Genomic DNA, 144,179 nt, shown 5'->3' on the forward strand with positions numbered 1-144,179 from the left:
AGAGAAGAGTGAGCATGAACTGTGGAGTCAACCTGTCTGGGTTTGTATCAAAGCTCTGTCCCTTAAATAGTTACCTTTAATGAAGTACTTGACCTCTCTGAGTGTCAGATTTTCTCCTATGTAAATTGGAGATATGAATGCTGTAGAGCATGGGTAGCGCTCTGCCCTGATTCCCTGGGCCTCCTTTATCGTTTCTGTGCAGGAAGCCCCTCTGTCATTTGCTCGCCCAGCCCATATCTGTGGCCATCTTTGGGGAACTGCCCTTGGGCTGCTGGAGCTGCTTGGGGTCATAGCCAGTGAGTGACTGGTGCAGAAGTTTGAAAGCCTAATTCCCTAACCTCAAACAAGCACAAACTTCAATGTGTAATTTACACATTACCCTAGAATCCCCCAGCCCAGGCAGAGACTTTACCTGGAAAAGGGACTTTTATCCCCAACTTACACTTGTCTCTCCCGCGTCTAAGGGTCAGCTTCTGAAGAATCCAACTTGAGGCAGCCATCTACTGCCTAGGTTTTTTGTTTTTTAGGGATTATATGAGAAATGCCTGACACAGAGACCTTTTTTTCCTTCCTTCCTTCCTTCCTTCCTTCCTTCCTTCCTTCCTTCCTTCCTTCCTTCCTTCCTTCCTTTCTTCTTTCTTTTTTTGAGTGGGTATTGCTCCATCACCCAGGCTTGAGTGCAGTGGTGTGATCTTGGCTCACTGCAGCCTCAACCTCCTGGGCTCAAGCAATCCTCTCACCTCAGCCTCCTTAGTAGCTGGGACCACAAACGTGTACCACCAGGCTCTGTTAATTTTTTTGTAGAGATGGGGGTCTTTTTATGTTGCCCAAGATGGTCTCAGACTCCTGGGTTCAAGTGATTCTCCCACCTAAGCCTCCCAATGTGTTGAGATTACAGGCGTGAACCACTGTGCCCAGCCACAGAGGCCATTCTTAACCCTCTTCAGTTGCTTATACCATCCAATACACTCCAGTTATTTTACTACCACACCGGGAAGATGTGACTTGTCAGATATTTTTTACAATCCTGGAATGTTTTTGTGTTGAGACATCCATAGTCTCTTTCTCATTAGCTCAGATGTAACAAACATGTAAGAACTCAGAGGTTCTTGAGACCTTAGAGAACATTGAATCTACTTATGAACAACCAGTGTTTCATACGTTTCTGCAATTTCTCTGTGAGTACAGTGTTAAACAGATGCTATGGGTAATTAAATCACTCTCAAGGTATAAATAAGACTACTTAAAAGGAACATTAACTATTTCAGAACCAAAATAGGAGATCCCCTCAGTTAAAAAATAACTTACTCAAATAAAATATAATATACATATAATATGCTTTCTCACTATACAAATACATATAAATGTTGCAACTATAGCATTTTATATGTGAAAGACAATCTGCTTGTATTTTTGGTTCATTTTTTGACAAGTTTTTATAAATAGAATACTTATCATTTATGACCTTTATTGCATGCCAGACATGATTCTAAGACATTCATAGACACTATCTCATTTAGTTTACTCAAAAACTCAGTTCAGATACGATCGCTTCAGAAAGTCCCTTCCTGAATTAATCACCTTCAGTTGCTCTGCCATGACCTTTATCACTACCTGTAATTTTTGTTTGTTTTGGCTTATGTGTTTACTGTGACCCTCCCCACCAACTCTTTCCCCACCCCAATTAGACTGTGTGCTTCAGATAGCAAGTACTATTCTGCCTTGCATATTTCTGTATCCACAGTTGCTAGACTAGTGGCACATGCTAAGCATTCCATACATATTTATCGAATGACAGAATGAATTAAAAACTTAATGTAGATGAGAGCCCTGAAGCCCAGAGAGGCTAAAAAGTTAAGATCCCAGAACTGGTATGGTAAATGGCAAAACTCATATGTAAACTTTTGTCTTTTATCCAATAGGCGATATTGTCCTTTATTTTATGTGGGCTATAGAAGGTTGACATATCTTGCCTGTAAGGAAATCACTCCCTAGTAAGGGAAGAAAGTCATTCCCTTCCAGTCAACAAGCACTTATTAACCCTTGCTAGGTATTTTATGAAGCACTAGGAACACAGACGTAAACAATACAAACACAGCCGAGGCTGGCGTGGAGCTTTTTGTCTAGACTCTTGAGTAAAGAAGACAGACATTATAGGTAATAACAAGTGAGATAAGTATTTTGAAAAGGAATGTAGAAAGATAGAAAAGAATAGCAAGGTAATCTAACCAAGTGAAAGGGGTCAGAGAAGTCTTCTCTGTGGAAGGGAATGTAGCTTGTCCAAAAAAACTGAGAGAAATAAAATGTGAAGGTCATGTAGAGGTGAGAACAAAAATGGCAGGTGGTAAATAGAGAACAGCCTTGAAGATGATATCTGCAAATAATAATCACACATGATGAAGAGTGATGTGTCCTAACAGAGGTGGATTACAGTGCTACTGGAGTTAGGAGAATGGTAAGATTCTCATTATAGGGGAAGCTTGATGAAGTTAATATAATGACATATAATTACTTTGAGGGCTGAAAGAATATAGATACAATGAAATGGGAAGGAACCTCCAAACAGTTTCTTGTATCTTTGTTAATTTCACTTTTTGAGTAGGTAATACACTCCCATGTTTTTATATATGTATAATGCCTAAAACTGTACAATATTGCATTTCCACTACTGTTTCTCACCCATCCAATCTCCAAGCCCCACTCTACCATAGGTAATCTCTTTTGTTAGTTTCTTTGTATCCTTTCAGAATTACTTTATGTAAATACAAACAATTTATAAATATAAATGCGAATCCCTAAACATTTTACCATACTATATAGCATATTGTATACACCATTCTATACTTAACAACATGTCTTGGAAGTCTTCCCATATCAGCACATAAATTACTTTCTCAATTTTTTTACAGCTGCTCAGTGTTCATATGGATGTATCATAATTAATTTAATCTTTTATTGATGAGCTCTTGGAGTGTTTTCAACTTTTGTCTATCAAATAGTTTTATAGATATGGCAGCTTACAATTTTACAAATATATATATAATTTTAAAAGCTATAGCCAGATTGTCCTCAATGGAGGTTATATGATAATACCTCCAAATGGTTAGATTTAACTGCATAACTAAGGATGAAGCTAGAGAAGCAAATAAAGCAAATTTTTTAAAAAGACACCACTCATGTACTTGATCATTTCTAACAAAACACTAGGTACAACTAGAAGTTAGAAATGGAAAATTGTATTATGTGTTGGCTCAGGTATGGATCCAAATTTTGTGAGGCTTGAAGCTTATGCAATTGGAGGAGCCTTCTTTAAAAAAAAATAATAAGAAATTACAAAATGTAAAATTAGCAGACAGAACTTTGGAAGGGGCTCATGTGAGAGACGGACCCAAAGTGTAATCTTCATTTGTTTTGTGGCAAATCTGCGTGGGTAAGACTTACATACACACATATGAAGAAGAACAAATTACTCATCCTTTTCACCTGGGAGAAACCATGTTCAAAACATGTGGACCACTGCTTTCAACTACGTGTCACTGAGAGTAACTCCACAGGCCTTAGTGCTTTCAGCTCTATGATGTACGTAATATTCCCTGTAGTTGCCTTCTAGCTCTCTAAGTGAATTCATTCAACTATGTGACACCTTTCATCTTAGAAATACCAAAGACCTTACAGGTACCTTTTTTTTTTCTTTTTTTGAGACAGGGCCTCACTCTGTCACCCAGGCTGGAGTGCCGTGGCAGAACCACAGCTTACTGCAGCCTCAATCTCCCAAGCTCAAGGAATCCTCCCACCTTAGTTTCCCAAGTAGTGAGGACTACAGACATGTGCCACCATGTCCAGCTAATCTTTTTATTTATTTAATATTTTTTTTGTAGCGATAAGGTCTTGCTATGTTTCTAGGACTGGTTTTGAACACCTGGGCTCAAGTGATCCTCCCACCTCGGCCTCCCAAAGTGCTGGTATTACACCTGTGAGCCACCAATACTAACCATATGACCTTATAACCAATATTAACAATATGATCATGCTATAGAGAAAACCATAGCATTATAAAGATAATTCCCTGGGAAGAGTTCAAAGGGCCCCCATCAATCTAATCTATCTTCATAATATGCATCAAAGTTGCAGCTGGCAAGTGGTGACCATTGGGAAATGACTTCTTACATAAAGTCTGAAAAAGACAAGCTGATGAATTGCATGTAATGGTCTGAACTTAATTATCTATCTCTGTAATAGGCAGCAGCTTGTTTGTCTGTTCCCACGTTCTATGGGTTCCTTAGGCCGGCACCTTTATGGTCCCTCTGGAAAGAGAAGACAGTCAACTGATGAGGAGACAAGACATTTCTTGGAAAAGCAGTACAAGAGAAAACAGGAGCGGAGTAAGGAAAAGAAAAGAGGAAGGGGGTACAGAACCAGGGTTAAGAGACAACAGAATTAACTGGTGTAATGCTAATTAAAAACAAAGAGAGAGCTAACAGAGCGATGGGAGGAAGACTTGGAAGGACTGCTGTTGTCCCACCACCAGCAGCCCACAAACCTGTCCTTCTAACCGGGGCACTTTCTTTCACAACAAAGATAAACTTACAGGAAAAAAGAAAAAAAAAAGTGAAAATCAAGTCTAAAAGAATAAAATACAGCATGGAATAAAAATTAAGAAATATGGAGTGCCTGCCAAACAAGATTAGGGTTTTAGTGGAACTGGCTTCATTTAACAGAGAAAGACTCACTTCTGATACTTAAAACATAGGCATTATCCAATCAAATGAGACTTGGAAGGAGTCCCTATCCAGCCACCTGCTTTGCAAATTGTAGAGGTCCTATGATGAACTTTAAGTCACCTTGACCTTTAGCCAAATGTGCCTCATAAGCTGAGTTTCATGTTCATTGCTGGTGTCCAAATGTCCACAGCTGAATTCTCAGGTTTGTGGTGAACAGATTTGGTAACTTCTTGTTAGGAAGCATCTGTTGCTGCTCTTGCTTCTTTGCTTTACTTAAAGATGACTCATTAGGTAAGGAGAAGAAAGTCACTGAGGCCTGTGTATAAGGTAATCAATTTACCACACAAACTGATATGCTGGAAATATCACCTTTCATCTTTTCTGATTTTGTTGTTTCAAAAATGCATTTTTTTTTCAATTTGTTTTCTTTAAAAATTTATTCTACTCCCATGGTGTCTCACTGCGTGATGGACATTGAATCTCTTTCATTATTGAGGTTTGCTCTCCCTCTGATCACATAGGAATCAAGGATACTTAAGCAGTGCCCAGAATACTGGGTGTAGAAGTCACTATTGTTTTGGCTAACCCAGCAGACGTTCTCAAATACCTTCTACTTTGCCACTTTCCTTGCAGCTAGGAGTGGACAAGTGGTCAAGTGATGGTGCCGGCCAATGAGAGGTAAGCAGGTTTCGGGGCTGTCTGGAAAGTCTTTGCTTTTCCTGACAAAATGAACGCAACATCCCAGCGCTCCCTCTTCCTCTCTTCCTCCTGACATTAACATGGACACGATGCCTGAAATGGCAGCAGCCATCTTACAATCGTGAAGAACAGGTCGGGAGAATTGCAGACTTGGTGGTCCCAACATCACTGAGCCACTGGCCCGTTCCCAGAGTCACTTTCCTCCAGAATTCTGTTGTGAGAGAAAAAGAAACATCCTCTTTGTTTAAGCCACTGTATGTTGGTTTTACAATTTTTTTTATTATTTGCAGTTAAAAACATTTCTAGCTGAATTAAAGAGTAAACAACTCTATTCTCCAGTCCATGGAGGTTGTTGCAGATATACCTATTGTTGAATGGTTCCTAGAAATCCAGTTGCATACTGACCTTGGGCCTCTCACTGGAAATGAAAGTGACCAGGGTTGGGATCCTGGCACTTAGGGCTCCAAAGTCATGCAGCCATTCTCTCAGAGACCTTGCCTAGAGACCAGAAGTGGGTCCCTGCTTCTCTAAAACTCTATAGACTGCCCAGACTGGAGAAATTAACCCTTTTCCCATCTTGCCACTTTCAAAGGCACTCTCCTTCATTCAGATCATTTATTGCCATCTCTTCTATGAGTTGAGGTTTTGACAAATCAAATGGAGTGCCTTTCTTCAGGAAGCTCCTACTTTCTGCTCAGCTACAAATTACCTCTGAGACAAGGAGACAAAAACTGACTTATCTCCCCAAAATTGAGGAGGTTAAAACTATAGAGAGAACCAACACAAATTCATGTTTTAATGAATTACCTTGCCACACCTGCCAGTCTAGAAAAGTAACATCTGTGGCAGGAAACAGTGGGACACTAATGATAATCGATTAACTAGGACAACTTTTGATCCCTATACCTGTACCTACTTGCATGGATAAAATCATTTGGCATGATTCTACATCTACACGGAAGGCTTTCCAATGCATGGAGCATGGGTGATATACAGATGCTGCTGCTGCTTCTTTTTCTTAATAAAAAGGGTCTTGCTCTATCACCCAGGCTGGAGTGCAGTGGCACAATCATAGCTCACCGTAGCCTCAAACTCCTGGGCTCAAGCGATTCTCTCCCATTAGGTTCCCGAGTAACTAAGACTACAGGCACATGCTACCACACCCAGCTAATTGAAAAAAAAAAAAAAAAAAAAAGGTTTTTTGGAGACAAGGTCTTACTGTGTTGCTCAGGCTGGTCTCCAGTTCCTGGCCTCAAGTGACTCTCCAACCTCAGATCCTTTCGTGTTGGGCCTGGAAAGTGCTGGGATTACAGACATGAGCTACTGCATCTAGTCTGAATGCTTCTTCATACTTAAACTTAAGTAAGACAGCTGGAGCCCCAGAAGCATGCATTTGGATTATGGTGTGGGGATGGGAAGGAGAGTGAGAATGTCAACTATTCATCCTGGACTTGACCACATTTTTTTTTTTTTTAATTTTTGATACAGTCTTGCTCTGTTGCCCAGGTTGGAGTGCAATGGTGTGACCTCAGCTTACTGCAACCTCCGCCTCCTAGGTTAAAGCAGTTCTCCTGCCTCAGCCTCCCAAGTACCTGGGACTACAGGCGCAAGTCACCACACCTGGCTAATTTTTGTGTTTTTAGTAGAATTGGGTTTTACCATATTGGCCAGGGTAGTCTTGAACTCCTTATGTCAAATGATCCGCCCACCTCGGCCTCCCAAAGTGCTGGGATTACAGGTTTGAGCCACCATGCCTGGCCTTGGACTTGGCCATGTCTAAGACTTCCACTGTTTATATTATTTATATTTTAATTAATTAATTAACTTACATTTTATTATTATTTTTTTTAACAGATGGAGTCTCACTATGTTGCCCAGGCTGGTCTCAGACTCCTGGGTTCAAGTGATTCTCCGGCCTTGGCTTCCCAAAGTGTTGGGATTACAGGTGTGAGCCCCAGCATCCGGGCAATATCATTCGTATTTTCACCTTTACTGTCTATACTTAAGTGAGAGCTTTCATTTGAAAGTATTTGCTTTTTATCTCTGGATTTGTTGTTGTTGTTACTGAAAGTTTTACTTATGTTTAAAATTCAATTTTCTGAAGAAGTAACCTTTACATGATTAACTGCAGGACTGGTTATACTAGCAAATGACTGGAAACAACCTAAATATGATCAACAGAAGTCTGAATTAAACAAATTATAGCACAATCATATCATGGATTGCTATAGCTGTAAAATCAAACAAGGAAGTGCTCTGGATAATCAGTGTGCAAATTCAATCTCCCATTTTGATCTCTTATCTACTAATTTCCCACACCCCTCATAGGTAATTTCTTATATATTTTCCCAGAGTTTCTTTATACACGAGTAAATAGAAATGTAGATTCTTCCTTTCTCCTTGTTTTTATATGAAAAGCAGGATACCTTACATACTATTCTGTCCCTTATTTCACTTAATAATGTATTGGATCTCTTTCCAAGATAGAGCCTTTCATTTGTCCAAAATCTTCTTTCACATCTTATAGTAACATTTTAAAGTTTTTTTCCTGTAGGTCTTGTACATTTCTTGTTATGTTTATTCCTAGATATTATACTGTTTTTATGGCTTTTGTAGTCTTTCCATTCTATCTTTTAATTGTTGTCATTTCATATGTCTTAATATCTGCTTATTAACTGTCTGTCCTTTTATTTTTCTCTTGATTTTTAAATATTTTTGCAAACTGATTAGGTTTAACAAATCCTACTCCTTTTGGTCCAGGTTTATCTTCGCACTGCAAAACTCTATGTTCTGAAGTTTTTGGTGCCCTGATTGCTGTAAGCCACAGTGTGCTCAGGGCTTCTTACAATAAGATATTCTTCCTGACAGTCAAAGAATAATTCTGTCAGAGGCTGAGTGTAAGGGCACTGCTGGACTGGAGCTCAATCAAAACTACGACATAATTTCACAAAAACTGTTCCATTAATTTACTACAACACAGCTAGTGTGTATCTTTCACAGATGTTTGCTTTGTCAGTTGAAACTAGTCTGATTCCTTGGTGCTCACAGCTCACTGTACTTCACGTTTTCAGGAACCCAAAGGAAAACCTTTTCGTGTATTGAGTTTGGGGCCAGCTCAGCATCTATCTGTAACATCTTCCTGCACAATTATCTGAACTGCCTACTCTCACAATGACACACAATTTTAATGCAATATAATTACCAAAAATGTTTTCCATTCCTGTATTACTTGTAGGCAGTCATAATTGGCCAGAAGGGACAAATATGATCAGATCTATTACATAATTTCTACTGCACTGAAGCTGTAAGTAGGTGGCTTTTAAATGGGTCAATCTTATTTTCCAAAAATTTGGAGACAAAAGGCCATTCAATCAAAACCCAAATATTGGTGACCAACTATCATTCCCTTTCAATAAAAAGCCCTACATTTTCATAAGAGGCTATAATAACTGCTCCCCAATTACAGCAACATTATTTTCAAAGTCAGGTTTCCATTATTTAGGGGAAAATTATAAGGTGTGTGACTCTTCCTAGGCCACATTTCTCTCTCAATGCCGATATCCCAGTTATTTCAGGTTTCATTGGCAGCTTCATCAGAGCCCATTAGGGAGAAATGAAAATCATGAGATTTGGAGAATTGGTTGAAGAATCACAGAGTGTTAGAACTCATTTAATCCAATCTCATTTCACAGGTAAAGTAACCGAGGAAGAGAATGGTTAAATGACTTGCCCAACAACATGCAAGGACTTCCAAGAGACCAGGATTGCAGGCCGTCTCCTGCTTTCCAGTCCATCATTCCTTCTACCACATCATGATGCACCTTCCTAGGCATGAATGAGAAAACACGCCAATAATTATTTCAACAAAGTTGTGATAGCTACCAATGAAACTCCATACGTACATGTAATACTTCTTCAGCATTTCCTTTTCCTATTGGGCCATCTCATTCACTCTCATAGTTGTCATTACCACTGTGTAATCAATGACTTCAATTAGTATAGCCAGCCCTGGCCTCTTCTACGTACACCATTGCCTGTACTATAGCTCTACCCGCCTAATTCACTGACAATTCAAATGACATCTTGTTGAAACTGAGCTTATATTTAATATTTCCACTAAATGCATTCTTTCTGTATTTCCTATTTTGGTTTTTGGCTTGATGATCACCCAGTTGTCTACGTCCTCACATTACCCTTCACGTCCAATTTATTTTAATTTCTGTGGTTCCATTACCTAGATATTTCTCACCTATTTTCTCATCTTTTCATTTCTATTTACATGTCTTTGTTAATTCTCACCTATACTCTGTATCTTTTCTCTTCCAAATTTTTCTCCACACTACCTTCAGAGTCATTTTTCCAACGGGTAAATACTCTCTTGCTATATGCTTTTGTCTAAAATTCTTTGCTATCTTTTTCACGTCCATTAAATCATGCCCATATAGTATGATTATTTTCTTTCTTTCTTTCTTTTTTTTTTTTTTTTGAGACGGAGTCTCGCTCTGTTATCCAGCCTGGAGTGCAGTGGTGTGATCTCGGTTCACTGCAACCTCTACCTCCCGGGTTCAAGTGATTCTCCTACCTCACCCTACTGAGTGGCTGGGACTACAGGCGCCCGCCACTATGCCCAGCTAATTTTTGTATTTTTAGTAGAGATGGGGGTTTCACCATGTTGGTCAGGCTGGTCTTGAACTCCTGACCTTGTGATCCACCCGCCTCGGCCTCCCAACATGCTGGGATTACAGGTGTGAGCCACCGTGCCTGGCCTTTTTCTTTCTTTTTTATTTTAGACTTGGGGGTACGTGTGCAGATTTTTTATATGGGTATGTTGTGTGATGCTGAGATTTGGGCATCTAATGATCCTAGTGCCCAAGTAGTGAATGTAGTAATGGATAGTTTTTCAACCCTTGTCTCTCCCCATTCCTCCCCACTTTTGGAATCCCCAGTGTTTATTTTCCCTTTTTTGTGTCCTTGTGTACCCAATGTTTAGCTCTCATTTGTAAGTGAGAATATACAGTATTTGGTTTTCTGTTCCTGAGTTAATTTGCTTAGAATTTTTGCATCCATGTTGCTGCGAAGAACATGACTGTGTTCTTTTCTATGGTATAATACTCCATGGTGTAGATATACAACATTTTCTGTATCTGATTCATTGTTCATGGGTACTTGGGTTGGTTTTATGTATTTGCTACTGTGACTAGCACTGCAATGAACATAACAAGTGCAGGTGTCTTATTTTGGTAGAATGATTTATTTTCCTTTGGGTATATACCCAAAGGACTTATAGGATTATATACCAATGGGACTTATGGGATTATTGAAGATCCTTCATTATCTGTCCCTTGTTTGCCTAGCTTCATCTCCCACCATAACTTTTCAACGTTAGGTTCTATAAACACAAAAATACTTGCAATTCTTTTAACTTAAGCTATTTCATGCCTCCATATCTTTACACGTGCAGCTCCCTCTGTCTAAACTATTATCCCCTGCTCACCCTTCCTACATGTCCACTGTTATCCTCATATTTATCTTTCAAGATGCCGTTTAAGAAAGAATCAACACCTCAGTGAAGACTATAGGCCGGGTTTATTTTTTGATCCTTCCTTGTACCTTGTACGTACTTCTATTGTTATATATCACAACATAATTCCTTATTTACACATCACTGTGGTATTTTATTATTATTATTATTATTAACTTTTTTAGAGACAAAGTCTCACTCTGTCACCTAGGCTGGAGTGCATGGTTCACTGTAGCCTCGACCTCCTGCGCTCAAGGGATCCTCCCTCCTCAGCGTCCCTCCTGAGTAGCTGAGACTACAGGCACACACCACCACACCTGTTTAATTTTAAAACAATGTTTTGTATCGACAAGGGTCTCACTCTATTGCCTAGGCTGGCCTCAAACTCCTGGCCTCAAGCAATCCTCTTACCTCAGCCTCCCAAAGTGCTAGGATTACAGGTGTGAGCAACCATGCCCAGCCTGTGGTATTTATCTTTGCCTCGAGAGTCAGCATAGTTCCTGAATGAACAGTAGAACAAATAAATGGGCACATGTAATAGAGAAACATTTTATGGTCAGATGTAACCTGGTATACTTAGAACATCCTGAAAATAATACTATTTGGTCAATGCTGCTTGGAATGGACTCATTGCCCAAGCTTTATAAAACTAAAGCGTTTTAAATTTATAGAATTTTAATAACTATAATTTAAAGTGATTATGATTCACATCTACCTTACCCTTTCATTGAATCATGAGTTTGTTTCCTCACTGTGAAATCATTGCATATAATTCTCTCCAGATGACAAAATAGTCATTTCAGCATAACATGCAGATATGGAAAAAACATCTTACATTTAATCCCTTTTTCAGTAAGGTATTTAACAGAGTATTTTATATATTTGTAGCAGCATTAGTATTCATAGCTCTATCAATCTTTAGTCAAATTTTGTTGCACAATTGTTAAGATGTTCTGGACTTCCAGGCTTCAAGAACATAAATGGATGAGGCTATTACATACAAACTCATAAATCAGATATGTGGGGTTAAATATGGGGTTTACTAAATTAAATGGGGATATTTAGCTAATTGCAACACTAGCCTAAGGATTGGCTAATGTTTCATTTCAGGACTTCTCATATGTTTTTACCAAGGTACACATTACAAAGATTAATGATTTTGTATTCCTGGAGAATCTAGATGCTCACCTCCTACAAAGGTAAAATTTATTTAAATTACTAATTATACCTAGATCTTGCAGTTTAGCCCATTATATATTGTTTTAAATAACTTAATTTTAATAAGACTTCTACCTAACTTTAGAGCCTGTGCAAAGTGTAAGCAATAGCTTCTAGCCCTTCCCTTCATTTTGCTATATATGCCAGGAATTAGCAGCTACCAAGTTTGGTAAGCAAGTAGGGAGTGTAAAGAGTACTGAGCCCATCACAAAGATTTGGTTGGATCCAAACCTGTGTGTTCCACTTACTAGCTTTTGCTCTTAAGCAAGTAACCTAACCTTGTAGTTTCATTTCCCTCATCTTAATGAAAATAATAACACCTGTCTTACTTCCTCAGAGGATTATTTTAAAGGTCCGATGAAAATAAATTAGAGATCTGAAGACTCGAGCTCAGAAAATGGGCAAGAGCAAAAGAAGTTCAGGTAACCAGAACCAGAGTCAAATACAACATGTTGAACCACTGCATCAAAGACACTGCTGCTGCCACCAGCAGCCCCTGGATATACTTACCTTGGGCTGCCGTCACTGCTGGCCCTGAGTCAGGCCCATAGAGCATCATTGCTGCTGTTGCCTCTGCCAACACTGCCAGAATGAATTGCAATATCATCTTATTAAGGCTTAACTCAAGCTGCAAGCAAGCCTAGAAATGTTTGTACCAGGGCTTTTTGTCTTTTATAGTAGGAGATTGGCCTATGGTCCTAGTCATAGGCCAGTGGAAAGGAGACTCTCTGATTCCGGAGAGGATTAAGGCACTAGGCTCACAACATCTGTTTCTTGAACTACTGCCGTGGTCTCCTAACTGGTATCACTGTTTCCAGCCTTGCTTCCCTCCAACCACTCTCCGTACCAGCATCAGAGTTTCCTTTTCAAATGAAAATGTAATTTTGCTACTGTTCTGTGTAAAGCCTTCAATCACCCTGGTCTCCTCAATGCCTAGATAAATACAAAATTATTCTAATACCCTACAAACCCTTCTAATGAGGTGTTCATCCCCCCAGCCATATTCTTCTGAACTTCCCATCCTCCAGTGAACCCTTCTGTCTGGCTGAAGTACTAGTTTTCCCAGTGAGTCACGCTGTTTAATGCCTCTTTGCCTTCCCTTTTATAAAAAGGAGAACTATGAAGGAATTAAAAAAAAAAGATGAGCATCTTTCTTCAGAAAAGGCCAGCATTGTGGGATCTTCCAGATAGTGAGGGAAGTAAGGAAAGGTTCTTTCCAGTTTAAGGCTGAAGCTATGAGACCAGTGGAAGATAATTCTATGGCGTGCTGCTGCAGATGGAGGCACAGTCAGCCTGTGATCAGTAGAGAGGACGGCTGAGCCTACCCAGGGCACACAGTCCACATGGAAGAGGACAGGGACCTGTGTCAGGGAGCAGCAAGTAGCTAATTAAGCAAACTCACACCTCTATCCTATTTTTGGGGATGAGCATAATCCTGGGATGCTTATTTTGACCCATGGAGAAGAGAAAGCTCCTCAGATGAATGCAATGGAATATTTTGCTAATGGACAATGTGATTTCAGGCCAAATTATACTTAATTTGAAGACTGTATACTTGTGGACTAGAAATCAATCATCATGACAGTGCGTGCTCATGTTGTTCCTCCACTTGTAGAAACAACCTGTCAACTTTACGTAATGAGATTCAGAACATATGATTAAGTATAGAGCTTATTCAAGCACAAAGCTTGCCACCAGGAAACACTTACTCCAAACAAATGGGGTCAGTGTTTCAAAGAGGAAAAGTTAATGTTTCACTTACATAAGCAGAGACAGAAATTTTAGCAGAATTACAACATTTTCCACACAAGCCAAGTGCATACATTGCAGGGATTTGATTGGTTACAAAATGCTACATTTGCTTCATTCTATGAGGAGAGGTAGTGATCTTGGGGGTGGGGGGGTCTTATCTCTGGTGCCATCTAGTCTTCTTAATGATTTATAGGGAAAAAAAAAAGGCAGAAGTTGCAGTTGCACATCAAGTGACTCAGGCCACATAGCCACATTCCTCTCAAGGCTGGAATACTTGAAAATTCTAACAGCTTTAAACTTGAATTATTTAATTTCACATTTCTCCATTTTCATTAAGATATTTTGAGTAAAGCATAGTAGATGTACTCAACAGGTTCTGGGCTCCTTTCATATTCAGGAGTTTAGTTCTGCATTACTAGGAAGCCTCATTCCTACAGTGTCGAGTCCCACAGCAGGGGAAATAAGTCAAGCTATAAAGTTGATGATGGGATACTGGCCAATTTTTTTTGAGACAGAGTCTTGCTCTGTCACCCAGGCTGGAGTGCAGTGGCGCTATCTCAGCTCACTGCAACCTCTGCCTCCTGGGTTTAAGCAATTCTTCTGCCTCAACCTCCCAAGTAGCTGGGAGTACAGGTGCGCACTACCACGCCTACTTTTTGTATTTTTAGAGAGATGGAGTTTCACCATGTTGACCAGGCTGGTCTCAAGCTCCTGACCTCGTGATCCGCCCCCCTCGGACTCCCAAAGTGCTGGGATTACAGGTGTGAGCCACTGCACCCGGCCTGGTCAAATTTAATGCAACATGAAGGAAGTGACTCTGTGACCTGAGTCAGGCTACGTGGCTGCAGTTAATGCAATTCTGTGACCAACCGTTATTTCAGTGTTTTCAGCTCTGCATTGACTTCATTGTGAACAAATGCCACAGCAGCAATAAAGACAAAAACAGGACAAAACCGAACAAATGATTATGTTTCCAAGAATAAGTACCAATTTCTGCCACCAAATTCCCCATGATCCAAACCAGCTGCTTAGCTGATCAGAGTGTTGGATCTGAAAGGTTAGTTGGGTTTTTATATCAACCATTAATTTAGTAATGTTATCTGGATGATAGACACTCAGTTTTTATGATAGCATAGGTTCCCCCTTGGGCGGCAGTGAGTAGGTCTAAAGCCATATGGTTTTATAATGCAGCCTTTCTCATTGGAGCAGTTTCATTGTTTAATAACAAGATATCCATGAAGCTATTATTTAGGACCTTTTGGTTAGGGCCTCTACCTGCCAAACGAACATCCTCAATACCCAGTTGTGATACAGAGATGGAAGCAAAATGATTATAACAATGGAACAAAGAACAAACACAAGATGGTAAGTGAGGAAGATTTGTGGGTTTTGAAAGGGTACCAGCTATTTGACCTTGGGCCCAGCTATAAACCAAAAAACACCATCCTAACTGTCCTCAGGGTAAGCTTGGCCATTGTATTTGTCCATCCTCGCACTGTTATAAGAAATACCTGACACTGGGTAATTTATTTATTTTTTGACACTGGGTGATTTATAAAGAAAAGAGGTTTAATTGGCCCACGTTCCACAGGCTGTATAGGAAGCATGGCGGCATCTGCTCAGGCCTCAGGAAAACTGCCATCATGGCGGAAGGTGAAAGGGGAACCAGCACTTCACGCCAGGAGCAGCAGGAAGCGGGAGACGTGCTACACACTTTGAAACAGCCTGATCTCATGAGAACTCACTATGTCCACAACAGCACCAAGGGGGATGATGTCAAACCATGAGAAACCAGCTCCGTGATCCAATCACCTCCTACCAGGCTCCATCTTCAACAATGGGAATTACAGTTCGACATGAAATTTGGGCAAAGACGCAGATTCAAGCCATAGCACCCACAGATGGGTGCTGCACAGCCAAGGCTTTCCGTTTGGAGCTGGCCATTAAATATCCAGTTGCTGTGCCCATTCACTGGCATGCCAATTAATACTTTCTAATATAATTTAATAAACCCTTCCCTTTGTGAGTGGCCGAATGGCTACTACTACTCAGTTTTCAAGACTCAGTTTCACTATGCAGATAAATTTGTGAAAGAATTGAGAAAACTGTTAAGACTAGTTGTCTCTGGGCAAGGAGAGTAGGGGTGACCGTGAGAGGGACTTTTGGCTATATAGCCTTCTATGCTATTTGAATATCTCACAATATTAGTGTATTATTTTTATAATTGGATTTCCAAAAGTTAGAGAAATGAGGGTGTCGTCTTTGTTTTTTGGTTTAAAAATGACCTAAAATGTCTTGTAAAGAAGGCACAAAAGCCATGTGGGAAATAAAAAGTAAAAATACCTTAAGTGGTTTTTAAAAATTATTGTCTTAAACATCACTGAGAGCTGTTGTCTCATATAAAATGTACTCATTAACACGCCAAAGGATAAAATAAATAAGTAAATAAGGAGTGTGTTGTATGTCCTTTGTATATGCAAAGCAGTTCTCTCATCCACCATTAGTGTGCCATCAGCCTTCCTCTTCAGTTCCTCCCTGACTGTGGGACGTGCCCAGGCTTCTGAACTGGGTACACCCAGTTGTCCTGTTAGTCTTCCTACCACATGTACCCTGGTATCCTACCACAGTAACATATACTGTACTCTTCTTTTCAAATGTGAATCAGGTGTATATTGATCATTTGATTTTCATTATAACCCTGGAGAAATAATGAAAGACAGGTATTACCTCTTTGCTGATGAGGAAAGCCTCTGCAGTTTTTCATGGAGCTAGGATGAGGATCCTGGTCTCCTAACCATGAAGGACGTTTTCTCTATTTCTCCCATGCTGCCTCATCTCTCAGATTGTTAGACCTGGACTCCCAAACCACCATGCATGCATTCCGTTTTTTAAAATGTGATTCTTCTAGTGATACTGTAAACATAGTTTCCTAATTCTCTTCTAATGCTATTTCACAGTACTCTACTCTTTTCCTGATAACATAAAAAATTGAATATATATACATATATTCCAACTGAGTGTGTGTGTGTGATATTTTTTTTCCCTAACCGGGCTGTAAGCTCAATGAGGGCAAGGACTGTATGTTGCGCATCACGACTCTATGCCTATTTAGTGCCTGGAATACAGTACGCATGCAATAAATATTTGCTGAATGAATGAATGAACACCAGCTACTTTGTTAGTTCCTCCTGTTTCCATTGCAGAATTCTTAAAACTAACTTGAATGGAGAAGGAAATTGGTTGAGTCAGGTATCTAGGAAGTTCAGGAATCAGTTGGCTTCAATCATAGCTCTGTGGAGGTTAGATTACACTTCTTTTCTTCTTCCTACCCCTTCTGCTCTTTGCCTTCTTTTTCCTCTTTCCTTCCTCCCCATTCTCCCTCTTTTCCTCTTCCTCTTCCTTCTCCTTTTGCTCCTCTGTCTCTGCCATTTTCTCCTTCTGTGGCTGGACCTGCTCTACCTCCTCCATGCAGGGTGATGAAGATGGCAGCTGGTAGCTCTGAGATCTCTTGCCCTAGCTTAGCATCCCCGGGGAAAGAAATACATCTATCTCAACATCAGTATTTTAATTTTAGGAACAGATAATTTTTGGGTTGGGCAGGCCTGTGTCCTATGCTCCCAGTGTGGCTGGAGTGGGGGTAGGGTACAGTGATTGGCAGTCCCTCTGAAACCGTGTGGAAGCAGAGAATAGTGGTTTCCCCAAGGAAGGAATGATGAAAATAACATATGTCTGCCATAAATATTTTCATAGGGAATTTTATTAAGAAGTAAAGAAGAGGCTACTTTTAATATGAAGCAACTTCCTGTCTCTTTGAATTAAAGCTCCTTAAATGCAGCTAAATTATGACCTTTTGAATTGTTTGACTTAGATCATAAACTTTTACAAGATGAAGTACACTTTATTCTTCGAGTCTCAAGGTATTAATAAGTCAAGTACAGCAATAAAGAGAAGCGCACCTACAACCTTTTACCTCTATCTGTTCAGCAAAGCAGAGGACAGCAAAACATTTTTGGTTTATTTTGGCTTCCAGCCAAATAGGAACTTTAGAAATTTGTTTGCAGATAAACTATTTCAATGTTGGAGAGGAAACGTACTGCTCAGTAACTACTGTGGGATGCAGATCCCCATTTCATGGAGAAAAAGTTGCAAGCAGCGTGCTCATTTGCTGTGCATATGGAAAAACATAGAATGCTCACCATTCACATGACTGCTAAAGCATTGAAAGTACTGATATTTCTGTACCCTCCAGTCTTAAAGGGGGAAGTGGGTTTTCAGTTTTGAGCATTCGTTGATTTGCCTAGTTTCCTATGTTGGAAAGTTGTCTTCTGGGAAAGAAGTAATAATCAAAAAAAAATTTTTTTAAAAAAAGACCAAATTTTTCTTATCCGTTGCTGCTTCAAGGTATTTTACTTTTATATCCTTCCCAGATTGGTATGAACTGTCTGAGAATGCAACTTTTTGTTGTTGTTGTTGTTAATTTTTAAACAAATATTTTTGTAGAGATGGGGTCTTACTCTGTTGTCCAGACTGATCTCTAACTTCTGGCCTCAAGCAATCGTCCCACCTCGGCCTCCCAAATTGCTGGGATCACAGATGTGAGTCATTGTGCCCTGCCTGTAACATTTTTTAGAAATAGAGAATGAGTGTGACAAGTATTCTATTCAGTTGCCCAATAATGTAGTCAGATCAGATACTTAATTGCAGCTGGAAAGTATAATATGGAAAGTATTAAGTGGGGTTTTTTTGTCACAGTTTTTTTTATATATATAGACTTGATCTTAAGGAGAAGAAATAGTGAACTTCTATGCTTTTTAAAGTTATAAATATATATGAATAAGAAAATACTGACAGAAATGAAAACAGCCTCACATCCTGTACTTCCTGACATCCTCTTTTAATTTTGTAAAGTTTCCTGTCATTATTTTCCAGTGTATTTATTTTTAAGGAAGTGTCTTTAGCAAGAAGAAAGAGACAAGCACCGCTTCCCTCCCCCATCCCCCTGCTCTCTCTCTCTCACACACACACACACCCCCCTCAGAGATTTAGCAATTTTGCAGTATTATTATTCTACGATTCAGCAACCATGACCCATTTCTAGGTGGACACATAGATTTGGGAAGCAGTGGAGTGCAGCTTCAGCACCAAAGGGAAAGCAAGGGGTACCGTGTCCTAGATCTCTACATTTATTCACAGTGAAGGTGTGATGAAATAAACATGTCACAACTATCATTAGTTATTGTTGTTAAGCTACCATTCATTAAGCTATCGCTAGGTATTATGTGCTAAAGGCTAAGTGTGCTGTGCTAAGTCCTAAGTACTTTACACACACATACATGGAAGGTTTGTAATATGCCCTTCATATTTTAAATCAGCTTTGTTTCTTTTATGTTTTAAATCAGCTTTGTTTCTTTTTCTTTTTGTTTTTTTAGAGACAGGGTCTCGCTCTGTTGCCCAGGCTGGAGTGCAGTGGCACAATCATTACTCACTGCAGCCTCCACCTCCTGGGCTCAAGCGATCCTCCTGCCGTAGTCTCCTGAGTATCTGGAACTACAGACATGCACCACTGCACCTGGCTCCATGATTCTTAATGTCAGAATTTCTTCTGGGGGTTAAGCCTGTGTTTTTGGTGGTCATGACCCATTAGTAAATGATGAAATAAATTTAATGAGTAGAGATAAATTCAATTCTATAACATCTTTGTGAGGTGAACTATATTATCCCCATCTGACAGATGAGGAACATCAGAGCTTAGAAGGTTAAGTAACTCACCCAAATTCACAGAGCTTGTTAAATGTAAAATTGCATTTGGAGTCTTTCTGTCTCCAAAACCTTGCCTTAACTACTAAAGCTATACTGTACCATTTAACATATCTCATAATAATTCTGGACCCATCACACCACAACTATAACTATATAGAGAAGAAAACCTACTTCCTCATATATCTTATAAAAGAGAAAATGGGGTTTGTAAATTAGCAACCAGCCTGTATTGTATTGAATATAGGCTTAAAAGTCTAATGTGTATGTGCATATGTATGCGTGTGTGTGTGTGTGTGTGTGCATGTGTGTGTATCAATTAGAGGGTGGGGAAAAACATTTATAGAACTCAGTACCATTAGTAAAAACATTAAAATTCATTGGCTTTCAAAATTCATGAAGGCCTTAGTCAATTTTTTGCTGTTATAGCAGAATACCAGAGACAGGTAATTTATTTAAAAAAGAAATTTATTCCGTTCATGGTTCTGAAGACCAGGAAGGCTGAGAGCATAGTACTGGCATCTGTCAGAAGTCATTCCATGGCAAAAGAATGGATGGCAGAAAGGCGCGCATGAAGCAGAAAGGAGAAGGGGGCTCACTACAACTAACCCATTCCCACGATAACAACATTAGTCCATTCATGAGGACAAAGCCCTCATGACCTAATCACTTCTTAAAGGCCCCACTTGTTAATATTGTTACGATGGCAATTAAGTTTCCAACACATGAACTTTGGGAGACATGTTCTAACCATGGGGATGACTGACTTCTTAGGCAAGAGTTTATTACTTTAAAAAAATGCATAAAAATAATAGTTTGTGTTTACATAATGCTTTCCAGTTTATACAGGGCTTTTCTAGATATCATGTGACTTTCAAACATGCTATGGACTTTATAGGTGCAGCCTTTGTATGGTACAGGCTGTAAAAGTGGTTCTAGCTGATAACAAGTAGTTATCAACAAGAAAGCTAACACATTTTTACCACAATCCATAGTATAAAAATGGTTCTTATAGATAACCTGCCATTCCCAGCTCACGAAGAAGTAGCATGGCTGCCAAATGAATAACCAAACAGATATATTTAATGGGCTCTAAAAAGTCAAACATAAAACCAATCAATACATTGGCTCTGGGACTCAAATAGCTTTTGCAGGAAACATCTTTACTTTCAGAAATAACTATAATGATGTTTCTTAAACACTTTTGTCATTTCAGAAAGATCCCCTAAAATTACTAGGGACACATTAGGTGTCAGCATTCATATATTCTTAGTCACTCTTCATTTTTTAGGGGAAAAAATGTATGCAAATTGACAAAGACAGAACCTCTTTTAGTTGGTGTTGGCTGTCATTTTATTCAGGTTTAAGTATGACTCTAATTACCCTCAAGGACTTTTTGACAAGTTTATCACATGACCACCAGAGTTTCTGCTATGGGTGAAGGAAGTGTTTTTGGTGGTCACAACAACTATCCATGATATCAATTTAGTGAGTACAGACAAACAATTTAAAAAATGAAATAGAACAGAATACATAATATCAGAATGTATCACTGGTAGTAAAGGTAAGTGTGTTTCATAAAACGTTTTCTGCAGTATTCTGTTAGTCCCTTCTTGCCTTGCTACTGTGAACCCCGAAAATCTGAGACAGGTCTCAGTTAATTTAGAAAGTTTATTATGCCAAGGTTGAAGATGAGCCTGTGGCACAGCCTCAGGAAGTCCTGATGACATGTGGCCAAAGTGGCTGGTGCACAGCTTAGTTTTATACATTTTAGGGAGACATGAAGCATCAATCAATATATGTAAGAAGCACATTGGTTCTGTCTGGAAAGACGGGACAACTAGAAGCAAAGGCAGGAAGCGGAAGGGGCTTCCCGGTCACAGATAGGTGAGAGACAAACGAATGGTTGCAGTCTCTTGAGTTTCTGATTAGCCTTTCCAAAGGAGGCAATCAGATATACATCTATCTCAGTGAGCATAGGGGTGACTTTGAATAGAATGGGAGGCAGGTTTGCTCTAAGCAGTTCCCACCTTGACTTTTCCTTTTAGCTTAGTGATTTGTCGGCCTCAAGGTTTATTTTCCTTTCGCATTATAAAGAAATACCTGAGACTGGATAATTCATAAAGAAAAGAGGTTCACAGCTCTGCAGGCTTTACAGGAAGCAATGATGCTAGCATCAGCTTGACTTCTGGGAAGTCCTCAGGAAGTTTACGATCATGGCAGAAGGCAAAAGGAAAGCAGGAAAGCAGGCATGTCACGTGGCCAGAGCAGAAGCAAGGAGAGGCGGAAGGTGTCACACTCTTTCAAATGACCAGATCTCTCAAGAACTCACTATTGTGAAGACAGCAGGAAGCCATGAGGGATCCAAACACCCTCCCACCAAGCCCCACCTCTAGCACTGGGGATTACAATTCAACATGAGATTTGGGTGGGGACAAATATCCAAACTATATCAAGTGCTTATGTGTATATTATGTGTATACTGAGTGAGGATACTTAATGTGGGTTTTGGTTTAAAAAAGCTTTGGAAGCCACTATGTTAAGGCATTATCACCAAAGGAATTTTAGTGAAAATAGAGTTTTTCGGTGGATGTTTCAGAGCACACAAGACTTTCTGTTATATGGAGTGGGGCACAGTGGAGAGAATTGCTGGGAGGTGACGGATGTTGATGTCCAAAGTACAAAGGAGGGCAAAGGAGCAAAACTCCACCTAATCCAGTTATACCTAGTGATGGTCCTAGTCTTTGGTCATGGCTATGGATAATAAGATTTAAGATATACCTGTGGGTAGCACTGGCAGAAAGACGGGCAAAAGGGAGAGGAACAGACAGAAGAGGCAAAGAGGGCAAGAGGGAAAGGTCAGAGTGTTGACAGTGTGAGTTGGAACAAAGATTGGGATTTATGTGTGAAAAAGAGGAAAAGGACAGATGAGAGCAAAACTAAGAGATGTACCAGATGAGGATTGGCAGATAGAATAACTTTCAGCTGCCAGTAACGTAAGCTCAACTACAATGGCTCAAACAACAAATAAATGTATTGATTGATTCACTGGCTTGGTTATGTCACAAGGATCCACAGTGTTGGCCTCAATTGCTTTCCCCTTGTGGATATATGATGGCTATAGGATGGCTAAAGCGGGGCTGTGGGTCTGGGATGACTGGAAGAGCAACTGGGATTTTGTGCTTCCTTACTCCCATTCAAGGAGCAAAAGGCTGGATTCCTGTGGATCTCTGAATGGCAAGGGATAACTTTCCAGAATACCCAGCACTCTTCTGCATACATCTCATTGGCCAGACTTGAATCACATGCCCATTTCTGAATCTATTACTGACAGATGGATGGCATTGCTTAGACCATTCAGATGCCTTTCTGGAGCTGGGATCAATCTGTCCCAGGCACATGACTAGAAGGGAGGAAAGCAAAATTGAGGTTCATTAGGAACAAGGGAGAAGATTTTTTGCTGAGTAGGCAATCAATAAAGTTCACTGCACACAAGAATTTTTAAAAACTTTGGTAACATATCCTAGTGGCTATAGTGGATTTGATATTGAACATTTCCATCACTAAAACAGTTTCATTTTTAGAGACCTATTATGTCATGTTCCTTCTCATAGAAGAATGCCTTTGAAGGTATTTAAATAAACTCAAAGAAATCAAGTACAAAGAGCTTCTATTTTCTGTATATTTTACCACCAAAAGAAATCTCAATTTCTACCCCAAAATAATATGCTGTATTCACTCCCTAGAGACAATGCACAATGATTGACCTCCGTTGGAACACACATCATAATAGAGAAGCACTAGCCATTGTGTAGAGCTTTACTTCTCTGCCTGATTCCCTCCCCAACTCAGAAGTTGTACTTCAGCACTATCCTCCTATGTCCCAGCCAACTTTCTGCATCATGACACAAAGACATTGATGGTTAGGATCATTCTAGCCTGAAGAAAGCAAGGGCAAAGTCAGCCAGGCTTAGATGAAATGCACACTGTTTGCTGAATGGCCACGGTGTTTTGAGGTTTCTCTTTATGAAAGGCTAGCATAAAGTCAACAGCCCACAGTTGCTCAAATCTGTGCTTTAGTTTCATTACCACCACCAAACACTTCTCCACCCAGGAGAAATACAGCTAAGTGTTGTTTTAACTATATCCCCAGGGGAGTATTGAGTAAGACAAAAAGCACGCTAGGTCAACAACAGATCTTTTCTGTAAAAAGGAACATTTCAGGAAAATTAAACAAAGTGTAGAAAAGCCTTAGCTTGCAATCTGTTATTGCAAAGTTCAAACAATGGCTTTCCTCCCTGCTTAGACAAACACCAAGCAGGAAGCTCTGAACAGAAAAAAAAAAAAAAAAAAGACCATCCAGAGTCATAGAAGAGAATAGCTCATGATGATGGTCATTGTTACCTCATTCCTATTTAGACACAATTAAGGCCATTAGTTCTTTAATTCCAATTCATCTGATTATTTTCAGAAGTTCTAGAGTGAGGACCTTACAATCCTAGAAATCCTACGTGATAAACTAAAAATCGAAGCTCAGTTTTTCAGTTATTTCAAAGCTCAGCTAAATCCCCAAATAGTTAGACTCGCCTTCCCTTGTTCCCTGGCAAAATGTGCAGGTAAATTGCTCTCCCTGGGATCTCTACTGATGGTAGGGCCTATGGGAAAATAAGATTCATAGCTTGCTCACTGGTGTTTGCAAATACTTTCTGGAGTTTGAAAACTATACTTTTCCTATGCGGACTTTGTGATTTTCTGTTTGGCAAATTTTGTTATTGTCCTCCTGCTTTTCTCTTCCTCTGCTGTACAGTTTCAACATTCAGTTTTCCGTTAATTGATGTCATAGTACCATCTCACAACAATGTTGGCTGAGCTCACTGCTGGCTGCCTTCATAGCAACCAACTGAAAATATAGGACTTTTCCCCATGGGCCCACACTGAACAAAAGCACCTTGCCACTTTTTTCTGTTTTAATATTTATCTACCCCAAGAGGAGCAGGGCAGAATTCAGAAAATATTTGCCATCTGGGAACAGAAATAAACAAGCAGGTCATATGAGAGTCCTTATTTTTTCAGATGCTCTTCTGATTATCTCACTCTGTTGACTGATTAATGCCATTCCCCTTGAATAAGTCATGTAGATTACCTCAGTTTCTATTCTATGCTTCCTAAAGTTGACATTGCTAGGATGAGTAAATTCTTATAATAGGTGGGGATTTGGTGAGCACTAATATATTTGACTAAAAAATTTCTTTTATAAAGTGTTTTAAAAATAATTTAAAATTTCAAAAACTCCTTAGGACATTACCTAGCATTTGAAGGAAAGTCTAAGGCACTGATTTTCATTCCCTTCTGAGACCTTCCAGCTTTAAAATGCTATGAAATTATGAATAGAATAGTTCCCCCTTATCCTTAAAGGACATGTTCCAAGACCCCTAGTAGATGCCTGGAACTATGGATAGTACTGAACCCTAGACTGTCTATACTATGTTTTTTCAATCTGATAATCTAGACGGTTGCATCTACAGTGCAGATAACTGGACCAAGAGATTATTCCCCTTTGGAAGGGACGAAGTGGAATGTTGTGAGATTTCATCACACTACTCAGAATGGTGTACAATTTAAAACTTATGAGTTGTTAATTTCCAAAAATTTTCCCTTAAATATCTTCAGATCATGGTTGACTGCAGGTAGCTGAAATTATGGAGAGCAAAACCATGGATAAGGGGGAAACTACTGTATATACTACCTAAGACCCAGTATGAGATTCTGAATTTTCTTTTTTTCACAAAGGTTAAATAAATCAGTTAAATATTGACTAGGTAATGTAAACCTATGCATAAAGCAAAATAATAGCATAATCTGTGATTATGTAATAATACCTTACACACAATAGGTACTAAAAAACTATTTCTTGATTCTTGCCAACTTTTACATTTTCACATACCAGTTTTCTAACTATACAAACTCTATGTAGTGGGATTTTCAAATAGATGAGTCATTTTATAGCAACATATTTTGTAGCTTATATAACTGTAATATGTCTGGAAGGAAATTTATTCCTTTAGTAGGGAGGGCTGTGTCCCTACTACGAGATGGGTCATTCCTATCATCCTTCACAGGGTCTTCTTGTTTCACTTCATATGTGTATGGCATTATAAAGGTCTACTGGAGTGCTATTTTTTTTCTTCCATTACACAGAAGTCAGATATTAGAAGAGCAAAATCCATAAAATTCCTTTCCAGGAATATCCCAAACCAGACAAATTAACAGAAAACCAAAACACTTTTGCCTCATTTGACCTTAACTATGCTAGTGGGGTTCAACATCTTCTCTAAGGTTCAGGCCCTTGTCTAGTTGGATACAGACTAGGTAATGTCCTCTTCGCTCCAATAAGAGAAAAAGGCATCCTTATTCCTCCTGGTTTTACCAGCATTCTCTGTATCTTTCTTAACAATCCCTGTCAATTTGCCCTGCCAATCACCTTCTACAGTTGCTGCTTGATTCACATTTGTGACTCTTGATTTCCAGTAACCCACTGAGTCTCTCCAGGTACATTCAGACTGGTCTCTCCCTGGACACCCATCATCATCATCACAGTAATAATATCTCCCACCTATTACTGTGTGCCAGGTAGGCAGCATGCATTATGTGGACTATCTTAATTAAACCTTACAACAACTCTATGAGGTGAGTACTGTTATTCGTTGCTTCAGGTTACTAAGAAAGCACATAGCAAATAAGTGGTAGAGGCAGGACTTGAACCCAGGATGTCTTCCAAATACTATTCTCCATCTCCTCTCAACTCTTGCCCAAATGGAGAACTGAAGAGGAGCCACTTGGGTAACAGCCAAGCTCCCTAACCATATGGCATTGTTCCCATCTGTGAAAGGGCATGGGTCCAGCTGCATAGAATGATGTTGCCTGAGAAGACCAAGAGTCTTCTCTTAATTATCTTAGTGGCAAGAGGCTTTATTCATCTCCTTTGTACTCAAAATTAGCTTTTACTTCTTATCCACACACAACGCCACAGATAGCCCAGATTGAATTCATTATGGGCTATCATGTCCCTTGTCATTTGTTTATAAGAAGGGCTCTGGCCTGGCCTTAGCAACTTTTAGGTGAAGCCATCTTTAAAAAAAAAAGTCAAGAGCCACAGAAATAGAGTTCCAAAAATGACAAACATTGCAAGCATTCATTTTATACCCACACAATCTTTATTTTCCAATTTCTGCTGGTTGAAAACAAGAACAGTAAGAGAGCTCAGAAGAGAGTGGATCTTTCGAAATATTTCCAACCATTTATAGCCAAAAGCCAAACATACTCACTCCTACATCCTTATTTCATGCAAACTAGATAATATTAAAAAGACTTGGAAAATGCTTTATAGCTGTATGTAAGCTAAAAACCCTACTTAATCACGTACAAATGAATGGGAGATATGAGTAGCAAATATAGGGCCTATGTTCTTCTTTACCATAGAAATCAAAAGGATAAAAGACTAAAGTGTGGATTCAATTAAGAACTTACTGGTGGCTTTTAAGAGGTGGCATTTTCCAGTATATATCTCAGGTAGTCTAAAGAGTGATACCACAGAGCAAATGAAAGTCTCTCAGGGGAACTATTCTGTCTTGTGGTGACAGTCAAGGCAAGGTGAGAGAAGTAGACTTGTGGGCCAGGTGCAGTGGCTCACGCCTGTAATCCCAGCACTTTGGGAGGCCGAGGTGGGCAGATCACCTGAGGTCAAGAGTTTGAGACCAGCCTGGCCAACATGGTAAAACCCCATCTTTACTAAAAATACCGAAATTAGCTGGGCATGGTGGCAGGAGCCTGTAATCCCAGCTACTCAGGAGGCTGAGGCAGGAGAATCACTTGAACCCGGGAGGCGGAGGTGGCAGTGAGCTGAGATGGTGCCATTGCACTCCAGCCTGGAGGACAAGAGCAAGACTTTGCCTCAAATAAACAAAAACAACAGCAACAACAAAAGTAGATTTCTGGTTGCCAGGGTTCGGGTCAGAAATATTGTAAGGTAAGAGGGACCCTCTCACTTGATGAGAGCAAAAGTCTTAGCTTGGTAGGAAAGGAACTATCTAGCTCCTGTCTGAGTGACAGAAACAGGAAGAGTGAGCAATACCCCTCTCTGTGTTGCATTTGGCCTGTTAGGAAACCACAAGATGGGGCATGTGATAAACCCAGTCCGCTCCTGTCTCAGTGTTCTCCTCTGGAATCTTGAACCACACAGGAGTTTTCTCAAATGAGCAAACTGTCTGATTCTGGAAACTGATCACTCACCCAAGTACGAGGTTCCAGATGGCAGGGATCTGGTCTGTTTTGTACACAGATGTATTGTGAGGACCTGGGACGTAGTAGGTGCTCGGTGAATATTTGTTGATTGAACATTCAAATGCACATGCCACAGAGTCCAATAATTTGAGAGCAACCTGAGAAATGCTTGGGACTTGTTTTGCTTTTCACCTAAACAATGATAGCAAAACAAGAAAAAGGAGGAGGAGAAGGAGGAAGAGGTCATTTGTCATCTGCTGAGTTATTTTGTTCATATCCAGTTTGTGTTTGTGGCTTCCTTGCAGAAAAGATGCCAGAAAATTGTAAAGGAATAATTGTGTGTTTTTGCGTATGTGTGTGCGTGACTATTCTTATTGATGTACGTATATCAAATCATGTGGCTATATCTACGTCTGTGGTTGACTTTAACCTTTTTTCAACCCTGCTGAAATGAAAGACTTTCCTAATTCTCCTGATTTAGTAGTAATTATTTAGAATTATAAGAAGCATGATTAGCTAATAATAGTGCTAATAAGAGAAAGGTAATCTGGTAAGGCCACTCTTCTACTCCAGAAATCTCAGGACATCTAAAATTGGGAGTTGGTGGCCATGTAAACAAATTCAAATTACCTTCCAGCAAAAACCTCAAACTACTTGTTTGAGATGGTTTTGGCTGGAAGACATGAATCCAGATCAAAATCAAAAGCCACAGAAATACTGAAATAGCTGAAACAGAGACACAGTCATTACAGGAAGCTCATGAAAGTTCAAAGGAGGTTAAAAAAAGAAAAAGAAAGAAAAGGAAGAGCTGCAGCAAGAAATGCTTGTGGCATTGCCCATCCCTACTGGAAATGTTGATGATATCCTTTGAAGAGGAAGAGGAAGGAGTTCGAGGTGCAAAACAAGCAGCCCAGACAGTGACAAAACAGGAAACAGGAGTGCTGATGAAACTGAACTGTGAATTGGGAAGAGAGCAATGCATTAAAGCCACAGGGCTGTGAAAGACACCCAAAAAGGACAATGTAAAAGTGGCAAGGGACTCAGAATTAACTATGGATTAAAGCATTGACAGATAGATAACAAAGTCTAAATTTTCTTATTGAAATGACCTAGAAACAAATTTAGTCATATTATTATCATTCTAGGAGTATTATATTGTACTAGAATTGCACTGAATCAAATACTGTTTGAAATAAATGGGCCTTCAGAATTTGGGAGGATTCTGTTGTTAATACATAGAGATATCTCATCATGGTGTTAATTAATAGTAATAGGCAACATTTAATACATTGCCCACAATACTTTATAGGTAATATCATTTAATCCTGACAAATTTTTTTGTTTGTTTTTTTGAGACAGGGTCTCCCTCTATCACCCAGGCTGGAGTGCAGTGACCTGATCATGGCTCACTGCAGCCTTGATTTCCCAGGCTTAAGAGATCCTCCTGCTTCAGCCTCCTGAGTAGCTCGGACTACATGCATGCCCCACCACACCTGGTTAGTTTTTTTTATTTTTAGTAGAAACAGGGTCCCACTATGTTGCCCAGACTGGTTTCTAACTCCTGAGCTCAAGTGATCCTCCCGAAGTGCTGGAATTACAGGTATGAGCCACTGCACCTGGCCAAAAAATCTTAAAAGGTATATGATATTAACACTTTCAATTTATAGATGAAGTCTCTGAGGTTGTATGATTTGTTAAGGGTCAAGTTAAGGGCCAACGTAGAATAGTTTATGACAATAACTTCCCACTCTTGATTCCAGAGCCTGGGTTCTCTGTGCCATTTGATCAATACATGACATGACATTCTACTGAGCACACCTCTGGCTCATTTCCATTTCCATTTGCTCTGTTTACCAGAATTGTTCCTATGTCCTTTTGACAACCTTTAAAGAGAGAGATAATGGGCAGCAAAATGCCCAGAATTAAGGAGCGACCCAAGGAAAAAGAAAGAATCTAAGCTAATAAGGCCCCATGCCAAGTAGGTTATTACAGATTGTAGAATTCAAGTCCCTCATTAGAGTGAGTAAATTGTTGACCTCTAATTAAAAGTCTTACTAAAAGAATTTTAGCAGGTTAGTGACAAAATTCTTGCACTAGGTAGAGAATGACCAGTAAGTTATTTTATGTACACTTATTTAATAATATAACAATACTTTTTGAAGATTACTGTATCAAGAGTTTAATGTGGCCGGGCGCGGTGGCTCAAGCCTGTAATCCCAGCACTTTGGGAGGCCGAGACGGGTGGATCACGAGGTCAGGAGATCGAGACCATCCTGGTGAACACGGTGAAACCCCGTCTCTACTAAAAAATACAAAAAACTAGCCGGGCAAGGTGGCGGGCGCCTGTGGTCCCAGCTACTCGGGAGGCTGAGGCAGGAGAATGGCGTAAGCCCGGGAGGCGGAGCTTGCAGTGAGCCGAGATCGCGCCACTGCACTCCAGCCTGGGCGACAGAGCGAGACTCCGTCTCAAAAAAAAAAAAAAAAAAAAAAAAAAAAGTTTAATGTAACAGCCTTATTATAACTTAGAATACTGATTCAAACATCAGCATAAAATAAGGTATCCCTGAATTTTTCCCAACCAACAAAAATGTCCTTGTATATGTGTATCTTTCCCTTCCTTCCCTCCCTCCCTCCTCCCTCCCTCCCTTCCTTCCTTCCCTTTCTTTCTTTTCTCTCTCTCTCTCTTTTTTTTTTTTTTTGGAGACTTTCTCTGTCACCCAGGCTGGAGTGCAATGGCGCGATCTTGGTTCACTGCAACCTCTACCTCCTGGGTTCAAGCGATTCTCGTGACTCAGCCTCCCAAGTAGCTGGGATTACAGGCGCCCACCACCATGCCCAGCTGTTTTTTTATTTTTAGTAGAGACAGGGTTTCACTATGTTGCCTAGGCTAGTCTTGAACCCCTGACCTCAGGTGATCCATCCACCTCAAAGTGCTGGGATAACAGGTGTGAGAGCCGCCCACACCTGGCCAGCATGTGTGTCTTTCTAATGTAACTCACAGTCTTGACACAGTAATCTTCAAAAAGACTGTCCATTCTTTTGACATAATTATTACTATTTGATACTATTGTTGTTATTCATATAATAACAATAACTTGGTGTGGTTAAGTTGTTTGTCTAACGTCACATAACATAGTAGATACTTCAAATTTCTCCAAAATATTTCGTCCAAAATTCATACTGTTTGCCAGTAAGGTCCAAATTGGATTAAGTTTAAGTTTATGTCACTTTAATGTAGTTGTTTTTAAAGAAATAAAAACTTTGCATCAGAATTCAGAGCATATGTTTCTCATTTGGCTGCCATTCCGGCTTTGTGGCATGCGGAGTTCACTTCCCCAGTCAGGACACTTTTGGACGGCTGCTGCTCTTTCATAACCCAGTTGGTTTGTAACGCTCGTTAGGTTAGGGAATGAGCGCCTCAGACACTATTGCTCAGAATTCTTTAAAGTCTTAAGGCAGATTCTGTCTGGGTGCAGTAGCTGACACCGTGATGTGATCTAACACTTTGGGACAGTGGGGTGGGAGGATCACTTGAGCCTAGGAGTTTCAGACCAGCCTGGGAAATATAATGAGACCCTATCTCTAAAAAATAAAAAATAAAAAATTAGCTGGGCATAGTGGTGTGCGCCAGTAGTTCCTGGGGATCACGGGTCAGGGGCTGAGGCTGAGCCAGGAAGATCTGTTTAGCCCAAGAAGTCAAGTCTGCAGTGAGCCATGATCGCACCAGTGCACTCTATCTAGCCTGGATGATAGAGTGAGACCCTGCTACACAAAAGAGCAAACTCTAAATGAACAGAAAGACCTATATATAGTTACACGGACGAAGGCAACATAGAACACCAAGAAGCTTCCACTCAGAGCACAATCATGTTGCTGGGAATTTGAGGGCAGATGTAGAAAGATACACATGCTGTGGCCACAGTGCAAGGACATTTTTCTCTGTTGGGAAAAATTCAGGGATGCTTTATTTTATGCTGACATTCAAATAAATATGCTTACTAGTAAATGCTCCTGGGCTAAGGCTGTTACAAGATGGAACGCTGTTAGCTTAGTTCCATACAGGATGGATTTCTAGACTTCTATAATTTTATTTGATTTGGATTAATGGGGCTCGAATGTATTCATGTGAAAAAACAACTGAAAATCATGTTGCTCTTTGTAGGATAAAATGAAATATAAATACTTATATTGTTAAAAATATCCAGTGTATATTTTTGTTTTGAATCATATACTATTGTATACTATTATAGAATGATAATATTCTTAAAACCAAAGGAATATGTTAAATGTATGGAGAAAAATGTGTAATTGAGAACGTTCTATCCATTAACATCTTTTTTCCTTAATATTTCGTGTGGAAAAGGTAGCTAGTTGCCTAACCTTGATTCTTATCCCAGCAGAGTATCTCTCAAGACAAAAACTACATTTCCCAGTCTCCCCTGTGGCTAACTGCGGCCGCGTGACTAATTTCTGTCAAAGATATGAAAGCATAATTCCTAGATGAAACGTCTAGAAGGGTGACTTAACAGAATTTTACTCAGCTGGGGGTGATACTTTCTGCATTTCCTTCTTATTTTGGCCTGCAATGCAGGTGTGATAACTGGAGCTTCAGCAGCCCAGAAATGACCTTAATAATAAAAGCCATGTGTTAAGATAATAGGGGGGTCCCAGATGATATTATGGAGTGGCTATAGCTAAATAGTTTCTCTTCCAACTCCTTTTATCTGAGAAAAGAAACCCCCAAATTCCAGCTTGCTTTAGGCTTTGGTAGTTTACTTTTTTTTTTTTTGAATGTGCGACAAAACCTAATCCTGATATATTAGCAATAAAATCCTCGACTCCCAGTCCTAGCATTGAATTTCAGAACCCAAACATCTAAAACTACTGATAATCAGTATAAGAGTATAGTTTGAGAACCACGGGTTTGGTTCTTATCTGTGGATTTTTATTGAAAAAATTATAAAAATAATTATTGAAACTAACCTTTATTTTCATCTTTGTAAGTCTCGCTTTCACTGAAAAAAGAAAAGAATAGCTAAATGGCATTGGATCTCATTAGCATTTTCTTTCTCTGTCTCTGTCTGTCTCTATGTCTCTGTCTCTCTCTCTCTCTCTCTGTCTCTCTCTCTCTCTCTGTCTCTCTCTTTCTCTGTCTCTCTCTGTCTCTGTCTCTCTCTCTCTCTCTGCCTCTCTCCTCAGGTAATATTCAGCAATGATATAAGTTTCATTCTGGTCAAAGTATTTATTTTTTTGCGTATGTATATAACACTTTACGTTCATTAAGTATACCCACACAATTATCTCTTATGATTCTCATAATAGATCCATGAAGTAGACAAGACAAACAAATTTCCATTTCTACCAAAGTGGAAACTAGGTTTTCATCCTCATTACATCAATTTGAGGCAGATGGGACTATTATCTCTAACATACATAAAGCAGAATCATGAAATGATCACATCATTTGACCCAGTGCCTTGAATACAAGTTGGCATTCAATAAATACTTACTGGATGCCTGGATAAGTGCCTGGGTAAGTGAGAAAAATGATGCAGGGAAGCTAAAGGAGGTATCAGAGTCACAACATTGGAATTAAAATGAGGGGGTTTTCACTTCTATTCTATTTCTTTTTCCATTAATTACACCATGTTGCCTCTCCCTAGAAATTCATTCTTCAATTTGCTGAGTTGTCCATTTGAGTGTACTGTGGGTGGAAGGCAGTTTTCAGATGGTCATCAATGGTGAACTTCAGCTGATGCCCCAGCACAACATTGTACACACCACAAAAGAGTTTGCTTCCACTGGCAGCTCTCCCAATCCTCACATATTAATGCTCTGCCAACAGCTATTGTCTTTGACAAGTGACTGTGCTGGCAACATAGCATTTCCTTAAACAAAGCCCTTCACATGGATAGCCAGCAAGGAGTCCCATTTCTAGCTTTGCCTGACACTCTCACACAGCTAGAGTATTTGTTTTACTTGGGAAAATGTTCCAGGAGGCTCTGTGCTTGTGGTAATTGTTGTGGTTTAACAACAGTTTAAAGATTTGAACTAGGAAACATAACAGCCCCAGTGGATCCTAACATTTAGAACATTTTCTTTCTTCTGAAGGAGCTAAGAAATAAACAAGAGCCAGAAAAACCTGAAATTATCACCCTGGGTTATTCTAAGGTGTGTGTCTGAAGTGAATTTACATATTCTTTTTGGCAGACAACTGAGACAAATATTAAATGATTTCTCCTAAGTCACCTAATTTGTCAAGATATTAGCTATAAAGTCTAGGTTAGGGGTGTTCAAGGCTTCCCTGGGCCACATTGGAAGAAAAATTGTCTTGGGCCACACATAAAATACACTAACACTAATGATAGCTGATGAGCTAAAAAAAAAAATATATATCGCAAAAAAATCTCATAATGTTTAAGAATCTCATAATGTTTAACAAAGTTTACAGATTTGTTTTAGGCCACATTCATAGCTGTCCTGGGCCGCATGCAGTCTGTGGGCCGCGGGTTGGACAAGTTTGGTCTAGGTCCTGTACTATTCAGTTAGTTAGTGAATGGAATTCTAAGCTTGCCATTTGCTGGCTGTGCAAAATTGGAGAAATTAATAATTCTCTCTGAACCTCAGTTTGCTTTTTTTTTTTTTTTAAATAGACAGGGTCTTGCTCTGTCACCCAGGCTGGAGTGCTGTGGCACAATCACGGCTCACTGCAGCCTTGACTTCTTAGGCTCAAGTGATCCTCCCAGATCAGCCTGTTGAGTAGCTGAGATAACAGATGTGTGTCATCATGACCAGATAAATTTTTAATTTTTTGTAGAGATAGAGTCTTGCTATGTTGCCTACTCTGGTCTCAAAATCCTGGGCTCAACCCCTCCTCTCACCTTGGCCTCCCAAAGTGCTGAGATTACAGGCGTGAGCCATTTCACCAGGCCCGAATCTCAATTGGTATGTATTCATAACTGGAATAATATTTCTTGACTCAAAAGTTGTCAAAAGTTTAAATGAGATGTAAGGGGTCTAGAAATTTAGAAGTCACTCAATTCCATGTTCATTTCTTTCCTTCCCCCAGTAACTCTATTTCTAGAACACCTTGACATATTCTGTGACCAAGAAGAAGCACTGAGAAATTCAAAATAAGCTTTATCAAAGCATTCTAATTTGCTTTAGTATAGAGAAGTTTAAAAATTCCCATAACATGCATAATTCACAAAAATATCTAAGAGGATCTAGAAGACAATTGGCCTGGTTTACTTCACCTGTGATAATTCTGGTTCTTTGGTGTATTATACTTTTGGCCCGGATTCTGTAATAGGACTCAGAGAATTGAGTGAAAACATCTTGGTGCCAATGACCTTCTCACAGTCCTGACCCCAAAGTCCTTACCTATCTATGCCTTTTCATAGCATGCCCATACTTTATTCAGCAAGTGTATTTGAAGCACCAAATATGTGCCAGGAACTATCTAGGTTCTAAGTATACGGCAATGAGCAAAACAGATAAAAGAGCTGTCTGTGAGTAGGGACAGACAATAAACCAAATAAGTATGGTCTGTTGGTGAGTGATAAGCATGACACAGAAAAATGAGGTAGAAAGAGAGACATGGAGTGTTGGGGGCAGGAGTTTGCAATTAAACATGGTGGTCAGGAAAGTCACATGAGAAGATGAACAAGTAAAGACATAAAGGAGGTAGGGAATGAGCTCTGCAGAAATCTGGAAGAAGAGCAGAAAGCATGGGAAGAACATAGACTCTGAGGCAGGAAAGTGCCTGGCATATTTATAGAATAGTAAGAAGGCCAGTGTGGCTGCAGCAGAGACAAACAAAGGAGAAAATAGCGGGACATGAAGCGAGATGGGTAAGGAGAGGGCAGATTGTGTATGGTCATTATAAGGACTTTGTCTTTTACTCTAAGTGAAATGGAAGTATTTGGTAGGTTTGAGAAATGACGTGATCTGACCTATGTTTTAAAAGAACTATTTCAACTGCTGGGTTGTGAAATAGACTGAAAAGCAGTGAGATCAGCAAGGAGATGGTTGCAGTAATCCGGTGAGACATGATGCAAATATTTGCTGATGGATGGGATGTGGGGTGTGAGAGACAGAGAGAGACTCCAAGTTTTTTGGCATGAGAAAGAAAAAGGATGGCGTTCGCCTTAACTTACATGCAGAAGACTACAGGAAAAACAGGTTTGGAGGCAGATCAGCAGTCTGCTATTGGACATACAAATTTGAGATGATTATTAGACATCCAAAGAGAGATGTCATGTAGGAAATTAGATATCAAGTCAAGACATAGGGGAGAAATCTGGGTTGGAGATATAAATGTGAGTGTTGTCAACCTATACATGGTATTGAAAGAAAAGAAGACAGATATTTATGTGCATAGAGACAGGCAAGTGGGTAAGACGTGGTGGAGGGAGCTTCTGCAAGGTCTCTACTGCGTGCTCAATTTTCCCAGTGGAAAGAGAAGCCACGTTATCCATAGGGAGTTTCTAGTTAAGGGTCAGGAGGAACAGCACATGCCCAGCTGTAGAGTAAGAGTGATTCCCAGTAATAACTGCCAGACTACTAGCCTTTATCTGGCCTAAGTTTCCCAGACTCTGGAAGTCTAGGGCCCATTCTGTCAGTGTGTCTCTTTGGTCCACCATCCCAGATCTCAGTTTTTCTCACCTGTATCTTTGTGGTAGGGTAAGCATACAACGTGGCTCTTTCCTAAACAGGGACTTTAGTATCCTGGCTCAGAGAACCTGCTCTTCCAAGTCATTTGAATGCAGGGTGCCTGGAAAGGAGAAGAAGGAACCATCGAGTTCAACAACTTCAAACCTCGCTCCATTCTTTTACGTGAACCCTAGGGAAACAATTTTATTTTTGGTAAAAGATTTATATGTGCAGATGTTCGTAAGTGTTATTTATAATAAAAAATAATGAGGAAACACTCTAAACATCCCAAGAAGGGGGGAACGGTTAAATAAATTGTCATACACCTGTAAGATAAAATATTATATAGGCATTAAAAGCAATATTTACAACAATGCTTAATAAGGTGGCAAATGACTACAATATAATGTTAGATAAAAAGTAATATAGACGTCAGTTGAATTGTGAGAGATTTTCTAACTCCAGAGAGATTCTTCAAGCAATCACTAGGTCAACAGACACAGATGTTTCCCTTTCTTCCTATGGTAAAGATCAGGGATCCAAACTTGTTCGAAAAGTTGAAGAGGCACCATTTGTTCTCATTGGAATGGCAGGCTTTCCAGCAATTGTCCCATATGGATTATACAAATGGAAGAGCAGAGGAAATGCTAAAATGTCCCTTCTCCTGATGCACACGTGTTGTAGAAGCAATGGCTGTTGGTATGGGCTGTCCTGTGTATTAGGAATTCTGGGCAAAGCCTAAGCCTTGGAAGGAGGGTGCTGTCTTGATCTGGTGAGAGGACCTTACTTCAGTTAGACATCTCATTATTGCAGTTACATGTTTATGTTGGAAATAAATTATTTGAGTGGGTTCAGATGATAACATGGTATTTTGAATATTGGCTTCCTTTCTTGCAGGCTTGATTTGCCTGGTGACCAAATTACTAGTGACTAACTAGGTCATTCAGGGGAAATCAAGTTAACATAAAAGAATTACTAGTGACTACCTAGTTCACTAACTAGGTCATTCAGGGGAAATCAAGTTAACATAAAAGAAACATGTCACCTAATTCCACTTGATGGTGTTAAAACTTTAAAACCACCTTCTTAGACTGTAAACATGAAATTAGGACCAGGTATGGTGGCTCATTCCTGTAATCCCAGTACTTTGAGAGGCCAAGGCGGATGGATCACTTGAGGCCAGGAGTTTGAGACCAGCCTGGCCAACATAGCAAAACCCCGTCTCTACTAAAAATACACACACACACACACACACACACACACACACACACACACACAATTAGCCGGGTATGGTGGTGTATACCTGTAATCCCAGCTCCTTGGGAGACTGAGCCATGAGAATCACTGGAACCTGGGAGGCAGAGGTTGCAGTTACTATACTCCAGCCTGGGTGATAGAGAGAGACAGAAAAAAAAAAAAAAAAAAGAAAGAGAAAGAAAGAAAGAGGGAAAGAGAGAGAGAGAGAAAGAGAGAAAGAAAGATAAAAGGAAAAAGAAAAGAAGAAATTAGTTCTAAAGAAGATAGCTGGCCATCCCTGAAGTACTCCCAGTTTGCTGAAGAATTTCACATGCTTTGTATGTTATCTAGTAGTCCTATCTGCCTTACTTTTTAATTTAACTTTTCTTCTTCCTGTCTTGTGGACTGGCTGGCTCTTTTAGAACTCTTTCTGAAACGTGCATGGAATATATTAACAACTTTTAACGCCTCCTGCAACTCTTAAATGTATGTATGCATGTCTAAACCGAATCAAGAAAGCTTACAACAGGGCTTCATAGTAATAGTATTTATTTCAGAATCATAATTGTAAACATGAGAATAACTTATGAACTCTGGTTTAGCTCTTTTATAATTGCAGAATTATATTTTAGCTGCTGTTATATTCGATTAATTTTTAAATGTCATCTTGAAATAGAAATACGTATTTTAAGCGCTCATGCTAAGGTAAATGAAGAACACTTTTTAAATTTTCTCCAGAAGAATCATAAACAAGAGACTAAACAAATTACCTACAATGAAAGCGACTAATGAGCAAGCTGGTTTGGCCAGATACTATACACAAACTTTGATAACAGACAAAATGCTTACTTTGTAAGCTTTTTTTTTTTTGAGATAGGATCTTGCTCTGTCACCCAGGCTGTAGAGTGCAGTGAAACGATCAAGGCTCACTGAAGCCTTAACCTCCCAGGCTCAAGCAATCCTACCACATCAGCCTCCAGACTCACTGGGACTACAGGTGCACACCACCACACCCAGTTAATTAGAATGCTTTATTACACTTGTGAAATTCTCTTGTCTAACCTGAATTTACATTCTATAGTGGTAACATAGCATATGTGTTGTTATTAAAGTGACTATGTAAAAAAAAATATAAAACTGTATATACAATATGATTCCAATTTTATACTTTCATATGTGCAGAGAACACAGAATGAAAGGAAGTATTCCTAATAATGGTTTGTCGGTGGTAGAGTTGGGTTTTTTCCTACGTTATATAGTTCTGTGTTTTCTAAATTTTCAGTCAGAAGCAGATTTTTTCTTATAATTATATTTTTAAATTGTGATGGAGAATTTTCAGCAAATATTAAAATAAGGAACGCCTTGGGAGTGAACTGAGATGGCGCCACTGCACTCCAGCCTGGGTGACAGAGTGAGACTCTGTCTCAAAGAAAAAAAAAAACGAAGACTACAAATTGGGCTCAGTGTACACTGCTCGGGTGATGGAGGCACCAAAATCTCACAAATCACCACTAAAGAACTTACTCATATAACCAAACACCACCTATTCCCCAAAAACCCATGAAAATAAAAAATTTAAAAATATATATACTCATCTTTATCCCAACAGTCACAAAATTTTTAATTTTTTTTAGTAGAGGAAGGGGCCCATCGAGGCAAGAGTGTCTAAGGCCAATGAACATACTAACGCAGCCCTGAAAGCCATTCCTGCTGCTGCCTTTGTAACTAATTGCCTTCTCACACCCATGAAACTGGTGACTAGATACTGGCATTTACTGCAGAAAAAGCTCACTGGGCAACAGAGAGCGAGAAAAGCAGGAAGTGATTCTGCCTCATTTTCACCTTCCTGACTCATGCAAGAGCATCTAATCTAGCCATAGATGAGTTCTGGGGCTAGAAATCTAAATGGTTTTTAGATGGATTTTAGTGAAATGGCTTTTGAATGGACGCTGAGTGCCTGTCTCTCACTGCATCCACTACACTTGTGTGTGTTAGTAGAACTACTACAGGACCACACACCAGAGGAAGGGAGAGACTACAGGCGCCGATATAAAATCAGTTAAACTTTGCTGAAAATGAAGGAAATGTTGCTTCACTCTCCAAGGAATACTTGTGTTTCTGTGCAGATCAGATCCTGATTCCATCCAAATCAGAACAGACGCTATTATCACACTGAGTTAGTATATTTCCCCCTGCCTAATTCAGGTAACAAAAAATCCACAAGTAAGGAGATGGGGACAATTCATATTCAAGTAAATAACAGCTTCCAGCTTCTTTTCCCATTTTTCCTTCCCTCTGATCTCATCTTCTACCACTCTTCCTCTTCCTCACTGTGCTCCAGCAACCCCTAAAACATGCCACATGCACTCCCACCTCAGGGCCTTTGCACTTGCTAGTCCAAAGCCATCTCACTCACAGCTATCCTACATAAAAGGGCAACCTCAAGCACCCCCTCTTTCTCACTCTACTTTTCTACACAGGACTTGTCACCTTTGGACACACTCTGTTTTACATGTTTATTTGCTCATGACATATCCACCCTTCTGGAAAATAAACTCTATGAAGACTGGATCTTTGATTTATTCACTGTTGTATCCTCAGCACCTGTAGTAGTGTCTGGTGCTTATTAAGTGCTCAAAACATTTGTAAATAAATGAATGAATAATTAATATTAATACCTTGGCTCTCCTTTTCTCCCAGTTCAATTCATTTTAGCTGCTGTGGTCACCTTCAAAGGTCCTTGAGAGAGACATGTCAATTAGGTCATGCACACTGAACTGCAACTGAGATGAATGACATCATTGGTCATCAAAATTTAGGTTAAACATTTCCTCAGTAGTTACTCAATATTTTATACATGAGGACAGACCCAAAGAGAAGTACTTGCTTAGGGCCACACAGGGCCAAAGTTTAGGTCTCCTAATTCTGAGTCCAGAGTAGTATTTTCTTTTACTTTTTTTTTTTTTTTTTTTGACAGAGTCTTACTCTGTCACCAGGCTGGAGTGCAGTGGTGCGATCTCAGCTCACTGCAACTCCGCCTCCCAGGTTCAAGCGATTCTCCTGCCTCAGCCTCCCAAGAAGCTAGGACTACAGGTGTGCACCACTGTGCCCAGCTAATTTTTGTATTTTTAGTAGAAACGAGGTTTCACCATGTTGGCCAAGATGGTCTCGATCTATTGACCTCGTGATCCACCCACCTAGGCCTCCCAAAGCACTGGGATTACAGGTGTGAGCCACCACACTCGGCCAGCCAGAGTATTTTCTGCTACATATCATAGCAATGTCTATGCTTTTGGTATTCTTATTACCAGGAATATTTGAGGAAAAAAATGACTAATATGGGCAATCCTCAATTCTATTATTATTATATTATATTTATTTTTAGAGACGAGTTTTCATCATGTTGCCCAGGCTGGTCTCGAATTCCTGAGCTCAAGCGATCTGCCTGCCTCAGCCTCCCAAAGTGCTGGGGTTACAGGTGTGAGTCATCATGCCTAGCCCTCTCTTTTATTTTTGTTGAGCTTAGAAAATGACATGGCTTTCCATCTTCACTTATATATAGCCTAAGTATTGGCATCATGAGTTCTACAACCTCACTTATGAAAGGAATTAGCTTGTACCTGTTCTCTAGTCACTTTCCCCCTAGCACCACCTACCAACTTTGTTTAAATTCCTACAAGTACCAGTAACAAAACAATTTTACCAAATTATTATTATTCACTATGATCCTGTCATCCATTGAGGTATGATATCCAATTAGGCAATGTTAGTTCCTGGAAAACCGAAACACTCATCATTTTGGAAATGAAAAGTAATTGCTGGATTCACTAGCCAGAGCACAGACAAAATTCATCTTGTCCTGAGAAATGTCAAAGCTTTGAATTTTTAAGTAAAAGTCTAAAAATATCTGGTGCTGAAACCATTATTGCCAACTAAGTGGTCCTGTATACTGAATTCTTCTGACTCAAAAGAATTCCTATAGCATCCCACCACCCCCAACCCCACACCTCATTCTTGTTTATGTGAGGCTGGCAGTCAGAAAAGTGAGTCATTAGTTAGGCTTAACTTTTGGAGAGGTATATTATTTGCAGACAGATTGTACCTGAAAATTCTATTCCAAGATTTGAAAGGATTGTAGCAGAATTTTCCTGGGATACGTTTGCAATGACACTTGACAGAGAGAAGAAGGAAGATATGTGTCTAGATAGCTAGAGGGAATCTCAGCAGTGTTAAGGCCATCTAGAGCATCAAACTTCGTTGGGGAAAATTCTGGAAGACCTGCTGGTGAGCAAAAGACCAGCAGTAGGGGCTAATCTATCCTAGGGATGAGAGCAGGTGCCCTCTCATCACTCACCTGAAGGAGAAAGGTACCAAATAAAGCATTTCAGACTAGGAGAATGCAGCTAACTCCTAATGAAGTGACTTTCAGTTTAGTTTTGTTTTGTTGTAGCCAATCCCATTGTTATATGCAGTGTAACTTTCTGGGAAATAGCTGTAATTTCACTCATTTCTCTCCCTCTTCAAGAAGAGTATGGAAATGCAATTGAATGAGAATATGTTATTATAAGATATTGTACTTAAGATCCTTCTGTATGATAAAGACAGAAAATCCTACTTACACAAGGGAGGAAATTTACTGGGTTGTGTAACTGAAAATCCAGGGATAGTATGGGCTTTAGGCACAGCTGGATTCAGGGTTCAAAATGTGTCACTAGGTCATGGATTTCCTTTATCTTTCACCTCTGCCTTCCACAGATGGGCTTTAGCCTCTGGTTCTACATGGGAGCAAGCTGACTACACAGAAGTGCCAGCTTCATATTATCCCAGGTTCAAGTCCACTGGGAAGGAGTGCCTGCCTGGAGGATGCCAGACTCTCACTGGCCAGAGTGCCTCTGGGATGGGGATGGGGAAGGGGAAAACCCCATAACCACTGGGATTGAGTAGAGGGATGGAGTAAATCACTAACTAAAAAGTGGAAAGTGTAACAAAGAATGTCACAAGGAAAGGCCAAGTAACCAGAATGTTCATAAAATAGGGAAAACGTCATATCTGTTCAAATTCAAATTCACTGCATTGAATATTGTGTGACATCCCGTAACTGAAGAGATAGCAGTGTGTGTTCACCAAGGTTGAGAGTACAGGCAACATTGGGCTGGTGGAAAGGAATATAGAACTATGCTTCAGGATTGCTGAGTAATCATCTTGTTTGATTGCTTATTTTCCCATGTGATCCTGAGTGATTCATCTCACCTTTCAGGTTCTCAGGCTTTTATATTTTTTTTTCCCATCTGTTAAACAGAACTGCCTGTGTTACTCATCTTACCAGGTTACTGTGTAGCTGAAATCAAATAAAACATTTAATAATACTTTTATTAGGCCGGGTGCGGTGGCTCACGCCTGTAATCCCAGCACTTTGGGAGGCCAAGGTGGGCAGATCATGAGGTCAGGAGGTCGAGATCATCCTGGCTAACATGGTGAAACCCCGTCTCTACTAAAAATACAAAAAAATTAGCTGGGCGTGGTGTCAGGCACCTGTAGTCCCAGCAACTTGGGAGGCTGAGGCAGGAGAATGGCGTGAACCCAGGAGGTGGAGCTTGCGGTGAGCCAAGATGGCGCCACTGTACTCCAGCCTGGGCCACAGAGTGAGAGTCTGTCTCAAAAAAAAAAAAGTTTTATTAAATTATCATGAGATATATTTCCATACAGATATTACATATTTTGTTTCAATAAAGGATGAGGCAAATCCACCCAGTGATTTTTCACTTCTGAGGGCTGTGCGGTTCTTGAATTCCTGACTGCAAAACTGAAGCGAGTTTCTTTCACTGGTTCTAACAAGTGAGTCCAAAGTTTAATCAGATATTCATTCACTGAACTTTTACTAAAAAAGAACATTTGAGGAATTAGCATAAGATCTGAGATGAAGGTAATCCACTGACAGATTTTTCTTTCATTCTTATTCATTTGATCTGAAAATGTGTTTGAGCACCTACAGTGTGATGAACAATATAGATGTGGTCCTGCATTCATGGAGCTGAGAGTTAAAGTGGCATTAAAATATTAAACTAAGCTGTGTTCAGTAACATACATCAGCTACTCAGGAGGATGAAGCAGAAGGATTGCTTGAGCCCAGGAGTTTAATGCTGTAATGTGCAATGATCATGCCTGTGAATAATCCCTGCACTTCAGTCTGGGCAATACAGCAAGACCCTGTCTCTAAAAAATATGTATATTAAACTAACAATCAAATGAATGAACATATAATGACCAACTGACAGAAGCTATAAGACATTAGAGAAGCCTCTCTGGTGAAGTGACAGATAATCTGAAACCCAAATGACGAGTAGACTTAGTCATTGGGAAATTGTGATGCTGTGAGAGAACTCGAAATCAGAAATGCTCCAAACAAAGTAAAATGCTGGTGAAGATGTTCCATATTGGATGCTGGTTGTTTTTGTTCACTTAACATCCCTATCCCCGTTCTTTTGGTAATCTAAATTCTTGTAGTTTAGGCATCTACGTGACCAAGACCTGACTGTAGTACTCTTTTCTCCAGGGTATCAATCAGTTCAGATATGGACACTTGTTTTAACCTAGCCAGACAAAGTGTTGTTCTCTGGAGACTTTCTTGTATAATGTCAGGAAAAACTGAAACATTTAGCTGCAGTTATTAAGCTAAGAATGTGTAATGGTGTGAGATTCAGCCAACTATATAGTTAGAGGAAGCACAGTCTACACAAGACTACCTACTTCCAACACCAACAGCAAACTCAGGAGGTTCCCAAAACATACCTTTGATAATTCACTGGAAGAATTTACAGAGCTCACAGAAAGTTGCTGTACTCATGGTTACAGTTGACTGCAGGGAAAAAATACAAGTTAAACACAGGCCAAGGAAGAGACACATGGGCCTGGAAGTGAAGTGGTATCACTGTCTAGAGTAGATAGCCAGCGTTCATCATCTCACACCAAGAAGATTAAGGACATGGACATACACACAGGGAGTGAGTTTAGGAGCAGAGGTTTAACAGGCAAAAGAAAGAGAAAGGATAAGTGAGAGAGAGACAGAGAGAGAGAGAAAGAGAGAGAGAGAGAGAGAGAGATGCTTGAAAAGGAAGTCAGGTGTGTAGTGGGAGGGCACTGGATTTTATAGATACACTTGAGGAGGCGGGTCTGATTTACACAGGGCCCACAGATTGGTTGGACCAGATGCGATGTTTACATACAGGGTGGGGAAGGTTGGCTACTAAACCCTAATCCGATTATGCAAATGAGCTTTCCACTTGGCTGGCACTATGTTATCTACTCCTTACTGTACTTGTATCTGGCAAAGAGAAGGGAAGATGGAGCTGTTATTTTGAACATGCTTAGTCCCAGGTAGCCTCTTCCTATTGGCACAGCTGCCAGCATTCACCCATGCAAGCTTCTAGCTTGCTTTTCTATGTCTGCAGCTCAATTTTACAGACTGTTCTTTGTTACAAAACAAATGATTTGGGGGCTGCTTTTCATTAAAAGGAAAACCTTACTGAGGACTTCCTTACCCTCACTATCAGCCTAAATAATTTCTTTTTAACTCCTATATCAGAAGGTGCCAGATGTGGAGTTTCCAGTTGTCCTCTCCCCATGGAGTCGGGGCATCTTTACTGTCCTGGCATCAGTGTGTGATGGTATGCAAAGTACTGCCACAGAGAAAATTCCCTCAAGCCTCAGGGCCCGGAGTTTTACTGGAGCTCCACACAGGCAAAATTGATTAGCCATGAGAATGATTTCAGTTTCCAGTACCCAAAGTCCCCACCTTAAGTAACCTTGGTGGTGTGACTCAAAGCCATAATCACACAGCTCTAAATCACATTGTTACTATCTGGTTGGCCCAAGGCCCCCAGGCAAACAGAGACACTCTTGTCAGGCATGACATTCCAAGGACCTAAAGATTACCTCCCAGAAACCAAGAGCAAAGGCCAGATCACTCTTTGAGTAAGGTTCATTCCTTACTTCACAAACAGGCATCTCTGACAGTGAATATTCTGCCTTCATAATGACAGTCTGTGATAAGAAGAAATTAAATCAAAGATAAGCAGAGTTAAAAGATGAAGCAACAGAGCAATAAGGTCATAGTTTGAGTTCCCAGAACCAGCCACACCTGAAGTCAGCTGCCTCCTAGGCTCCTCACTTGCATGCACTACCATATTTCCTTTTTCACTTAAGTTTGATTGAGTTTATATTTGCCCTTTGAACTAGAGAAGTTCTGAGGTAGGAGAGAGCCTTTTCATTTCAAAGATTTGAAAGAACAACTGGAATATAGTGAGCAAGGGAAAGTGAGTGGTAGATAAAGCTAAAGACATTGAAAGGGGGCAAGATCATGTGAGGGTGTAACGGTGATATTAAGAATGAGGCATTATCCTAAGGGAATTAATGCAGAAATAGAAAACCAAATACCAGATGTTCTCACTTATAAGTGGAAGCTAAACATTGACACAAAAAAGGGAATAAGAGGTACTGGGGCCTATTTGAGGGTGGAGGGTGGGGAGAGGGTGAAGTTTGAAAAGCTACCTCGGGTAACTATGCTGATTACCTGGGTGAAAAAATTATCTGTACCCCAACTCCTGTGACATGCAATTTACCCGTGTAACCTGCATATGTACCCCTTGAACTGAAAGTAAAAGTTGGGAAGAAAAACAGAATTAGGGAATTTCCCCTAAGTGCAGTGGGAATCTTCTGAAGGATTTTTAAAGGCAAGCGACATTATCTGATCTATCCATACATCTATATATAGATTTTTTTTTTTGAGATGGAATTTCGCTCTTGTTGCCTAGGCTGGAGTGCAGTGGCACAATCTCGGCTGGCTGCACAACCTCCACCTCCCAGGTTCAAGCAATTCTCCTGCCTCAGCCTCCCGAGTAGCTGAGACTACAGGCACCAGCAACCATGCCCAGCTCATTTTTGTCTTTTTAGTTTCACCATGTTGGCCAGGCTGGTTTCAAACTCCTTATTCAGGTGAATCCACTTGCCTTGGCCTCCCAAAGTGCTGGGATTACAGGCGTGAGCCACCGCGCCCAGCCAATCTGAGCTATACTTTAAAACATATACAAGGAGAAAGGACAGGATTATGGGGAAGAGTGCAAACGATAAGAGTATTTACATTTAAGAAAAATTCGGAAGTAAATTGACCTGTTGGACTGTCTATGGATGGCTACTTTCTCTAGCAAGTGTCAAAAATTAGCCTCAGATTTATGGCATGAGCCAGTGGATGGATGGAAGTAGCATTTTTTGAGATGAGAAAATAAAGGAATGAGATTGTAGATCAGTTTGGGATATGATAAATTTAAAATGCCTGTGAGTCATTCAAGTAAGATGTTGGTTTCAAAGACACAAGAGAAGAAAGTATGTCAGAAAGCAGGGAGTGGTCAACTGTGTTCAATATTTCTGAGAGTTAAGATGAGCACCAAAAGTGTCTGCTGGGTCTGGAAACATGACAGCTTTTGAGGACCTCGAACAAGAGCGGTTTTAATAGAGTGGTGGCAAAGAAGCCATGTGAATTGGAGTAAAGAGCGAATGAGAGGCAAAGCAATTAAAACTGCACATATGCAACATTCTTAATAAGATTGTCTGTGAAAGAGAGTAAAGAGAAAACGACATGGGTGTGAAGTCTGGGGAAGGCTTGTTTGCTTTTAAGCTGGGAAATGTTTGGTCATGTCTGAATGCAGATAGATAGATACTGATAGAGATAAATATGGAAGATGTAGAGGAAAGAAAAATAATTTACTAGTCAGGGTAATGATAACTGCTATAACCAAAGGAATCTGCAATATATAATAGGTCAAACACAATAGAAATTTATTTCTCATTCACATGAAGTTCAAAACAGAAGTTCTGTTTTTTCTTTCTCTTCTTTTTCTTTCTTTCTCTTCTACTTTCTCTTCTTTCTTTCTTTCTTTCTTTCTTTCTTTCTTTCTTTCTTCTCTCTTTCTCTTTTCTTTCTTTCTTTCTCTTTCTTTCTTTCTTTCTTTCTTTCTTTCTTTCTTTCTTTCTTTCAATGAATCAAGTGCAGTAGTGAGAAGTGGAGAAAGAGTAGAATGAAGAGTTTGATCTGTAACTGACTATGACCAATCAGTTGAGATAACTCACTACCTTCAGACCAGCCCCAAATAAATGTTGTTAATGGTAGCTGGGTCTTCTCTAAATGGTGATACTGAAATACAGACTGCATCCATCTTGTGGAAGTCTCATCCTTAATACTTGGTTTTCAAGTTTGCTGTGCCTCTCTGCATCAAATGGCAGAAGGTGTTACAGTAGGTAGCTAGCCAGGCATGAGTAGGGCAGGAGAGGGCTCCCCCAACACCCCTACTGGGAAGATCAGGTGCCCATCTGGTGGTGGCCAGGCAGTTGTTAACTGTCTCTCTAAAATAATACTTGGTCACGGCCAGCATCAGGGAAAGGCAGTCTTCCTATATAGAGAGGAAACACCTGTAACTGGTAATCGGCAGCTTTCAGGAGTTGGGCGAGTGAACCCAGGCATTTGAGAGACAAAATGACAGAGTATGACAGAGTATGACCTTCCAGGGGCATTCCACTGGAAAAGAGAAGAAAGCCTCAGGTGAGCATGTGTACAGCTCCTTAAACACATTGTGCATGCTCACCTCCCAAGCACAAGGAGGGCACTGCACGTGCAGGTGGGTCACCCTAAGGGAAGAATTAAAAGAAAGGGGTGCAAGATGCCAGAAAGACACCAGCATATAAAACTCCAAGTCACAAGGTCAAACACTGCACTTGTCCTTCAAGTTACCTGCTTGGGTCTCTTCCAAGTGTACTTTCCTTTTATTCCTACTCTAAAGCTTTTTAATAAACTTCCACTCCTACTCTGAAACTTGCCTCCATCTCTTTTTCTGCCTTATGGCCCTCGGTCGAATTCTTTCTTCTGAGGAGGCAGGAATTGAGGCTGCTGTAGACCCGTACAGATTTGCCACAGGTAACCCAGATATTCGCCACCCGTAAGAAAGGGAGAAGAAGCATTCTTGCTTTTGAAGCTAGCTGGTGGACCATGCCACTTCTAATCATATTATATTGAGAATAACTAGTCATGTGGTTCCACCTAAAGGCAAGAGAGGTTAGGGAATGTCGTTTCTGGTCAGGCAGCCACTACTTCCCAGCAACAACTTTATAGCAAGAAAGAAGAAGCCTAGATTTAGGAGGACAATGATTTCTGCTGCAGGTAACAAATAACCAGTTAGAAACATTCTCTGAGAAGACAGGACAGAATGGGATCCAGAACGCACATGAAAGAATTTGCTTTTGGTAGGAGGAGGGACAAACCCTCCATTGAAAGAGAAGGAATGAGAAGTAAACAGGGGTTTGTATCTTTCTTACTTATAGTGAGTGCCAATTGGAGGAACAGCGTTAAGATTATAGAGTTGAAACCAAGTTGTGCCCAAATTTGGGACCCTAGTCTACCACACAGAATTTGGTTGAGGAATAAGGACGGCCTACTTTAGCAAGAATGTTTACTAACAGGATTGAATTAGAAGGAATACACAGACAGGATAAACCATGCTTGAAGAAAGCTGAGATTTATTCTTTTGGGGGCTACTTCACACTATTTCTGGCCTCTGTCAGGATGATCTAAAGAAAAATTCAGAGAATGAGGTTTTGTCTCAACATGAAATCACCTTAAAAGCAGTGCCAAAGGCCTTGCCCTCCCTCAAGTATAATAGCATAAAAAACAAACTAAAAACCTTGCTAAAACTAACCTGGAGGAAGAGGCCAAAAGATAAACAATAAGTTGCTCTCTACTTGTAGAAGCTGAGGGGAAAGCTGATCACGAGCTGGGTCAGGTTAGCCAGCCCTGATACCACAACTGGTGGTGAAGTCAGCAGCACAAATTCAAAAAGCCTTGCTGTGCTAGGCTTCACTATCTTGGCTCTCACACAAGAAAGGGAACTTGTGACCAAAAGGGACACTCCAAAAAGAATTTCAATGAAGTACAACTTGAGCAAAAACAATAAGTTGCCCAGATTTCTTGGATCACAGACAGAGGGCCTGGCATGTGGAATGAATGCCATCAGCAGAGAACACAGCCTTGATTGGTAGCTATGGAGCCCACTGCCCACGTGGTGTCCCCAGGCCGGCTTCCTGGTGAATGCTTTTTGGTGAATGCCAATCCACTCCCCCGGCTCCTTCTTGCTGTTTTTTTCTCCCTCCAAATGATTCCCACAGAAATTTTTCCCACCCTAGACACCATGATAAATATTCTTTACTAAGATGTCATCGCAGTTTGGCTTTGTAAAAACTTTTCCTTCGGGAATGCAGAGCAACATTGATGGTAGGAATTAAAATGGTTCAACCCTTTGGAGAATTGTTTAGCAGTTTCTCACAGTGATAAACGTATATCTACCCTATGATTCAACAGTTCCACTCCTGGGTATTTACCCAAGAGCAGTGAGAATATATATTCACACAAAGACCATCACAAGAATGTCCACGGCAGCTTTTTTAATAAGAAGCCAAAACTGGAAGCAACCTAAATATATATCAACAGGAAAAAGGATAAACAAATTATTGTATATCTACACAATTCAATACTACTCAGCTCTAATAATCTGATTTTTAAAATGGGCAAAAGATTTGAATAGACGTTTCTCAAAAGAAGATATACAAATGGTAAACAGCATATGAAAAAGTGCTCAACATCATTGATCATCAGAGAAATACAAATCCAAACTACACTGAGATATCATCTCACTCCAGTTAAAATGGCTTTTATTCAAAAGACAGGCAATCACAAGTGCTGGTGAGGATGTGGTGGAAAAGGAACTTTGGACAATGCTGATGGGAATGTAAATTAGTGCAACCACTAAGGAGAACAGTTGGAGGGTCCTCAAAAAACTAAAAATAGAGCTACAATATGATCCAGCAATCCTAATGCTACCTATATTCCCAAAAGAAAGGAAATCAGAATATCAAAGAGATATTTACACCCCCATGTTTGTTGCAGTACTGTTCACAATAGCCAAGATTTGGAAGCTACCAAAGTGTCCATCTGCAGATGAATAGATACAGAAAATGTGGTTCCTATGCAGAATGGAGTACAATTCAGCCACAGAAAAGGATGAGATCCTGTCATTTGCAAAAACATGATTATAACTGGAGGTCATTTTGTTAAGTGAAATAAGCCAGGCACAGAAAGACAAATATTGCATATTCTCACTTATTTGTGGGTTCTAAAAATCAAAACAATTGAACCATGGAGATAGAGAATAGGATGGTTACCAAAGGCTGGGAAGGGTAATGGCAGAGGGGGTGAGCAGGAGGTGGAGATAGTGAACAGGTACAAAAAAAGAATAGTTAGAAAGAATGTATAAGATCTAGTACTTGACAGCACAATGAGCGAACTATAGTCAGTACTCATTTAATTATACATTTACAAATAGCTAAAAGTATAATTGGATTGTTTATAACACAAAGGATACATGCTTGAGGGGATGGATACCCAATTTTCCATAAAGTGATTATTACACATTGCATGCCTGTACCAAAATATCTCATGTACCCCATAAATATGTACCCACAAAAATTAAAAAATAAAAAAAATTTAAATACTACTTGGCAATAAAAACAGACTACTGGTTAGTGCAATGGCATGAATGAGTTACTAAAACAGTATGCTGAGTGAAAGAAAGCCAGATGCACACAAAATTATACAGTTTGATTCTGCGATGATGAAAATGTTCTATATCTTGTTTTGAATGGTGGTTGCATGTGTGTATAAAGCTGTCAAACCCCATTTAACTGAACATCTCAAATCAATGTTTTTATTGAATAAACATTATACCTCAAAAATAATCTTTTATGAAATGCTGTTAACATACCCTTTACCTATTCTCATACTTCAGGTGCTTGAAAATAAGCTTTCTGTCCCTTCTAATATCTTAGAATGGCTTACAAAGCAGTCTAGAATTTAAAGGCAAACACCAGCAGCAGTACATGACACACTGCAGCTAAACCCATGGAGAAATGGGCTAAGTGTGAGTGCCCTGGCATGTGGCACTGGAATTAAACCCTGTTAACTGTATTTTTGCCACCAACAGACACCTCTTCTATTCTGGCTTAGAAGGAGGTAAGCACTAATTCTAACTATACTGGCTCCTGGGGGTTACACTGAGAGAACTTAGCAAGAATTGACACATATAGTATGGGAATAGAAAAATCTGGTGCCATCATCTTTTAAATTTTAATTTAATTTTTAAATTTAAAAAAATTGCCAGGCATGGTGGCTCATGTCTGCAATCCCAGCATTAGCACTTTGGGAGGCTAAGGCGAGTGGATGGCTTGAGCCCAGGAGTTTGAGAACAGCCTGGACAACATGGCAAAATCCCATCTCTGCAAAAAATACAAAAATTATTCAGGTGTGGTGGCATGTGCCTGTGGTCCCAGCTACTCAGGAGGCTGAGTGGGGAGAATTGCTTGAGTCCGGGAAGCGGAGGCTGCAGGGAGCCAAGATCATGCCCCTGCATTCCAGCCTAGGCAACAGAATGAGACCCTGTCAAAAAAAAGAAAAAAGAAAGAAAGAAAAAGAAAAAAATTTGAGACAGGGTCTCACTCTGTCATCCAGGCTGGAGTGCAGTGGCATGAACATGGCTCATTGCGACCTCCCATGCTCAAGCAATCCTCTTACCTAGCCTCCTGGGTAGCTGGGACTAAAGGTGGGCACCATCATGCCCAGCTAATTTTTAAATTTTGTGTAGAGACAGAGTCTCCTGATGTTAGCCAGGCTTGTCTCGAACTGCTGGGCTCAGGCAATCCTTCAGCCTCAACCTCCCAAAGCGTTGGGATTACAGGTGTGATGCACTGCACCTAGCCTGTGTTGTCATCTTTAATCCCTAGATAGACTCCCTTCTCTGATTTCCTATTGTATTCTTACCCGTACCAAACAACTCAGCTCTTTATTTTGTATATAATAGATTACTTATGAGGCAGGCAATACAGTGGAATGGTTAAAAACATAGTCTGTGTAATCAGAGAGAAATCTGAGTTCAAATTCTAGCTCTGTAATTTATTACCCATCTAAATTCAGAGAATGCACTCAGTCTCTCTATGGTTCAATAACCTTTTATGCTAGACACTCTGGATTCCAAGAGGGAAAGATTGAAGAGGGATGTTCTATACTTAACAGACTTGTCAGTTTCACTCTCCTGGGATAGAATGGTCAGTAGGTTGGGAGAGCTGAAGGTTGTTGTGCTGATGGAAAGGATGGAAAGGAAACATCAGGAATGGGGACAAAACATTATCTCCCTAGCAATTTGTATGGGATTTCACGACATTCAAAGCTCTTCCCCTAAGTTGTCTACTGTAAAGAAAATATTATCATCCATATTTAATAAATATAGAAACTGAGGTTCAAAAATTATTCTGTATCCACGTGAAGCTGACAATAAACCAACTACACCTTCAGTAAGTGAACAAAATGATTTTCAATGACTTTTTAGTTTATAATATAGGCAAATATTTTAAACTTATAATAGACAAATTAAATACATAAAGAAAAAGTCACAAGTAAGTATATACTGTAATGGATTTTGTATAAATCAAACATAAGCATGTAGTCGTCACCCAGATTAAGAAACTGAACACTCCCAGTGCCTCCAAAACCAGCCTCCACAGCCACTCCCTCACAGCCTCCCCGAAGAGTAACCATATCTTCACTTCTAACATTGAAATTAGTTCTGCCTGTTTTTGAACTATATGAAAGTAGAATCATATTAAATCACACACTAGGCTCCTTTTTGCCCATCACTTTTGCTCAGTTTGGTATGATCCATCCACGTTGTGATCATTCTTATTGCTGTGCAGTCTTCCCTAGAAAGGACATAGCACAGTGTCTGTTCATTCTAGTGGATGGGCATTTGGGTAGTTTCCAGTTGGGGGATTTTATGACTACTGTTGCTATTAGCATAAATGTCTTTCTGTGAGCCTATATATGAATTTTTGTTCTGCAAAAATTCAGCTGTAGACTTGCTGAGTCTTAGGGACTTCATATGTTCAGCTTGAATAGAGAGTGCCAAACTGTTTTCCAAAAGGTTTGTACCAACTTGCAGTCCTACCAGCAACTAGCTCCTTTTGTTTCCCATCCTTGCCAATACTTGTTACTATCAGTCTTTTGCATTTTGGCCATTGTGGTGAAGCTGGGGCATGTTTTATCTTCAGTACCAACTGTTGGTAGTCCTTTCTTTTTTTCTCTCCTACTTGAGTTTCATTTCCTTTCACACAGTGGCTGAGATACTTTTGTTCCACTTTCTTCTTTTTACTTAAAGTTGTCCATTCTAGAAGAAATTCTGGTGAGTTCTTTCTTGTCTTTTCTTTGTTTTTCACCTCCCCCCCATGTTGCTTTCAGTCACCCTGACACGTACTTCTTAACCACCTCTCAGAGCCACTCCTCCAGGTGACCTTGGCGACACTGGTCAGGGCATTCAGCCACCTGGACCATGACCCCACTTGTACCCCCAGGGTCTCTGGTTTGCATTTTCTCTCCTATCTCATCTAGTCCCATTCACACCCATCCTGGGAACAGTTCTAGTCCCATTTCTTTACCAGGCCCTAAAAACTGTCAGATAGGCCAGGCGCTGTGGCTCACATCTGTAATCCCAGTACGTTGGGAAGCTCAGGCATGTGGATCACCTGAGGTCGGGAGTTCAAGACCAGCCTGACCAACACGGAGAAACCCCGTCTCTACTAAAAATACAAAATTAGCCGGGCATGGTGACGCATGCCTGTAATCCCAGCTTCTTGGGAGGCTGAGGGAGGAGAATCGCTTGAACCCGGGAGGCAGAGGTTGCGGTGAGCCAAAGTCGCGCCATTGTACTCCAGTCTGGGCAACAAGAGCAAAACTCCGTCTAAAAAGGAAAAACAAAAAACTGTCAGTTAATAAAAATAGTTAGCATTTGTTGACAGTTTACAATCTGCCAGAACATCATAATAATCTTACGTTCTACACAAAATTCTACATTTTACAGCTGGGGAAATTAAGGAACAGGAAGGTTAAAAAAAGTTTCCAGAGTTCAAACTGCTACTGATTGACAGAGCCAGAATTCAAACCCAGCGAGTCTTAACCCACAGTGCACACTCTTAGGACTTCAGTGACTTCAATCTCTATTGTCTGTGCCACTCATCTGCCAACTCTATTTAGATTCTTGTGTTTTTGGTCATCTTTATATTTCCATCTCCATCACCATGATTTTGAATCTTTAGGATCTCCCATCTGATCTTGTAGGCACTTAACAAATGGAAATATTGGTTGAAAAGAAAAGTAAAAACTTAAACATTCTATGTGAGAAATAATACCACAAGGTGAAAAACACAGATAACAAATCAGAAGAGTAAAATATATGACGAAGATTTAATATCCTTACCATCCTTTTACAAATCTATAATAAAGAAGGCATGCAACCTATCGTTAAAAATGAGTAACATAGAAATGAGTAACATAAGAGTTGTTCCTTTCATAGTTCATATGTGTGATGATTGGGTGTTCATGCTCATGCGTGAGATGTGCTTCCCTTACGCCTTGTTCAGACATGAGCACTTTACCATCTGATGTGAACAAAATAATAATAATAAGTAATGTAAGAGTAAAGTAAGCAATTCACACTAGTGGAAATGGCTAAATAACTTATAAAAAGGTTTACTTCACTGGTAATAAAATGAAGGAAAATCTGATTTTTTACTTTATACTTTCCTATATTCTCATGTATTTATTCATTTTTCAAGGAGTATGTATTGGTTTTATCCTTTTAAATTTTAATTTGATTAATTAATTAATTAATTTTTTTAGAGATGGAGTTTTACTGTATCACCAAGGCTGGAGTGCAGAGGCATGATCATGGCTCACCGCAGCCTCAAACTCCTGGGCTCAAACAATCCTCCCACTTCAGCCTCCAGAGTAGCTGTAACTACAGGCACATGCCCACTACATCCAGTGAATTTTTTATTTTTTGCTGAGATTAGGGTCTTGCTATGTTGCCCAGGCTAGTCTCAAACTCCTGGCTTCAAGCAATACCCCCATCCTGGCTTCCCAAGGTGCTAGGATTGCAGGCATGAACCACTGCTCCTGGCCTTATCCTTTTCTATTAGTTATTTCTATTTGGGGAAAACAAAAGAATGTATATCACACATTCTAAGAATCTGAAACTCTCTGGGGTCTAATGGCAGGGGTTAAACAGTTTGGGGGCAAAGAGTTGCATTTCTAAGAAACCACTCACTCAATCTTTTTTTTACTTACTCAATTTTCTGCCCCCATGTTTCTGGGCAAATTAGTCACATCTGGACCATGTCATCAGGACCTGGCACATCTTTCCTCTCCCCCTCTCCTTTCTGTCCTGAGGATACAGTAGAGTCCTATAAACCAGACTCCTGGTACTTACCTACAGTACTACATTTTCCACTGGATCCCAGTCAGACTGGGTTCATCTGTGGCCAGTTCAGATGCCACAGCCCCTATAATGACCTATTAAAAATCTACATTGTCTGTTGATGTGACATATCTTCCTAGCAGAAAACCCAGCCATCACCTCAGATCCCAGCCCAGCTCCTCTTTCATTCCTCTCTCATCTTCTTCACTTAACCATGAACTTACCTGTCCTTCATACAAGAGTCCTAATAATATAAAATAGTGTCTATAATTTATTGAGTGTTATTATAACTTCATGCTAAGAATCAACACATATCTTCTCATTTTAATCCTCCCAACAATGCTTTTAGTTGCATATAATCACTATTTTACAGACATAAAAAATGAGGATCGCACAGGAACAGCCAAGCCAGGATGTTAAGATTTGTCTGTCTGGCCTTCTTTTGACCAGGGGTCTTTCTTCCCTCAGCTTTTCTTTTGCCCTGACTTTATTCTCTGTTAGGTCTGGATTCCTAGCACCATCAGATGACCTGTTCTCTCTCCCCATATAATTGCTTGGATTTCTCCTGATAGTGCCTCAGCAAGCCCTTAACAGTTTTCCTTTGTTGTCATCTGCACAGACACCTGTATGATCAAACATGCCCATCAGTTTCTTCCTGAATCTTTACTCTCAATACCTGTCAATCCAGTGCAGCCCAACTTAGAGGCTTCTCCGTCTCCAGTAACCTGCAGCATCAGCTGATTCCAGTTCGAATGGGAAAATGCTTTGTTTCTCTTGACTAAAAAACTGGGACTAGCAGGGTGTATTTGTGTTTTCAAAGAAGAATGTATCAGTCCAAGTAAGTTTCTAATGCAAGTAAATTTTCTAATTAGCAACGGTCCCCAATCTTTTTGGCACTAGGGACCGGTTTCCTAGAAGAAAATTTTTCCACAGAGAGGGTGGGGGTGAGGGTGGGGGTATGGTTTTGGAATAAAACATTTCCACCTCTGATCACCAGGTATTAGTTAGATTCTCATAAGGAGCACACAACCTAGATGCCTTGCATGAGCAGTTCACAATAGGGTTCCTGTGAGAATCTAATGCCACTGCTGATCTGATGGGAGGAAGAGCTCAGGCAGTAATGCTCACTCACCTGCCGCTCACCTCCTGCTGTGCGGCCCAGTTCCTAATAGGCCACAGACCAGTAACAGTCCACTGCCCAGGATCCTGGATCCCTGCTCTAATATGAAGAAATTCAGAAAAGAGATGGGAGGTGGCATTTTACAGAAAAGGAAGCTGAGTCTCAGAAAATGTTTGGCTTGGCCAAAAATAAGCAGCAAAATGTGAAAATGAAATTCCACTGTCTAATCATTGCCTCCAAGCCTTGTCCTCTTTCTGTCCCCACCCAGCACCCTTCATGAGCTGGCAATAAACGTCTCCCTCCTAGGTTTTCATGCTTATAGGAGAAGCCATTGGCTCAGAGAATCCCTGAGACGCATGGGGACAGGACTAGTCTTCTTCCCTTCTCCACTTTACTCCATCTGGCCTTGCAGTGAGCCCTCTCTATGAGTAAAATTGTTGATGAGACCATTCACTCAATTATAGCATTTTATGTGATATTATTTCATGAAATAAAATGTTCAACTCTTGATTACCAGTCTCCCAGTTTTCCACCAAGGTTGTGATGTGTTCTCAATGTACATTTAAGTTCTGTGAAGATTTTCCATTCATACATTCATCCAATAAGTGTCAAGACATAAAGAATGCTAAGTCCCAGGAAGAGAAAGAAGAGCCCCATAGAATAAGGGGTTTAATTTCATGAAGTGATTTGCATCAAATTCACTGGCCTCTCCTTGACTTCCAAACTTATTATCTTTCTAACCCAAGGCTCAAGGTAAGCCTACATTCTTGTGACTCTTTCAGACAGTCGATCGTAACAAATCATGCTACCTTGGTTAACTGTCTTCACTTGATGTTCCACCCAGAGAAGCACATTTACTTTTCCTTCTGACCACAGCAGCCCTAGCCACAGCCTGCATTGTCCAAGGGCATGCCGAGCCAAATCGCTGCTATCACTGTTGCCACCTTTTGATCCCTAACACCATCTGACAGAGCCTTGTGTCCCTACCATATTTCATGTCTTCCATCCTTGGGTTCCTCTTTTGGCACTGAGGAGCCCAGTAGGTGCCCACATTAGACACACTTCCTCGCTGGCCAGACAGCAGGTGGGCAGAACCACAAACTCACTTCAGCTGCTGTCTTGAGATGCAGCTTTCTCAGGGACAGCTGGAGAGACCAAGTACACAGTCTCAAAGTGCAGTGGTCATGTCTTGTTCATCTTTGCATCCTAGCACCTAGAAGAGTCTTTAGCACTAGGTAGGAGCTCTGCAAATATTTGTGGAAAGAAGGAAGAGAGGGAGACCAGAATACTGAGGTGATTTGCCTAAGACACCTAGCTTAGTAGAGAACTAGATATGAATCCTGGCTCCCAAAGTCCTATATCTGTGCTCATTCCACTCTACCACCCTAGCTTTACATTGGCCTCCTGAAAGAAAGAAAAATGAGATAAATAACAAGGGAAGGGAGAGAAGATACAGAAGAGAACACCCAGTAAGGAAAATTTGGGATTGAATTTGCAGGTGGCATAACCACAAGGCCAGGGCTGATGTTTTCCTGGGTCTGAGGTGGTCTACTCCAAGGCAGATAACATAGTAGTTATGGATAAATGGTGCTATTGATCAAATTCTTACATCTGGAAAAGGCCTTGAAAAATAGTTGATTCCAGGCACAGTGAAAGTAGTTCAAAAATATGTATTTTCAAAATGTAAATATGGACAATTACCATTATCCCACCCCCAATCTCCAAGCTTTTCTATATCTCATTTTAAAAATAAATATAATCTTTTCCTACCTAACCCAGCAAGATAAATGTATCCTAAGAATTTGCTATTATTATCGCTCTTACTTAAAACATCTTTAGTGAACCAAGCATAGTAGATATTAATCTGATTTAAGTAGAATGAGTCAAATTATACTCAGAAACCCCAGTAAAAATTTTAGTAAGAAATTTCTTTTCAGAATATGACTTTGATGCATATTTATTTTTTTCATGAGGTGTGGACTGAGGAAGAGGAAGGAAGAGAAAATAGGTAAAAGGAATTTTTTTTTTTTTGCATTGCCATACTGTTAACCAAAACTAAAGACCAGAAGCAGAGAAATGGAATAATTAAAAAGTGATGACAATGTAATATTTAGGCATGCTGTCACACAGAGTCCAACAAAATGGTTTTAGAAATTATCTTTAATTCTTTTAGTTACTGGGGAAAAAATAATTCAGAAAACTATAAAGAGATAAACATTTCCTATTATCCTATTGTTTGAAAATAACTACAGTCAGCATTTTAGTATATAGCCTATTCTACTATTGTAAAATAGGTTCATTTCTAAGAAATCTCAACGTATCAAAAGAATGTAAAGAAACAGGTAAGGTAACACTGGTTGAAATTGGAGAAGGATGGCTGGGCAATAGGGATGGAACAAAAATTTCTCATTTAGAAATACTAGCATGTGCCTTTTAGATTTTATCCTTTACGAGTGTATCTCCTATTAAAATTAAGCCTAATTGCCATTTAAAACTAAAATTTTTTAAAAAATGTTTTAATGAAAACAGAAATGTTAAAACTCACAGTAAAACAGAATTTTAAAAATAGTAATTTTTAACAATAAATTTGCTTTCATAACCATAAATGTATTTGATTATTGCTAGCTTTAATTTTTAAAAAGTAGATCAAAACCTACAAAAGGAAACACAAACTTCCTTGCACTTTCCACCACATATTCAGCACCTCTAACGCCCCATCACTGTTGCTGTGCATGTCTGCCTGCAGTACAGTCCATTACAGCCAGGGGAAGCAGCAGCTTTTTACCCTTCTGATGAGACCAATTCCCCATCAGTTTTGGTTATTACTAACAGTGATTCAATAAATTATATTCAATAAGCAGCCAATTGTGCTATGTCCAATTTTTGTTATGGACACTTTAACTGTAGGAGAAATTAATGCCTGTATAATTTTCCAAATGCTTTCTCCAGGCATGTGTACATATACTTTATATAGAAGTTATCTTTTTAAATTTGTTTTTACCAGAAAAAAAAGAATCATAATAAACCTACTTTAGAAGGTTTTTTTTTTCCACCCAACAAAGCATTTTGAAACTCTTCCATGATAACAAATGTGGATCTAATTATCATTTTAACTTATCAAATTTCACCTTATCTATAATAAAAGTTTAATCCTTTATGAGATTTATCTTTCAAAAAAGAAATGAATTTGCTTTTCTTCTTTAATACTGCCAGTATTTTCAGTATCTTTATGATGTTACTATATGAACGTAAAAAATCAGTGTGATTTGGTTCCATTATCATTTAAAGCCAGACACTAAGACCAATGGAGGCTGATATTCCTGTAGGCCATAGCAACCCTGGGAAATTTTGCCTTGGCTGAAGCTATACCAAATCCAGAAGTAATTGAAGTCCCCCTAAGGTTTCAGGTCTCCCCAAGGAAGGCAGGAGTTGTGCATTACTCAGCATTCTCAGATCTATTCTAAAGCAGATTATTTTCTTATGTTTTGATTCAATTCCATACAATTCAAGCATTTTTATTTAATAAGTACAAGGCATTGTGCTCAAGGAGAAGGATAAAAGCTAAAGTGGATCATTCTAATTTTCCTGAACACTTACAACCTCATAGGAACACATACATACATAAGTAAGACACAAGGAAAATTTGTAAGACAAAATAAATAAAAGTATTATAAGAAACACAGAAGAGGGATAGATTACATTAGGCTGAGTGAGGTGGCTTTTGAGTTGCTACTAGAAGGGCGAGTAGGACTGTGATCAGAAGAGAGAGGAAGGGCTGGATGGAGCAACAAGAGTCTGGGCTATTAACACAGGTTTGAGTCAGGCTGACCAGAGCTGTAAAGCCCTTCCCCTGTTCTCACTGTGTGTTCTTTTCAGTTCTGTCTTCCTGAGGCTGCTATGTTTCTGGGCATGCCCAGGGAATCTACAAACCGGTTGTGCAGAGCCAGGCATTTCAATAAGAAACAAAATGCTGAGTAACAACATGAAGTCAGAGTGTTGCTTGCCAAGAGCTGGGAGGCCTGGGTGGTTTCCCAATCTTAAAGAAGCAGAAGGATATTAAAGTGAGCCTCCCAAAGGAAAATGTGGATCTACTTACCGACGCAGAAAATGATACACACGGATTCGATTTAGGTAGGTGCACTACCTGTGATGACTATTGGTCACTCCCAGATCACATGGACCAACTGTAGGTCTCAACTATTTTGACTTTCCAGAACAGACTAATACATAACTAACGGCTTACCTTTGTGAAAAATATTTTAGGCACTGTAGAACAGATAATTCTTAGTCCTGGGCCAAAGGGGGAAAGTTTGGAGAGAAACAGGAAATGACTCTGCTACAAAGAATTCAGGAGCATGAGTGAAGTGAATAAACAATCCAGGCACAAGTGATGAATTCTAGATGTCCTGGGAATAACAGGGCGTGTTGCCAGCTCAGATGGGTGAAATCCACTCTGATGAAGGGCTCCAGGGCTGCAAAGAGACCACTCCTACATCCATCACATCAGTGTCACAGGTTTACCACCTGCTCAGCTCTTATTCAACATCCTAAGGCCTTTTGCCCCATCACACACATTTGACCATTTAGTCTAGGAATCAGATACCAAATACTGGGGAGATCTCACAAAGCCCACAACTAAAATAAGCAGAGGAATCAGAAGCTGGACAGAGTGACCCAAGGAGGACTAGGGATAACTCAGGAGTTCCTTATTTTATTTTATTTTGAGAGAGAGTCTCGCTCTGTCGCCCAGGCTAGAGTGTAGTGGCGCGATCTCCGCTCACTGCAAGCTCCGCCTCCCGGGTTCACGCCATTCTCCTGCCTCAGCCTCCCAAGTAGCTGGGACTATAGGCACCAGCCACCACGCCCGGCTAATATTTTTGTATTTTTAGTAAAGACGGGATTTCACTGTGGTCTCGATCTCCTGACCTCGTGATCCGCCCGCCTCGGCCTCCTAAAGTGCTGGGATTGCAGGCATGAGCCACCACGCTCAGCCTCCAATTTGCAGTCTTGTATCCCTCACCCCCTCCCACCTTTTCCCTGGAGTCCCCAAAGTTCACTGTGCCATTCTTATGCTTTTGCGTCCTCATAGCTTAGCTCCCACTTATGAGTGAGAACATATGATGTTTGATTTTCCTTCCTGAGTTACTCACTTAGAATAATAGTCTTCTATCCCATCCAGGTTGCTGCGAATGCCATTAATTCTTTACATTTTATGGCTGAGTAGTATTCGCTCTCTCTCTCTATAGCTCTCTCTCTATATATATAGCTATATAATAGCTCTCTCTATATATACACTTGTATCTAGAGAAATCATTCTATATATACACATAGAGAGATACATATACCTTCATACGTGTATATGTATGTATTATATATGTATTTATTATATATAGAGAGAAATACACTCACACACACACATATACACATATATATATATAGAGAGAGAGAGAGAGAGAGAGACAGAGAGACAGACAGAGAGAGAGAGATTTATTTAGGAACTGGCTCACATTATTGTACACGCAGGCAAGTCCAAAATCTTCAGAGTGAGCTGGTCAGCTGGAGCCCCAGGGAAGACTTGGTATTGCTGGTCAAGTCCAAAGGCAGTCTGCTGGCAGAATTCTTTCTGCCTAATGGGAAGGAGAGGGAGTCTTTATCTGTTAAGGCCTCCAGCTGATCAGATGAGAGCCACCCCACATTATGGAAGGTAATCTGCTTTACTCAAAGTCTGCTGATTTAAACGGTAATCTCATCTAAAAAATATGCTCACAGAAATAATTAGAATAATATTTCACTAAATACTGTGGTCTAGCCAATTTGACACAGAAAATTAACCATCACAGTCCCCATTCACATAAATCCTCTTTCTTCTACCTCCTGGCCTGAAAGATGCTCTCCTGTGAAATCACTGTTCCCCCAACTGTTTTCAGTATGATAGCCTTATCTTCTCTGCTCAAGTCAGCAGGTGAGATGGAGCGGCCAGCTGTCTTTCCTCCCTCCAGTGTGCTTTCTCACCCTCCAATTACCCTCACCCACTCTCTCTGCTCAGTTGAAGACTGTGCAGTTCTCAGTGCAGACTCACCGGATCCATCCTCACTTCCCAAGCCTACTTCAGCAGCGGAATCAGCCCTGCTCCTCTGCCCTGCACTTTGCCATAATCTGTATTGACTTTGGAATCCACATTAACCTTTTAGATTCCTTTACCCCAGAGGTATTTCCTGGGTCAAAGACCTCCACCTTTGACCTGCCTTAGTCAGTGTCGTTAACACTCAGGGTAACCTGTGTTTCTGAGATCTATTATCCCATTTGCAGTCACAGCCTGTCATCTCCTTCACCCCACCCAGCAAGCCCATCTCTGGCTTCCCTGGAATCTCTCCTGCCTCACACAACCTATCTCATTTCATTCACTAATTCTATTTGCCTTCACTCTTTCCTGCCTTGCTTACTAGAATCATAGACTCCCTGTGTGCCCCCAAATCCTGGACTTCACTTCCAAAGAACCCATGGAAATACATGTAAAGTAGTGGCAGTGTGGTAGATACAATTAGATGGGATTTCCTCCTCCTCTTCTTATTGCTCCTGTTCTTCACCTTCCTCTCATTCATTTTCGTTTGTGTTTCCAGGTAACTGTGCTTTGAAGAAAGAGGTGGAACTTTGAAGCCGTGGCTCATTTCCTCCTCAGAGTCATCTAACTTGAGCCACTCCCGTGCTCCTACCTCTCCATTTCACTTCCAAAGCGCTTGGTGACTCCCTAGCACACCAACGCAGAGAATCACTGTTCTAGAGGATTTCTACCCTAAAAGCCTCCGTTTTCTTCTTTCAACTCCTCCACCCTATAACCCCACGAAGTTACACACAGTTACACCTCCTACTTTATAGTGACTACTGAAAATAGTCCTTCCTATTTCGGGTTGTGTCCCTCCAGAAACAGATGCTGAGAAAAGGATCCAGGGATCCCAGGAAGCACTGGGAAGTGAGTGCAGAAGTGAGACAGAAAAGGAAAGGAAGCCAATACAGGGTGTGTTGTGAGTCAGTTGTCACTGCGGGCAGCTGGGGCTCAGAATTCCTGGGGGGTCTCAGGGGCAGCATAGATCACGCCTCAGAGTTGTCTCACTTGGGAGGCAAGAGCCCGTGGCATTTATCCATGGCCTCCCTCTGTCACTGGTTGAGGGCCGCCCCAGGGGTGTTACTCCCTGACACTTCTTTTCTGACCCAAGTGTGGGCCAAGGCAGCTCCCACAGACAGATAAAGGCTGCAGCAGGGTCACCAGCACTTGCAGTAAGGAGAGTCAGCACATAGGAAATGCTGAGTGTCAGGGACATCTGTGGAGCACCAAGAACCTTCTACATTTCCTATCCAACTAGCTTTACTGTAAATGTAACTACCCCTGTTTCTAGCTTCCTATCCTTTTATTCATTGTCTTAGGTATTGTTGGATACAGCATTTTAATTTAATCTTCTTGACCATGGAAGTTGGCATTATCTCAATTTTATAGAAGAAGAAACTGAGAAATTAAGAGTAAGCAACTTCACAAAAATTACCCAGTTAGTAAGTTCTGGAACTGTGATTTAAAGACTCAAAAATCCAAGTATTTTCTAGTATAGCAGAAATGCAAGGGCAGAACCCTAGGACTACCCATCCTTATTAGCAATGTCCTGGGTAATAAAAGATGAGTTCAGAGTAGAAATAGAGGGGTTATGTCAGAGAAGGGAAAAAACTCTTCATCTAAGACTGGTTTTGACCAACGGTTCCCTGACTCCATTTCTATTGACACAGCACACTAAAGCTTAGTAGGCCAGAATCTTACTGTTTCTTCCAGAGGCCCTTACATAATTTCTAAGAACAAAGATCAGATAAAATGCTATTTGCGGAATAAGTGATGTCTGGCATATAATAAGTACTCAATTTAACAATTATATATTGATGACCTAATACGTACCAGGCGTTGGACTAGATGCTAAGAATAATGGTGGACCCTAAATATTGACTGACAGAAGCATGAGTTCGCTTTTGAATATGAAATATATACCCCACATTCTCAAACTAACTAATTATACATAACCATCAGCTATGGCCACTTAACTTTTGCAATTAAGACGAACCTAGTACTCAATAGTTTCTCAGATCTGCCTTGGCTTATTTTCATTTAACATTTAACAACAGCAGAAAATGTTGACGTGAAAAGAGCACACTAAACATAGGATTACTGTGAAGATTAAATGAAATAAATGCCAAATCCCAGGTATTTAATATAATTGATCATTCTTATCTTTATTATAGACTGTAAGTTCCATGAAAACGGCACTGAATTTTTTTTTTCTTTTTTTTGAGATGGAGTCTCACTCTGTCACCCAGGCTAGAGTGCAGTGGCATTATCTAGGCTCACAGCAACCTCCGCCTCCCAGGTTCAAGCAATTCTCCTGCCTCAGCCTCCCGAGTAGCTGGGATTACTAGTGTGTGCCACCATGCCCGGCTAATTTTTGTATTTTCAGTAAAGACTAGGTTTCACCATGTTGGTCAGGCTGGTCTTGAACTCCTGACCTCAAGTGATCCACCCACCTCAGCCTCCCAAAGTGCTTCGATTACAGGCAAGAGCCACTGCAACCAGCCGAACAGGCAGTAAATTTTTACATGTATATGTAGCTTTTAGATTAGTGCAGTAGGGCTTCAGTTCACATTGATAGGCTGAATGAGTAATATGGATATTATTACTCCAATTTTTCAGATGAAATTAATACTCAGAGAGATTGAATAAGCTGCTCACTTTCTCAAAGCTAGTTGCTGTAAGAGTTAGGATAAATGACCTATTTCTTTTCTTTTATTTTTTTTTTATACTTCTAACTCCACTGTGCCCTAAGGGCTTCTCTAAAGCATGTAGCATGATACTGAGCACACAGTAGGCCTTCAACAGTTGCCACTATTGCTATATGTCACTCGTCAGTGGTGTGTTATTAGTTTATTACTGCCTTATGATAAACTTCTCCATTGGCTTGCAGGTACAGAGAGCAACTCTGCTGCTGCTCCTCCGGAGTGCGGCATCATCTTCCTGCTCTTCCTTCCATTTGCTCTGTTGGCTCCTACTCCTCTCCCACTGAAGAAACTGTAGCTTTCCCCAGGGCTTAGGCCCAAGCCCTGCTGAACCTCTATCTCTGTGTGTTTGTCTGCATGTCTGCAGTCACTTCAACTCAAACTGTACCCACCAACGACAAGACCCTTAGAAACTGCCAAATCCTCATTGCTGAGTGGTTTCAGTACTGCTACTGCTGCAGAAAAAGAAGAAAAAGTCACATCCTTCCCACCAAAAACTAAAGGGGGAAACACAGAACCAGGGAAATTCTGTAAGCAATGGTGAGCTGTTTATTCAGGGCTCCAACTCTGCTCTTGCACCTGTGCCCTGCTGTGGCACAGTCTATAGTTTTGAACTTTGTATAGTACAGTGCTCAGCAAGAAGAAGTTACCTTCTGGTCTGAGAGCCATCCTGACCAGAGCCTCCTGACCAATATCTTTTCAGTCTTGTCAGATTGAAAGATATTGGCTTTGCTCTATCAAGGTGGCTTCTGTCCTGTGCTAAATGACTTTATATTATTGACATGTAAGCTTCTGAGAGACTTATTTAGACTTCAGTATCACTGGCCGTTGGATGCCAGTGATGTGTGGTGAAGTTGCTCAGGGTGTGAAGCCAGAGAATTTATGAGAATCCAAGTGTTCAGACCTACTTCCCAACTCCAGCACCTGAGAAATGGGCCTCTAAAGTAAAGAGCTTTGCAACTGTTGCTACTGCTGTATCACAGTCCCATAGTGAGAGAGTCAAGCTTATAGATTTTGGACCTACTGTATAGAAATCTCAGTTCGTTTTGTGGCTCCAGAACTATGTCTAGAGTGGTCTTAACCTTTCTGAGCCTCTTTCCAGACTAGTAAATTGGGATAAGGTTACCTGCCTCATGGTGTTGTTATAAAGTCAAAATGAGATAAAATATATGAATTGCTTATAGTGAGTGTTAAGAAATGGTGCCCGTTATTATTGAAACAAGAGGACCTCTGAAAGAATGCAAGTCAATGCCTACTGGCTCTTTAGGTCAGTTGGCTGAGAAGAGCATGTGAGGTCATAAAGCCAAAGTCCAAAGGCAGCTGAATTCTCCCTGCCTGCAAGAGAGGTCAAGAATGTGGTGTAGTTGGTTAAGTTGTGAAAGTTCCACATGATTATACAGAACTTGAGGCCTTCGTCAATTTTCCCATAATGATTAAGTCTTTCAAAATAAAAAAGATCTTATGCATATACTTCATACAGCAAAAGAGACTGGGAAATTGGGGGAAGATGTCAATAATAGCCAATGACTACATGTTTCAGATACTGTGTTAAGTCCTTTACTTGTGTTTCCTCATCTAATTCCTTGTCTCTTCCACGGCAGATCTAAGCATTCTCTCCTTCCAGGCACCTCGGTCTTCCTGGCACTATGAATTGAATAAATTATTACTCCTATCTTAGAAACAAAAGGAAATGATGGATCAGCAAGGCTAAGTAATTTGCCCAAAGTTACACAGCAAGTTGGTGGTACTGAAACCAACATTGTATGGTTCTGGCATCTTTCCTTCATATCTGGGAAAGGGAAGGCCAGGGAGCCTGTTTTTCCTGAAGAAAGAAGACAGGACCATCACACTGAGGAAGCCAAGAAAAGCAGTGCAGGAAAAGCCGGGCAAGTGCAGTGTTCCAAGAGATGTAACCAGAGAAAAATCTGTGAAGTTTCCTCACAGGGACTTTCTCTGGGTGGATTCTAGATTCTGGGAAGCCTTGGGCTTCCCAAGAAGTTTTTGGCAGCACCTGGTCCAGTCAAACTACATACTCAATACCCAGAAGAGAGAGAGGAGAAAATCAAGAACGGACAGTTTGTTGCCTGGTGGCCTGGGAAGGTCCCCATATTGAAAAAATTCAAAGTAGACTAAACAGTGCAAAGACTTTTCTTTTTCATGTCAACATTGCAGAGGTTAGCCAGAAATTAAAGCAGAGGAGGTTAGGAAGAGACAGGAAGTAGAGAGAGGAAGGAAGTGCTTTTCTCCCCACCACCGTCTTCTCTCTAGAAACATGTTTGAATAAATTGGAGACATTCTCCAGTCATTGCTGCCCAATGGAGCTTTCCAGTGACAAAAGGCTCAGGTGTGGGCTGGTTACACAAAGGATCTGAAATAATGCTCAAGGGCCCTGTGTTTGCTGGCCCTACCTTCTTGGAGTCCTGAAGACTGAAGTGAGGCACAGGAAGAATTGGAAAAGATGCATGTCTACCCATACCTCTCACTTCCTAGGAAAGAGTCAGCTCTGAGGGTTTTTTACATGGCTCCAATCCATGATAGAGGGGTCTACTTGGCCCTCTTATTACCTGTCAGTATCTGGGAAAGCAGGCAATAGAATCAGCATCTATTCTGTAAGCTCCAGCACAGAGAAGACTTAAACTGATCTCTAGTTACCTTCAACAGACAGGATCCCATAATAAGATTTCCGAAATGAGAGAGAGAGAAACAGAGAAGCCAGACTTTCCACTAGATACCTCAGAAACAAGAGGAACACAGCAAAAAATAAGGATGGACTCTGATATTCAGTGTCCAGTGATGGCCTCTTCAGTGAGGATTAGCGGCCCCCTCGGCCGGGTGGTGGCTCACACCTGTAATCCTAGCACTTGAGGAGGCTGAGGAGTTCGACACCAGTCTGGGCAACACAGTGAGATCTTGTCACTATTTAAAAAAAAAAAAAAAGAAGAAAGAAAGAAAGAAAAAAGGATTAACAGCCCACTTAACTCATGTACTATTTGATACATTATTTTCCAATATTATCAGATACTGGGAGCTTGTTCTCATCTCTACTAATCTTTATCTCTTCAAAGCCCTACCAATCAATTCCTTTAATACCTAGCTCAGAGGTGACATTCCTGGTGAATCCTGCCCTGCATACTTAATTAATCCTCCATTTGAGCTCTAGGTGCCTTTTCATAACCAAACTTTCTTATATGTCATGTAAAGTTATTCTTAAATTATTGAGCCAATAAATTTAAATTTACTTAGAAAACACAACTTTGACAAAAAGAGAAAAATGAGTCAGCTGTAATGCTACTACCCAGAGATAAACAGTTACTGTGGCCATGTATATTTTCTCAGACTTTCTGGTGTCAACTAAAGAAAAAAAAATCAAGCTTGTAAAGAATTAAAGGTAGTTGTATTTAGAAGTCTTACTGAGGACTATAGACTGAGGCCTAGAGCCTGAGAACAGTCCTTCAAAGAGGTTCTGTCAGACTGCTCTGAAATAGTGTTTTAGCTCAGTTTATATATGGGTTGTGGAGGTTTAGTACGTGTAAAATCACATCAAACGTGTGCAGAAGTTACATTAAAGGAGAATCACATCGAAGTTTGGGTGTAAGAGTACAGCTGGTTACAGATTACAGAGGCGTCATCACTAACCCCATCAGATGTTACCTTACGTGTAAGAAAAGGCAGGGAATAGGGTCATTTATCTTTTAAGGAACTTAGTGACTCAGGCAAGAGACACTGTGGGGCCATGTGCTCTATCTTGCTTTGCCTTCAAAGCATCTTTCCGGAGAGCTGCACGTCGTCAGAGTTAAACTTTGTGAAATTATGCTGGCAAGCAGAAATGAACAGACATGCCTCCTTACGTTTGCTATGTTGTCTCACACTGGTTTTCTTTTTCTTACTGTTTCGTCAAGCAACTTTTCTTCCATTTAGCAAAATATCATAAGCATCTTTTGTGTGTATCTGTATCTATTTCTATCTGTATCAGTATTTCTGATACTTACTAGTCCACAGCATTTTTAATAGCATCATTATAGTACATATCATATTTTACTATAGTTAATCTTAAGTAGCTAGCATCTACATAGTGCTTACAATGTACTGGGTCATTCTCAGTACTTACATGCATCGATCCATTTAATCTTTGTAATCCCAGGTGGTTGGTCTAATTACTACTATCATTCAAATTTCACAGATAAAGGAATCTGAGGCATAAAGGGCTTAAGTAATTTTCCCATGATCATACAGCTAGAGACTTTAGAGCTGTAAGAGCTAGAATTTGTCCAGCTAGGCTGACTCCAGACTTTTAACTACTATGCAATACAACCTTAACAGTCTTTAACTGAACACCTAATAATTGGCAGTTTCTTCAAATATCTTATCCTTCAACTCTGCAAGTTGCAAAGAGCATGAGAATTTTGTGTGGAAGCCACATTTGCCTAATCCTCAACCCCACCCACCACTACCTCCACTGTGCTGTCCTTGCTAATTAGCCAAGTATCTGTCTTTCCTCTCCTTTGCTTACTCCCCAGATCATCAACTCCTTGAAGTCAGGTAATGTGCAGCTTTCTTCATTTTTATAACTCCAGCACCTGGCATAGTTCCTGGACTACAGTTACCATGTAATAAATGTTGGAAGAATAAAGGTCGGAAGGGGTTTGGTTTGACTGATAAAAAGCAAGAAAAATATTTTTCATGAAAATATCAGATACTAAATTCTATTTAACACTGGTTTAAATAGAATTTGCAGACATGATCTGGAATTTTCTTTGTGGACTTTGCTCTGTGACACAAAACAAAACAAAAAGCTTAAGTGCAACTTTGGAAATCTCTAAACTCTTCTGAGGTCTGTGGCCGGGGGAACCAATGTAAGCCAGTTATGCTGTGGATTGCTGCAGTTCTCTAAAAGGAGGTGTGAGTTTGGGCTAATTCTCACCAACTTCCTACGCTTGGGACCTTTGTTCTTCTCTACTTTCTACCCCACTGTGGCATGCTCTTTTTTGTAGGAGCTCATTTTATCTCAATATTCTTTTTCAAAACTTCCTTTTGTCTGGTGGTTGATATTATAGCAACTGGCAAATCACATCTGTTTTTTCACAGCAAGTCTGGTGCTCTGCAAGTCACTTTGGACGACTTTTTTTTGAGACAGAGTTTCATTCTTGTTACGCAGGCTGGAGTGCAGTGGTACGATCTCAGCTCACTACGACCTCTGTCTCCCGGGTTCAAGCGATTCTCCTGCCTCAGCCTCCCGAGTAGCTGGGATTACAGGCATCCACCACCATGCCTGGCTAATTTTTTTGTATTTTTAGTAGAGACAGGGTTTCATGTTGACCAGGCTGGTCTTGAACTCCTGACCTCAGGTGATCTGTCTGCCTTGGTCTCCCCGAGTGTTGGGATTACGGGGGTGAGCCACCATGCGTGGCCTGGATCACTCTTTATTGCCACACCCAGTTCCACAGAGTTTGTGCCCAAAGAGGGCATATGTACGTTTTAATAGCTAGTTTTTTCTTATGCGCAGTTGTGTCATAAAACCTTTCAGCTGAATGGGCTGCTTTGGTATTCCGGGTTTGGGATTTCTTTTTTAACAGTTTACTGCAGCAGCCATTCAATGTTTCTTCCTACTCTGTAACCATCCTCCTCATTTGAAATTCTCCTCTCTCTCATTGCTGACTTTGTAAACTCTACAGAAATAGGCAAACTTTGGTTTCAGAGGAGGGCTGTCCCTGGTGGGTAAAACTGGCACAAAGCTGAATTTGATGAAACTGAAAGAAATATAGCACCAGTAAAAAGGCTTCAGCACACAGCAACCTGTATTTGCTTGACTCTCACAGTCCCATGAGAGACAAACAGAGTGGGTGGGAAAGATCCGAGTCTGTCAGTTTGCTGGGGGTGGGGTTGAAAAAATTTTGGGGGTACTTTCCATGGCTCATAAAACACAAGGTTTCACCGGCAGGAAATTGCCAAGAAGTTTGCTGTGTCTTTCTTTGCTAATTGCAAACTAGAAGAGGTAGCTTTACAACATCTCAAAATCCCCCAAGTGATTACAGCACTGTATAAGCAATTGTAAGTCTTCCAAACTGAGCCAGAGAATAATGGCTACTGTTTATTGAGCACTTAAAGGGTGCAGGCACTGTGGTAACTGCATCACCTAACCTGGCTTATGGAAACCTCACTCTACTCTGAATGATACATGCATGGCCATCCTGGCTTTACAAGTGAGGAAACTAAGGTATAGAAAGAGTAAGTGACTCGCTCCCTCACATATCATACTACAGTCAACTGATGGGCAGGAAATAAGCCTAGAAAACTTTCTTCAGATCCTGCAACCTCATCACTGAGGTGAACACAGTTGACTCTTATCATTGGAGGACACATTGACAACATATTAATAACACTGATTTCAGCTGACGTTTCTCTGAAGCGTCCAGAGCTTTAGAGTTATTGTCACTGAGTAGTACTAAAACAAGTATCATTTATTTATTCTCTAAATGCTTATTGAACACTTACTATCTGCTCTTCACTGGCAACTCACCATGCCAATGCAGTTATTAGCAACTAATTTTTATTGAGTTAAATTTTTCACATGCTTTATTTCATTTAATCCTTGCACATATTTAAGGTAGGTGCTGTTATTGTCAGCTAAAGAATTGAATTGTATGGAGGTTATTTGTCAAACACTGTTATCTACGCTGCTGTCGTAAGTGGTGAAGCCAGGATTTGAACCCAGTTTGATATGACCCCAAAATTAATGTTTTAAAGACAAAGTAAAATTGTGGGTTATCCATAATTTTAAATTACAATTAAATTTAATTGGGCATTAAATTGGGGAAATGGAAAAAGGGGAAGGTACATGGAAGAAAGGTCTGAACTACTGTACGCTATTTTAAAAATTTCCTCAATACATTTTTACAAATAGGCTAGAGAATCTCCTATTCAACATCTTCATTTGCCGTTTTTGCAGCTCCTGATTTATAGACCAAACATTCTATTACTCTAGAGTGAAGTGTACAAACCTGCTGTTTTGGCAGCTCACCAACCACAGAGCCCAGGACTCTCTGCAGCTGGCTATTTTTCTCTTCTTTCGATCTTCAGGGACTAAACTTAGTGCTTAATGAGACGACATGGATGCACTCAATTCTGCAGGTGATCCATGTCAGAGCTAACGCACATTCATGTAAATGAAGATGGTCCCAGGAATCCAGAGAAACCAGATGATTCAATTAAATATTCTACATGTTTCCTTAAGAAAGAGTTTACAGTGACAGTAAGATGCCTGAACCACGACAAACCTTCTATAGAAGACGTTTCCAACAGTTTAGATTTGGTCATTTTATGCTGAAGCAAGTTAAGTAGATTTTGCCATTGGGATGAGAAGCCATGGGATCCACTTTGAACTTGACATGCCACCTTGTGGAAATTGGAGGCAATAAAAAATGTGGCCATTGAATACTACTCTATGATAATTGTATGATACAGGCTAACATTTATTGAGGGTTTACTCTGTGCTATGCACTATGTGGAACACCTTTTAAGTGTTACTTATCAAAACAATCTTATGAGGTAGGTACTATTGTTCTCATTTTAAAGAGGAGTATGTGGCTTAGAAAGGTAATTGCCTGAAGTCCGATGCATAAAAGGCAAAACGGATGTTCGTAGAAGGGTTAGAGGGTTATCTCAGTGTGGCTTTTTTTTTTTTTTTGTCTGCAGAATTATCTCACGTGATCACTAGTCTCTTCAAGTTCTCAGCTTCTTCATCCTCTCTCATGCACAGATAAGGTTTTTTGTTTTGTTTTGTTTTTGAGACAGGGTCTTGCTCTGTCACCCAGGCTGGAGTACGCTGGTGCGATTGTGGCTCACTGCAACCTCAAACTCCTGGGCTCAAGTGATCTTCCCACTTCAGCCTCTTGAGTAGCTAAGACTATAGGTGCACACCACCATGCCCAGCTAATTTTTAAATTGTTTGTAGAGGCGGGTCTCCTTTTGTTTCCTGGACTGATCTCAAACTCCTGGGCTCAAGTGATCCTCCTGCCTCAGCCTCCCAACATGCTGGGATTTGATGTGTGAGCCACTTTGCCCAGCCACAGATAAGTTTTAAAGTCCAGATGACCTGGATCTTAAGCCTTGGCTTTCCCCCTGTGTAACCCTGGGCTAGATACTTAACCTGAGTCTCATTTTCCTCATCTGCAGAACAGGGGAAATATTGACACACGTAACCATGCTCTGTTTCAGAAAGTACTTAATACATAAGTGGTGTAACAACTCTGAGGATAAATGAGATCTAAAATAAAGATTCACTGTATTAAATGCCTTTTATGTGCTGAGCACAGTTCTAATCTAAGCACTAGGCATCGAAGATAACAGTGGCCCTGGGATGGGATAAATTCTAAGGCAAAATAGTAGTTAAGAGCCTGGACACTGGAGTTGGACTACCTGGCTCTTACAGTGATATGTTACTAATTTCTCTAAGCTTCCATTTCTATATCTGAGTTAGTATCTACATGGAAGGTCCCTTGAGGATTAACAAATTAAAATATATTACACTGTTTAACATAGTACCTCATACATAGTAAGCACTCAATGAGTATTAACACTGATTTATTGCTTCGTGATATACTTACTCACTACATCACTTACACCAAAATCATGAAGGCATACTTGACTGACACTTGGTTACTTTGAATACCATGTTTACTCAATTTTGTCTCCCAAATATTTAAGTAGTTTTTTTTTTTCATTATCTCCTGTCATCATCTTAGTTATGACTGACATTTATAATATTGATTACAGAACTAACTTGCCAAATGGGCTCCCTGACTCAAGCAATCCTCCCACCTCAGCCTCCCAAGTAGCTTGGACTACAGGTGTGTGCCACCATGCCAGGCTAATTTTTGTATTTTTGTCAGAGACAGGGTCTCACTAGGTTGCCCAGGCTGGTCTCGAACTTCTGGGCTCAAGCAATCCGCCTGCCTCAGCCTCCCAAAGTGCTGAGATTACAGGCATGAGCCACTGCACATGGCCAGTATGATCGTTTCTATTCTGGTCCAGGAAAATAACTCTAAATGGAATTTTTTTCACCTCTTCTATTTCATATCAGTCAAGGTATTTCATATTAGGTCCCACTCAAAGACAGCATGAGGGATTCTTTAAATGCATAGTTTTGCCAACTCAAGAGAAAAGGAAACCTTAGAGGCTTGATTCTAAATGCCCATTCTGGGAAAGTAGTATTTAGCATGAAGCAACCATAATTCATGCTTGCCATTCAGACAGGAAGTGGTTAGATTAATCTTTCAGCAGATGTTTTCTGAAAGCTGAAATAACTTCTCATGCATTGCCTCTCCTATAGCTTGATCACAACTGGAAAGGGTAGGCCAGGTCACATACATCTTCATCTTACTCGTTTCTTAAAGAAAAGTGTGATTAACAAGGTGATAAACTGAAGCAGTAACAGCTTCTATATAGAAACATGTTTTAAAATATTAGTTGTTGGCACCAGGCATCAAACAATGTTGGCAAGCTCTGAAAGCAAACAAACAAATTACTTTTAACAAAAGCAACAATTTTTATTATCTTGCTTTATATTTAATGGATTAGAACTATAAAAAGATTCTTACTTTGTAAGCAGAAATATAAGTTGGATAGTATTTGCAGATCCTTAATGCCATTTTAAATTTCATTTATGACCCGCTACATTATAAATGAGATGCTCTAAAATAATAATCGTTTTTGTTGTTGTTATAGAACAATGAGAATTCCTGTTAGGAACACAGGTTACTGTTTACATTTGCTTGTTCTCTTAAATAGTATGAGAAAGAAGTAAGGTGGAGCTGTTGGGAAAGCCCATCGTGGACCTTTGGAGATTATCTTCTTGGTTCAGTCATCTCCACCACAGATTTTTAAGAGTGTGATTTCATAGTCTCCAGAAGTATCCGACTGCAAAGAACAAAATAAATGAAGAACAAACACAGTATAAATAATGGGAGACCATAAATGAATCAAATCCTATAGCACTAGGGAATTCACCTGGGTGTGAGACTCATGAGCTATACCATTTAGTAAAATGTACCTGCAATTCCATCATTCATTCATACCTGAGTGCAATTATGTTCTGACCAGGATCTTCTTCACAGTAAATAACATTTAGATTCTTCTTGATATATTATAGTTACATGTCAATTTGTGTTTAATAAAATAAGATTGCATCACTTACATAACATCAATTTCTAAAAAATTCAAAAGATTATAGTTTTAATAATATTTATCAAATACTTGCTATTCAAAAGGCTTAATGTGTATTAGCTACTTTAACCCTTTTAAAAGCTCTCTGCAATAGGTACTATACATATCCCCCATGTAATAGATAAGTAAAATGAGAAAAACAGGTTAGGAAACTTGCCCCAAATCTTATTGAGAATAAGTGACAAAAGCAGGATTTGAATCCCTGTATCCTGGCTCCTTAATACCCTGCTACACTGCCTGACTTAGGAAAGTGAAATGAACCACATTTTTAAAGAATATGTTTGTCAGTTCCTTTTCCCAAGGCCAACCAAAAATAGATTGTTGTTCAGAAAAGATACCGTGTGAGGTTGAGGCTTAAAGGGCAAAGATAGCAAGTTTGTAATGCAAAAGACTTCATAGGAGGTAAAACTTGGCTTTCAACCTGGATTGTGTAAGATGCTCACATTATTTTTATTTTATTTGAGGCAACCCAACCAGTGAGCACTTTTTATCACTTAAGTTTCATATTTGAAACGGCTGTCACTGGGGTAAATATTAGAGTAAGTGGTAATATAAAGGAAGTCTCAGAGAAGGCTCATTTAGTGAAGAAGTTAAGCATTACTTTCATAGTAAGACAGAATAGGCATTTATATATATTGTTCTGTTTTCTTTATTTCTTGTTCATTTGTCTGTTTCACAAAATATATGACTCAATATTCTTCATTTTTGTATAGATTTCAGTTCTTATGCTGTTGGTTTTCCTGTCTTGCTCTGCAATAGCAGAGCTGACAAGTCAACAATGCTCCAGCTTTGTATTAAAAGAGCTCCTTCTAGACATCTCTGATCAGAATTTTAAACAATTAGGCCTTCTACCAGTTAGTCAAGAAAACACATCCAAGTAGCTCAAAGTATATTTCATACCACTAATGACTTACTTGACCTCTCCACATGTCTTACATGGCTCAAAGACATCTCAAACTCAACACATGTAAAGCCAAACTCATAAACTTCCCCCAACTCCCCAAAAAGAAAAGTAAAAAAAACCCTAAAACCTGATCCTCTTGCAAGGAATGGCCCCACTATCTGTTTTCCAAGTTAGGAACTTGAGTGTCATCCTTGCTACCTTCCTTTCCTCACACCAAGATATTATACCAAGTTTTAGCTCCTAAATATCCTTTGAGCCCTTCTTATTCTCCAGAATAAGAAGATCTCACAGGGATCTTTTCATGATCCTGATACTAACTCTTCAAGAGCTCATGCCCAGAACTCTTCAATGGCTTCCCCTTACTCTTAAGCTAAAGCCAAAATTCCTTAAACATTGCCAAAAAGATCGTGCATGATCTGGCCCCGACATCCTCATTTTTCATTATGCTTCCTCCACCATGAGGCTTTTCTATTTGTCATTTCTTTTATTAGAATGTTCTATTGGCTCCCTTACCTCCATAACTTTTGCCTTATTAATATCTACTTATTTTCCAGATCTGAATCATGACTTTCTCATAGAAGCCTTTCCTGTAAAAGTCCTCCTATTATAGGATCTTTTAGCACAATGTCGCTTTCCTTTACATTAAACATAGTTGTAATTCCATAAGGGCAGAAAATGTCTTCCTCCACCCCATCCCTTTGCTTATAATTATAACCCTGAGCCTAGCACATAATATGCATTTGATAAATATTTTTAATTGAATGAATGAATTTGCTGATTTCAAAGCTCTCTTTCAACTGAACTCATCTTGCTACTTGGATTTTATTTCTCAATATTCCCCAAGGTGGACCCTCTAATCAAACAAGTGCCTTATTACTTCTTTCCCTCTTGCCTCTTCCCATACCTGTTTCTAGAGCATTTACCTTTAAGACCCTATTGACCTGGGGTCTTAAAGGTAAATGCTCCAGCAGAGTACCTGGCCCATAGGAGACACTCAACACATGCTTGTTCACCTGAAAGGCAGGCTCAAGACCCATTTCTCTAACCCCAAACGTCTTTTCTTCTCAATTCCGGTATTACTAGCTCTGTACTCAACAGTCTAGTATCTAATTGTATGTTGTTTCAATTATTATCTTCCAATTGTTTCTTTATAGCTACCTCAGGTCTCCACATAGATTATGAGTTGATTGTGAGTGGCTACTATATTTTCCCATAAAAAACTTGGAATTGTGCTATTTATTAAGTAAACACAGAATCTGTCCACCAAGGAAAACTACCAGAAAACATAATTTCATCTAAATTTTCCATAACATCTTCTTAATAAGTAATAAGAGGTACACACTGGTTTTCACCTCTGTTCTTCCTTGTTTTCTCCTTTCCACCAGTCACCCCCTGAGAAAGGTGTCAATGGACAAAGAAATGTCTAAACAATGGGTAGAAGGAAGAAGACAGGCAGGATTATAGGCTGAGATAATATGCAAAATGGAACTCTACCCCCTGAATTTCAAAAACAACCATCTAAAAAGATCCTGTTCATCAATAGCAAAACTATAATGAGATTACTTAATAATATATGTTAGGTAGTAGAAATAAAGAAATCTTATATTATTTCAAATTGCAAACTGAAGTTTTCAGTGATGGATTTTTCTTTTCTATCAACTACAAATAGCTTAAATGTTTTCTAATACAATAAGCCTCAATTACCCAGACCATTGGGGAATGGAGAGCCACTGGTTAATTTAATTTTCTGCTTTGCTGAGGGTGAACTGAAAGCCCTCTTTATGTCTCAACCTTGTTACTGACAATCTTTAGAAAATGTCTGAGTCTATTTTTCTGCCTTAGTAGCTACAATATGGTTAATGTTATTGAATCTTTCTCTGATGATTGAAACTATTGTGATGTGTCAGGACTGATTCAAATAGAATTGAGTGTGAGCAGTTGATGCAATTTGTGCTAAGCCCCAGGCACAGTCTGAGAACTGCCTTTTTGAGTAAGTTCCTGATTTCAACTTATTCATGCATCTCAGCATCTCTTTCTGTAAAAGTTTAGTGCAAAAACAAAAACTCTGATTAAAAAGAGAAAGATTTTAGTGAATGAATCTAGTTAACTGATTGATGTTCATTCATTCATTCATTCATTCATTCATTCATAAGCCATTTGTAAAGTCAGAGGCAGGAACCTTCCCAAGATAGCTGCAGAAAGACCCAGGTTAATATTTATGCCTGGTCAAGGGTGGCTATTGCGGGTAGGGCCATAGTGAAGGTTGGACCAAAGACTCCAGCTGCTGGCGGTGACACTGGAATGTGGTCTAAGCCAGGTGTCCCCAGGGGCCATCGCTGGGTGTAAGCTCCCTCACAGAGGTAGGGCTCCAGCCTTGTAGGGGCTTGAGAGAGGGTGCTGCTGGGAGCTACCCAGGATGTCCATGGTGCATAATGATCCACAGCTTAGGGAATCTAATCAGCATAGACTCCATTCCCAGTTTTGGACCCTCAGTGCTCAGAGCAAACACTCTCTGCTTGGCTGCTGCTTCCCTCTTCATCCTGGATCGCCTTCTAGGACCCAACTCTCAGCTTAGACCTTGGAGAGTCCACCTGGGTCCAACACTCTCTGGTGCTGATTTCCCCGAGACATTCAAGGGTAGATGGAGCAGCAAAGAGATGGAGAGGTCTGCATAGTCTGCAAGTCCTCTGTGAAGACAGCCCTAACCCTATCTTTTCCCCTGGTCAGTGTGGCCTTGGAGGCAAGGACTGTGGATTGCTCCACTCACCAATCTCAGCTTACACTTTGTTCCAGGGAACCAGCTTGGACTAACACTCTCTATCACTCATTTACTAGAGACTTTCATAGGTGGTCTGGAGCACGGAGGTAGAAAAGTAAATCAATGGAAGGCTGCTGAGCAGGTGCGGGGCTAGCTCCTTAGTTCACCACTAACTAGTTGCCATCTTCCTGTTGGGACTATGACTTTTGAACCATGAGCTTAAGGTACAGAAGCCTCTTGTACAATTTGTCAGCCTTACTGCCTTATTAATTCAAATAATTTGTAACTTATTTGAAGTTTCTATGTATAATATATCAACTGAGATCTGAAAACAATGAAAATGGTTTTCATGCTTTAAAACAGAAAGGAAGGAGCCCATTTTAGGAAGATGCTTATCCAGAATGAAAGAAACAGAAGGGACTAGATTTTTTAAAAAATAAAAAAAACTGTAAAAATTGATAAATTTAATTAAACAAGATGTGCACCCTCTGCTTGGAAAAAAATACATTCGGCCAAGTCAAAGGACAAAGAACGGACTGGGAAATATGACCAGACAAAAGGTTAGTCTACCTTATGTGTAAAAGGTCTTAGAAACTGACCAAAAAGAACAAAAACCCAAAAGAATGTGGACAAAGAATGTAAAAAGACAGATCACAGAAAGAGAAATACAAATGTTATTTAAAACATGAAAATATACTCAGTCTCACTTATACTAAGAAAAATGTATATTACAACTACACTGAGATACAATTCCTCACCTATCAGACTATGAAAAGCCAAAAGTTTATCTATAGTCCCAGCTACTTGGAGGCTAAGGCAGGAGGATTGCTTGAGCCCAGGAGTTCTAGGCTACAATGTATTATGATCACACCTGTGAACAGCCACTGCACTTCAGCCTGGGCAACAGAGCAAGACCCCATCTCTAAAAAATGTTTTAAAAACCCAAAAGTTTGAAAATACCCTCTGTGCCAAGGCTATGGAGAAAGAAAGACTCATACATTCCTCATGGAATTGCAAAATGGAATTCGATTGGTAATATTTGTCAAAATTTTAAATGCATTTACATCTGTCTAAGCAATCCTACTTCTGAGAATTCATAAAGATACATTCGTACCTGAGGAAGTGGTGTACGCATTATACAACATTGTTTGTAATAGCAATAAACTGGAAGCCTGTTTGCTATGGTAAGTACAAATACACAAACAATGGAATGATATACAGCTATTAAATAAAACGAGAAAGTTTCCTATATACTGAAATGAGAAGCACTCTAAGCTGCAAAACCATGCTGTCTCATGTAAAACAGAGAGGAAATTTAAAATACATATTTTTCTTTACTTACATTATCATAAAGACTGAAATAAATACATACGGTACAATATAAAAACAGGTAAACAATTTGCATATGTAATTCACAGAAGAAGAAAAATTAGTGGCTAGTACACCAAAAAAAATATTGAGTGTCTATTATATGCCTGGGATTTTAGAGCTGAAAATAAGGGACACTGCAGCTACTGTTTTAAGCTCAGACAACACATGTATGCATTGACAAGGAGAGAGAAATCTAAGTCATATATCTTTATATTTTAAGGAATATAAGAGTAAGGAGATGGGTAGAGAAGGGCAAAATATGTTTTGTTATTTTTAAAAGTAGACTTACTTTAATTGCTGAATACAGGGAATAGCCATAATGCTTCTTGAACTCTATTCGAATGTCCAAAAGGTCAATTTCTGATCTGGACACCATTATTCGGTTCAGAGTAAACTCATCAGTTCCAGCACCCTGTTAAGAAATGCAGGTGTTCACAATACAAATGTCACTGGTCACAAAGCAACATGGAGATTTATATTTATAAGAATCAGATAATGGTGTGCAAAATATTCAACTACAGTGATTCTTATTCGTTTATTATCAAACTCATCATTCATTATTCAAGAAATATTTGTTGAGCACCTACTCTGTGCCAGCATCATGCTAAATGCTGCAAAACAGAGATAAGATACCCATGTTAAGCTTCCAGTTTTGTAAAGAATACAGACAAGAAAGTAAGCCATTGCACAACAGTCTGACATGTTGAAAATATTGGGTACCATGGGAGCATACTTCAGGGGGGCCTAAGAAACATTAGGGATTAGGATAAGTCTGAGAAAGTAACATTTAAGCAAGGACTGAACACTCAACAAGGGGAAGGAGTAGGTTCATGCAGGGAGGATAGAAAGGTCCTGTAGAGGAAATAGCAGGTGTGAAGGTTTAGGGCAAGAAAGAATGCCACGTTCAAGGATACATAAGTAACAAATAGGGATAACAAGAAAAGTGTCTGGAAAGGCCAGACCTTGTTAACCATGAAATGAAATTCTGACTTTATCCTAAGTGTGGAGAGCTACTGTAATATTTTAAACATCAGAATGTTGAGATCAGATCAAATTCGTGGTTTCAGAAAATCACTTTGACTGCAGCATGAGAAACAGATTGCAAGGTAGGAGTAGAGTGAAGATAAGGGAGTAAGACTGAGGCTTTGAGACTCATCTTGAGGAGACTGAGTAATTAAGGAAAGAGATGACTGTGGCCATCCCTAGAATAAAGGCAGTAGGGATGGAGAAAATGGGAAGATTTGAGAGTTGCTTATGTAAATGGATTGACAAAATATAATGAGGTATCACTACAGGATAATGAAAAAGAGAGATAGCGTAAAATTTCTAGCTGAGCAGTTAGGTGGATTTTGACCTAAGGATGGCCAACATACTAAATGATATTCCATTCATCTATGTCCAGCAAATGCTTATGAGCATTGACTATAGCCAGGCATTATTCCATGTGCTGTGCATATGGTGGTGAAAAGAACAGATTATATCTCTGTCTGCATGGACCTTATGTTCTAGTAGATGGAGACAGACAGTAAAGCAAATTAACTATTGCTTAAGTAAATGGTGATCAGAAATATGAAGAAAATAAAGCTGGAAATGGCGTGGAGAGTGACTGAAAGGGAACCAACTGGCCTGGTATAGTTAGGGGAGACCTCTCTCAGGAGGACAGCTGAGACCTGAAAGATGAGAAGGAGTCAGCTAGAGAAAGATCTAGAGGAGGAGCATTCCAGAGAAGGAATGGATGCAAAGACTGTGATGTGAGAATAGACTTGCCACAGTTGAGGAATGGAAAGAAGCCTGGGGTGGCTGAGGCATCGTCAACAAGGCTGGGGAGTAATGGTATGACTTCAGAGAGTTGGGCAAATTCCTGTTGGGGCCATTCTCTGGGATGACTGAACAGGGGAAGGGGAGCAGATCTGGGGCTGGGTGACTTGAGGGAAAGGATGTGTTCACTTGGGATATAACTTTGAAGGTACATGCGGGACTGCAGAAAATGGCCAGTAAAGAGATCGAGGTAAGCATCTTCTATGCACAAGGCCCTGGCCTAGGGTCTGAGGATAAACAAGAGCCTGTACTCATGGAGCTCATCATCTGGCAGTAAAGACAGACAAGCAAACACAGGGTTACGGCATCATTAAAGGCCGCCCACTCAGCTGGGTTTATTTTAAGTAAGGCAGCTTGAGAGGCCACAGGATCTACTGGGTCTCAAGTTTGAGGTTTGGCATTCTAAAACAAGTTTTACTGCCTGCACTTACTGTGAAGTGGCGAAAATAATGTGGTCAATACTTTTCTGTATCTATCTCTATATGGATTAGAATACTATTAACCTATGAGACAAATTAGTAGACAAATTAGCTACTGTAGAAAACTAATGTAAGTGGAAAAGAAATATGACATTCTATCAACATTAAGTCATATTTTTACCTTCTCATTTTCTTTTTTTTCTTTTTCTTTTTTTTTTGAGACAGAGTCTCACTCTGTCACCCAGGCTGGAGTGCAGTGGCACAATCTCAGCTCACTGCAACCTCCGCCTCCTGGGTTCAAGCAATTCTCTGCCTCAGCCTCCCAAGTAGCTGGGATTACAGGTATCTGCCACCACGCCCAGCTAATTTTTGTATTTTAAGTACAGACGGGGTTTCACCATGTTGGCTAGGTTGGTCTTGAACTCCTGACCTTGTGATCCACCCGCCTGGGCCTCCCAAAGTGCTGGGATTACAGGCGTGAGCCACCACACCCGGCCTGTCTTCTCATTTTCTATTTAAAATGGAGGATGAACTTTTAAAATCTAAAATTATACATAAATTTTCATCTTTCATACACGTGGAATATTAGCATTTACTGAAACTTGTCATATTAGAGAAAATGAGACTGTTTTAGCTAAATACAAATGAAGCTATACCTACTTAGAAAAAAAATTATTTCATAAATCCAGGTCTGTTTATTTTGAAGAGAAAATCAAGTGTCTGTGTAAAGAGTGTATTGTATTATACCTTGATTTGCTGTAATATAATTTATCTTAAAATGTTCAAATTACATTAAAATAACTAATTTTTAAATATTTGTTCTACTATTTGCATACTTCCCCAAGGGAATTAAGGGACGCTAAGAATGCACACGAACTTTCCAGACCAACCTTCAAAGCTCGATGCAGTCTTTCTGCTAAAAAGGCCGGCGTGTTCCTCACACAATGCACTGTCATAAAAAGCAAAGTAATGTTCAGCTCCACGGAATAGAAATTGGGTTAATCTATAGTAAGTAACACGTTTTTTAAAAAGATTCTTTGGACGGTCATACCACTCTACCCCCTCCCCACAACTGGCTTTTACTTGGAATGAAAGAAAGGCTGCTTACCCTGATTTTCAAAGCCTTTTAACGTCATATTTGCACAGAACTTTAGCACAGTAATTATCTCCAGCCATGGGGAAAATAAAATTACCTGCCAAAGAAACTCCCACAGCGACTGACTCATCTCTGGATCCCAGACACATCGAACACCTACGCTTTCACTGATAACTCCCTAGGGTGCGACACTGCTCAGCTACTAACATCTCGGGCTACTGATGAACCACAACTCGGGCCTGACAACTGCAGCGATGTTGCTCCAAATAACTCATTAGGCACGAAGGGGCACTGGAGTTCCATTTAAAAGCAATTTTTCCCATGGAAAGAATTTTCTTTTAAATAACTGGAGTAGAATTTACAGGCTGGTTAGAGTGACTCCATTAGAACAAGTACCTAGATTCAGTTGCCTAAAAAAAAAAAAAAAAATACAATCTTCCAATTCTTTATTTTGAAATAACAAGAAAAGCAGAAATAAAACAAGAAAAAGGAAACTGACAAAAATGCAAGACTAAATGATCTTTTAAATAAAACGAAAATAGGAATAGAAAAGTCTGTAAGGAACAAAACCTATTTACAGCAACACAATTATTTTCCTAATCTTACATCTGATCTCTAGGTAGGAATCCAACCAAAAGTGAATGGATTTTATAATGAATTTTGGAGCTCAGAACAAGAATAACTGACTTTCACATCGTGGCTTATAGACTCTCCTAAGGAAAGCTAAAAGACTTTTGGCTTTTGTAAGTGATTTAAGGGAAATAGAAGGAGAAATGTATTAGAAACCCAAACACGGCATTTAGAATAAAACTGTTACATGAAGTTCTCTGACAAGAAACTAACCATTTAAACTAGTAAACTCACATTCAAGTAAGCCATAATAGCCTGATACAAAATAATGATGCCCACTTTCATCCTATTAAGCTTTTCAGTCACCTCCCTGCCAACTAGATTCGTACAATCCCTTCATGATCCTTTCTTCCCTTTAGCTTGCCTTCTGCTTTATGTTCTTACCTACTAGATTTGTTCTTTGTATCTGAAAGTTTTGGAAGGTGGCAGTATGTTTTAGTGGGAAGGAGGCTTCACCACCCAGCACCATAGGCAGGGAAGCTTGGGAGTCCGTTAGAGTTAATTACCATGACCAAGTATTCATAATTGCCCATTCCCTACCCTATTCATTGTCTTGACCACACTTTCGTCAGGCCTCTCTCCTCCCACAGGTTCCTGAACTCTGGCTTGTCCCCAGTCCCGAGCAAGCCCTAAAATGCAGAACATGCCTCTGTTGCAGCTTATCTTGAGAGTCTAGCTGTCCACCGCCAGACGTGTTTCCTGTCAATCCCCAACGATCACACCCTCGTGCTTGCCCAACATTAAAAGTTGCTGCTAAGACTTTTCTGTTGGATTTGGAAACTTTTGCACATTTTTTCCCCCTGTCTTTTAGAGACACCCAGCTGAGTCTTGCATGTTTCTGAAATCAACATGTTCTGTCTATTGAAATAGTTTTTCTGAATAAAGCCTCTCCTTACTTAAGGCTGGATTTGTTTTTATTTGGCAGCTAGTATGCTCCTATTACACGATTCTAAGATGACACAGCTCAGATGGTTTTTCATGTCAAAAACTATGTGTTGACCATTGTATTGGATTCCTTGTGTATGAAATATGCAGAGTAGGCAAATCTATAGAGACAGAAAGTAGATTAATGATTACAGGAGCCAGGGGGTGAGGAGGATTGGAGAGTGACTGTCAATAGTTACAGGGTTTCTTATGGGGCTGATTAAAATGTCCTAAACTTAGATTGTGCTGATGGTTGCAAAACCTTGTGACTATATTAAAAAGCATTGAATTGCACACTTTGAATGGATGAATTTTATGGTATGTAAGTTATATCTCAATTAAAAATTTTAAAGACTGGTTTATTCCAATGGTAGACTGAAACAGAAAATGAAAGTGTGACATATTTTGAACTTCAGTTGAATTATAAGGTCTTTTTTAACATGATAAAATAATGTGTATTATGGCCCAAATGTAATACATAATTCAATGATATATTTCCAACAATTCTCCTTGGCTCAATGAATGAGAGTTTGTACATCTCAATAAAGTTTTTCAAACATTACGGCTTAGCAAGAACACCAAATGAAAAACAGCAGGCAGAATTAATATAAAGATTAACAATATAGGTCAGGGGTGGTGGCTCAAGCCTGTAATCCCAGCACTTTGGGAGGCTGAGGTGGGTGGATCACTTGAGATCAGGAGTTTGAGACCAGCCTGGTCAACAAGGTGAAACCCTGTCTCTACTAAATATACAAACATCAGCCAGGTGTGGTGGCATGTGCCTGTAATCCCAGCTACTTGGGAGGCTAGAGGCACAAGAACCACTTGAACCCAGAAGGTGGAGATTGCAGTGACCTGAGATTGCGCCACGGCACTCCAGCTTGGGCGACAGAGCGAGACTTCGTCACACACCAAAAAAGAAAGAAAGATTAACAATATAAAATGGAAAAAAAAATTAATCAGTTGTATCATTACCACTGGAACAGTCTGAGAACTAATTATGAAGACTGATCTCAATTCTACTTTTTTAATTGAAGAAGAAGGTTTTCCCTTTCTTAGCCTCCTCGGCCTATCTTTTAGCAATTCAGAGTCAACAGTGAGCTGAGATTGTGCCACTGCACTGTAGCCTGGGTGCCAGAGACTCCATCTCAAAAAAAAAAAAAAAAAAAAAAAGAAAGAAAAGAAAAGCCACTGATATCTTTCATAAATAACCAAATATGGTTGATTACCAAACTGGCTTAGGTCTTAGTTGCATGTGTGTGTGTGTGTAAGTGTGTGTGTGTGTGTAAGTGTGTGGTTTTCTATAAAGAGACAAGGTCTTGCTATGTTGCCCAAGCTGGCCTTGAACTCCTGGGCTCCAGCAATCCTTCTACCTCAGCCTCCCAAGTAGATAAGACCACAGGTGCATGCCACGGTGCCTTGCCTATGTCTCAGTTTTCAACAAAGCTCAATAAAAATGACAGTAGAAAAAAAATATTTCAGCTCTCAAGAAGTCTACAAGCTAAACACGGTCATAAGACAAATACAAACTTAAAAAGCAAAGTAAGATTTAAAAAGATGGCTGGATGTGGTAGCTCACACCTGTAATCCCAACACTTTGGGAGGCTGAGGTGGGTTGATTGCTTGAGCTTAGGAGTTCACGACCAGCCTGGGCAACATGGTGAAACCCCATCTCTACAAAAAATACAAAAATAGCTGGGCCAGGTGGTGCATGCCTATAGTCTCAGCTACTTGGGAGGCTGAGGTGGGAGGACTGCTTGAGCCTGGGAGGTTGAGGCTGCAGTGAGCTGAGATCACACCACTGCACTCCAGCCTGGGTGACAGAGTGAGATCCTGTTTCAAAAAAGAAAAAGAAAAAAGACTTAAAAAAATAACTTCTTCATGCATTCATTTAACAATATTTGCTGAGTGGACTGTGTGTATCGTGGACCATGATGGGGGCTGTAGGGAGCATAAAAAGATGGATCATCCAGGATTCTTGCCCAAAAGGAACAGGCCTTGTCACTGAGTTAAAACAAGTGCAGAGTAACTTAGTTTACTAGCACTCGAAGGCTTACCTATGGCCAACAGTAAGTCTTCAAAATGCCCAGATAATTCTCCTTTTATGCTGTCCACAATGTCCTTTTGGCTGATATTTCTGTATTCATCAAATGCTAAAAGGAAGCACCACAAAATTATTTAAAGCAACCCAGTTGAGCACATTTGAATATATTCTAGTTTTTTATTTGATACGCACAAGATCAAGTAGCAAGCTAAAAACCTCCCTCTTTAAACCATGAAAATTTGGGTACAAAAGTTTTTGTTTTTCTTTTGTTCCTTTTTAAGGAAATCATCTACGATAAACCCCAAACATCCCTAGATAATTTTCTTCAATGATCTCTCTTTCTCTTTCTCCTTCTCTCAAGCAGTAAGCATTTCAAATAGCCTAAATAGTTAAATAATAAATACTTTATCTAGTAAGGTGGGCTATTTTAAATTTGATTTATAGCAGCACCTGGGAAATGATACTATAATCACTAGTCAAATATGTTTTCTCTGGTAAAGAAATCTCAACTCTGAAGACTTCCTTGCACTGAATAAATCATTTCCTAAGGCGGCATGGCCTACTTCACACCTCCCAGAAGGCATCCGAATTTCTTGATCAGTATTTGCCCCAAGCAAAACCTGTACATATGTCACCAAGCATACAGGCATATTTTGTAAGCCAAGTACATTTTCCCCCAATAAATTTTTTAAAAAAGAAATTTTGGAGAGAGACCTAGGGTTATCTGGTTTTTGTTTTTCAAACAAAGACATGAATAAAGCAACTATCACTTACTGTTGTCATTATTTTATAAAACAAATGTGATTTTAATGCCAAAAGTTAAGAAAGAACAATTCCAGAATTTCACAGTCACAGTAACATCCTTATGTTTACTCATCATTCCGTCAACTTTAAGCTTGGTCTTGCTGTGTGGCTGTTCTGTAAACTAGCACCTGGAAGCCACAGTCAGAAGATGTTCACCGTAAATGGAGGTTTAGTGTTCTAGGTGCTGTTGCTTCCAGAACAGCTCTAGGAGATGCCATGAGCGAGAGGGTGGGTGCCCACAATTCCATGTAATAGCTGGTCTGATGATAAGAGTCGATCCATTCTACCATTTACCTTCATATCAGAAATAGCTGAAGGTTAATCAGTATTGATGTGTCAACAGAGACTCACCTGCAGTGTCTGGCTTTTCTGGAAGTGGCTAACTAGACAGAACTGTTAGGTGGAGTGGAAGCAGTTGGGCTTCTCCATCCCACAGGAACAAGCCTTTCTACTCTCACCCTAGAGGTGGCCTCTTTTCTTCTTCCGGCCACCTCCCTCCCCCATCTATTACCTGGTACTCACTAGGTAATCTACTCAGCCTCTACGGAAAAACAAAAGTGTAGTGTCAGGACTTCCTTGAGTGACAATACAGCTTCCCCATTTTGTTTCCTGAAATGTGAATAAATAAACTGGAACAGACTGCAATTTTAAACTTCATTTTGCTAGATCTTTGTATACTAAATGCAAAAACATGTGTAAAAACAACACACAACACAAAGGATTGTAATGTGAGTTCGTACTTAGTTTTAGTTGAGGAAAGCTCCTTAAACACAGGATCTCAGTGAATTTGTCTTCATCCGTGCCCCATCTGTTCTCACCAGCTTTATAGAGAATCTATTCGCAAGAGAATGTTATTAGAGACACAATTATTTTCTTTTTTTGAGAGGTGACATGAGAAGAATGGGAGCCGTATTTTCGAGGTCAGTGCAATCATCTATTATCAAAGTCTCTCACTTTCAGCAGACTAGAAATCAATAATTGGGCTGGCAGGAGCTAAGGAGAATGATAACTACCACTGGGGCAGGCAAAAAGTTAGGGTTGGTATCCTCAAGCCTCAGGCTTCTCTTTCAAACAGGCAAAAAAAAAAAAAAAAAAGCCCCCCCGTTGGTCTATTTTTCTCCTTTTTTCACATAAATGCAAAGGCAGCCACATAGGAGAATAGGTAAAGGAAATATTTTCCCGCTTTGTTACTGACCTGGGCATCTTTTTTGGCCAGATGCTCATCCACTTTCAGACTTTCATCTCTTCTGCCCTAAACAGGGATGACGAAAACAAGGGCCATCCTTTAAAAACAGAAGATTCTAACACACGGTAACTCAACCAGCAAGGGATCTTAGTGGTTTTTTTTCAAGGCAGGACAGGTTGCACAGAAAAATCAGGTACTCTGGGCTCCAGTTCTGTTTCTGCCATTGACTAGTCATGAAATTTTTAGCAAATCACACAATTTTATGGGCCTCAGTTCCCTCCTCTGAAAATTCATATATATATATGAATCTTATACATACATTCATACATATACTCATATATACATATATTCATATATACATACATTCGTATATATTCATATATACATATATTCATATATACATACATTCATATACATTCATATATACATATATTCATATATATTCATATATTCATATATACATACATTCATATACATTCATATATTCATATATATTCATATATACATATATGAATATACACATACATTCATATATATTCATATATACATATATTCATATATATATTCATATATACATATATTCATATATATATTCATATATACATGTATTCATATNTATATATTCATATATACATATATTCATATATATATTCATATATACATGTATTCATATATATATATATTTTTTTTTAGAGACAGGACCTCGCTCTCTGTCAGCCAGGCTAGAGTGTAGTGCTACAAATGTAGCTCACTGTAACCTCGAACTCCAAGGCTCAAGCTATCTTCCCGCTTCAGCCTCCTGGGTAGCTAATGTGACTACAGGTGCACACCACCACACACAGCTAATTTTTAAAGTTTTTTTAGAGATGGGAATCTCGCCATGTTGCCCAGGTTGGTCTCAAACTCCTGGCCTCAAGCTGTCCCCCCACATTAGCCTCCCAAATCTCTGGGAATACAAGTGTGGGCCACTGTGCCCAACCCAACACAGAGGTCTTATGTGGAAGAAAAGACAAGGTACAAACTGGGAGATCATATTTGTAATATGTATCTGATAAAGAACTTGTATCCAAAATACAAAAAGAACTTTTAAAATTCAATATGAAAATAACAACTCAATTTAAAAATGGTTGAAAGATCTCAATAGGCATCTCACCAAGGAAGACACAGAGGTGGCACATGAAGAGACTCTCGACATTGTATGTCATTAGAGAATTACAAATCAAAACAATCAGATGCCACTACACAACCTATTAGAAGGGCTCAAATCCAAAACACTGACAACACCAAATACTGGTGAGAATGTGGAGCAACAGGAACTCTCATTCACTGCTGATATGAAAGCAAAATGGTACAGACACCTTGGAAGACAGCTCTGCAGTTTTTTTTATAAAGCTAAATATCTCTTACTATATGATCAAGCAATTGCACCCCTCGGTACTTAACCAAAGGAATTGAAAACATGTCCACACAAAAACCTCCACATGAATGTTTACAGAAGTTTTATTTACAATTGCCAAAACTTGGAAGCAACCAAGATGCCTTTCAGCAGGTGAAATAAATATTCTATACAATGGAATATTACTCAGTACTAAAAAGAAATGAACTATCAAGCCATGAAAAGACATAGAGGATCCTTAAAGGCATATAGCCAAGCGAAAGAAGCCAGCCTGAAATGGCTACATACTGTATGATTCCAACTATAGGACATTCTAGAGAGGGCAAAACTATAGAGACAGTAAGATCAGTAGTTGGTGGGGAGGAAGGTATGAACCGGCAGAGCACAGAGGATTTTTAGGACAGTGAAACTACTCTATCATACTGTAATGGTAGACATATGACATTATACATTTATTAAAATCCATAGAACTATATGACAGAAAGAGTGAACCCTAATGTAAACTACAAACTTCAGTTAATAATAATGTATCAATATTCATTCATCAACTGTAACAAATACACATACTAATGCAAGAGTGAGACCTTCTCTCTCTCTCTCTCTCTCTCTAAACAAAACAAAACAAAACAAAAAAATTAGCCAAGGTGGTAGTGTGCACCTGTGGTCCCAGCTACTCAGGAGGCTGAAGTGGGAGGACTGCTTGGGCCCAGCAGGTCAAGACTACAGTGAGCTGAGATCACACCATGGTTCTCCAGCCTGGGCAACAGAGCGAGATCCTGTCTCAAAATAATAATAATAATAATAATAATAATAATAATAATAATGGAAAGGAGAGAGTAGAAGAGGGGCATATCGGAGCTCTCTGTACTTTCTGCTCAATTTCTCCATAAATCTGAAGCTGCTCTAAAAAGTAAAGTTTATTTAAAAAACAAAAACAAAAAAAAACCTCAAAGGCCAGGCGCAGTGGCTCATGCCTATAATCCCAGCACTTTGGGAGGCTGAAGTGGGTGGATTGATTGAGGTCAGGAGTTTGAGACATCCTGGCCAACATGGTGAAACCCTGTCTCTACTAAAATACAAAAATTAGCCAGGTGTGGTGGCATGCGCCTGTAATCCCAGCTACCAGAGAAGCTGAGGCAGGAGATTTGCTTGAACCTGGGAGGCAGAGGTTGCAGTGAGCTGAGATCATGCCACTGCACTCCAGTCTGGATGACAGAGTGAGGCTCTGTCTCAAAAAAGAAAAAAAAAAAAAAGTCCTCAAAAGTCCCCAAACCAACTGTAGTATTAAAGGTTCTATGGTTTTAGTGATGTTTGTGTGCGTGTGTGTGTGCGGTGTGTGTGTGTTCATGTACAAATACTTAAGCACATTATAGAAAGACAGGAGACAGAAACAAAACATGGGATTACCTGAATTATTTGGCAAATTACAGGCGAATGAAACATTTAGCTACAATTGTTTAAAATGAATTTGTTCGTATTTTCAAACATTAGGTCCTTGCATGACTGTCTGATTTTTGCCTGGTTTCTTTTCTGTGCTGCTGATACTCTGCTGCTGTTTGCTTTCTTCTGGTTCTCTTTCACTGTACACTCTGCTCCAGTGATATAAATGCTGATTATCATTGGTCTTAATATAATACTAACAAACCACCACCACCCTGTGTTGATCACTAAGTACTTCACATGCTCTCTCTTTCTGTTAATCTTCATAACACCCTATGAGTACTTGGCATTATTAGTATTTTAGTTTTACAGATATGAAAATGAATGCTTTAAGACTTAAAGAACTTGTCTAAATATACAAAGCTAGTAGGCAGCATGAGATTGCAGCCCTGTTTGATTCTAGAACCCTGTGCTAGAGTCCTGCTCTATACTGCCTCCTGTGGGTGGGTGTGTTCATGTCCATACACAAACAGATGTGCACTTATGAATATATACCTCTGAGAGCATATGTCTGCAGCAATGCTTCATAAATTTGGTGTTGTGGGTTCAACCTTCATAAGGTTTTCACATTTAAAGTAATTGAAACCATAATTTAGATAAATCGCTTCCTAATGGCATAATGTCTCACTTTGACAGGTGCTGTTTCAACCATGAGGCTGAGACCATTGTTGGGATTTTCTCACACTGTAGGTGCTATGTAAATCAGCTGAAAGAAAATTGGTGAGATATGGTTTAAATCACTTTCTCTCTTACACATAGCTATGAATATCTCTCCTCTTTGACCTTACCATCTTTATGATAAAAGTCATGAGCCTTCTACAAAGAGAAAGCAAGGTGTGGCCTCATTAGGTCACATAGTGATTAATAGTTTGGCAGCTTTTCCAAGGTGGCAAGGCTGAAGTTGCAGCAATCACTTTCTTTTTTTAATCCTGAGACTGATACTCATTTGTTAGTTTAATTCTCATCTCTAAAGACAATTCTTCTGTATCATGCTTCCTATTTAATTTAGAAGCTAACAAAAGAAATATTTATTCTTTGGAGTCCAGAAGAAAATAAACCTGTTCTTTAAAATGGAGACACTTATAATGGAAATAAATATTGTATGTCAGATGATGTATCAGAATGTCTTCTAATGTCAAAATTGTGAAACCTGACCAAAACACCTCCACTTACTGACTCAAATAAGTTTTCTTTGTTGTTACATCATTATGTATGCTTTTATGATCTTGGTTAAACATTACATTGCTTGGTGGCAATGAAAATGTAAAATGAACAAACCATCTCGTAAGGAAAATTGTGAACTAATTGTCTCAGTTTGGTTATTTTTAAACTCCCTAAAAATTATTATTGAGCATGCAGATTACTGGGGAGTTAAAAAATAAAAAATAAAACCTTACATCTGCCAAAGTCAACAGAGCTTTCCGGAAGTCACCAGATGTTTCCGAACTAATGTCATCTCCAAGACTCTTCTTGTATACTGAAACCAAATCAGAATGAAATTAAGCCTTGACAAACTGAAAAATACGATTATAAAACAGAAAAGTTTAAATGCCAACACTAGCAAAGAATGAGTATGTGATAAGACAAATCTTGCCCTTTAATTTCTTCATGCTCTTCTGTTGTGAGATGGTACATTCTTCTTGTAACTCTTACTGCACTGTGTTGTGGTAAATGCAAAAGAATAGAAAGAGTTGTCATTCTGGAGCAAATCATGGTTTATTTCATCTGACAATGGCACTAAGGGATGCATAGTGGAAAAGCTGGGGTGGATGAGCTACTAGTTTGCCTTTCAATTTCCATTCTGACCATCTTCCATACTAAGAGAACCCTAACCTTAAGCAAGATACAATGCACACAGCTTAAAAACTATATTCCCAGCTTTCCTCTTAGCTAGTGCAGTCCTATAACTTAGTTCTTCACAATGAAATGAAGGCAGACAAATATGACTTTGCTGGGAAATCTCCTTAAAGGGATGGGACCACGTTCATCTTAGTCTTTCCTCCATTTGACTGCCTTACATGTGAACTGATATCTGCATCTTGGGCAGCCATCTTGGACTGTGAAGATAAGGACCACTTCCTAGGGATGGCATAAAAGTAATCAAGAAGAAGCCTGAGTTCCTAAAAGCTTTTAGTAGCTGTCATACTAGTCCTAGAATTGCCAATGTCTAGACTTCTACATATGATTAAAATAAACTTCTACTTTTTGTAAGCCACTGTAATTTTTCTGTTTTATTGAATCTAACCCTAATTGCAAGGAATATAACTAAACTATATTTTTTAGTATCTCCCAAAAGTAAGAAAGCTACCTCAAAACATGCCATCTCCCTTTACAAATGCCAATTGTGTGTTCATGTATTTCAGTACTGACTAGATGTAGCCCCTTTTGCATGGCCTGTGATGTGTGGTGCCCATCAGTCTTCAATCTCTGTCTGCCCCATCCATGGGGTGGTGGTTCTCTTGGAGCCACTATACACCTGGTTGTAGGTGACACCATGTGGCTGTTTGAACTCTGTCTTTATCATTCTCAAGAACTCTATAAATTATCCATAATAGCCATGAGAATTCTCATCTTTTTAAACCAATGAAAGACAATTATAGAAAGTGATATGAGATTATCTAATAGCAAGAACTGCATTGAGATGGAAACTTCTTCAGCATGATTTTAGTAAGTCTCCTTTTTATGAAATCTGTAATTTTTCAAAGCAATTCATATGAGCAAAATCTACCAAAAATGTGTGTTATTTTTCTAAATAATAATATTTAGTAGGCATCACTAGACCTAATAGTTGTGATATTGTTACATCTATCCTTCATTCTGGCTAGATAAAAACTTTAAATTTGAAAATATCAAGTAAAAGAATGAAGCTGCCATTTGTTAGAACTTGGGGAAGTATTTTATAATTTTGGAATTATTTAGATGAGACTCTATAAGTCATTTCACACAGCCTCTCCCTTTACATGAAATATTTTGTGGGAAATTAGACTAAAATATTATTTCAATCTAAGTTGACAACTACTTTATGCATTTTGAGGCACAGTAGAGTGTAAAATTAAATAGAGTATTTTAACAATACAGGTGTCTGGACTAGAACTTTGAGTTCCTGATACCTGTTTCAGTGTTCCCTCACACACCATTGACTTTAGAATACTGAAAAAAGTTAAGAATTTAGATCTCTATTTATTTAGACCCTATTGTGCCACTGTACTGGATAACCTATACAAGACATCTGGTCCCTTTATGAGGGCCAACTTGATCGTGACTTCCTGAACCCATTGTATCTTCTGTCTTAGAGAATGAGTGACACAGAAAAGGAGACAAAGACAACAGAATAATAAAGAACTGAAAGACTCCTAGAAATAATGAAGAAAACAGTAGCCAAGAATAACCAAAAACTATGCACAAATATTTATAAGCCTTGGGTAGACAAACACCATGTGGTAAGGGAGGGGATGTTACTTGCTGGTGTCAAGAACATGAGAAGCAAAAAGGAAGAGGAACAGTTACTGTCATGGAAAACATTAGCATGGGAAGCAATGGATGCCTGCGGCCGAGAGACTGACAACATAGCTGGGTCCCTCAGGTAATGCTGTGACTTGAATCTCTGTAAAGCTTGGCTATGCATGATTGAGACAATTTCCTTCTTGATCTTCTTGTGTATCATTAATCTCTAGTAACCAAGGTAACCTTGATGCAGTTGTATCCCTTGTAGCCTCAGAGAGCACTACTCACATAGAAATTGAGGCTCTGGTAACTTTGTGCTATTATCATTTGTCATATCTGCACAACACTATCCTGAATGCTAGAAGTTTCACTTGGCTCTTAAGACCTTAACCTCAATTTTGAGGACACTCATTTAATAAATATTTGCACTTATCTCCCCCACTCTTCTAGAACTGAGGATACAGTAGTGAACAACATAGACAAAAATCTTCATTCTTATAAAGCTTACATCCTGGAAGTGTTTGTACCTAAATGCTGGGCTCCAGGGATCTGTCACAGGGCAGGTCCACTAGGGGAGCAGCAACTCTTCTAAGAAACACCAGAAAATACCAAGCCAACTTGGGATACAGTGCATGGCTCTGATGATGGGTTTTGTAAAATATGTAAACCTTGTTGAACTGAAATATTTTAAATACCTACAACATACCCTTTGTGCATTAATGATTAAGCAGTTCTCTTGTCTACCTCTTTCTGTTCCCACTCCCTTTTAGGTTCCACCAGTAGTGGGGAGTAGAGGGGGACTGGAAGGCAGGAAGTGGAAAGAAGTGCAAGATATTTGATGGCTATTCATATCAGTGTCAACTCAGTGAAGGCCGTTCACCTTGACAGCAGCAACTGGCTGTAGTTCCTAGAACAAGTCACTTTCCCTCTTTTCAGAGGTCTGAACTCTTGCTCCTTAAGCCTCTGCTCTGAGCCCCTAAGGTACCAACATCAGCCAGGTATATCCCTCTTCTAACTTCCAGTTTCTGACAAACTCAACCTCTTTCCTCTGTTGTCTCAGGTCTGGGGGGTTATACTCTGCATGAATCCCTTTGTTCCCCTTTTCCTTTTTTAGTTCTCTGAAAGGTGTTTAGCAATTCTTTTTTTTTTTCCAAGACAGTGTCTCACTCTGTCACCCAGGCTGGAGTGCAGTGGCAAGATCAAGGCTTACTGGGGCCTCAATCTCTTAGACTCAAGTGATCCTCCCACTTCAGCCTCCTGAGGAGCTGGGACTGTAGGCGTGCACCACCACACCCGGCTAATGTTTGGTATTTTTTGTAGAGACGGGGTTTTGTCATGTTGCCTGGGCTGGTCTTAAACTCCTTGGCTCACGCGATCTGCCCACCTCAGTCTCCCAAAATGCTAGGATTATAGGCATGAGCCACTGTGCTCAGCTTAAGCAATTCTTTTGAGATGGAATCTCACTCTGTTGCCCAGGCTGTAGTGCAGTGGTGAGATCTCGGCTCACTGTAACCACTGTCTCCTGGGTTCAAGCAATTCTCCTGCCTCAGCCCCCTGAGTAGCTGGGACTACAGGTGCGTGCCACTACGCCCATTTAATTTTTTTTGTATGTTTTAGTAGAGACGGGATTTCACCATATTGGCCAGACTGGTCTCAAACTCCTGACCTTGTGATCCGCCGGCCTTGTGATCAGCCTCTTAAAGTGCTGGGATTACAGGCATGAGCCACCGCACCAGACCCTTTAAGCAATTCTTTTTTTTATTATTTTTTTATTTTTGAGACAGAGTCTTGCTCTGTCGCCCAGGCTGGAGTGCAGTGGTGCAATCTCGGCTTACTGCAACCTCCGCTTCCAGGGTTCACACCATTCTCCTGCCTCAGCCTCCGGAGTAGCTGGGACTATAGGCACCCGCCACCATGCCCAGCTAATTTCTTTTTGTATTTTTAGTAGAGACGGAGTTTCAACGTGTTAGCCAGGATGGTCTCGATCTCCTGACCTCGTGATGCGCCTGCCTTGGCCTCCCAAAGTGCTAGAATTACAGGCTTGAGCCACCGTGCCCGGCCAGCAATTCTTTATATTACATTTTATCTGTCAAAATACCTAGTGCTGTTTCTGTTTTTCTGATTAGAACCCAATTAGCACATCAATAACAAAATAGTTACCTGTCATTGAAGTATTTACCTTCTAACAAGAATTTCCCAAAGCAACCTCTTTAACACCCACCTGAGGACCAATATGTACTCCTTCTTTGGACCTCTCCCACTGCAAAAGCTCCTATGACACAACTGACCTCCGTGAGACACAAACAGAGAAACTGTGACTTCCTTAAAGTACTTGGAGAAGGTTCTATGGGGCTGCTGAATAGTAAAGAATTGGGCTGGTCTTATTCCTGATTCCTGGGAGGTAAACTCTAAATCCTTTGGATTTCCCAAGTCATAGGTGTGTCTTTATTACTCATGGTTGGTCTCTTGGACTGCAGCTCAGTTATGCTAACAAGATGACTTAGAATAAAGGCTGGTCACATTAGAAAGATCAACCATACGATTAAAAGGTTGAGGCTTTGAGCCACAATATTAGCCTGATGTTTGGGGAGTGTAGGGGGACTGGAGATTGAGTTCAATCACATGAACAATGGTTCAACCAATCATGCTTATATAATGAAACCCCAATAAAAACTAAGGCTACCAATAATCAAGTGAGCTTGCAGGTTGTGTCAGGAGAGTGGAAGCTTCTACTGGACCCTTCCCAATATCTCCCTATGCGGTCTCTGCATTTGATTGGCCCTGATTTGTTTCCTTTATGATAATACCGCATTTGTCAATATAGCACTTTCTTGAGTTCTGTGTCATTCTGGTGTGCTATTGAACCTGAGAGTAGTGAGAACCCTGAATTTGTAGCCAGTCGGTTAAAAGCATGTGTAGCCTGAAAACACCTGAGCTTGTAGGCTGGTGTCTGAGGTGAAGGTAGTCTTGTGGGGACTGTGACCTTAACCTGTGAAGTCACACTAACCCTGGGTAGTTAGAGTCAGAATTGCATTGCAGAGGCTTTCTAATTTTACACAGCCAGCAGACTATTAGGTCTTTTAACTAATTCTATTGAATCCTCATGCTCAACACATCCTCTAAATTAATCTAATTTCCCACACCAAAAATCGTGGATCTAATCTGAGTGATTTTTAACACCTCATAATAAAATATGATCTGAGTCTCTTCCATTGATGAAAATGGTTAATTCAATTAATGAGAGATTGCTGAGAGCAAAATCTACTGCAGCTATAATATTATAAACGTAAAGCATTAATGCTATTGTTATGTAGCAGTATCTAGCTCAGATTATATTCCAATTTTTCCTGGAAACCCATAGTCTTCAGCTGATTTTAGAATGTATTCTCCTTTCTATAAGTCTTGTCCTCCCAAAATGCCTCATGAAGAGATTGGGAGGATTCTGGGAAAAGCAACATTGGCTCGAATATGTGTGAACAGTGGTGAAGGTAAGCAGAAAATAAGATACCTGTATAATAGGCTTGAGAGATCTCCTTCATTTGCCTGCTTGTCCTGGTAGTTAAGATTTCAGTCAAGGCATCTTCATTTGTTCCAGCACCCTAAAAAGGAAAAGAAAATCTAATTTTTAGAACACTTAAATAACTTAATCTCATGCCTTTTGATCTTAATGTCTTATTTTATATAGATGAAATGACACTTTTGAGTAAATAAATACAAGGTTCTCTATTGCTCTAAAGTAGTTTTCTATTTTTCCATATATTTTAGTATTAACATAGAGAACCTTGTATTGATTTACTCAAAAGTGTCATTTCATCTATATAAAACAAGATGGCAGACCCTCAAGATAGTAGGAGCCTGAATCTCTGATAATGGTGGTGCCATCACAGCCTGCTCAGGGCTACTTACTCTGGATTTCTTTTATGTAAAAGAGAAACTGTTCTAATACTTATTGGTTAATCTAATCCTTACAATTACACCTGCTAAACCCTCCCCATTGGGTAGCCATAGGAAAACAATGCTCAGATTTCACTTCAAGAGAATCAGCTGCAAAGAATGCAGTTGGCTAACAGCCTCCAACTGCCACACCTTTAGATCTACCAGAGTTCACACTGAGGTCATGCCCTCTCCAGGTGGCTGTCAGTCAATGACTGTAAACAGCAGGGGTACTGGACTTGCCCCCAACACAGAACTCCTCCAAAGGGCAGTCTTTGCTCAGGGGCTCCCCAACAGCCTGCCAGGGCTTTCTCGGAGCTTCACCATGCACTGAGGCTCTTCCTAATCTCAGCCTACTTCCTCTCCTCTCTCTCACAGGTGTCAGGCCTGCACTGCAGTCTGAAGGTTCACCCCACCTACCCTGCTCTTCTCCTCTTTATCCTTCACAGGCATTTCTCACAATAAATCTCTTGTACATCAAATTCCATCTTGCCATCTGCTTCTCAGATGCCCATATGTCCTCCACGGAAAAGAAGATAACTCCATTGCCTGATGACAAGGCAGAATATGGCTTATGCCTCAGATCTAGGCTCCCTTCTTTTTCCTCCTTCCTATTAATTAATATGTTGAGCACTCACTTCATTTCAGAAGTTGCTCTAGGAACAGAAGATATAGGCCAAGACCAATGAGGTTCCCTGCCATGGTGGAGGTTTGCCTTTTAGTTAGATGAAAAAAGGTAATAAACAAATGGATTTTAAAAACAGACAAGGCCAGGTGCAGTGGCTTATACCTGTAATCCCAGTACTTTGAGAGGCCGAGGCGGGAGAATTGCTTGAGCTCAGGAGTTTGAGACCAGCCTGAGCAACATAGCAAGACTCTGTCTCTACAAAAAAATTTTTTTAATCAGCCAGGTGTGGCAGTGTGTGCCTGTAGTCCCAGCTGCTCAGGAGGATGAAGTTGGAGGATTGCTTGCCTGGGAGGTTGAGGCTGCAGTGAGCCATAATTGCACCACTGTACTAGAGCCTGAGCAATGAAGCGAGACCTTGTCTCAAAAACAAATAAATAGACAAGATACTTTTAGGCAGTAATAAGTGCAGGTAAGAAAATATATTTGAGTGAATTAATGGAAAATGTCTGGAGGAAAAGCATTCCAGATGGAAGAAGCATCATGTATAAATGTCTCAAAACAAGAATAGGCTTATGATGTTCAAGGAGCAGAGAAAAGGTCAGTGTAGCTACATCATTAATGGGTGAGCAGGAGGGGGTATGACGGTCAGTTTTATGCACCAGCTTGGCCAGGCTATAATGCCACTTATTCGATCAAACACTAATCTATGTGTTGCCGTGAAGGTATTTTGTAGCAGTTTATTATTGATTCACTTTAAGTAAGGGAGATTACCTTTCTCGGCAGACCTGATCCAATCAGTTGAAAGGGCTTAAGACCAGAGGTGAGGCTCCTGTTTAGAAGATTCTTTCTGTGGACAGCTTCAGCTTGTGCCCAAGAGTTCCAGCCTGCCTTTCCTGACAGCCTGCCCTACAGATTTTGAACTTGCCTAACCAATCCCATAATCATGTAACCAATTCTTCTTCTTTTATTTATTTATTTTTTTTTTTTGAGACAGGGTCCCAGGCTGGAGTACAGTGGCACAGTCGTGGCTCATTGCAGCCTAGACCTGCTGGGCTTAAGTGACTCTCCCACCTCAGCCTCCCAAACAGCTGGGACTACAGGCATGAGCCACCATGCCTGGCTAATTTTTTTTTTCTTCTTCTTCTTCTTTTTTTTTTAATTATACTTTAAGTTCTAGGGTACATGTGCACAACGTGCAGGTTTGTTACATATGTATACATGTGCCATGTTGGTGCGCTGAACCCATTAACTCGTCATTTACATTAGGTATATCTCCTAATGCTATCCCTCTCCCCTCCCCCCTCCCCACAACAGGCCCTGATGTGTGATGATCCCCTTCCTGTGTCCAAGTGATCTCATTGTTCAATTCCCACCTATGAGTGAGAACATGCGGTGTTTGGTTTTCTGTTCTTGTGATAGTTTGCTGAGAATGATGGTTTCCAGCTGCATCCATGTCCCTACAAAGGACACTTAAGACCTGGGCTTAAGTAATTCTCCCACCTCAGCCTCCCAAATAGCTGGGACTACAGGCATGAGCCACCACGCCTGGCTAATTTTTTAAAATTTTTTGTAGAGACAAGTTCTCACTATGTTGCTCAGTCTGAGGCTGGTTTTGAACTCCTGAGCTCGAGCAATCCTCCCACCATGGCCTCCAATTCTTTCCAGTAAATTTTTGTTGTTGTTGTTTTGAGACAGGGTCTCACTGTCACCCAGACTGAAGTGCAGTGGCACAATCTTAGCTCACTGCAGCCTCGACCTTCTGGGCTCAGGTGATCCTCCCACCACAGCCTCCCAAGTAGCTGGGACTACAGGAATGCACTACTATGCACAGCTAATTTTTTTTTATTTTTTGTAGAGACAGGGTTTCTCCAAGTTGCCCAGGCTGATCTCAAACTCTTGAGCTCAAGCAATCTACCTACCTTGGCTTCCCAAAGTATTGGGATTACAGGCACGAGTCATAGCACCTGGCCTTACAATAAATCTTTTAACGTCTATGTCCTGCCTATTGGTTCTGCTTCTCTGAGGGAACCCTCACTGATATAAATAGAATTTTAAAAAGTCACCGAGTTAGACAGGACCTGCACTATTGGGTCATGAAGGTCATGATAAGCAGCTTGGATTTTAAGTGTTCAAAGCCATTGGAAATTTATGCAGGTAAATAACATAATCTGATTTTTTAAATAAATTAATAAAAATAATTTTGGCTATTCTGTGTAGAATGAATTTGAGGTGGGCAAAAATGGAGGCAAAGACATTGATTGATACGGACCAGTCAAGAGATGATGGTGGTCAGACTAGAATGGTAGCAATGGATTTTGAGAGAAGTGCACACATTTACAGTGGATTTTGAAGTAAAACTAATGAACTTGCTGATAGATTTGGGAGTGTGGAATGCTAAGAGAAAACAAGGTCTCAAGGGTAATGCTAGGTTTTTAGCTTCAGTGTTGGGGTTTATGACAGTGCCATTTACTTTCAATGATGACAAACTAGAGAACTTGACTCTTATGTCAAACAAAGGATATGACAAAATTCTTCCAGCCCAGGAACATTTGGGCTTAAGGTTCTACAACTGTTTCCTATTTCAGAGTCATTCTACCACTGGGAGAGTACAGACCAAAATAGCATCCAAGTCCACCCATCACAAGTGTGCACTGCCAGAAAGTCACTATTTTTGATGACTCGGTCAAACCCTGGGCAGAAATGGCTTGTGGGGGGCTCATACCTTCATGGATTTCTTTAGCTGCTTTGCATCAAAGACTGCTGGTGGAGTCACTAGGGCCACCATGAGATGCTCAAAATGGCCAGAGAGATCACCCTTCAAGTCATCTTTCAGCTCCTAAAATCAAAAAACCAAGGAGAAAAATGTGAAATACTTTTCCTCTCTCTTCCTCTAAAGTCACCTAGTGAAAGATGAACATATGTATCAAAATCAGGCAAAACACGTCCATCCACAGGGAATAAACAGAAGTGTTGAAAATATTTCTATGAATATTAATCTGCATTTTCTAATTACTCCCAAATTGTTCTGTTTTGTAGAGGTTTTTTGAAGGAGAGCCAAATGGGAGGACTTCATGAGTGCCACAGTTAGGAACTGTATTCAAATGCATTTCCTAGGTCCCCTGTGCTTTCAATGCTTAGGTTGGGGTGAGGGAAGAGGAAGAGGAACCCTTATAAATTCACACGCAGCGTCACTGGGAGGTGCTCTATTCCTGGGTGTCCTGCCTCTCAGTAACTCCCAAAGAGCCCCAAGAGGAAGGGGAAGGGAGGACAGTGGCTAGCCATGTGTCTCTGGTGAGAACGTGGAACTAGGTGGCATCAGAAGCAATTTTCTGGCAACAAGTAAAGAAAAAAAAAAACCCTAAGTATGGCAATACGTTAGACTTATTTTTTTTGACAAATAATAATTGTACTTATTCATAAAGTACATAGTGATGTTTCAATACATATAATGTATGGTAATCAGATCAGGGTAATTGCATACCCATCATCTCAAACATTTAACATTTTTTTGTTTTAGGAATATTCAGTATCCTCCTTGTAGCTATTTGAAACTACATTATTGTTAACTGAGTCATCCTACAGGGCTATGGAACGCTAGAACTTAGCCTCTTACAGACATTACCTATTGATATTGTTTTGAGTACTGTTTTCACACGTAAGTACGGTCCATCTCCTCTGCCTAAAGGGGGGTAACAGGGTTTCTACTTTCAATATTCAATGGCATAATACTGAATAATGTTTGTTCCTGCTCCTGATAATTTTCAGCTCTGAAATAGAGGCTGGTAGCCTCGGAGCCTGCTGCAACGCCGTGGGCACAGACCGACACTACCACACTCCTGGGGGGTGCAGCAGCAGCACGTTCCTGCTGAAACAAATGGGATGGCGTTCAGTGTTCCCAGCTCTGCTTTAATTGCCACAGCGTTTTTTTCCTCTCTAAATGGTAAATTTCACTACCATCTGTCCTCAATCCAAGCCACTGCAACCGAATCTTACTTCACAGATCTCATCCTATTCCACTGTGAGAAATGGTTGTTCCCCTCCACCTCCATCTTTCTTCCATATTTTGGAAATACTGAAAGGCCAATAGATCACTCACCTTCTCTTTATGTGAAAGTGTTGTCTTGCCCAGAAGCCAGGCAATTCATTCAATTCAACAAATGTTTTCTGGGCACCTGCTCTGTGCTAGGCCTTTAAAGGTAAGTTAGACAAAGTCCTTATCCTAAGACATTCTGCCCTCATGGGAAACACAGAAATATTCAAAGATAAAATGTCCATATTATATGTTAAGTATCTGATAAAGGGAGCTCAGAGACGGGTGTCTTAATGGCGCCTGGGGGCCTGGAGAACGCTTCCAGGAGGTAATTCCTGAGCTGCCTGTGGATGGTCACCAGACCCTCTCAACAGTCTCCATTTGTACCTTTTCCCTCCACAATTCATTATCTACAGCAGCCAAAATAATCCTTTAAAAATAAAAACTGCATTATATTATTCCTCTGCTTACAAACCTCCAGTGGTTCCTGTAGCCCTTAGAATAAAATCTAAACTCTACCAAGACCCTTAGCATGTTCTCAACCTCTCTCCAGCCTCATCTCTTTCTTCTGCCCCCTTCACTTTCTACGTTCCTGCCATATTGGAATTCTTTATTTCTCACATATTCCCTGCTTCTTTTTGCATCAGGGCTTTTGTGTTTGCTGTACCTTAAATACTATCTCCTGGTCAAGCAGAGCAGAACCCCTAGTATTGTTTAGGCTTAGTGGGGAGTAAGGTAACAACCCCTCACTGACATTCTTTCATCACCCTATCTGCAGGAGCCACTCACCAGTCACTGTCTATCATATAAACCATTTTAATTCTTTCATATCACTTATCATATCTGAATTATTTTTATTTACTTGTTTATTATATTCTAATAGAATGTTAGCTCCATGAAAGAAGGCAGGATCTGCTTTCTATACCAGTCTATATCCAATGTCTAGGATATCTCCTAACACAGATTAGTACTCGAAAATAGGTGTTGGACAAAGAAACTGTATAGCAAAGACTAAGTCTTACTTTTTGCTTTTTTTTTTTTTTTTTTTTTGAGACAGAATCTTGCTCTGTTGCCGGGCTGGATCAATCTCGGCTTGCTGAAGCTTCCGTCTCCCGGGTTCAAGCGATTCTCCTGCCTCAGCCCTCAGCCTCCCGAGTAGCTGGGATTACAGGCATGTGCCCTCACACCAGGCTAATTTCTGCATTTTTAGTAGAAATGGGGTTTTACCATGTTGGTCAGGCTGGTCTCAAACTCCTGATCTCAGGTGATCCTCCTGCCTGGGCCTCCCAAAGTTACTTGTTCTTATACAGTTAGTTTCTGCTAATTACTAAATTTTCATTTGCTGAATGAATTAAACCTATAACTACATAAGTATTTTAAAATTGAAAGAGAAATAAAAGGTTATCTAAGACAGAATTAGTCAGATAGTTGGCCTGGTAATTCTTTGTTGTGGAGGGCTGCCTTGAGCATTCTCGGATGCTTGTAGCATCCCTGACCTATGCCTACTACACGCTAGAAGTACCCCCCACCATCCTGTTTGTGATCATCAGAACGTCTCCATTCATCCCAAATGTCCCCTGGGGAGCAAAATCACTTCTGGTTTAGAACCCACTGGGCTAAGGCAAACCATATCCTACAAGTGAAGAAACTGAGGCCCAGAAAGACCAAGTAACATGCCCAAAGTCAGTCAGCCAGTTCAAGGCAAAACCGCAACTCAGATTCCAGGCTCCTGACTGGGTGCGCAGGGCATCTTCTGTTACACTCAGCCTGAAACAGAAAACTGTAGGCATAACCATGTGGGAGCGACCATGGTACATTAACGATCTCTTTACTGCCTGTCATGTGAACATGACCTTACCTTTCCATATGCTGCCTGATATTCCTTAACAATCAGCTGCCGCTGTGCATTTGACCTCTCAGTCAGAATGCTGATGAGCATTTTCTCATCGGTGCCTAAAGGAAACAAAAGTTATTTTACTCAATATTGATGCTCAATATCTGTCTTGACCTAAAGCAAAATGATCAATAGCCTGAGACAAATGCAGAGAGTAAGGCATTTTAATTCCCAGCTTCTTACCTGGTTGGGATCGTTATTTATTTATTTGTTTTGTTTGCCTGAGTTTTGGAAAAGAAAGTTATCTTTATTTGGATAGTTTTGGGGGAAGGAAACAATCATTGTCTAAATACTCCTTTCTGTACATCAGACAAAACAACGTACTACTTTTGAACTTGACGTTTTTACCTTTATGAGGTTTGGTTACTGTCTTATTGCCTTTTATTTCTCTCCCATAATTGATATCAAAATATTTCTTCCCTGGAAAACAGGAACTAACCCTTAATGAGAATCTGCCCTGCATGAAACGCCCTTTTATTCATTGCCATAGTTAATATTCACAGGGGCCCGCTGTACTAAAGATGAAGACATGAACTTATCTTCCTTGCCAAAGTCACACAACTTCTGAGTGGTCCAGCAAGAAGTTGAACCCAAATCTCTGACCACAAAACATATATTTCTATCTCTGGTCCACATCTCTCTCATGCATTTCTTCCACATCCCCTCATCCCTCCCTCCCTCCCTCCCTCCCTTTCTTCCTTCTTTCCTTCCTCCTTCCTCCCTCCCTCCTTCCCACCCTCCCTCCTCTTTCCTCCCTTCCTTCCTTCCTCCCTTCCTCCCTTCCTCCCTTTCTCCATCTCTCTCTCTCCCCACCACCCTCTCTCTCTCATTGCCCAGGCTGCAATGCAATGGCACCATCTCGGCTCACTGCAACCATCACCTCCCGGGTTCAAGCGATTCTCCTGCCTCAGCCTCCCAAGTAGCTGGGATTACAGGCATGTGCAATCATGCCTAGCTAATTTTTTTTTTATTCAGTAGAGATGGGGTTTCACCACGTTGATCAGGCTGGTCTTGAACTCCTGACCTCAGATGATCCACCCGCCTCAGCCTCAGAAAGTGCTGGGATTTCAGGGGTAAGCCACCGCACCTGGCCTCTCTCATGAATTTCAAACCCATATACAAAATGAATTGTTTGTAAGTGAAAGGTAACATCAGGCCAGAGCTGATGCTGGCCTGCCTGAGAATGACCTCAAGATCACTCTTATTTTGGTGACTACAGTAGTAAGATAAACGTGAAAAGTTGTGTGTTATTAATTTCCCAGCCCACGATGATACCTGATTTGGGGAGCTGTGAATTGGCTTACAGGCCTAGAGCACGCATGACTAGAGAGGTATAAAAGAGCACCTGCAACTCAACGCTCAACTTCTTTGTGTCAAGGTGACCCTCACAGACCTCATCTACACACTTCCAAGGCAGTGGTACATAACTTACATCAATGATGACGCAAAAGCTTCTGTGTACTTGGTTAGCTGCTGGGCCTCCCAGTGAAAGATGCTGCCTTTCTGTGTCTTTGGTTTTATATTCTTATACATAGTGAAGTAAATACTGAATCAGATTAAAGTGTGTTTGTGCTCTGTGGGTCTGAGTACCAATGTGGACCCGTCATGTGTGTACTGTACCCAGCATCCGTGTCAGTACACTACCAGCCACCTCAACTGCACAAGTATCTGAAACTCAGCGTGTTCTGGGTGGACTTTATTGTATTTCCTCTCTGACTTGTCTGTCTTTCTATGTTCCCTCATGCACAACTATGGATATAGTCATCCAGGCAAAAATCCTGGGAATCAGCTCAGATTCCTTTCTTTATCTTATTCTGTATATTATAGCAATTATCTGCATCTCTTACATTTGTCGTCTCCTCTGCATGCCCTCTGCCACTGTGTCCTTATCATATTTTACCTGGATAACCTAAATCGCCTCCTAATGTGACCCGCATATGATTATTCCTGTACACTACTGCCTAAGTAAATGTTTAAAAATACAATCTGATCATGTTATCCCCTTGGCTAAAATTCAAATGGCTCTTTGTAATCTTCAGGATGAAGTTTAAGCCCCTTAGCTCGTATATCAGCTCATTATGATCTCTCCTGCCTTATGTCTTTGTTCTCATTTTCTACCCCCTCTCTGCATCTCTATAACCTATGCAACTGGACTACAAATATACCAAACTACCTGCAGTTATTTGTAGTTTGTATGCCTGGCAGTTTCTCATCTCTTATTTTTAAACATGCTCAAGATCAAAAACTAAGCCAAGATGCCTCCAGTTCAGAGACTGGGTCTGACCTAGCCCTAATGCAAACGCCATTATGATACCTGATTCTGAACTCAGAACGTATCAGAAGTGGTGCTCATAAACAATAACCTCCTTCTTAAAGAAGGCCTGTAAGCCAAAGTGCAAATTCATGAAGAAACATAATGTTTAAAAAGAGGCAACAGAATTTAAAGACTATTAACCTCATGAAACAGTCTACTCAACACTAGATATAAATAGGGCAATCCGGCTGGGTGCAGTGGCTCACATCTGTAATCCCAGGACTTCGGGAGGACAAGGCAGAAGGATTGCTTGAACCCAGGAGTCCAAGACTAGCCTGGGCAAAATAGCAAGACCCTGTCACTACAAAAAATTAAAAAATTAGGCAAACATTGTGATGAGCACCTGTAGTCCTAGCAACACCAGAGGCTGAGGCCATAGGATCCCTTGAGCCCCGGAGTTTGAGGCTGTAGTGGGCTATGATCATATCACTGCACTTGAGCCTAGGTGACAGAGCAAACCCTTCTCCTTTTAAAAAAAAAAAAAAAAAAAAAAAGGCAATCAAGAGATAAATGAAGAAATAACTTACATTGAAAAATGGGAAAAAAAACCCCCTTAAACAGGCAGAAATAACATAATATTATATTGATATAAAGTCTAATATAATATATTTATGAAATTTGACAAGCCACTTTTAAAATTCATAGAGGAGGGCAAAGAGCCAAGAAAAACGTTGCCCAGTAGATATTTAGTGTCATTATAAAACCCTAATAATCGTGACAGTGGGAGAGGCAAATAGATAAATGAAGCATAACAGAGAAGAGAAAAATAGGGAAACATAAAACAGAGGTGACATTACATACAAATCAGTGTGAAAAGGATGAGCTCTTCAATACATTGTTCTGGGACAATTAAATGTCCACATGAAACAGAACAAAATGAGACACCTTTAAATACCATTCATGAACATTAATTTCATGTAGATTAAAGATCATAATATGAAAAATAAAATTTCAAAACTTTGAAAAAAAATGTAGGAGAATATCTTTATGACTTCATTATAGAAAAGATTCAATAAGAATAAATCCTAGACAAAAATATTGGTAAACTTGATTTCACTAAAGTTTAAAACTTCTATGCAATAAAAATTACTGTAACCAATTGTATTTATCCATTTTCACGTTGTTGATAAAGACATACCCTAGACTGGGCAATTTATGCAGGAAAGAGGTTTAATGGAGAACTCATAGTTCCATGTGGCTGGGGAAGCCTCACAATCATGGTGGAAGGGAAGGAGGAGCAAGTCACATCTTATGCGGATGGAAGCAGGCAAGGAGAGAGCTTGTGCAGAGAAACTCCACCTTATAAAGCCATCAGATCTTGTGACACTTATTCACTATCATGCGAACAGTACGGGAAAGACCTGTCCTCATGATTCAATCATCTCCCACCAGGTCCCTCCCACAATACGTGGGAATTATGGGAGCTACAAGATGAGATTTGAGTGGGGACACAGGACCAAACCATGTCACCAATGTTAAAAGAAAACCATAAACTTATAAGAAATATTTTCATGGTTTGTAATATTTTTTAAAAAGTTTGTATTGAGGAATTATAAAACATTATTGCCAATCTAAAGAAGACAAACCAACTGAAAAAAATAGATAAAATATATTTTATATTTTATTGATGTATGAAAGTGGAAGCAGATGCACAAGTGAGGATGCTTAACTGCATCAGTCATCAGGGTAGAGAGAGGAAACAAACACACATGCAGAATAAGATACCATTTAGACCCACTTAATTAGAAAAATGGAATAGTCTTACTGTAGCAAGTATTGGTGAGAACATGGAGCAAAAGGAAGTCTTGTACATTGCTGAAAGGAATGCTAATTTCTACATTCATTTCAGAGAATAGTATGGCAAAATTTCCAGTTAATTTGAAGAGAAGTATCCCCGTCAATGTGGAAATTCCAGTTCTTGTCATATTCTAGAGAAATGCTAGCAAATATGCACAATGAGACATAAGAGGAATATTCACTGCAGCATTTTTATATTGTAATATAAAAGAATTGCAGGCAATTTAAATGTTCCATCAATATTCCCATCTTCTGATATAGTGATGCAATAGATACCATGCAGTTAAAATTAATGCACTAGAGCTAACCATATCAACATGGATAAATCTCAAAAATATAATGTTAAGGGATAAAAACATATTGCAGAAGAATGTATACAGTATGATTTCATTTTATGCTGTTTGAGACCATACAAAACAATATGTACATGTATATATAGTGATGGTATTAAAAGTTTCATGGGAATGAACTCTAATTTGGGATAGTGTTTATCTCTAGTGAAAGGGGCAAGAATGAAATCCAGGAAGAACTGATGGGATTGTATTGGGGTTTTTTTGTTTTTTTATTTTGTTTTTGAAATAGACTTACTCCGTCATCCAGGCTGGAGATCAGTGGCACAATCACAGCTCAGGGCAGCCTCAACCTCCCCGGCTCAAAGTATCCCCCTACCTCAGCCTCCCAAGTAGCTGGGATCACAAGCCCAAGCCCCTCACCCAGCTAATTTTTTGAGGTTTTTGTAGAGTAGGGCCCTCCCTATATTGCCAGGCTGGTGTTGAACTCCTGGGCTCTAGTGATCCTCCTGCCTTGCCCTCCCAAAGTGTTGGGATTACAGGCATGAGCCACCATGCCCAACCAAGGGGGCCATATTTGTAATGATTTATTATGATAATTATTATTGTTGTTGGTAGCAGTGGTGGTGGTGGTTAGACAGGACTAATACGGGGTGGCCACAGGAGAACAGAAAATTCCAGGCAGCAGTTTCACATGACTAGCAAAAGGAAACTGATGAAATAGCTGCAGAAACTAGGGGCTGATACGACCCTGAAAACCCATAGTCTGGATCAAGCTGGCTAAGACCCGCTGGACCCAACATGGCGCTGGATTTGACCTAGGATTCTCCTAGGATCTCATTATATGCTAATTAACATACTCAATCACACACCCACCAGTGCCATGGCAGTTCTGGAAACACTGATATTTGGTGTAAAAAGGGGTGGCACCACAGTACCAAGAAATCATCTTTTTCCCGGAATCTTCATGACTATTCCACCCCTTGGTTAAAGAAACCCATAAAGGCAACAACCCCAAACCCCCTTGTGCATCACTCTCTCTTGAGTACACTCACATTCCCCTTTCCTGAGTGTGTACTTTTCACTTTGCAACAAATCTGTGTACTCTCACTATCATTTGACCCATCCTTGAATTTCTTCTCTAGATGGTGTCAGGAGTCTGGATACCAGCCAGGGTCGAGATCCCACCGGCATCTGGGGATCTCCCCTAGACCACCAATATCAGTGGTAGTTTTTTAATATTAAGTAAATATGATAAATGTTAGGATTTAATAAAGCTGAGTTCTCTATATATTTCCTCATTATTTCACAATTTTAGAAAATTCCTGACAATTTATCAAATTGAGTAAGCCAAGCTGAGCAAACCGAACTTTTAGATTGTAACCTGCCTGATTTGCTTCAACATTAAGAAAGGAATTGTAAAATATCACTCACCAATTCCTCTGATTGCTTTCCGAATAGCTTCAGCATCCACTGATGGGCTGAAGTCTGGATAATCTCTTATTGTTCCTCGGTGTCCAACCTAGAAGGAAATATTTGAAAGTCACATTGGTTCAAAATGACATCTTTCTTGTATTACATATGCATATTCCTTCATGCATATGAGAGGCATATGACAAACCCATAATTTGCACACCTTCCTACCACTTCAGGAGTGGCTCTGAAACTGCCTTTGCAAAATCATGACAGTAAGAGAAATCTGACATGGTTGACTCCATCTTGCTTTTAGCCTCACAGGCTGGCTGTCTTTGCTCATTCCTGGGTGTGGGCCAAACTAACTTCAGGAGGAATTTATAGTTTAAATGATACTAGCTCTTCCCCCAAAGCTAAACTACCCTTATAAAATTAATGAAAGTCTACCAAGTTAGGTAGATGAGAGGGGCCTGAATTTTACTAAGATGTAGGCATAGTTACATAATTACCAGCCATTATTCTGGAGGTCACAATATTTGCAGCCTCCCCAATTACTCCTGCAGATAACATCACTATTACAGAACCTACAGTTGGCCTTTTGAGATGTCTCTTTAGGCTTTTGCATTTCTGACTACTAGACAGTCCCACTCAGACCAGCAACTCCTCTGGTGGCCCCCACTTAGAAGCAGACTCAGCCTACAAGGACTGCTTTCTATACCCCTATGATTGCATCCCCAACCAATCAACATGCCCCCTTCCCTAGGCCCCTGCCCGCCATTTTATCCTTGAAAAACCCCTAACTTCTGAGCCTTCAGGGAGATTGATTTGAGTAATAACTCTGTCTCCCACATGGTGTGGCCAGCCTGGCATCAATTACACTCTTTCTTTACTGCAATACCATGGTCTCAGTGGACCGATTGTGTCTGTGCAGTGAGCAGGAAGAACCCATCTGGCAGTTCCAGTTCCAGTGACTGTCTACCCCCCAGACATAGGGAATATGATATCTACCCCATATCTCAGGAGTCCTCTTTTTCTCTTGTGTAACAAATTACAAATATAAAACATGGGTTCTGTACAGCAGTAAGTTGTGTTAATCTTGGTGACACTGAAGAAAATTTGTTTCAAAGTAGCATTTGTAGAAGAGCAACAAGAAAGCTGAAATTTCCTAAATCTTCTTGTTTTTCAAGTGATAATTCAAAGCTCATCATGGCATCTCACACAGAAGTAACTGTGGTTTACAAACTTCAAGATGTTTTAATTAATGTTGACCATTGTCCTTGGGGAACTCCAGACTAAATGATCCATAAATGAAAACCCCCTTAGGACTGTCTGTTCTTGAGCTTTGTTTAATGAATGTGCAATTAGAAGACCTTCTAAAAGCTCTACTGGCATCATAGATCTTGAGGAATTGCATGGAAGTAAAAAATGCCACGCTACTAATTTTAAGCATGTAAATTAGAAGCATGTCAGTAAGCTGGGAAAGACCATAATACAGAACAAATATTTTAAAATTGCTTACAAGACTAAAGAAGGACAGCCACAAAGATGTTGAGAAAAATAAAAGTAAATGAAGATTTATATGGTAGTTCTTAACTTCTTGAATAAAAATCTGTCTTTACAGTAATAATATTTCCTTTTTAAACAGCATTTTTCTATCTTGTTACTGAATAGTATTGGCTCTGTTGTCTTGTATTAATACGGCTTCATTAAACACTTCATTGAAGTGTTTAATGTTTTCATGAAAGGACATTATCTGTCACATTAAAGTGAATGGAAAATTAGTGTTCTGGCACAGTAAAAAATGATAGTCTGCTGATTCCTAAGATTAGATTGAATAATTTATTTCAATACACGCAAACACTGTTTAATCTTATAGCATCCAAAATAAGAACTTTAGAACCTAGAAAATAATTACAAGTTAGAAACTAGTTGTGAGTGTTCCTGACATGAAGATACCTGTAAGAAACCAATCACTTTAGTCTGGGCATGGTGGCTCACTCCTGTACTCCCAGGACTCTTAGGGGCCAAGGACAGGATCACTTGAGCCCAAGAGTTCAGGGCCAGCCTGGGCAAAACAGTAAGACCCAGTCTCTACAAAATATTAAAAAATTACCAGGTGTGGTGGTGTGCAAGTGTGGTCCCAGCTACTCAGGAGGCTGAGGTGAGAGGACCACTTGAGCCCAGAAGGTCAAGGCTACAGTGAGCTGTAATTGTGTCACTGCACTGTAGTCTAGGTGACAGAGTGAGGCTCTGTCTCAAAAAAAGAAAGAAAGAAAGAAAGAAAGAAAGAAAGAAAGAAAGAAAGAAAGAAAGAAAGAAAGAAAGAAAGAAAGAAAGAAAGAAAGAAAGAAAGAGAGAAAGAAAGAAAGAAAAGAAAGAAAGAAAGAGAAAGAGAGAGAAAGAAAGAAAGAAAGAAAGAAAGAAAGAAAGAAAGAAAGAAAGAGATAAATTAGTCACTTTAATATAATCTTTGATGAATTCTCTTTCTCCAAGGCTTGATAAATATTTTATGGATTCACAGAGCCAACTGGCTTCATTTCACTTCTATCCACCTAGGAACTTTTGTGTTGATCTTATCTGTTCACCTTCCAGCATCTGGCATTGTAAAAGAACTACCCCAACGTTAGAGTGTTTGAGTGCTTCAGGCCCAGCACACTTTACATGCTAGGCACTTTATACATGTTAATTATAATCTGCATAACAGCTTCAATAAATGAGAGTGAGCAATTGCACATAAACAGATTTAAGAAGACCAGAGAATTTGATCAAGTCTACACAGCTAATTGCAGGCAGAGGTTAGAATTTAAAAACAAACTAGACTATTCCAGACCATTCCTGGGGTTTCATGAAATGTAGTCTCTGTACCATCTGGGGTGATACTTTTAAGTGTATATAACCAGGACCCACCTTCTATATACTGAATCATATTTTTTAGAGATGGGGTGCTAAATTCTACATGTTTAAGAAGCTCCCAGATGATTCTGTGCCATGCAGATCTTGACATGGCTGATTCTAAATATAAAAAGACAAACTTGTGGTCAGATCCCAGTTGTTCATGAATCATGAAAACTCAGCATTTGCACTCCAGCTGTGAACTTTTCACTGTCCTCTACCACCTACACATCAAAATATGCTAAAATGCCAATGCACAGAATTAGAGAAGGAGGAAATTCCCAATTAGTAAGAATTAAATGGGGGAGAACAACTTGTTTAATTACAAGGGGGGAAGAAGGTACACATACACACATCCCAGCTTGAAAAAGGGCATGGCAATTCTGAAGTGGAATTTTAGTGAAACATTTAAAACTGCTTCCATTATTTAAATGAATGGCATTATTCATTTGATAGACTTGGTTGCCCAAATCACTCCGAAATATTACATGACTTACAAAAGAATCTCACAATAAAAGATTAATGAAATCTTTTAAAACTAATACATGAACAAAGTGCTTTACAAACATTTTAACTCTTACAAGGGCCTTCATGAGGTGAATTTTATTATTTCTAATTGAAAATGGAAGAAACCCAGTCTCACGGAGATTATTTGCTTAAAAGAGTTCTGCTAATGAGGACAGCCCCAGGACTCAAACCCATCGCCTTATGACTAAAATGCCCCCTGCTCTATACCACATCACAGTGCCTCAGGGGACTTCATCTTAGTGGTTCTCAAAGTGTGGTTCCTGAAGCAGCAGCAGCAGCATCACCTGGGAATGTGACAGAAATGCAAATTCTCAGGCCCAACCCCAGCGTTCTTGAACCAACAACTGCAGGGCTAGGATGCAGAATCTGCGACTTAACAAACGTTCCCGGTGATTCTGGTGCACAATAAAGTTTAAGAACCACTGCTTTATTTCCTTCTTAGCTGCCTAGAAAACCGAAGCAAAAATGAGCAAACAAGCCATGAATTCTCTTATGGGTGTGGAAGATGAAGAATTTAATGATGAGCTCATCGTTTCAGGAATGTCGGCATTTTTGCAGCCAAACAAGGCTGTTTGCATTGCCCGCTTCATTGCAAGTTTAATTCCTTGACATTTATATTACTAATCAATACTTGGCTGAGTTTATTTCCAGTAACCCTAATGTCCTAACATAGTCAATACTAGTGTAGAACATCACCTGAATACTTGGCACAGTCCATTTAAAAAAAAGATTGCCTTTGATCAGATTTCCATCCACACATTTAAACACATTTAGTTGCTTTCCTTTTCTGAAACTTGACCTTCAGATGCCTCAAAAAGAAAAATGCTGCTGAAGCCAGCTGGAAAACAAATTAAAGCAAAGAATGTCTAGATAAAGGGGGAAAGTAACAGGAGCTCTTTATACTAAGAACAATTGCTGCTAATCACTATGTGCCAAGTACTGTGCTAAGCGGGTTTCCTGCATTAGCTTATTCAATGCTTGTAATAAACTTATAAGGTAGATATAATAAATCCTTTTCACAGACGATGAAACTGATGCTTAAGTAACTTGTTTAAGTTCCCACAGGCAGTAAGTGGTCTGTCCCAACAGTCTTTGCTCCTAAACTAGACTAGCCTGCATCTCATTTAAACCATCTTTTTAAAGACAATATAATCTCCCTTGATCTTCTAAAAATCATCCTTTGGAGGTCAGCCTTAGCACATGATGTCTTGAAGCCACTGCATGGCCCAGCTGGGCCTGGGGAACTGTTTGCTATTACCCCTGGGAGAGGCCAGTCTGCTTTTGACTCACAAAAGCCAGTTGCACCTATTTCTTCATCCAAAGTGTACTGAGTTTGCAAGAAATTAAACATTTACATTCAAAAGGATGAGTGGAAGAGAAAAACAGAAGGTGCCAACCCTGTTGATATGAAACATATTTAAAGCCAAATGCTACAGAGCAAGAATAGCAGTTGCTGCAGGGACATTTTGAAGATGCAGTGAAACCAGATCACTCATCACTTCAGAAAGCCCTACAAAGGCCACATCCAAAAATTGAGGCTTCAAATCAAAGCCTCAGATAAAACTCCAGGACAAGGAGCTCTCAAAGAGCCGGGGAGAAAGGACGGCTCTCTGCTCAATGTCAAGATGCTGTGTTGGGTCATGAAGCTTTTATGATACAAGGAAAAATGGACTAGATTACAAAAAAATAAAGCAATCAAACTTGGAAACTGTAAGACTTCCAGTTCAATTTTTCAATAAAAAACATGTTTCCAAACCAAAGAAAGTTTACTGTAAAAAAAAAAAAAAGGCCCTGAAATAAAACGCAGTCAAGTGGGCAGGTGTTACAGGTTGAATTCTGTGTCCCCCAAAAAATACATTAAAGCCCCAACCCACAGTACCACAGAATGTGGCCTTACTTGGGGACCAGGTTGTTGCAGATGTAATTAATTAAGATGAGGTCACATTGGCAGGCCCCCAATCCAATACCATTGGTGTCCTTATGTGACAGCCACGTAAAGGCAGAGACATACAGAAAGAATGTGATGTGATGGTGAAGGCAAAGACTGGAGTTACGCCGCTGCAAGCTGCCGGTATGTGAGACCAGAATGTGCCTCTTCAAAATATGAAGGATTGTTGAAGACAAGAAGACACAGATACTCAAGAGATCTCTTTCCTCCATTTGCCTAAAAGCAGGACAAAGATTTATGAAGACAAAAGGTATTCTGCCCTCCTGACTACAGTTACAAAGGTTAAAGACTGAAGACAGTTTAAGACCCTTATCAGCCTGACAATGGTATTAGAAGAATTTATACTAGCAAGCTGCATTAACTAACCTTTATCTGTAAGTTATTTGCCTTTCTTCACCGCCCACCTGCAAGTTGCTGCCCATAGAGATTCAAAGGTCCCTTTCTGTTGTGGGAAGTCAGGGACCCCGAATGGAGGGACTGGCGGAAGCCATGGCGGAAGAACATAAATTGTGAAAATTTCATGGACATTTATTAGTTCCCCAAATTAATACTTTTATAATTTCTTATGCCTGTATTTATTGCAATCTCTGAACATAAATTGTGAAGATTTCATGGACACTTATCACTTCCCCAATCAATACCCTTGTGATTTCCTATGCCTGTCTTCACTTTAATCTCTTAATCCCGTCATCTTCTTGGTAAACTGAGGAGGATGAATGTCACCTCATGACCCTGTGATGATTGTGTCAACTGCACAAATTGTTTGTAGAGCATGTGTGTTTGAACAATATGAAATCTGCGCATCTTAAAAAAGAACAGGATAACAGCGATGTTCAGGGAACAAGAGAGGTAACTTTGAACTGGCCGCCGGTGAGCCGGATGGAACAGAGCTATATTTCTCCTCTTTCATAAGCAAATAGGAGAAATATCGCTGGATTCTTTTTCTCAGCAAGGAACATCCCTGAGAAAGAGAATGCGCACTGAGGGTAGGCCTATAAATGGCCCCTTTAGAAGCATGTGCCGTCTTTTATGGTTGAAGCCGAAGGGATGAAATAAGCTCCGTCTCCTGTAGCACTCTCAGGCTTATTAGGACAAGGAAAATTGCCACCTAATAAATTTTGGTCAGACAGGTTGTCTGCTCTCAAACCCTGTTTCCTGATAAGATGTTATCAATGACAATGCGTGCCAAAACTTCATTAGTAATTTTAATTTCACCTCATCCAGTGGTCTTGTGATCTCGCCCTGCCTCCACTTGCTTTGTGATATTTTATTACCTTGTGAAGTATGTGATCTCTGTGACCCACACCCTATTCATGCACTCCCTCCCCTTTTGAAAATCGCTAGTAAAAACTTGCTGGTTTTACGTCTCGGGGAACATCAGGGATCCTGCCGACATGTGATGTCTCCCCCGGACACCCAGCTTTAAATTTCTCTCTCTTGTGCTATTTCCCTTTATTTCTCAACCCAGCCGAGACACTTAGGAAACAGAAAAGAACCCACGTTAAACATCGGGAGTGGGTTCTCCCGATAGCTTTCTGCTGTCTTGTTACTAAAAATTTGCTGTTCTTTGTTGAAGATGCTATATAAGCTGAAATTCAAAGCCACCTCTGTGAAAACCACTCATTCTCTGGGTGTCTCCATGTATACTCAAAATACACATGTTAATAAACTTCTGTTTGGTTTTCTCTTGTCCAATCTGCCTTTTGTAACAAAGGTCCTTTCCAACTAAGAACCTATGGGGGTTACTGTTACTCCTCTATACCAGTTAACCACTAGAAATCAGGAAGCAGCTAAGAAGGACTCCCCTATAGGTTTCAGAGGGAGGATGGCCCAGCCCACACCTTGATTTTAGACTTCTAGCCTCCAGAACTGTGAGATAATACATTTATGTCGTTCGAAGCCAGCAGTTTGTGGTACTTTATTACTGCAGCCCTAGGAAACTAATAGAGCAGGTAAAGGCCAGAGACAAATACTGGTAACCAACCAGTTCCTACAGGGCAAATCCTAGGGGCCTCACCTAAAAGGATCCTCACCTGGGAGAAGTCCCACTGGCTGGCAATGATCGCTGTGCCTGTGGAAGATGATGCACAAACAGAAGGCTCCCACCACTACTGCAGGCACACGCTGCAGCCCACAGGGCAGTCAGGAGAAGTAGGCGGTGCTGAACGTCCACAGCAGCAAGACTGGCAGCCACTGGGATGCCTGAGAGATGCCAGGCTGACATCAGGGCTTTGCTCGTAATGTGTCCAAAGGTCTGAAGAAATGCTTATATTTGTTCTTGCGCTCACTTAAAGAGAAAATATTCGTGCTTTTCAGCTTTTCTTTTTAAAATTTTTAAAACATATTAGGGGGTACAAGTACAGATTTCTTACATGCAGATGGTGCATAGTGGTGAAGTCTTGGCTTTTATTAGTGTATCCGTCACCTGACAAGTGAACACTGTGTTCAACAGGTAATTTTCAACTCTTAGCCCCTCCCACCTTCCCACCTTTTGAAGTCTTCAATCTCTATTATTCTACATTCAATATCGATGTGTACCCATTGTTTAGCTCCCACTTATAAGTTAGAACATGTGGTATTTGATTTTCTGTTTCTGAGTCATTTCACTGAGGATAATGGCCTCCAGTTCCATTCATGTTCCTGCAAAAGACATGATTTCATATTTTTTATGGATTAGTATTCTATAGTGTGTGTGTGTGTGTGTGTGTGTGTGTGTGTGTGTGTGTGTATACCACCACATTTTCTTAATTCAATCCTCTGTTGATAAACCTTAGGTTGATTCCATATTTTTGCTATTGTGAATAGTTCAGCTTTTCTTTTTTAAATACAGTGATTTCATCATCAGGGCAGTGCCAGAGCAAGAGGACTGGAATGTGAGAACAGAGGAGGGTGTGGGATGGAGTAGAAAGATGAACGTGATTCAGGAATCAGGGAAGACAGGGACAAAAGAGCCATTGATGTTGTATTTTCCATGACACATGAGTTATAATAAGAAGACTTGACCCCTTGGAGCGTGTGTCACTCACAGCTAGCCTGCCTTCCACTGGCTCCTGTGTCTCACCTCCTAGGTTTCTTCCCACCTCTCCAGGATGCACTCACCTTTGTCTGACCTCTATAAAGTAGGCACCTCTAAAGTAGAAAGTGGCTCTCTCTTTTCTTTCCCGCTAATCGTGCTGTGGGTTATTTCTTCCACTCCCTCTTCTGTATACACACAAATCCCACATTATAGCTCTAGCCCAGACTTCCGTTTTGAGCACTGCTCTTGCATATTCAATGTCTCCTCCATGTATTTGTTTTGATATCTCATATAGCAACTCACTGTTTCCTCCCAAGCTGTTTCTTCCCCCATCTGACACTTACATAGTATTTACTCGTATTTCACATATACCTGATCATTTAATCCTCAAAACCACCCTATGAGGTAGGTAAAATTAATACCCTGATTTTATAGAAGAGAAAAGAGGGTCCAGAGAGGTTAAGACACTTGCCGAGGTCACATAGCTAGTTTGTGGCACAGCTAGGATTTGAACCTAGGAAATCTGGCTCCAGTTTCTGTGTTCATCCCCAATTTGCTGAGTTTCCTCAATCGTCCCCATCCCTGGAAAAGGACCAACCATCAGCCACCAGAAACCTGGGAGTCCCCTTTGATTCCTCCACCTGCCTTTCCCTCTGAATTCCATCCATCAGCAAGGCCTGCTGAGACTATTTTAAGAAGATAATCTCATGTGCACTCCTTCCCAGCTTCTTTGCTCCTGCTCTTGTCCAAGTCACAATCATCGCTTTCCTGTACTTGAACATCTGAGTCATGTCCTTCTCCACTTCTTACTGCCCATCTCCAGCCATTTCCCACAGAGCAGCCAAGGGATCTGTTAAAGATCTAAGTCAGGCCAGGTGCGGTGGCTCACACCTGTAATCTCTGCACTTTGGGAGGTCAATGCGGATGGATCACCTGAGGTCAGGAGTTCGAGACCAGCCTGGCCAATATGATGAAACTCCGCCTCTATTAAAAAATACAAAAATTTAGCCAGGCATGGTGGCAGGAGCCTGTAATCCCAGCTACTCGGGAGGCTGGGGCAGGAGAATCGCTTGAACCCAGGAGGTGGAGGTTGTAGTGAGCTGAGATTGTGCCTCTGCACTCTGGTCTGGGCAACAGAGTAAGACTCCATCTCAACAACAACAATGACAAAAAAAAAGATCTAAGTCAAATATTGTCACTCCCCTGTTTCACATTGAATAGAGTCCAAACTCCTTACACTGGTCCATAGGGCCCCGTGTGGTTTGGCCCAACCCCCTGCATGGCTTTTATCTGGAGCCACTCTCTCCAGATGAGAGGCGGAGTTCCCACCACACTTCAGTTCTTTGAAAGTCAAGCTGGTATACAATGAACTCTTTCCCACCTTAATGCCTTGTTTTGTGTTATTCTCTCTACCTGGAATGGTTTTGAACTTCAGTCCTCTCTTTAAAGAGCATCTTCTCTAACAGGCCTTCTTTGGCACTTGATCTGAGTAGGTCTTCTACTGTTATTCTGCATCTCAGCCACCTCTCCATTGTTAGGGCACTCAGCATTGAGTAATACCTCTTGCTGTTTATATCTGTCTCTCCACCTCCTCTAAAACAAAGTTCCAGAAGGCAGAGACATTTGTTTCACTCACTCCTATTTATCCAGCTGAGAGCCCAGTGCTCAGTCCCCAGATAGGGGCTTAATACATAACTGTGAATGAGTTTGCTAAGTAAGAATATGAAAGCAAGACAATGACATCTCACAGTGTGGACCTTCTCCAAGCTCTACACTAGATAGTTGGCTGCCTGATGAGTTGCTTCCTTCACATATCAATAGTCTAGAAATCAAAGTTCCCATTGTATCCTGGGAGATTTGGGAGATACTTCAGAAGTTGAGTGTTTTCTAGTACACCAGAGACATGAAATGCATGGCTGTGTCTGGTGATTCTGTTATGTCTTTCTCCCTGTCTCTCCAAGAGCTCAGGGTTTCTCCGACAAAGGTAGCAAACCCAACTATATGGATTGAGCTGGAAACACGGGGCCTCCCCAGAGACTTTATCAACAAAAACATCTTTCTCAGAATAATTTTCATGTATTTGTTTAAAGCAGATTGTAAAAAATTTATATTCATCTTCTTTTGAGTCATCTAGCACCAGTATTTGTGGATTATCTCTTTGTTCTACAATCAAAGTAAAGTGCCTAACCTAGTTAAGAGTTCTTGAGCAAATTCTCCTCTTGGCCAAGGGTCACAAAAGAGTTGAAGACCAATGTGGCTACTCTGGCCACATACTCAGCCCTGTGCAAGTCTAACTTCTGCAGGAGATGCCTCTGTCTAAGGGTCCTGCAATCTAACAGGAATACATAGAGAATTTTTATCTTCCTGGGTATATGAAGAAATATAGGGAATTTGTCTCACTGAAATACAGAATCCACCTCTTCTTAAATGGCCCTTGGCTGTCTGCCTTAGCATTCCAGGCTGATATAACAAAATGCCATAAACTGGGTGTCTTATAAATAACAAAAATTTATTTCTCACCATTCTGGAGGCTAAAAATCCAAGATCAAGGTGCCAGCAGATTTGGTGTCTAGTGAAGTTCCACTTTATGGTTCATATACAGCACCTTCCGGTTTGTTCTCACATGGCAGAAGATGTGACCAAGCTCCCTCAGACCTCTTTCAAAAGGGCAATAATCCCCACCTAAACTAATCACCTCCCAAAGATCCCATCTCCCAACACAATCATCCTGAAGGTCAGGATTTCAACCTATGAATAAGGGGCAGGTTGGTGGGGGAGGCGCGGCAACACAGACATTTAGACCACAGCACTGGCTTTGCAGGATTTGGGGACGCTTATTCTATCCACCTCACTCCTATGAGGATGAGAAACCTGTGAGGGACTGAGATCAGGGATGTCTCCCGTTTGTAATATTCCAGGCAGAATATTTCTTACATAAATGGTTAAGATCAATGATGTCTACCGGACATCATCGCAAATGCATTATTTTATGGGTTATTTATGAGTTTTTTTAAAAAGCGATAATCCTAACAAGAAGTTGCTGCAGATTTAAGAATGCTTCCTAATGTAAAGTAAACCTAGAGAATGGAAACTCCTTGAACAGTCCATGTGAAGACTTTTTGGGACTCTCTGTGGCCTTTGGAGGATATTAAAGTATCATAAAAGAGGACTGTAATACCTCCCCCAATCCCCTTGTAATCTTGTACCCCTGTTATTGCTTTGTGGGAATCTTCCTATTTCATTCAAATATGTCTTGCCCATCTGCCTCAGAGCTTACACTTGTCATTCCCTCTGCCTGGCAGCTCTTTCCCAAGATATTCTCTCAGCTCACCGTCTCATGCCACGTTGACTTCTACTCATATATCTGAGCAGAAAATCACATGGCCCATCATACTTATTATCCACCTTTGCTTTTCCCCGGAGCACTTAAAACTGTCTTTTTATACTGTACATTTATTTCTCATTTATTGTCTGTCTTCCCTAATAAAATGTAGGCTCCCTGCTTTTTTATTTCTCTTTCTCTACTGTGTTGCCAGAGCCAATATCTGGCACATAAAAGATATGTGGTAAATATTAGTTGAGTGAATAAATGAATAAAAAATGCTTTCTTGTTCTGCATCCTGTTTCTTTCAATAATTCTCAAATGCCACTGTCAGACTTTTCAGAGCTCCATGCCATATGTTAAAAATTCTACAAATGCAGTCTTCACCTTTCTTAAACCCTGTTCACATGGGGCTGTCCTACTCCTATTGAAACATGCCTCCAGAACCTACATGAGGTGCTGAATCAAACACAAAGAGTTACAAATGAAAGAAGCAAAGATCTGATAATGAAGGGATAGATGAGAATTTTCTCCTGTTTTGATTTTTTCTCTTATAATTCATGTGAGACCTGTGTATTCATTTTATTGCTCAGCACTCTATATACTTCTTTTTTATCTAACTGCTTTACATCCACCAAAAAAATAGACTTTGAAGAGAACAAATCGTACCTTCTCCACTTTACATTCCTTGCTGTCTGATCTAAAACTTTTTTTCCTTTTTACCTCTGATTTACCAGGCTCTTCCAGTGGCTAAACATTAGCTTTGCATACTATCACTTTATCACGATTAAATATAAAAGAGGGACCCTCCCTCCTTCACAGTTGGGCTAACATCAGAGAATGGCAAAGAACAGATTTTTTTTTTTTTTTTGAGACGGAGTCTCGCTCTGTGGCCCAGGCTGGAGTGCGGTGGAGCGATCTCCACTCACTGCAAGCTCCGCCTCCCAGGTTCACGCCATTCTCCTGCCTCAGCCTCCCGAGTAGCTGGGACTACAGGCGCCCGCCACCGCGCCCGGCTAATTTTTTGTATTTTTAGTAGAGACGGGGTTTCACCATGTTAGCCAAGATGGTCTCGATCTCCTGACCTCGTGATCCGCCCGTCTCGGCCTCCCAAAGTGCTGGGATTACAGGCTTGAGCCACCGCACCCGGCCAAGAACAGCTTTTTAGTGTTCATTCCTCTCATTCCTAGGAAGCCTCTCTGCTCTCACTCAGATGAGAAATTTTCCAGGCTTTGGAAACATTAAACAAAGCTTAAATGTTTTGATTTGAAATCCAGGTCTAACCTGTTTTAAATCAACTTTCTGCAATAGACCATTTGTGTACCTGTCTAAATGCCAATATTTACCTAAAGCAGTTTCAGGGAACATGGTTTAAAACACACAGCAGACTTGAACAGCACCTAACCAGGGAAGACACCTGTTCTGCTTGGGATGTGAAAAGTTTCTTTCAGTGAAAATAGTCACCATCTTGATATTCCATTCCCGGATGTGCTAGATGGGAGGGAGACCAGAGGAGGAGTTCAGCACAATCACATGCATAAACACAGGTTTCTCCTCACACATGTTTTAAATTTGCATAGCAAAGAAGAGCAACTATACCAGGAAAGAAAGGTTTAATGGGATGTCTGTGTCAAAGCAAGAAGTATGAAACTGGACAGGACACTCACAAACTCTTTGAACCCAGTAATGGCAGCATCCAAATGTCCAGAGCTGGTATCTTCCATGGGACAGAATTTGAAAGGCATTATCTTCCCAAAATTCTCTCTCATGTTAGCACATTGCACCTTTCCTAACAGCCCTACCACTACTGCCATTCCTCTGGGTTAACAGTGGAAATGAGACGAGTGTGTCCTCATGTGTCAAACTGCACCAATCTTGCTCCTTCCAGAGTGGAAGAGTTCGGTAGGGAAGGGAGGCTGTGCCTTCTAACTCTCACCATGAACACATGATCATGGAGTAGCTTTTCCCATCGGCAAGGGTCCGTCCTGGTAGCCTTCCCCCCACATTTCTACCACCATGGATTCCTTTTTCAATATCTTCTACATGGATCCCATGTTTTGAATGATTCTGTCTTGCCAATCTATATTTATTGCCAAACATTAATTCATTTTCCCATTTTTCCCATATATGAAAAATATATCTAACAATCAGAGCTTCTGATCAACATAAATAGCCAGTGCCATTGGAACTAATATAACCTTATTTTTAATGTAACGTTAGTCAAAAATAAAATATATATTGGAAACTGTGTGCCTTAATGTGAGTTATATATGTGTAGTACAATTAGGAATGTATCTGGTCTTTGTACTGGTTCTTGGCACAGAGCTTCAAAAACCCCTGGAATTTCCTGAGTGATAGCAGTGACTTTGTGATGCAATTGGGGTGACTCATGGCATACTCTTAGATAGCCTTAGAATGATGGCTGGTCTCCAGAAAGATTAGCCCTGTGATCACAGGGTTGCAACTCTGGTCAGCCGGACCTCTGAGGATGAAAAAGGGGCTGGAGATTGAGTTCAATCATGTAGCAAACAATTTAATCAATCAATTGTGCCTACATAATGGAACTCCAATTACAATTCTGGACACTGAGGCTCAGAGGAGCTTCCTGGTTATTGAACACACTGACACAAAGGGAGGGTGAGGTGCCCTGACGCCACAGGGAGAGGGCATGGAGTCTCTGGGTCCAGGACCCTTCCAGAGCTTGCCCATGTGTACCCCTCATAATAAACTTGCATTCATAAGGATCACACTTTCAGTGAGTTCTGTGAATCATTCTAGGGAATTCTTTAATTTCAGAGGGTCATGGAAACCCCCAAATTTATAGCCAGTTGGCCACAGTGCAGGTGATTCCTGAGACTTGAACTGATATCTGAAGTGAGGGCAGTTTTGCGGAGGACTGAGCCCTTAATGCTGTGGAATCTGATGCTAACGCTGGGTAGTCAGTGTCAGAAATGTATTCCAGTATGCCCACTAGGAGTGGAACAGGAGGATTTTTATGTCTTTAGAAATATATATGTGTTTAAAATATTATAAAATATTGAAAATAAGAGTGGCCAGAAGGAATTTGATTGAGGATATGCCATCTCTTTTAGATGGCTGAAAGAACCATTCCAATGGGGAGGGGGGCTACTCATGTGTAATAAAATCATGCCCAGGAAATAGGCAGAAGCCCCTCTACAAAAACAGTTGCAGCAATATTATTTGGCAAGAAATACATTTTAGAATAAAATTAATATATTGAAATCATGCTGATTAAAACTAACATTTATTGAGTGCTCACTCCATGCCAGGCACTGCTAATACATTTTACATGAACTGGCTTAATGCTTACAAACCCTAGATGAGATAGGCACTATTACCATACCTGTTTTATAGATGAGGAAACTGAAGTAGAGAAGGACTAAGCAATTTGCTCAAGAGCCTACCTTTTAAACGATTAGGGAGTTCTGAAAGGGAAAGTTAAGACTGTGGTTAGACTGTCTTCATTCTGCTCCCAGCAGAGCCTGTCGAACTAGGTACTTGCTGCTTTAATTGTTTAACTGTTTTGGATGAACTTCAAAACAAAGTTAGTAGGCATTGTATTTAGGTAATATGTTTTCATAAAACTTCTCTTATCCCTTGGTTGCAGAGTGCCTCTATATTCCCTTTCCTCATTTTGTAAACTGGAGTTTGGAGTGGTGAAAGGAGAATGGATACCAAGTTAGGATGTTAATAACAATTCATGGTGATTACAATGATTGCGAGTTAATTTTAAAAAATTCTAGCACCACTGGGTGCGGTGGCTCACACCAGTAATCCCAGCACTTTTGAAAGCCAATGCGGGTGGATCAGTTGAGCTCCGGAGTTCAAGACCAGCCTGCGCAACACAGTGAGTCCCCATCTCTACAAAAAAATTTAAAAATTAGCTGGGCATGCTGGGGCATGCCTGTGGTCCCAGCTACTCAGGAGACTGAGGCAGTAGGATCGCTTGTGCCCAGGAGGTCGAGGCTGCAGCAAGCCGTGATTGCACCACTGCACTCCAGCCTGAATGACAAAGTGAAGCTCTGTCCAAAAAAAAAAAAAAAAGAAAGAGAGAGAAAGAAAAATTCTAGTACCATAATAAAAATTCTAATTTGAGAGTTCAAACAAATAGGAATTACATTTATTATTATTCTGTAAATGTAAGTTAGGAATTGATCAAGGAGGAAAGAGCTCAGAGTATTTACATAAGAAAGCCAGCATTGTACTACAGAAAGCACACAGAAAAAATACTGCTGTGGTAGCTTAATAAAATGTCATGTTCTAAGACATTCTAATTGGTGGGCTTCCTGAGTGCTTGCTATGGACCTACAGGCAACATATGACAAGGGACCCTGAGTCCAAGGAGTACAGACCAATAAGATATCAGACCCTTTCATCAAGGGTGAAGTGGTAGAACATATGTCTGAACAGAGATATTCAAAATTTGCAAGCAAAGGAAATACTAATGCAACACAGACTGTTGATTCATCTGAAACAATGGTAGGGTTGCAACACCCTTGGATAGAATATAAAAGACCTAAGAAACCAGCCATTCTTTCATCTTCAATGGTAATGCATTGAAATTGCAACTAATGACTTCTCCCTTGATCATACCACTGTAATAAACTAATCACACACATAACCACGTATACAGTTTTGTAGAAATGCAAGGACTTGATTGCTTATTTACGTTTGAGTGTGTATGTGCTTTTGTGTGGCAGAGAGAAAAAAAGAACACATAAAACTTTGTGATAAGAATATTTACAATTGGAAATCTGAGGGTTTTTACCATAGTAACCATTTCTAAGTGTACGGTTCAGTAGTGGTTAGAATATTCACATTGTTTTGAAACATCTTCAGAACTTTTTCATCTTTCAGAACTGAAACTCTACACATTAAACAAATCCTCTTTTTCTCTTTCCTTATTCATTCCTAACGACCAGTCTGCCTTCTGTTCCTATGAATTTGACTGCTTTGGATACCTCGTATCAATGGAATCATACAGCATTTTGTCTCTTTGGGACTGACTTATTTCACTTAACATAATGGGCTCAAGGCTCGCCCATATAGTAGCATGTGACAGGGGTTTCTTCCTGTCACACAACATGTGTTTTTAGAAGACTGAATAATATTCCATTGTGTGTATGTACCGCATTTTGTTCATTCTTGTCCATGGAAACTGGGCTGTTTCCACCTCTTGGCTATTGTAAAAAGTACTGCATGCAGTGAACATGGGTGTACAGATATCTTTCTTTAAGATCCTGCTTTCATTTCCTTTGGATATATATCCAGAAATGGGATTGCTGGAGCATGTGGTAGTTCTAGTTTTAATTTTTTGGAGAATTGCTATCTTGTTTTCCATAGCGGTTCTGAGTTGTTCTTAATCTTTGCTCTCTGAGATCTCACTCACAGATATTAGTTCTTTAATAGAGGGAGAGGAGGTAAATAGGAAAACAAAACAAAACAAAACAAAACAAAAACCCAGGGACAGCAGGAGCCCTTCTCTGGCTAGGGACTTTCTCCATGTGAGGGTTTGCTCTCCAGGCTCAGGTTAGCCTCCCCTTTGTGACCCCTCCCCACCTCTTTCCTGCTATCTGATGCCAAATGCTACCGTCCCTGATGTAGCCATACTCCTAGCCCTTGTGGTAGGCAGAACAACAGCCTCCTAAAATGTATACACCATAATCCATGGAAATTGTCAATGTATTGTGTTCCATGATGAAAGGGACTTTGCAAACGTAATTAAGGTTCCAGACCTTAAAACACAGGGATTAGCCCACGTTATCCAGGTGGGCCCAATTTAATCACACGCGCCCTTAAAAGCAGAGAAATATATTCAGCTGGAGGGAGAAGAGAAAGGCAGAAAAGAGATTCCAAGCATAAGAAAGATCTGATGCATTATTGCTGGTTCTGAGATGTAGGGGCCACGTACAATGACAGGCAGAGGCCTGCAGGAGCCAAAGAGAGCTTCTGCTGGCAGCCAGCAAGGACTAAGGGCTCAATTCTGCAACTACAAGGAACTAAATTCTACCAACAACCTAAACGGGCTTGGAAGAGGATTCTTCCCAAAGTCCTCCAGAAAGGCACGCAGTCCCAACAACACCTTCATTTTAGTGCTGTGAGACCCATTTCAGGCTTCTAACATACAGAACTGTGAGATAATAAATGGGTGTTGTTTTACGTTGCTAAATTTATGGTAATTTGTCACAGCTGCAATAGGAAGTGAATACACCCTTGATCACACTCACCTGGGTCTCTCCCAGCCCTTCAGAAACGTGCCACGCCTTTGAAGGTGTCAGCAGGAGAGCCTGCTCAACTAATTTCATGTCAATTTACTCATGGGCAAGGGCCAGAGGGAGACTTTTTTTAACACCAGCATTTTGGAGAGATGCTTTTTTCATCTGACTCTATGAGATATTCATAAAAGCAGTGGGGATTTCAGATGAAAGATGAGAGATTAGCCTAGCCAGTGGGAAGGGAGTAATTTGGGCCAAACAAAGCCTTCCAACAGCACACCTTCCATCCATACTGCCCAGGCCAAGGGATGGTCACATCTCTGCACAGGCTTTTCTTTAAACTTGCCCTGCCCCTTACTTATAAAATATAATGTATGCTCATGATTAAAAAAAATTCAAACAGTACAGAAGGTGGTACATCGAAAAGTAAAAGTGCTCTTTCTCACAATTCTACCTTTCCACAAAGTTTTCATGTAATAGTCTTTCTGTATATTGTTTATTTTCTTTTTTCTTTCTTTTAAACAGAATCCCTCTGTACATATTATTCGCTAAGTTTATTTTTTATTTTTTATTTTTTTAGACAGAAGTCTCGCTCTTTCCCCCAGGCTGGACAGCAGTGGCGCTATCTCCGCTCACTGCAAGCTCCGCCTCCCGGGTTCACGCCATTCTCCTGCCTCAGCCTCCCGAGTACCTGGGACTACAGGCGCCCGCCACTGCTCCCGGCTAATGTTTTTTTAATATATATTTTTAGTAGAGACGGGGTTTCACCCGTCTCTACTAAGGCCAGGATGGTCTCGATCTCCTGACCTCATGATCCACCCGCCTTGGCCTCCCAAAGTGCTGGGATTACAGGTGTGAGCCACCGCACCTGGCAATTTTTTAAATTATTATATCTTGGGACTTTTTTAATGTCAGTTCACATACAGCTGATCCACTTTTTGCCCATTCGTTTTAATGATCACATAAAAATGCCTATAAGTTATAAATGAGTAATTTACTTATTCCTACCCTATCAATGGACATTTATGCTGTCCACATGTTTTCATTAATACAAACAAATGTAGTTGGGCCCCTATTTTTTCAACCTTATGCAAGTTTATCTATAAGATACATACCCACAAGTGGAATTACTGGGTTTAAAGGACGTGTGCATTTAAGGACTGATAGATATTGTCAAAATACCATCCAAAAGTGTACTAAATTTACTCTCCTATGAACAGATAATAAAAATATCACCTTGCCCACATCCTCTACATTACTTTTTTTTAAACCTTCACCAATCTCTTAGGTAGAAAAGGGTTTCTCATCATGATATTTTTGTTTCTTCAATTCTGAGTGAGATGTAGGATTAAAAAAAAAAAATAGATAGGGTCTCACTCTGTCACCCAAGCTGGAGTACAGTGGCATGAACATGGCTCACTGCAGCCTCCACCTCTTGGGCTTAAACGATCCTCCCACCTGAGCCTCCTGAGTATCTAGGACCATGAGTATGCCCCACCATGTTCAGCTGATTTTTAGGGTTTTTTTTTTTTTTTTTTTTTAAGAGACTGGGTCTTGCCATATTACCCATGCTGGTCTTGAACTTCCGGGCTCAAATGATCCTCCCACTTTGGCCTCTCAAAATGCTAGGATTATAGGTGTGAGCCACCGTGTCTGATCTTGTAGCACGTTCTGACGTTATTGGACACATAATTCTTTTTATGTCCTGTTTATGTCCCTTACGATTTTTTCTGTCAAGTTCATTTTTTAAACTGATTTATTCAAGTTATTTGCATGTTAAGGAAATAAGTCTTTTGCCTAATGTGCTGCAAATATTTTATCCCTGTGAGTTGTCTTCTGCCTCTACCAATGGGATTGTTGGCTGTCATAATTATAAACTTGTATGTAGTTAAAATAGATCAATATTTTTATTTTAGGCCTTTGGTTTTGTATCACAGTTCTAAGCGCCTTCCCCACTCCAAGATTATTCTTCAATCCATTCATATTTCTTTTTTTTTTTCTTTTTCTTTTTTTTTTTTTTGAGATGGATTCTCACTCTGTTTCCCAGGCTGGAGTGCAGTGGCGTGATCTCAGCTCACTGCAACCTCCACCTTCCAGGTTCAGGCGATTCTCCTGCCTCAGCCTCCTGAGTAGCTGGGATTACAGGCGTGTGCCATCATACCGGGCTATTTTGGTATTTCTAGTAGAGACAGGGTTTCACCATGTTGGCCAGGCTGGTCTTGAACTCTTGGCTTTAGGTGATCCACCCACTTAGGCCTCCCAAAGTGCTAGCATTACAGGTGTAAGACACCACACCCAGCCCATTCATATTTCATTTTCTTCATTTCTGTATTTTATCCACATGGAATTTATTTTATTGTAAGGCAGAAAAAGGAATACAGATTTACTTTTTACCCAAACAGCTAGAATTTTTCCTAACATTTATTGAATAACCCATCTCCTCTTCTCCGATATGTCATCTTTTTCATATAATAAATTCCCAAATTATATACCAAATTTATTATCTGATTTTGACCTTTCTGCTTTGGTGTCATCATAAATTATTTTAACTATGTAATTTTACAATGCATTTTTTAAAATATTTTATTATTTTTGACATCCTCTGGCTTTTCTGGAATGTTAATTTTGCCAGATAACAACTTTCATAAAATTTTTCTTGCTGTCTTGACTTTCTGTGTTTTGGTTTGACTCATATATGTTACTGTGTTGTGAAGGCTTAATTTTTACTTACCCAGATAGATGCCATGATATCCCACCTTTGCCTTGAGCTGAGATCACACTAATCTATTAAAAGAAAAAAAAATTAGTAAATGATATCAGTATGTGATTTAGAACACAATAATCTCAGTCCAACCCTCAATCTTGAATCCAGAAAGCAGATGTCAACATTCACAGAAAACCTTCTCAGGAAGAGGATATATCTGACATTGCGTATCCCATTTGCTAAACAAACATTTCCTGAGCATCTACCATATGCAAGGGACTGTGCTAGACCTGGACTTCAAGACAAGAGACAGAAGAAAATCTTTGTACTTAAGATGCTTACAAATATACTTCCTGAAAAGCCAATGTGTGACTTATTTAAAGTCCAGCAGAACTATGCTGATTACTGACAGGCTACCACTACGGGGATCAATAACAACAAAAACATAGGATTTTGCTCCTCCTCACCAAATCAACACAAAGTTTAGCTGCCTTCAATTGGATTCCATGTGCTTGATTGTGAAACCTCTATGTATATTTTACAAGACTCCAAGCCTACAGTCTGTTATAAAGACACGTCTGCTCTTTGAGGAGGTGGTCCAGTCCTTGGTGGGGTGCAGAGGTGAAAGGGACAGTTCTTTGATTGGGAAGCCAGACACATTTTTCTGAAATAGATATTATTCAAACAAGCTGGCATATCTCCAGGGTTGATTTAGAAATGCAAGTTGCTCCCACCCTTCCTGGGAACAAAATATTCTAAAAATTCCCTGACACCCCTAGAGCAAAGTTCAGTGGGAAATTACACTATTAGTCTCTGGAAATATGTTGCCCTGGTTTTTTCAGGCTCCCAGTAGCCTAGGGCAGTCGACTCTCTAGTTAGAGTCAAACACGGTATCTCTCTAAATAGATGCTCTTTGCCTTATGAGGGGTTACAGTCAGATAAACTACTATGAAGTCTAAAACTCAGAAGTGAAACCATCCTATACAGTGAAAACAAGGTGTTATTAGTTCTCATTTTGCCTCTTAAAGCTAAACACAATTTCTTTGGGCCTCAATTTCCTTATCTTTAAAAAGTGAAAAAGGGGGTGTTGCCAGCATTGAACGAGGTCAGTTTCACAAGGCTGGAGACTCTTCTTATCTGTGTGCACTGGGGCACAGTAGATATTTAAAAAAATAAATAAATAAAAGTATTGATTAAATGAATGATTTAATACAAGGCACACAATCATCCAGTGAGTTAGGTATTACATCTTCGTTCTGCATATGAAGAAGCTGGGGCCAGAGAGGTATGGTAACATCCCACAGTCACACAGCTAGTGAGTGGACGCCTACTGCATGGAGGCAGCTAGACGCTAAAGGTATGAACCTAACCCCCATGCTTCTGCCTTATCCCACTGCCTGCCCACACCTGACCAAACCTGATCCTCAATATGCGTTGACCCAGTAGAATTGGAAAATTATTAAGAATTATTACTAATCTATCATTTAACTTTTAAGATGTAAAGAATTACTCCACAGCGAAAGCCAAATGACTTAAACAGAATTTCAACATATCCTTTCCTGAAAGGGATTACATCATTTCCTTTTACTTCCTCCTCTACGGTTATTTCTAAACAGGTTTCTCTACACAACCACATAGTTCTGGGAACAAGATTCTGGTTTTCTTTACATTGAAAAATTCCCTTTCTGGTCAGTCTGAAGTTTTCTGTCTTCGTGAAAACCAAAGGTGATATCCTCATGCAATAACGTTTTAGTTAGTTACATTTAAAAAAATGATGTTGATGAACATAGCAAATGTATCTTTCCCACAGGGCAGAGTCTTGCTGTCAGTGCTGAACACAAATCCTTGGAAAGAATTCGGCCCTGGCTATGCAATTTCTTATCAGTAGCCGGATGGGCCTCCAGCGACCCAGAACCTCCCAGCACCTGCATAGTTTCCTGTATATGGTCATCTGCAATCAAGTATCCAAACCTCCCACCTGGGGACTTAAATGCCAAGGGAATGATTCGTGTCTAGTGAATAGGATTCTGTTGCAAAGAAAACGGTGAGTCTTTTCAGGAAAAAGCAAAATTCTTGAACTTCCAACCCTCAATATGCAAATCCACTTTTTTTCTACCTCCTAAAACAATAAGTAAAAGAAAATAAATTGCTTATGTGAAGGGGAGAAGATGCTCACAGGATGGGTGCGATTCCAAGTCCACAGAGCAGACCTCTGAGCCAGCCCCGTCTGCGATGCCGGGGACCCGAGGAACCTTCCTACTCCCAGCGTTTTTCTGTCCCCTAGACCTTTAGGACTGGGGAGGCCGAGATGGCTAAGTGGATCCCCTACGCTGCTAGCTGCAATATGTGAAGCTTTCAGGGAGCGAGGACAGCTAAGTATCACCTTGGGCCCCACCAAGACCTGGGTGAACCTCCCATGGCACCGCACTTTTCCTCCCCTGGGCCCCAGTCTCCTCGACTCTGAAATGCGGGACTGAGATCCCTCCAGCTCCGCACCCACGCAGCTGGGTTGGGGCCGGGCGCGGGCGCCAGCCGCCAGCCCTGCCCGGGGTCGAGCAGCACTCTCGGGGGAACTGGGCGAGGCGCCGCGACCTCCCCAAGCCACCCGGCAGCCGGCGGCGGTGGGCGAAGCTGGCTGGAACGCGCCGGGGGGCGAAACTTACCCCGAAGCGCGGCGGCTGGAAACTGGTGTGCGGGTGAACTGCGAGCGAAGGTGTTCGCCCCGGGCGCTGATGCTCCTCGCTGGCTCCGGGCCTGGCTCGCGACCGCACCCCTTCCTCCTGCCCCTCCTCCGGCCTCTCGACTCCACCTGATTGCGGCCCCAGGCCCCGGGAAAGGGAAGCCGCGCCCTGCTGCCGCCGGGCTCCATCCCTGTACACACGCGCCCCAGCTCTGCTCCCTCACCGGTCTCTAAGCTTCTCCACCCTTTTCTCCCTACGCCCTCGTTTCGCCCTCGGTTTCCACTACACCTTTACTTTCTCAAATGTACTGCAATGCTTATTTTGTTCTAGGCGGTGTGGATTCGGAGATTAGACTGTCCCCACACCTAAGGAACTCACTGCGTGGCATAGGTGGCGGTCACCTAACATTAATAACAATCAATAACATTGATCGGGCATTTACTTTGTACCAGGCACTGTTTCAACGTCTTTAAGAATATGAGCGGATTTATTAGGTTGGTGCAAAAGTAATCGCGGTTTTTGCCATTAAAGTGGCTCCGACAACAACTCTATGAGGTAGATACTATTATCGCCATTTTATAGATGAGGAAATTGGGATACAGAGACGTTGGATAACTTCAGCAAATTTACACAGACAGTAAATGCCAGAGCTACTGCTTGGAACTCAACTATTTCAGTAATTCCTCTTCTAAACGTGTTGACCCTCTAGTATGAGGATTCCAACCAAAGGTTCAGGGAGACCGTAACCTGGAAGGGCATTCTAGGCATTTGGAAGAGCACAACAAATCATCGAGGCTAAAAGATTAAAGCCCTACTCCTATGAGGGAATTATGAGCAGTTGTGTGCGGAAGGATGTAGAAGATAATAAAAAGTTACCATGTATTGGGTATCAGGTATTGAAGTAAGTGCTTGAATACCTTACCTCTTTTATCTTCAAGGGAACTCTAGGAGGTGCTATTTTTATCACAATTTGCAGACGAGGAAACTGAAGCTTAGAAAAGTGAAGTGATTTATCCAAGACCACATAAGTAAAAAGTATTGCTTACACTCAATCATCACTGGGTTCCTTATGTATTTACCCAAAGGAGTTGAAAACTTACTGCTACAAACACCTGCACATGGATGTTTATAGTAGCTTTACTCATAAGTATCAAAACTCGGAAGCAACCAAGATGTAATTCGTAGGTGGATGGATAAATAAACTGTGATACATCTATACAATAGAATTTTATTCAGCGCTGAAAAGAAATTAGCTATCAAGCTATAAAAACACATGGAAGAAACTTAAATGCATATTACTAATAGAAAGAAGCCCATTTGAAAATGCTACATACTATGATTCCCACTATATGACATTCCAGAAAAGCAACACTATGGAGACAGTAAAAAAATCAATCGTTTCTAAGGGTTGAGGGGAGGTAGGGTGAACAGGTGGAGCACAGAGGATTTTTAGAGTGAAAATACTCTGTATGATATAATGGTGGATACATGTCATTATACATTTGTCAAAATCCGTAGAATGTACACCAAGAGTGAACCATAATGTAAGCTATGAACTTCAGTGATAATGATATGTCAATGTAGGTTCACCAGTTGTAAATACACTACTCTGGTGGATGGTGTTGATAACAGAGGAGGCTATGCATGTGTGGGGGCAGGGGACATTTGGGAAATCTCTGTACTTTCTACTCAGTTTTGCTTGGAACCTAAAGGACACAAATTGCTAATATCAGATCAAAAGAAGGAACCTAAAAACTGTTCTAAAAAGGAAAGCGTATTTAAAATGCATGATACCTTGTTATTTTATATATTGTGTTAAGCTATGGGGAAATAACTTAAAACATAGCAGGCTTTAGGGGGAGAAGGACGGTAAGAAGACTGAGACAGGGAAGGAGGCAACACAATTTGACTTGATTGCACACATTATCGTTTGAAAGAATTCTTACCTTCCACTACCCCTTTTATCTTCAAGGGTAGATAAATTGAAGTTCTCCATATTTAAGTTGCTGTGTTCTATAGTTCTCAATCATAGTATAAATTGCCCTGTTTCTTTTTTCTTTCTTTTCTTTTTCTTTCTTTCTTTCTTTCCTTCTTTCTTTCTTTCTTTCTTTCTTTCTTTCTTTCTTTCTCTTTCTTTCTTTCTTTTTCTTTCTTTCTTTCTTTCTTTCTTTCTTTCTTTCTTTCTTTTTCTTTCTTTCTCTTTCTTTCTTTCTTTTCTTTCTTTCTTTCACTTTCTTTCTTTCCTTCTTTCTTCTTTTTCTTTCTCTCTCTCTCTCTCTTTTTTTTTTGACAGTGTCTCACTCTGTCACCCAGGCTGGAGTGCAGTGGCACAATCTCACTGCAACCTCTGCCTCCTGGGTTCAAGTGATTCTCCCACTTCACCCTCCCAAGCAGGTGAGACTACAGCATCCCCCCACCACCACGTCCAGCTAATTTTTAAAATTTTAATAGAGACAGGATTTCACCATGTTGGCCAGTCTGGTCTCAAACTCCTGACCTCAAGTGATCTGCCTGCCTTGGCCTCCCAAAGTGCTGGGATTATGGGTGTGAGCCACTGCTCTCGGCCCCTATTTCTATTCATTCTGGAAAAAACTTTTAGTGAAAGTATTAATTTGGAGATAGGATTAGGACTAACAAATTGCCATTTAGGTGTTTGTATATTAATAGAAACTTAAACTGCATGAATAGTTTTTTTTTTTTTTTTTTTTGAGATAGAGTCTTGCTCTGTCACCCAGGCTGGAGTGCAGTGATGCCATCTCGGCTCACTGCAACCTCCACCTCCCGGGTTCAAGTGTTTCTCCTGCATCAGCCTCCTGAGTAGCTGGGATTACAGGCGCTCACCACCAAGCCCTGCTAATTTTTTTGTATTTTTAGAAGACACGGGGTTTCACCATGTTGGCCAGGCTGGTCTTGAACTCCTGACCTCAGGTGATCCTCCCACCTTGGCCTCCTAACGTGCTAGGAGTACAGGCATGAGCTACCATGCCCGGCTGCATACTTTTTTTTTTCCTAGTCTTTCAGCAGTATTATATATGCTGGCCCTTTAACTGACACAGGAGTTGCTAGACTCAGAGGATAAGCATGGCTGGAGCTGCCTGAGTGTGAGTTGATGACATTACAGTCTTGGTCCTTAAAGCTGAGTCCTGGGACCTGGAAACTCATTAGAAATGCAAATTCCCTGAAATCCTACTCCATCAAGTGATTCTGATGCACCTTAAAGTTTGAGAACCACTGGTTTAAGAGGAGCTACAACGGAGAAGGCAGAGATGGTCATGCTTAAAAGGCCAGTGCCCTGGGAGCCCTCTCAGATTTACAAATCCAAAGTAATGAGCTTTCCGCAAGAGAGAAGATAGGACGGTGTTGTGCATTCTGTTCTGCATAGTAATTCCTGACTCCCATTCACACTTCACCACAATAAACAAATCCCATGTTACCTTGAAAAATTCTGAGATTAGCATGAAATGAGTGGAAAATATTTATTGTTATTTGTGCCAGACATTGCGTAATGCACTTTACATACGTGACCTATGTCATGCTTACCAACCAGCTGTAAATTATTTATGATTGCCTCTATTTTGCAGATAGAGAGACAGGCTCAGAGGGACTCAGTAAGTTCTACGAGTTGTATTCTAGGCAACTGGGAAGTAATAGGGCTAGATTTGTAGCCAGAAGAAAATGAGTAACAGATGATGTTTTACATGTAGGCTTTAATTGTTTAAATCATTCAGGATTTAACTTCTTTGATTTCAGGATGGTAACTTTAACAAATGCACTTTTATCATTTTTATCATTTTTCTGTTGTATCAACAGCCCTATTACCACCATTTATACTAGAAACATGTCATGGCATATGATAAAACTATTTTTTCCCCCAAAGGATGAGTTTTCTTGGAAGGAAATATTAGATGATGCTGTTAGAATCCGGGTTTATGGTTATCCAGAAAAAGAATTCAGAAAGGTCTTTTAGTAAAACTTGCATTATTCTGAATACACAGAACTTTACAGGTTAGTAAAAAGCAAATTTTCCTATAGCACCCTGATCAAAAGAACAATTTAACAGCCAAATAAAAAATTTTAAAGCAAAGTTATTGAGATGTATTTCGAACATATGGTAAAATGTGAAGGAAAAACTAACTGATTACATGATTGTGGCTGTTAAATACATAGTTGCTGTTACAGTGATGTGTTGCAGCTGGGTTATACCAGCATGTGAAAGCCAATTCCTGAATTTTCAGTTATTTCACAGCCAGTATTAAATGTAGACATTATTACAAGTTAAATAAATACAATTGAATAAATTATGTTAAAAACAAAGGTAATAGGTACTCAAAATTAACCACTTCCTAATTATTTCACTACATTTTATTATTGTTGATGCTTTCCAGGTTATGTTTATTGCATCCATGTGGTGACAATAGTGCATAAAGTTGTACTTCTGTGCATCTCTTCCCAACTCCACATTCAGTGAAATCATTCTAGTGGGTTGTATTCAGCCATGGTGGGAGTATATACAACACAAAAACTAGGAAATACTATAAATTGAGCCTCCCTTTACCCCAAAGGTCAGTTGTGAAGCATTTATCAGCACATCACTCTTTATAATAACAAACAAATTTGAAATTGAGACAAGATTTGAGTTCAGGTATTTAATTGTGATTTACACTAGAGAAGTGGAACCAAATGGCACTGAATTTAAGGACTGTATAAGAGTTTGGATAGAAAGAGACAGCATACTCAAAGGGTCTGAAAAAAGAGTCAAATAAAGGAGCTATTTACAAACGCATGGGCAGAGTTTGGCTAGGTATCCACAGGGATGATATAGTCTCCAAAGACTAGGGACAGGATGAAATTATGACTACCTCTAGCCTTGCATGGGCAAGGGAAGGAAGGGGTTTCATCAGAACCCATGAGACCTGTGGCCAGGGAGGGATGCAGCCACCCCAGAATTACAAGGCAGAAGGAAGCAGGGAGGAGGTGAAACACACATCATCTTGTCTCTCATCAGTCGTTCCACTTGGCCAACCTCAACCAGAAGCCAAGAGGCAATGGAGCCTTGAAGAAGCAGTTGATAAAAAGTCGGTTTCCCAGTGCACAGGGCAGGGCAGATTCAGTGTGCAGCAAACAGAATCAGCAGCACAGGGACTCTTGGGAGTTGCTAGTATCCAGCACTGGTTCATTTTTGAAGCATTCCTTAGTGGGATGTTTAAAGGAGATAGCTTGATACTAGTTTTGAACAATTTATGAAAATTATTCCAGAGACTGAAATTTGAATAACTTCTATCACTTGCTGAGTAGTCTTGGAACTGAGATATCTTGATGCTAGTTTTTTAACAATTTATGAAAATTATTCCAGAGACTGACATTCTAATAACTTTTATAACTTGCTGAGTACTCTTGGAACTTGGCCTTAAACCAAGATGAGCCTAGGGATAAAATTCTGCTAGCTTTTTTAGAGATGGTTGCAGCATAGGTCTATTTTGTTGTATCAATCAAGTGATGTAACTTTTCATGACAAGCATTAAATTTAGGATATAGGAGCTTGGGACCATTCTAAATGAACATCAAGTTGTGTTTGTGAAGGCCTTCAAAGATTTGAAATTCTGACATTCATATGAAACTTTCAAAGGAAATTATCCAGGACAACTATGTCTTGTGGGGTTGTTATGAAGACTGAATGAGGTACAGCATATAAGGGAGTCATTGTTCTTGATTGGAGCATTGCCAGATATGCCCAATATATCATTTGATATAGTCCCTATAACAATTCCGGGGCATTAGCTACTCTCAGTGCACAGGGTTCTAGTTAAGAGTTCTCTGTGGCTCATTTGGGGACAGAATCTCTATTACAGATTGTGGTATCTTAATATTAGGTTGAGACATACAAAACTATTGATATTGGACTATTTTTAACCTATCAAATCATCAATTTCAGGTAGCTGAACCTAATAACACATTCCAAATATAGTCTCCTTCCACCACTCCCAGTACATTTCTTCAAAAGCAGTCTATGAGACATTTTAAATTCTAAATGGGAACTCATTTTCTGCCACTATTCCTCCAGATCCCTAAATTTTATGGCCATGACATTTCCAGTCTCAGAAGCATTTTTATAGACAATCCTAACAATTCTTACATTGGTTCCTAGTAGTTTCTCTGCACTCTAGAGAAATGAACTCCAGGGCAGAGAGGCTGCTCTAAGGCAATGGATAATCACAGGAAATGGTGAGGACTGGAAGTTTACATTAAGCTCCTGGCAGCATCTCAGCAACTTCCAGGATTGGTTGTGGCATCCCTTCCCCAGATTTTCTATAAACATGCTTTCTCAACTCTTGCTGAGTTTGCAAATGTGCCAACAGAGCCCTGCTGGTCACTGTTATTGGCAGTTATTTGTTTTATCAGAAGGGAAAGGCACACAAATGCACAGGCTTGCAGAATGCAAAGACCAACTGGGTACAGTTCCATTTTGACTCTGATTTTTCCCTTCATGAGCCTGTAAACTCATTTGGAACTTTGGTCTTTTCCAGGGTCGGTGATGTATGCTCAAATATTTGCATGTGCACAGAAGGACATAAGCCACCCTCATACTATATCACGTCTCTTTAGAAGTTTTGATAATAAATACAAACATCCAAACATCATCTTATTATATGGCACATGGAAATTTTAATTATTCTTCTTTGTCTCAGAATTTCAACTGATTGCCAAAGAAGATCTATGATAATCTGGGAACATATAATTTATTCAGCATCTTACTCTGAACACAGTTAATGAGTGTCTCAGATTCACCCTCATTAGAAGGGTTTTCTCCAAAAGACTGCTTCAAATTTTAGAATGAATTTTGCCATCTTAATGGCAATGTCTATATTAATAAGAGACATAATCTAAAAAGAACATAGGAAAACAAACAAAAAAACAACCAGACTGTCATTTATTAATACAAATTTATATAGTGGCATATACTATTGGAGAAATCAGAAATTCATAACACACAAATTCATATTGGAAATACAAAAATCATTTGAGAGTCAAGAAATCAGGTTGACAGCACCACAAATGTTTACTCAGTCTGAGCAGGTGTATAGTATCCAAGAATAACAAATACCTATAGCAGACTGAGACTGAATATCATAAGACTGTGCAAACACATTCCAACACTATTTCCCACCCAACAATAGAATCTGCAGGAGTCCTCTAGGAGGCCTGGGGTACAATAAAAGGGCAGCGAGGCAGAAAAAATGGTGCAGACCATTCTTTCTTTTAACCTTCACAGCCAGCATATAATAGCAAGTAGCAACCACTGAGAGTTGTTTGTTCCTTCTCACTTGAAGGCAAGATATAAAAGGTTAGTAAAACACACACAAGGCATTAGTGAGCAAATCAGAGAAATTGAAAGCAGAGCTTTGACTGAAATATAATCCACATTAGTCAGCAAATTACTTGATTCCTATGATGAAGTATGAAACAAACCAAACGAATAATTCTACATCAAAGGGGTATAGCTCATCTCCACGTCTCTTAACACTATTTAACAAGTGTGCATCCACTAGAGAAGTACTGGCATTCAATAACGTACATGTAGAAAGGGGGGCAGAAATACTGCAAGGGCTTTCCTTTCACACACAGTTTCGTATCTCACTCTTGCCCTTGTCATTTCAAACCTTGTACGTGGCAGTTGCTGGGAGCACTCTGGGGCTCAGTCTTTAGTCCTTCCCACTCTAGCTTCCTTCTGCCACCTCTGCACTCTTCCCATGCAATGTCCTATTCAGCAGTAATGGAAGGGGTGTGCAAGAAGACTATTTGGGCAAATGGAAAGTTGCTGCTTTAACGTGTAAGCATTCTGGCACTTGGAGCAGTTACACAGTTACAAATAATGGACCAAATGGAAATTCCCTCTACAAATTAGCATTCACTCTCTAGGTTATTCTGGAGATTCTGTGCC

At 40.2% G+C, this 144,179-nt stretch overlaps 2 protein-coding genes, 1 long non-coding RNA gene, 1 other non-coding gene and 1 pseudogene across 5 annotated transcripts in view; 2 read left to right on the top strand and 3 right to left on the bottom strand.

The window, feature by feature from the left end:
* Positions 1 to 1,902: 1,902 nt before the first annotated feature.
* Positions 1,903 to 36,726, bottom strand: LOC112624929. Its single transcript, XR_003119490.1, has 2 exons — positions 36,616 to 36,726; positions 1,903 to 5,631 (listed from the first exon to the last, which is right to left on the bottom strand). It is a non-coding gene; the product is annotated as an uncharacterized LOC112624929 (long non-coding RNA).
* A 283-nt stretch (positions 36,727 to 37,009) lies between these two features.
* Positions 37,010 to 66,457, top strand: LOC112624307 (annotated as a pseudogene).
* LOC112625642 lies at positions 55,320 to 55,422 on the top strand. The gene has a single exon (XR_003119722.1). It is a non-coding gene; the product is annotated as a small nucleolar RNA U13 (small nucleolar RNA).
* A 9,222-nt stretch (positions 66,458 to 75,679) lies between the features above and the next one.
* On the bottom strand, positions 75,680 to 136,436 carry ANXA3 (annexin A3). Of its 2 annotated transcripts, XM_025386674.1 has the most exons (13): positions 136,223 to 136,436; positions 133,587 to 133,639; positions 112,935 to 113,022; positions 107,064 to 107,158; positions 103,898 to 104,011; positions 100,123 to 100,213; positions 94,568 to 94,647; positions 90,344 to 90,400; positions 89,889 to 89,982; positions 88,358 to 88,453; positions 84,541 to 84,599; positions 81,703 to 81,825; positions 75,680 to 76,074 (listed from the first exon to the last, which is right to left on the bottom strand). In XM_025386674.1, exons 2-13 carry the CDS (start codon positions 133,599 to 133,601, stop codon positions 76,015 to 76,017), a joined length of 972 nt encoding a protein of 323 aa, XP_025242459.1. In that variant the 5' UTR covers positions 133,602 to 133,639; positions 136,223 to 136,436; the 3' UTR covers positions 75,680 to 76,014. The 2 variants fall into 2 exon arrangements, with proteins under 2 accessions (XP_025242459.1, XP_025242458.1); XM_025386673.1 differs by lacking the exon at positions 75,680 to 76,074 and having other exon boundaries at positions 81,389 to 81,825.
* A 6,713-nt stretch (positions 136,437 to 143,149) lies between these two features.
* The window catches only part of FRAS1 (Fraser extracellular matrix complex subunit 1), a 464,327-nt gene continuing 463,297 nt past the window's right edge, over positions 143,150 to 144,179 (bottom strand). The window contains exon 74 of the mRNA XM_025384816.1: positions 143,150 to 144,179. This exon is cut by the window's right edge and continues 2,695 nt beyond it. The gene's annotated coding sequence lies outside the window, so the exon portion shown is untranslated.

This window comes from Theropithecus gelada, chromosome 5 (assembly GCF_003255815.1).
Source record: "Theropithecus gelada isolate Dixy chromosome 5, Tgel_1.0, whole genome shotgun sequence".
Classification (NCBI taxonomy): domain Eukaryota; kingdom Metazoa; phylum Chordata; class Mammalia; order Primates; family Cercopithecidae; genus Theropithecus; species Theropithecus gelada.

Coding starts and splice junctions, on each gene's coding strand:
- ANXA3 (XM_025386673.1), bottom strand. Junction 107,159..112,934: donor GAAAGCAATCAGAGGAATTG/GTGAGTGATATT, acceptor TGTTTCCTTTAG/GCACCGATGAGAAAATGCTC. Junction 88,454..89,888: donor CTTTCCTCAACTAAAACTAA/GTACGAACTCAC, acceptor GCTTCCTTTTAG/CATTTGATGAATACAGAAAT.